The sequence below is a fragment of the Silene latifolia genome, chromosome 10 (assembly GCF_048544455.1).
Source record: "Silene latifolia isolate original U9 population chromosome 10, ASM4854445v1, whole genome shotgun sequence".
NCBI classification, from domain to species: domain Eukaryota; kingdom Viridiplantae; phylum Streptophyta; class Magnoliopsida; order Caryophyllales; family Caryophyllaceae; genus Silene; species Silene latifolia.
Genome location: NC_133535.1, coordinates 149,650,963 through 149,782,865, shown reverse-complemented (window position 1 = coordinate 149,782,865; position 131,903 = coordinate 149,650,963). Strand labels below are relative to the sequence as shown.

The 131,903-nt window shown below is 37.9% G+C and overlaps 5 protein-coding genes, 2 long non-coding RNA genes and 1 pseudogene across 20 annotated transcripts; 5 read left to right on the top strand and 3 right to left on the bottom strand.

Moving 5' to 3' along the window:
* Window positions 1-21,038: 21,038 nt before the first annotated feature.
* On the bottom strand, window positions 21,039-22,051 carry LOC141609326 (uncharacterized). Its single transcript, XM_074428420.1, has one exon. The coding sequence runs from the start codon at window positions 21,995-21,997 to the stop codon at window positions 21,140-21,142; it is 858 nt and encodes a 285-aa protein (XP_074284521.1). The 5' UTR covers window positions 21,998-22,051; the 3' UTR covers window positions 21,039-21,139.
* A 1,068-nt stretch (window positions 22,052-23,119) lies between these two features.
* LOC141606332 (septin and tuftelin-interacting protein 1 homolog 1-like) lies at window positions 23,120-28,888 on the bottom strand. Of its 9 annotated transcripts, none has more exons than XR_012526680.1 (5): window positions 28,740-28,888; window positions 26,042-28,654; window positions 25,531-25,565; window positions 24,028-25,107; window positions 23,120-23,479 (listed from the first exon to the last, which is right to left on the bottom strand). XR_012526680.1 is itself a non-coding variant. In XM_074425416.1 (4 exons), the coding sequence occupies exon 2, from the start codon at window positions 28,649-28,651 to the stop codon at window positions 26,051-26,053; it is 2,601 nt and encodes an 866-aa protein (XP_074281517.1). In that variant the 5' UTR covers window positions 28,652-28,654; window positions 28,740-28,888; the 3' UTR covers window positions 23,120-25,107; window positions 25,531-25,565; window positions 26,042-26,050. The 9 variants fall into 9 exon arrangements, 2 of the variants coding, with proteins under 2 accessions (XP_074281517.1, XP_074281519.1); XR_012526678.1 differs by lacking the exon at window positions 28,740-28,888 and having other exon boundaries at window positions 24,028-24,079; window positions 25,056-25,107; window positions 26,042-28,651; XR_012526679.1 differs by lacking the exon at window positions 28,740-28,888 and having other exon boundaries at window positions 23,120-23,437; window positions 24,028-24,079; window positions 25,056-25,107; window positions 26,042-28,651.
* Window positions 28,889-31,165: 2,277 nt separating this feature from the next.
* LOC141606333 (tRNA (cytosine(38)-C(5))-methyltransferase 2-like) lies at window positions 31,166-45,202 on the bottom strand. 5 transcript variants are annotated; one of them, XR_012526681.1, is made up of 10 exons: window positions 45,043-45,200; window positions 44,827-44,937; window positions 43,545-43,638; window positions 43,353-43,471; window positions 43,144-43,266; window positions 41,734-42,085; window positions 41,524-41,595; window positions 32,104-32,169; window positions 31,943-32,007; window positions 31,166-31,632 (listed from the first exon to the last, which is right to left on the bottom strand). XR_012526681.1 is itself a non-coding variant. In XM_074425419.1 (10 exons), the coding sequence occupies exons 1-10, from the start codon at window positions 45,091-45,093 to the stop codon at window positions 31,554-31,556; spliced, it is 1,155 nt and encodes a 384-aa protein (XP_074281520.1). In that variant the 5' UTR covers window positions 45,094-45,201; the 3' UTR covers window positions 31,166-31,553. The 5 variants fall into 5 exon arrangements, 4 of the variants coding, with proteins under 4 accessions (XP_074281520.1, XP_074281522.1, XP_074281521.1 ...); XM_074425419.1 differs by having other exon boundaries at window positions 41,524-41,618; window positions 45,043-45,201; XM_074425421.1 differs by having other exon boundaries at window positions 41,524-41,618; window positions 43,550-43,638; window positions 45,043-45,180.
* A 5,867-nt stretch (window positions 45,203-51,069) lies between these two features.
* Window positions 51,070-53,364, top strand: LOC141606331 (UPF0481 protein At3g47200-like; annotated as a pseudogene).
* Window positions 53,365-53,765: 401 nt separating this feature from the next.
* On the top strand, window positions 53,766-55,964 carry LOC141606330 (UPF0481 protein At3g47200-like). Of its 2 annotated transcripts, XM_074425415.1 has the most exons (3): window positions 53,796-53,848; window positions 54,342-54,396; window positions 54,569-55,964. In XM_074425415.1, exon 3 carries the CDS (start codon window positions 54,580-54,582, stop codon window positions 55,864-55,866), a length of 1,287 nt encoding a protein of 428 aa, XP_074281516.1. In that variant the 5' UTR covers window positions 53,796-53,848; window positions 54,342-54,396; window positions 54,569-54,579; the 3' UTR covers window positions 55,867-55,964. The 2 variants fall into 2 exon arrangements, with proteins under 2 accessions (XP_074281515.1, XP_074281516.1); XM_074425414.1 differs by having other exon boundaries at window positions 53,766-54,396.
* A 7,448-nt stretch (window positions 55,965-63,412) lies between these two features.
* On the top strand, window positions 63,413-64,054 carry LOC141609325 (uncharacterized). Its single transcript, XR_012527357.1, has 3 exons — window positions 63,413-63,533; window positions 63,636-63,752; window positions 63,854-64,054. It is a non-coding gene; the product is annotated as an uncharacterized LOC141609325 (long non-coding RNA).
* A 3,647-nt stretch (window positions 64,055-67,701) lies between these two features.
* Window positions 67,702-85,165, top strand: LOC141608497 (uncharacterized). Its single transcript, XM_074427842.1, has 5 exons — window positions 67,702-68,990; window positions 72,669-73,560; window positions 73,648-74,140; window positions 84,414-85,024; window positions 85,096-85,165. Exons 3-5 carry the CDS (start codon window positions 74,051-74,053, stop codon window positions 85,163-85,165), a joined length of 771 nt encoding a protein of 256 aa, XP_074283943.1. The 5' UTR covers window positions 67,702-68,990; window positions 72,669-73,560; window positions 73,648-74,050.
* Window positions 85,166-93,546: 8,381 nt separating this feature from the next.
* LOC141609324 (uncharacterized) lies at window positions 93,547-94,653 on the top strand. The gene is made up of 2 exons (XR_012527356.1): window positions 93,547-93,928; window positions 94,156-94,653. It is a non-coding gene; the product is annotated as an uncharacterized LOC141609324 (long non-coding RNA).
* The last annotated feature ends 37,250 nt before the right edge of the window (window positions 94,654-131,903 follow it).

Genomic DNA, 131,903 nt, shown 5'->3' with positions numbered 1-131,903 from the left:
TCCGTTGAAAAGCTTTCCTCTTGCAAGGACTGGAAGGGGCGGTGGGTGTATGTTCAAGTGCCGGATGACTATCCGTTGCCCCGGTCCTTCCAGCACCAAGTCAACTTACGGTGCGAGAGTAAAAGGGAGCGTGAAAAATGGGTCTCCCAGAGTAAGCACAAAATGGATGCTAGCAGGGTTGCTCTCAGTGCTGACGAGGAGCGGGCGTCTGCTTGTTTGATCGAGAAGGGATGGGTGCCCCCGACTCAGATTATTCTTCAGGATGAGCTGCTTTGCCGCGTCGGCCTCATACCGGCCCTCAACCAGGGTGAGTAGGGTCGGTGTGAGGCCCATTTTTGCCTATTACGCTCCTGTTTTTAGAGCTTTGTTTTACTTCTTTTATGTAACTCTTGTCTGGTTTCTTGCAGACCGGTTTGGCCAGGATGCATGCGAGGAGACCTTGAAGAGGTTGGGGCTTGATAGGGACGGGAACGTCGTTGAGCAGCACCCTCAGGCTGACACGCGTGATCGTAGATTGGCTCCCAACGAACTTATGGACAAGCAGCTGAAGGCGCTGGATCAGGCGGCGGCTCAAGCACGGGTTCTCGGGGGTGTGCCGAAGAGAACATCAAAGGCAAGGTCCAGGTCTGCGACGTTGTCGATCCCAGCTCCCTCTTCAACCCCAACGGTCCAGAAGGAGCATGTGGAGGTCATCGATGCCTCCGAGGAGATGGTGACCGTTGCGAAGGGCCCTCCTTCTCCCAAGAAGAGAAAAGAGCCATTGCCGGCTTCTGCCGCTGCCGGGGAAAAGAGTGATTCACCCGGTCCTCCATTTAAGAGGGTCCAGACTGGTACGGACCTAACCTGTGGTTCAGACTTAGCTGGTTCATTATGCGTTCCCGATGACAGACTCTCTGATGTGTCAATGAATGTTGACGTGGATGCGCTGTGTAAATTTTTTGTAGATCCGCCGTCGGCAGCCGCCGTTCTTACTGAGCGGCAGATAGAGAAGCAACCTGAGGGGGCGGATTATAGGAATGTCACCGTTGACTCCGCACTTCAGAAGGTTCCCCCCGCCGAGCTTGTGGCAGAGGGTGCAAAAATATCCAAGAGGCTGGCGAAGTGGACTCAACTGGCCGGCTCCTACATTATGGAGCAAGAAGAGGCCATGGCCCAGGCTAGGCCACTGATCCAACGGCTCAAGCTTGATCTCTCCGCTGCAAAGGGAGAAGCCGGGAAGGCTAAGCTGGATCTCCTTGCTGCCAAGAAGCGTGTGGAAAGGCGAGAAGCTGCTAGGGGCCGAGAGGGCCAAAGTTGAGGATCGATGCCGCCACCGCCAAGATGATGGAGGAGCGGGACAGGTATAAGGGCGCTTATGACGCCGTGGTTGCCAAGAGGGAAGAGTGGAAGGATCTATTCCATAACCAGGCGGAGGCGCTCAGGGATACGCAGGCTACCCTTGCTCAAAAGGAGAAGGATATTGAAATGCTTCAAGATGATCTCCTCCCTAAAATGTGTGCCCAATTCCGGGACCAGGCCGAGGAGGCGACCAGGGAGGCAATCAAAAAGCTCATCCCCGACGGCTCCTTCCCGTGGGATAAATTTGACCGACACGGATGAGATGGGCGATCTTTGAGGGCGGGCTGCGGAGAAGGCGGAGGCGGCGAAGGCGGCTCGGGAGGCCGAGGCCGTGGCGGCCTATGATGCAAAGGTGAAGGAGGCCGAGAGGCTAAAGGCGCTTGAAAACGTCGAGTCTTCTTCGAGCCGGCCACCGAAGATGCTACGCATCGATGGAGGGCAACGAGGCATAGGGAGACGGGCGGTCGTCACGGACTCACCCGGCATCTCGGATAGCTTTAGCTGTTCGGGGGGCCAACTCGAGCCTTTCCTCCCTGCCATCTTTTGGCGCTTCAAATATCATGTCTGTAATCTTTTGCTTTTCTTTTTATTGTTTATGTAAAACTCTGGTAGGTTGCGTTTTGGCTTATCCCTATGGGGACGGCCGTCGTCTGCATTCTCCTCGTTTGTAATCTGTTGTCATGAATCAAAGTTCGCTTGTTTTGCCTCTGGCTTGGCCGAGGTCTTTTCTTGCCTTCTTGCGTTATTAATTGAGCGCTTTTTCATCTTTACCTTCGGCTCAGCCGAGGCAGCTAGAATGCGCATCAATTGCGTTTAACGTCTTTTTTTTTTTTTTTTTGAACATGTCAGCGTATCGACCCTTGTGTCCCCTGCCAGGCCTTCGGTTGGCCGAGGTGACTAGGGGTTACGGCGCGACAGCGTAAGTTGGCGTATCGATCGTTGTGTCCCCTGCCAGGCCTTCGGTTTGCCGAGGCGACTAGGGGTTACAACGCGACAGCGTAAGTTGGCGTATCGATCGTTGTGTCCCCTGCCAGGCCTTTGGTTGGCCGAGGCGACTAGGGGTTACGACGCGACAGCGTAAGTTGGCGTATCGATCGTTGTGTCCCCTGCCAGGCCTTTGGTTGGCCGAGGTGACTAGGGGTTACGACGCGACAGCGTAGGTTGGCGTATCGATCGTTGTGTCCCCTGCCAGGCCTTCGGTTGGCCGAGGCGACTAGGGGTTACGACGCGACAGCATTCTTGGGGTGACTGCCTGGCTTGGGCCGGGGCGTCTGCCTTGATATGACCGCGGAGGGGGTTAACACTTTGATGGAAAAATTGGGTGATTCTTCATTAGATATAAACATGCGTTGGGGTGTCAACAATTGTTTTGGACACCTCCGCCGCTACACAAAGTATTTTCTGAGATTGTCAGTGTTCCAATGGCTCATTAGAGGCACACCCTCCATGTCGGTCAGCCGGTATGTGCCCGGCCTCATTTCTTCAACCACTTTGTAGGGGCCCTCCCAGTTGGCCGTTACTTTACCATGAATGTTTCCCTTGTTGGTGGCGGCTGACTTTCTTAGGACTAGATCCCCTACTTTCAAGTCCCTTTTGTGGACTCTTCGGTTGTAAGCTCTTCTCATTCGGTTTTGGTATACCGCCAAGTTGAGGCGTGCTGTATCTCGGCTTTCTTCAACTAGGTATAGGGAGGTTCTTAAGCCTTCCTCATTTTCAACCGGGTTAAAGGTGGCCGTTCTGAATGTTGGCACCGTTGCTTCAATTGGTAGGACTGCTTCGGACCCATAAACTAGGTGGAATGGGTGCACCCGTTGCTTCTTTCTCCGTGGTTCGCAGGGGACCACGGGGACGCCGGGTAGTTCATCGGCCCATCTTCCCTTTAGGTCTTCAACTGTCTTCTTCAAACCGTTGAGGATTGTTTTATTGTCGCCTCCGCCTCACTTTGTCGTTGCTCGTGGGTGTGAGACGGAGGAGTATGCAAATTTGATACCGAGTTCTTCCGCCCGGCTCATTATTGTGTCACTCCAAAACTCTCGGCCGTGGTCGAATACCATGACTTGGGGTAACCCAAAACGAGTTATGACATTTTCCCAGATTACCTTTCTCGACGGCCGTCGTCTTTGCAGAAATCTTGCTACGCCTTCAACCCATTTGGTGAAGTAGTCAACGGCGACGATCAAGAACTTTCTTCCGCCGGATGCCGTTGGAAATGGCCCTAGTAGATCCATCCCCCACTGTGCGAAAGGAAGGGGATTAAGTACCGGCTGCAGGTCTCGGGATGGCGCATGTATCACCGGAGCATGCATTTGGCAGTTGTTGCACTTTTTGGTCTTGGCTCTGGAATCCGCAAGCATGGTGGGCCAGAAGTAGCCGGCTCGGAGAGCTTTGTGGGCTAGTGTTCTTGCCCCCATGTGATGGCCGCAGATGCCTTCGTGAATTTCTGTCAATATTAGCTCCGCGTCGGTTGGACCGACGCACTTCAAGAGTGGCCTTGTCACGGACCTCCTGTATAATTCTCCTTCAAACACCAAGTATCTTCTTTGCGATCCTCTTTATCTTCGCGAGAGGTGCGGTCCCCCGTAACTCATTCATCAGTTTGTACTTCATTATCGGAGTCATCCAAGTCGTCTCGGCCTCTGTGTCGCCCACCATGCCGATGGCCTCAGTAATGCTTTTGGCATTCCTGATGTCCACCAGCACGGTTCGACTGATATTCTTGATGGTTGAACTGGCAAGTTTTGAGAGAGCGTCGGCTCGATTGTTCTCGGACCTGGGAATGCATAGTATTTGGAAGGATTTTAACTTCGAAGTGTCGGCTTTTACCCTTTCCAGGTATCTTACCATCCCGTCGTCCCGAGTCTCGTACTCTCCTCTGATTTGATTAGCCACTAAGAGTGAATCTGTTTTCAAAATGATGTGCTCTGCCCCGGCAGCCCTGGCTAGCTCGACTCCGGTTATCACCGCCTCGTATTCGGACTCGTTGTTTGAGGCCGAGAAGGTAAATTTCAAGGCGTACTCAAACTCGTCCCCGTTTGGGCTGATGATAAGTATGCCGGCCCCTGAGCTGTTCGTCGTGGAGGATCCGTCGGTGTATACCTCCCATACTCCGGGGTTTTGCTCTTCTCGGTATGTGCACTCGGCCAGGAAATCTGCCAGTGCCTGTCCTTTTATTGAGGGCCTCGGCTTGTACTGAATGCCGAAGCCGGATAGCTCTACTGCCCATTTGATGAGCCTGCCGGATTGCTCAAATTTTTCCAATGCTTTCTCCAACGGCTGGTCGGTTAGGACCGTAACGGGATGTGCGTCGAAGTAGGGTTTCAGTTTCCTTGAAGCGACGACGACGGCAAAGGCTGCTTTTTCAATCAGCGGGTAATTTCTCTCGGCGGGCAACAGTGTATGGCTAACAAACTAGATTGGGTGTTGTTGCTTGTCCTCTTCTCTGACGATCACGGCACTGACCGTGGCCGAGGTAACTGCTATGTATAGGTACAGTGTTTCCCCCAGCATCGGCCTGGACAGGGTTGGGAGAGTCTGAAGATGAGCTTTCAGTTGTTTGAAAGCTGTGCTCTGCTCCTCCCCCCAGCCGAAGTCTTTATTTCCCTTCAACACCTTGAAGAATGGGGTGCTCTTGTCGGCTGACCAAGAGATGAAACGGGCCAGAGCCGCCATCCTCTCGGTCAGCATCATGACCTCTTTTCGATTCCTCGGCTCCGGCAGGTCTAGGATCGCCTGGACTTTGTCTGGATTGGCGTCAATTCCCCTGGCGCTGACAAGTACGCCGAGGAACTTACCTGCTCGGACACCGAAGTTGCATTTCATTGGGTTGAGCTTCATCTTGTACTTCCTTAGTGAACAAAATGTCTCGTGCAAATCGGCTAAGTGCTCGCTGTCGGACTTGCTTTTTACAATAGCATCGTCGACGTAAGCCTCAATGTTTCGCCCTTTTTGGTTTTGGAACACTTTGTCCACCAATCTTGTGTAAGTTGCACCGGCGTTCTTTAAACCAAACGACATCATTTTGTACATGTACGTGCCGTTAGCAGTGATGAATGCGCATTTGGGCATGTCTTCCTCGGCCATGAACACCTGATGATACCCTGAGAAGGCGTCCAGCAGGCTCAGCATAGTGTAGCCTTCCGTCGCGTCGATTAAACTATCTATTCGAGGCAGGGGATAGCAATCTTTGGGGCATGCTTTATTAAGATTGGTAAAATCTACGCACATCCTCCATGCCCCCGATGATTTCCTCACCATTACAACATTAGCTAACCACTCAGGATAGGTATAAGGCATGATGAAACCTGCCGTCAGCAATTTATCTACCTCGGCTTTGATGGCCTCATCCTTCTCGGCTGAGGAGTTCCTCATCCTTTGCTTGACAGGGCGAGCGGTGGGGAGTACGTTCAGCTTGTGAACAATTACCTCCCGGCTCACGCCTGACATCTCGGCCGCTGAGTAGGCGAAGACGTCTTTGTTCTTTCTCAGCAGATCTAGGAGTGCGGCTCTGAATTTTGGCTCCAGGTTGACACCGATAGTTACGGTGCGGCCTGGGTCAATCTCTACCTCTTCGGTCTCCGCTCCTTCGACCATGCCGACGGTGGTATCCATGCGCTCGCCCTCCTGTTGCAAGGACGGGCTCTTCCCCCTTCCTGACTTCTTCGCCCCTTTGAAGGATTGCATGTTGCACCCTTTGGCGGACACTTGGACATTGACCACTTCGTCCTTTTCGTTCTTTGAAACGAGCTTATGCGCTTCCCCCCGGTCCGAGACGTACATCAATGTCAGAGCCCGGACGGACATTACTGCAGGGTGACTCGGCCTATGAGAACGTTGTAGGCGGACGAGCCGTCAATGACCACGAACTCGGACATAATGTTCTTGGCCGCACATCCCTCGCTGAACCTCACCGGCAGCCTGATTGACCCTAGGGGTACCGGCCGGCCCCGGAAAAAAGTCGTACAACGGGTTGGTGCAGGGGCTCAAGTCTTCAACCTTCAGACCGAGGTTGAGAAAGCATTCGCTGTACATGACGTTTGTGTAGGCGCCTGTGTCGACCAGGCACCTCTTCACCAGGTGGTGGGCTATGTCCAAGTGGACTACGAGCGGGTCGCTGTGAGGGGCGATGATTCCTTCGTAGTCCCTCTTCCTAATGGTTATATCGGGGATGCTGGAAGCGGGAGTCGCTGTGTTGGGCACAAAGTTGATGGCCTGATACAGCTCGTTCAGGTGTCGTTTGTGCCCATGAGCGGACACACCGTTCTCGTTGCCCCCGATGACAACATGGATTACTCATATCCGTTCGAAGACGGACTTCTTGTCTGAACCGCCGGCATCAGTCTTATGACCTTTGGCGACATACTTGCCGAGGCTCCCCTTCCGGATCAGTTCTTCAATGGCATTTTTCAGATGCCGGCAGTTGTCCGTAAGGTGACCGGTGTGGCCGTGGTACTCACAGTACTGGCTCGTGTCACCGTCACTCCTCGGCCTGGGTGGGCTCTCCCACTTCTGACCCTCGTTCTTGCTCAGGGCGAAAACCTCAGCGGCAGACACGGCCAGTGGGGTGTGATCATTGTACCGCTTCTGGCGGTTCGTTCCCGAACTCCACCCGGCGTCCGCCGAGTTCTGCTTCCTGGTGGACCTGTCAGACCGTGACCTATTATCGTCACGGCGTCTTTCATCCGGGTTGTCCTCCCGGCGGCTTTTTCTTTCTGAGTGCTCGGCCTCGCTGGGGCCTGCCCAGGTTTTGTGGTAGTCCTCCACCTTAATGGCTTGATCGGCCATTTTCCTGGCGGAGTCTAATCTTTGGCCGCCGCACTTGATGAGCTCATTCTTTAGGTCTCCTCTCGGGAGACCTTTCATCGCCTTGAAGGTCGCGGTTCATTGTTCACTCACGAATCTGCTGAACCTTGGCGTCGAACCTCTTCACATAACTTCGGAGAGATTCGCCTCCTTCCTGTCTGATAGTCAGGAGGTCCGAGGTCTCCACGGCCCTCCTCTTGTTGCGGTAGAATATCGGGCTAGGAACGTGTCCTTCGGTCGGCGTAATAAAGATACCGACCCGTCGGGTAGCCCTTGTACCAACTTTGTGCCATCCCATGCAAAGTGTCGTTGGGAAGATTCGGCACCAAACTTCATAGGGTTGCTCCCATACTGACATGTAAGACTCGTAAGCCTCGACGTGGTCGGTTGGGTCGCCTTCTCCTTTGTATGCTATAGGTGGCAACTTCAGCCTTAGTCGGACCGGGGTATCTAGGACGTAGGCGCGAGGGGCTGTCTGACCACGTGTCGAATGACACGCGGCGATCGGCTCCTCACATCCCTAGTCCGGCTCCTCTCCCCGTGGCGGGAAGGGCTTCTTCTCCGACTCTGGTGAGTCGGGCTTCTTCTCCGACTCTGGCGAGTCGGACTTCTTTCACTCCTCTCGGGGGTGCCTCGTCGCGGCTGCGGTGACGCCTGTCCTCCCTCGAGTGCGGGAAGGACTAAGGTCTACCACTAGCGCTCGGGCTCCCCGGCATCTTGACAGGGCCGGCTTCTTCCAGTGCTCAATTCAAGTTTCTTGGAGTCACATTTTGGGCCCTGGGCTCTGGGACAGTTCCGCCGCTCTTGTCGGTGTGACGGTGTGAGCCGGCGTACTACCAATTATGTCCAGGAGTAGCCGGACTTTGCTGCATCAACCACATGTCCCAGGACGGTGACTTGGTCGGCGGGCAGCGGCATATCTTGTTCCTTGGGCGTCCCGTTCGTCGTATCAGTGATACGGCCGGTGGGGGACTGCCCGATTTCTGACTTGTGGAATGTGGCGTCTTGGTAGAATTTGTTTTCCACCAACACCTTCTCTGGTTGTTTCGACATCTTCTTAGCTTTTTTGGGTGGGTTTTTTGTTTTGTTTGGGAATGAATGTGACTAGCTTCTAGTATCTTTTCCCCACAGACGGCGCCAATTGTTCCGGGTGTAATTCCAGAGCAGTTATATGTTACCACCCGTGCTTGTAGAATGACGTCCTTAGTTGAATCCTCCTTGCGGTCTCCTGAAACGATGAACAAACTGAGGGCTCGGCTTTGGGCCGAGCGAACTCACTCCGACGCTCAAGTCAGTAACTTAGAGAGGTAAGTTGTTGTTACTTAGCAAGGTGCGTATTGTAGAGAGATAAGGAAGATATTACCAGATGAATAGTGATTCTTAGGTTTAATTGTGGATCCTTTCCTCAATGATAGTTGAGGAGTATTTATAGACTTTCACCTTTTGTCACGTAGTGGCCAAGTGGCCAAGTGGCTAGCAGATGGAAAGACTGAGCTACCCTCGGCCGAGGGACCCATGGCAGGCCGGCGGGCCATGTTGACTCGCCGCCGAGGGGTCTTGGATATGAGTTCGCGGATGTGTGCCCCGGCGGACAAGGTGTCCTAGCCGAGGCACAAGAGGCAGGCCGACAGGCTGCGTCGGTTAGGCTGTTTAAGCCGTTGACTTGCTGTGGATATCTTTGACCTTGCTCAATATGTTGACTTGGTCAGAGGGTGCAGAATATGCCCCATCAGTAAGAATTTACAAAGCACTTGGTTGAGCCGTTGAGGTGATTGAGTCCGAGTATAGTTATAACTTTTATGAGTTGTAGTTGTCATCTCCGCTTATTTATACGATTAGAAATAGTTTGCTCTATATATATACTAGATTTAATGCCCGTGCGATGTACGGGCCTATTAGTATTGTCTTTCAATGTATATGTGTTATATTAGCACCTATGTAATTCTCAATTACATAAAAATATATCGTCACAATCAGATACACTCGAACATTTTAACCTATAATTCTCTTGGCCATACACTTTGGCTCGTATAAAAGTTGTAGAGATAATACTCTCTTGATTCCTCCGTCTCATTCATTTGTTTACACTTTACAATACATACTTCCTCCGTTCGGGTCATTTATTTACCTATTTCGTTTTTAAGCGTCTCAGACTTTCAGTCAATTATTTTTCTTTAATCTTATGAATGTTTTTGATGAGCAGCAATTAGATACTCCGCCCTCGATTTGGTCCATTTACGTTACTTCATGAATGAGGGGAAAAGAACCTTAGATTGCTTTTCATTTGCCACACCTTATACGATTATACCGCTGTGCAGTTATACTGTTATAGTTAAAAGTATTTCACCAATTAACCCTATAATCCTATATATTACACATTCTTCTCGCTCAATTGTTACAGTGGCATATAACCTAATAACCTACATATCGGTTTTGAGCGTCAGTATAATGTGTGACTGTCACAACTACGAATAAAAACATAAATGTCTCTTTTAAATTAAGATAATGATAATTACCTCATTAAAGTTCGACTATTAGTGAACTCTTCAAAATCTCACAAGCATATTAGAGTTTGGAGTGAGATTAATATGATATATCGGTCTAACAAAAGCTACATAAAAACAACCACTTTCTTTATAGAAAAATCTTTATGTCCTCCGGACGGTATTCAATACTATTGCTTTTTAGCATTATTATTTAAATCAATTCTGACTATCAGTATGATTTATGACCGTCGTAATTCTGAATTTGCATAGAAGCAAACACATCTCTTTAAAAATAAGATAATGATACTCTCCAAAAGCGCACATCTCAATATTTAAATATCATAAGCCTCAAATACTACTCTTTTCTGGATGTCATAACTTGGGAAAAACTTTCCCGATAGAATTTTGTAAATATTACTAAGAACACTAATGAAACTAATATGAACTTACGATGACCGAAACTATTAATTAGGAGCATAAACTAAATATAAACTTTAAATATAAAATTGATTTTCGACAAAATACTTTTATGAACTACCTATATCATACTTAACCCTTATTGGATGGACATACCACAATTTTATACTCTCTTCTCTTCTAAAAAAATTTCCCTATTTACTTTTTCGAGGTAGTGTGTTAATGTGGTCCAAATTTAATTGTATGATGGGTAGTGTGTTTCCTTAAATTTTGTGCATAAGAGAAATGCGAAGTTTATTTAGAATAGGAGGGAGTATTTGGGAATCGAGAATACCTGTATGTGTAACAAATACAACTATTGTTTTCTTTTTGTCGCCCCAAAATTGCTAATATCACCCGACCAAATTACCAATTTACCCACTTTATAATATACTAATTACTCGCTCCATTTAGTTCCTCTACACAATTCTCCTCTTATCTTAGGTGCTGTTTGGCCTTGCTTGTGTGAAAAAGCTTCTCCTTTTTAAAATGAGTTTTTTCACAAGCTACTTTTTGGAAAAAAATTATTTGTTTGGCCATACTTTTGTAATAGTTACTTCTTATCAAATTTATATGTTTGGCCTAACTTTTCATCTAGCTTTTTTTTTTTTTTTTTTAATATTCGTTTTGTTTGTAGAATCATTATTTGAATAAAAACTAATTTTTAAAAATTTACTATAATCACTCGAGAATTGTACTTAAAACATATGATTACTCTTCAAAATAGTTTTATACACCTTTGTCGAATCAAAATTGCGCCGATAAATAGTTGGAGTTGATGATTGATTACATGGTACTTTAATGGTGTGTATGTGAGAGAGACAAAGGATTGTGCAGGAGAGAGTAAATGGAAACACCAATAACACAACATATAAAGGGGTAAAGATTTTCTGGAGGCAAAAAAAAAAATGGCGCAAAACATTTGGATTTTTTGGTGCTTCCTTGAAAAGTAGAATGAGAAGTAGGAAATTGTTACTTCTACTTTTTGGGGCCTAAAATGAGTTTTTGACTTTTCAAAAGTAGTTTTACATTTGTATAAATTATACTGTTTGGCCTAGCTTCTCCTTTTCCAGTTAGAAAAGCACTTATAAAGCTTGGCCAAACAGGCCCTTAATCCCACTTAGAATTTAACTTCTAAAATAAAATTTTATCTCCTAAAATAAAATTTTATCTCCAACAATATTATTCAAAGAATTAAGGTTACAAATTGCTCATTCTTGTAATTTATATATTTATGAAATTGGTTCTTACTTAGAGTAATTGTAGTTTTATGCAATTGAGTTTCTACTAGGTGAAAAATATGAAATTATGTGAATGCTAATCACAAATTACTAAATTAGTATGTTAATCAGAAATTGGATGTACTCACTATAATCTAGGATGCAATTGATGAATTCATCATGTTGTGCTTTTCATGAACAATGACGAACTGCGGACTAAAATTGCTCATTGCTGACCGGTGCCATGAATTCTTTATTTTCTATTCCGTATAAGTTAGTTCTACCAGATTCATCAAATTAACTCCCCAAAATATTAAGGATGATGCAAGTTGATAATATATATTGATGATGATGTCATCAATGAACAAATTTGACGTTGATGCATGCCATTCAGGCATTCACGATTTCACCAATCCGTGTCGTGTGAAATACTCGACATAAGGGTGGGATAGGCGGATAGTCGTCTGAAATACACGACAAAAGGTCGACTGTCTCATGTAAATTACACGACATAACGGTGGATGTATCTTGCAAGCAACATGACCATGATGTGGTCATCTCGTGCACCAGACAGGAACATATGGTGGTCATCTCGTGCATATCACACGAACAAAGGTCTCCGTTAAAGTCCGTCCCCCATCTGTCAGCATTAAAGTTCGACCTATCAAGTATCATCAATTCATCATCTTGCACCCAACCACCCTATGTCCTGTTGAAAAATTATACATTTTATAGTCTGAAATCAATCAAAAAATTACAGTGTATAAAACTGAATCCGATTAATTTACGTTGTTTTTCTCATATCTTTCATGAATTGAAAAAAATTGAGATACTTGTAAGTTGTAAAATACTAATAATAGAGCAATAGAGATAAGGAAGGTTAGTATTGGAAAGTCTGTGACTTAATTCGGGTGATATTAATAAAACTTAGGTGATAAAAAACAGCTCCCGTTAGTTAACCCCACTTAATATTGGTAATAAAAAATCAAGCTAATTACAGAACAAAGATTATAATAACGTACCATGAAACACGAGAATGGTTAGGGGCTGGATGAATTATATCTGTAAGAGAGTATTAAAAATAGTAGTAATTAACTTGATAAAAATAAAACAACAGTATGCATGATCACACTAAGGCTCTGTTTGGTAAAACTGACTGAAAAGGTACCTGAAACCTGAAAAGGTACTTGAAACCTGATAAGGTGACTGAAATTAAAAAGGTACCTGAAAAGCTAAATTGAAAATTGAAACGATAAGGTAGGCGATTAATTGTAAAGTGTTTGGTAAAACTAATCGAAAAGGAATCGATTTTTTTGTAAAAGGACATAAAAGGACATTAATAATTATAATAAATTAATTTAAATAAAGGGTAAATATGTAAAGTAAAACATTTTCATTTACTGAAACTTTAAAAAGCTACCGGAGTAGCTTTTCATTTCAGTTGACGAAAAGTCATTTTGAATTGACTGAAATGACTTTGCCAAACAGCACTAGGTAAAAAAACTACCTGGAATATTAGTCAAATCAGGTTGCTTGGTCAAATCAGGTACCTGAAATGCCTTGCCAAACATAGCCTAAGAAATCAAGAAGTAAAACAACAGCATGCATGATAAGCACTAAGAAATCATAGAAAAAGGATGACAGATAGGAATTGAAGACCGTAACTTTTTACTTATATACATGTGTCAATTTCTTTTTTGTTTCCAACACAAACTCTAAAATCATCAAAATATTTTTTTTCATATCTTTTAGCAATATTTTAGGGAAATTATCAAACCGGTATATCACATATATTGGGATTGATGGATAATTTTGAGTTAACGACTTCTATGAATAATCAAACTCTTGATATTTATCAATTGTATTTTAAGATTTTATTTATCCACTTAATTAAAATTTATTATATTAAAAAAATCATAGGTAGTTCATAAGAATTGGAGACTCTGTAATCGCTCGAAAAAAGCTTCCTTTATTAATATAGAAGATAGATATATATGAACGTGATATATATGTACACAACTTTTTACAAAAGAAATTTCCGGAAAGTTTGAAAAAAAATGCTAAATAGTCTTCCCGAAAATTTGATTATCGAAATTTTATGGTGGTTACCCGTCAAATCATTGTTGCAGTTCAAATATATTTGCAAATTATGGTATAAAATTATCAAAAGTCCGTATTTTATATCCATGCATCTTAAGCACAGCTATAGTCATCGTACCAACTGTTTCATTGCACAATATGTCGTAAGGAAAGCTGGTGATCTTCTTCCTTATTTGTTGTGGCACGGTGAAAGCGACGAAGGTAATACAGTCCTTGATTCAACTACTTTACAATGTAATTATGATATTTGTGGCCCTTGTTATGGGATATATTATTTGTGGCACCTTCGACCGGATAAATATAATGATCCACGTTGTTTGTGGAATCCGGCACTTAATGAGATCAAGAAATTACCACCGATGATTATGAAACCTAATATTTCATTTAATATGAAGTATTATAACGAAATTTGTGGTTTTGGGTTTGATCAAGTGACGGTCGATTACAAGGTTGTTGCTATTAAGGGGTATGCTACTTATGAGTATGCATGGGGTCAATGCTTAATGGATCACCGTCTTTCGATCATGATTTACTCGTTAAGGACAGACTCTTGGAAATACTCGGGAGATTTATCAAAACGCTACTATATTCATAGTGCGAATTCATGTTATGTTATGCTTTTGTGAATAGAAGTTTCTATTGGCTAGGATCATTAAACGGATCCCTTATTAAACACGATGTGATTATTGCTATCGACTTGGCTACAGAAGAGTGCCAAGAAATCGGACTATCAGATATTTGTATCAAAGGCTCAATGACCCATTGCACATATTCTGAGTGTCTTATGGTATACAATGGCTCAATTGCCTTGGTTTTGCTACCTAGAGGGGTGTACTTTTGATATATGGACATTGAAGGGTACGACTTGGAGCAACGAATTAACGATAGAACTTAATTGTTGGGTTTGGAATGGAGTTGGTCATTATTATTAGTCAAAGATATGTAAATATATGTCAATATATTGTTTCCTAGTTTAGTGCGTAAATATCGTTGTATTGTTAGCAATAGATTTTGTATACCCTATATATTAATGAATAGCAAAGACTCCCTCTTCAGGGGATTACAATCTTACATGGTATCAGCTAGGTTTCGAGAAATTCAAACCCGCTAGCCGCCTCTTTTCTTCTCGCTGCTAACACAGCCACCACAATAACATCTAGTTTCCATGGCCGGTGATGAATCCCCCCTGCCATCGAAACTCCACCCTGTTTACACCGTTACTAATATCCAGAATAAAGTTCGTGTATTAGACGGTGTTAAGGTTTCGTATTCGTCATGGGTCAAATTGTTCTTGCTTCACGCTCGGGGCTACAAAGTCCTTCATCATGTTGATGGAACTCCCGCGCCGGCTAAAACTGACGCAAAGTTCGAAGCATGGCAAGAAATTGATGCTCATGTCCTTCAATGGATATACGGAACCCTTAGTGACGACCTCCTTGAGCGCGTCCTCGAAGATGAATCGACTGCCCAAGCCGCTTGGGATCGTGTCAAGAATATCTTCACTAATAACAAGGGCGCCCGCGCTGCTGCCCTTGAAAATGAATTCTCGACTTTAAAGCTTGAATCCATGCCGTCTCTTGAAGCGTATTGCCAACGCCTCAAGGTTCTCGCCACCCAATTAAAGGATGTTGATGCAGCCGTCACCGACTCACGTCTCGTTCTCCAACTAGTTCGTGGGTTGCCCAAAGATTATGACACCACTGCTGCCTATATTCAACAAACCATGCCCACTTTCACCAATGCTTGCAGTATGTTGGAGCTCGAGCGCCAACGACAGTCCACTCGTGATGAACCACCCACTGCACTCGCTGCCCCATCATCACCTCCCTCGGACTCAAGCAATTGGTCTGACAATAAGAGCCAAGCCACTTCCAATCGTTCCAAAGGTAATAACAAGAATCGTGGTAATGGCAAATCCAACAACAACAATTACGGTCGCTCAAACAACCGTCCTAATTCATCACAATCAAACCTGTCCTCTGTCCCGCAATTCCCTTCCCAGCCGTGGCCACAACCCTCTTGGCCCGTACCCCCTTGTCCATACCCCACTTATCCGGGTTGGAGCTCTCCATGGCAGCCATGGCCCACACAGCAACCTCCTCGTTATCCCGCGACCAATCGATCAAATTGGCGTGCTCCTGGCTCTTCTAATGCAAATCGGGTTCCTGCTCAAGCTTTTATGACTGACTACGAGCAGCCGCAATTCACTGACATTGGACAAGCTTTTAATGCAATGACCTTGGCTCCTCAATCTGATGGGCCGTGGTACATGGATACTGGCGCCTCATCACACCTCACTTCCGACTCAGGTATGCTTACTCCTTCTTCTAATGTATCTAATATTCGGTCTATTTATGTTGGTAATGGCCATAGCATTCCAGTTCGGGGAACCGGTACCTCCACAATTCCCACGAAAAACCGAACCTTACACCTTACCAATGTCCTGTACACACCACACATTATTAAAAATCTGATATCGGTCCGACAATTTACAAAAGACAATAATGTGTCCGTTGAATTTGATCCCATTGGTTTTTCTGTGAAGGATCTCCAGAGTGGGACAACGATTCTGAGGAGCAATAGTCGTGGCGAGTTATATCCTGTGTCTTCATCAGCGTCCACCTCCGTCAATTCTCCTCCGTTTGTCGGCCTCACCTCCTCCACTTGGCACAATAGGCTCGGCCATCCAGGCCCTTTAATTCTTCGTTGTCTTAATAAACAATCTCGTGTCAGTTGTAATAAGGAGCACGACTCCAGTTTATGTTCCTCCTGTCAAGTTAGTAAGCATAAGCGTCTTCCTTTTGTTGAGTCGAATTCTGTCACTGTTGCGCCTTTTGATATTGTTCATGCCGATTTATGGACTTCTCCTGTTCCCAGTCATACGGGTTTTAAATATTATCTTGTGTTAATTGACAATTTCTCGCAATTTGTCTGGGTTTACCCCATTAAATTTAAATCGGATGTGTTCAATAAATTTAATCATTTTCAAGCCTACATCAAAACTCAATTCGAAAAACCCATTAAATCCTTTCAATGTGACCTAGGACGGGAATTTGATAACTCTTCTTTCCGGTCCTATGCTAATACAAATGGCCTTGTTTTTCGATTTAGTTGTCCTCAAACATCACCACAAAACGGCAAAGCTGAACGAATGATACGCCGTCTCAATGAAATCGTTTTAGCTCTTCTTTCCCACGCTTCCCTTCCCCCACAATTTTGGGTCGATGCTTTACATTCCGCTGCTTATCTCCATAATATTCTTCCCACCAAAATTCTACAATTTCGATCCCCCACTTCCGTCTTGTTCCTAAAAGAACCCTCATATGACCACCTCCGTGTCTTTGGATGTCTTTGCTTTCCAAATTTGTCTGCCAAAGTCCCTCACAAACTAGCTCCCCGGTCCACTGCTTGTGTCTTTCTTGGTTACCCATCTGAAAATCGTGGATACCGCTGTCTTTCACTTGCCACTAATAAAATCATTTTATCTCGCCATGTGACTTTTGACGAATCGGTGTTCCCCTTTGCGTCCTCCTTTACGGTCACCCCATCCTCATACCGCTTCCTTAACCCTCCTGACCACGACCTACCCACCCACGTCCTTGACCACATTGCCCATCCCCATACCACCAACCCTACCCCACCACCGAATACAGACACCCCTCCCACAACTCCACCTCGCACACCACCTCCTGCCTCTACACCGAACCCTCCTGCCACACCTCAACCACACTCACCTCCTACGCCGAACACAATACCATCCCCCCCACCTAATACCGCACCTTCCCCTCCTCCCAATCCACCACCTCCTCCGCCCAGGCCCCCCGTGCCCACCCACACCATGACAACGAGAGGCATGAATGGCATATTCAAGCCTAAAGCCCTCGTTACCTCCCCCAAGCCTACCCTTAGTCCCTTACCCAAATCACCCACCCTTGCCCTATGTGACCCGAACTGGAAGGCAGCCATGCAGGCCGAATTTAGTGCATTAAAGGATAATCATACATGGGATTTGGTACCTCGTCCTATGGATGCCTCAGTCATTCGCTGCATGTGGTTATTTCGACACAAGTTTAAGTCGGATGGGTCTTTAGAGCGGTACAAGGCTCGCCTTGTGGTTAATGGAAAAAGTCAGCAGGTTGGTGTAGATTGTGATGAAACCTTTTCTCCTGTTGTCAAACCTACTACTATTCGTACCGTTCTCAGTCTCGCTACTTCCCGTTCTTGGCCAATACATCAACTTGATGTCAAGAACGCTTTTCTTCATGGGGACCTTGTTGAAACAGTTTATATGCATCAGCCACCCGGCTTTGTTGACCCCAATGCCCCTCGACATGTATGTCGCCTGCGCAAGTCCTTATATGGACTCAAGCAGGCCCCTCGTGCTTGGTACCAACGCTTCTCTAATTTTGTGATCTCTCAGGGGTTTCGAAGTAGCATTTGTGACACATCTTTATTTGTATATCAAAATGGGGGTGACACGGCATATCTACTTCTCTATGTAGATGATATTGTGCTCACTGCATCTAGCCCTTCCCTGATCAAACGCATCATTGCCGACCTTTCCAGGGAGTTTTCTATGACTGACCTCGGGCTACTCCATCATTTTCTCGGCATTACGGTTACTCGCAATGCAGGTGGACTCTTTCTTTCTCAGCAACAATATGCCGCTGATATTTTGGACCGTGCAAATATGTCTAATTGCAATCCAACTTCTACACCCGTTGAAACTGGTGCTAAATTGAGTGCCTCGGCCGGTCCGCTAATTGATGATCCTAAAAGCTATAGGAGTCTTGCAGGGGCTCTTCAATATTTAACAATTACCCGGCCTGATCTTTCTTATGCCGTTCAACAGGTATGTTTATTTATGCACGCTCCCCGTGAGCCTCATCTTCATTTTTTGAAGCGTGTTCTTCGATATGTAAAGGGCACCATGACCCACGGCCTCACTATCACGCCATCACGTCCACTGAAACTAACGGCCTACTCCGATGCGGACTGGGCCGGTTGCCCCGATTCTAGACGGTCCACCTCTGGCTACTGTGTCTTTTTAGGTGATAATTTGGTATCTTGGTCTTCCAAACGACAACCCACTTTATCCAAATCCAGTGCTGAAGCCGAATACCGGGCCGTTGCCAATGCCGTGGCTGAAACGAGTTGGCTCCGTAATTTATTACTTGAACTACACGTTCCAATTAAGCAAGCCACACTCGTCTATTGTGACAATATCTCGGCGGTTTACTTGTCTACTAATCCAGTTCAACATCAACGTACGAAACACATTGAATTGGATATTCATTTTGTCCGAGAAAAGGTTCAGGTTGGTACTGTTCGCGTGCTCCATGTCCCGTCTGAATATCAATATGCCGACATCTTTACGAAAGGCCTGCCGCGACATCTCTTTGATCGGTTTAAGTCCAGCCTGAGCGTCCGTCCTCCTCCCGCTCCGACTGCGGGGGTGTATTAGTCAAAGATATGTAAATATATGTCAATATATTGTTTCCTAGTTTAGTGCGTAAATATCGTTGTATTGTTAGCAATAGATTTTGTATACCCTATATATTAATGAATAGCAAAGACTCCCTCTTCAGGGGATTACAATCTTACAATTATAACGCGGAAAATAATTTCGTGTTATTTGATAGTCCATATTGTTTACTCTTATGTGACCCTAATACGGGAGAAATGTCGTCGCTTAAAGAGCACAATGAAGATGATCATGCAACTTGTAAAATAGTCTCTGCGTATAAGGAAAGTCTTGTGCCACTTAATGATCGGGATTTTTAATCAGTTTTATTGTAGATGGGTGTATCCGTCTATAGATGTAGACGGTTCAAATATATCACCACTATTATAATAAAACAACTCTCATTAGAGGTGTTAACGAGCCGAGTCCGAGCTTAGCCTTACTCGGCTTGTGCTCATAAAGTAAAATTCGAGCTCGAGCCGATTTCGAGCTTATCCGAGCTTGAAATAATTGTGCTCGTTATCAAGCTTGCGAGCTTTAATGCGAGGTCAAGTTAAACTGAGCTCTACTCGAGCCTATATATAATTGTTGAATTTTCATTTTTTTCCCGCGCGATATGTTCAATAACAAGGCTCGAAAGATTTATATACAAATATTGAAAAATCAATGAGACATTTTTTTATGTTTGATACAAATATATAATCATGACAAAATATTTTTACAAAATATGAGTAATATCTTATCTAATTACACAAGTTTGAGCTGCTCACGAGCTTTTTGACCCGAGCCAATGTTTGCTCGGCTTGACTAGTTAAGCTCTCGAATCTAATCTGATCCCAAGCCTAGCTTTGACCGAGCCGAGCTCGAGTTGTTGGCGAGCTGTCTCGTCTCATTAACAGTCCTAACCCCTACCATCCCACTTGTTTGTCTTATTATGAAAGTGGTGACATATTTGACACGTCTACAATTTTATATGGATAGTGTCCGTCTAAAGTGAGATTTTGTATTTAATTTTAGATTGTGGAAGAATGGAAGTTATTATTGAGATCGGAAGTTAGTACCGTAGTTTTGATCTGATGTTAAACATAGCTTTTGAATGTGAAATCTAATAGATGCTCACTATATCTAGGTTTAGGCTCCGTTTGGTAAAATTAATTAAAAAGGTTGCTGACCTGAAAAGGAAACTGAAAACTGAAAAGGTTACTGAAATCTGAAAAGTTAACTGATAAGGTAGCGGAAAATTAGAAACTGATAAGGTAGCTGATTATATACAAATTTGTTTGGCAAACTAACTGAAAAAGTAATTGATTTTGATGAAGTGACGTAAAAAGATATGATAATTATTTAATAGTATAGATTTAAGGGGTAAAAAAGGAAAATCAAATCAAATGAGGTACTTGAAATCTCAAATGCTACACTAGGTAGCATTGCATTTCAGGTAACTTATTTGGTTAAATAAGCTACTTACCAAACGCTTACAAAAAAATAAGATACCTGAAATTTTAGTCAACTAAGTTACTTTGAGCAAATCAGATACTTAAAATATCTTGTCAAACTGAACCTTACTTTACGGCATTTCATTTCAGTGAGTATTATGAAATATTCTACATACATCAATAAATTTGTTCCTAATAGAATATGTAAATATTCTCATATATTCTGTATAGTTGTATTACCTAAATTAGAGGATGTGTTGGCTACTTTAGTTAGTGACTCCCATGATTAAACTTTAGTTAGTGACTCCCATGATTATAGGCATAACTCATGGGATGTGTTGGCTACTTTAGTTAGTGACTCATGGGCTGTGTTTAGCTAACTTAGGATAGTTCTTATGTATATATTGGATGCTCATACGTTAATAATAATCAAGGGATTATATTCTTTTAGTTCCATTACAGTTAAGAACTAAGATTAGTCGTCATGAACCAAACAATTGAAGGCATGTAATCATAAAATTAAGACAATGATCACATTGTTAATAAGCACCGTAATGGCCATCTAATCCCAGTTTATCGATTCAGTCCCCAATTGTGTTAAGACAATCACATTGTTAATAAGTTCACTCAATGATGCTTAAACCGACGATAAATCAAGGGATATAAAATATAGATCCAGAGTATAGGAGCAAATTAGTAAAACAATACACGACAAAAAACGATCTTAACTACTCCACTTGTAAAGCAAGTATAAACTATTGACTGAAACCGAGGAAGTAGAAAGATTTTTATCTCTTTAAATTGACGACAAACTAAGATAGAAACCCATACTTGTCTAATTTAGTAACCAACGTAATTCCAATCGGAATTATAATGATAAGGATTGGTATAGTCTTCATAATCCAAATCCCCATCATCAACATAAACACGCCCGAAATCCCCATCATCATAATCACCACCATAATCTCCACCATAACCACACCCAAAATCACCGTGATCACAATAATCAACTCCATATTCTCCACCATCGTCGTAATCCTCCTCATCCTCATCGTAAAACTTAGGATAACCAAACTCGACACCAAGCAAATACGAAACATGTGCATCAAGACAAGCATATTGAACCTGATCAATACTAAGATAAAGCATATCCCAATTACTAAACCCTACTTCCCTAGGCTTACTAACCCCATGCAACCCTAACACGTCACTACAAATCCCTTCCATTGACCTATTCCCATACCCTTCTTTCTTACCCAAGTCAACCAGGTCCCACACTGCCAGCTCAGCCCACGACTCCTGTAGTCGGCTCTTGTCCATACCATTATGCACCCCGACAAACGTAACCCTCTTGTCTTTGAGAAGGCGGTAGAGCGTAAGTGGAACACTGTTAGCATGACTAAGTTGGAATATAAGGCAATTACGGCCTACACTAAGTTGAATTGTTGCGGCGGTTGGCGGGTTAGGGTTTCGGCGTGTTGGGGGTGTCCATTGGACACCGAGGCCGACAACGAGTTTAGCGTTTGTGAGAAGGTCCCTGTGATTGTTACGTAGATTGTAGACCCATTGACGGGCTACGGCCGGGGTAGCAGTGACGACGGTGAAAATAGATTTGCTGAAGAAGTAGGTTGTGTAGGTTTGGCAGCTTCTCGGGTTTTGAGTCGGGTGGGAGATTGTGCGGATATAGCGGGAGTTCATGTTTATAGGTCGGATCTTTCAAAGGGACGACTGACGAGTAAAGTTTTTCAAGGGTTTTATATAGATAAGATTAGGGAAGCTTATTGAAGACGGTAAATAAAGCTATTGTAGCTTTATCCCCTAACCGGCTACCCGCGCCCCCCTAATTAATACTCCCTCCTATTTCCTTATATCTTCCCATCTCTTTTAGGCACAAAAATTAAGAAAAGGGAAGAAAGAAGGAATAAAGTATTGTAAGTTGTGAAATTTATAGGTGAGAGAAAATAATAAAGAATGAATGATGAATAAAGAATAGATAAAGTAATGAGAGTTGTTGATTTTTTAGGAGAGAGAAATTAATAAAAAATGAATAAAACTTACCAAAAAAAGGAAAGAGGGAAGATAATCAAACTTGTGTGAAAAAGGAAAGAGGGAAGATAATAGGAAATTGGAGGGAGTATATTTCATTATATAATTCTTTTTATTAAAATAATCTTTTCATCAAATTATATAATTTTCACTAAATGCTAAACTATAATATTTTAATTAAAATATAAATAATACAAGACTATAAACTATTAAATCTTTTATTGATATTAATATTTGAGCAGACTTGACTCAATATTATTTATACTATATATAAACAAAAGTATAAATAGTTTATGATTACTTTCATAACAAAAAAAAAAAGAATTTATAAATTGAAATCATTAGCTTTGTGGTATAGAAAGACTTTTTAAAAAAAAAAAAAAAATATTTCAGCACATTACTCAAATCTTTTAGATTAATTTTCAGTTTAAATTTATTTTTTAGTCGAAAGAAAATACAATAACGAGAAAAATGAATAATAAATGAGATACACTATTATTTTATAATTAAAATTTACTTAGTTTTCTTAAATAATTTTACAGTTCAATTTTTTTCCTCATATCAAAATATAATGACATGAAATATGAAAAATTAATAAGGTGTTATAGTCTATATAAAGACACTAGTTTAGGACCCGTGCAAAGTTGCACGGGAATGTATAAATAATGTATACAAAGAGTTTATGTATAAATAATTTTATCCAAGCTATAATTTCAGCTTTGTTGCTAATCAATATATCAAAACCTGTTCAACGGTATGCATACAAACCACTGATAAGCCTAATAACCTCTTCAATAGTAACCATTCCATTGTGTCCTATTGTTACGGCTATTTTCAATTTCCTTCGTATCATTATCATTATCATTATCTATACAAAATCTGATAACTTCTGCTGTTAGATACAAACTTCTACATTCATCAACCAATAACAATAACATATGTGAAAGGAAATTAGAACAATCAATGAGCTTGAGAGTAGTAGCTAATCTTCTGCACAATCTTGATCCATGCTTTACTCTACAAGCGTGAGATGAGGCCCAATTTTCGAAAATCGGATTGAGTAGTAGCTAATCGGATGACTCCTTTTGCTAGCTGTCTCTCAATTAAGTAGCTTTGTCAGTAGTCGTCTTCTACCTTGTGCATTATGTAGAAACTAAAAATTGAATTAGATATGCGTTTACAAAGCTAACAATGTTTCACTATTTCACACATGTATTATCAAGGTACATCAACAATAATAAGCTCTAACAAAATGTGCGGTAAGGTGTTGGGACAGTATCCAGTCGTCCATTGAAAGATAAGAGATTGTTTTAAAGAGACCCATAATGGAAAACGTACAGTTGCCTGCTACTTTAAAAAATAAGACTGATAGGGTGGTTTTGCAAAACATTATGACTTTGTTTACTCACTCCGTCTCAATCATTTGTTTACCTATAATTAAAATACTTCTCAGAAAGAATTAAAACAAAGCGTAAACAAATGATTGGGACTCAAGGAGTACAACATATATGAGTTCACCAAAATTACATGGACACCATCATCGACGAAGGGGTATGAGAGCTATTACCTTTTCTTGTATTCACCTAACAGAGTAAGAAGGAAGTTAGGAACGATGAGTCTTTTATCCTAACAAAAGAACCCCAGTTTTCTTGTATTCACCTAACGGGTATGAGAGCTATTACCTTTCAACGCGCTTCCTTGAGAGCCATTTTTGTAGGCATATTGCAAGCCAGCCTAACACATAATAAACATGACTCGTTTGTCGAATATAGCACTATCAGATTCTCAACAATAAAATTAGTTATAACTTTGCATCCAATTTCAAGCTCAGTCATATAGTCATATGGCAGTTAAATTACCATCATTTTAAATCGTTTGAACCCAAGGGAAGGGGTACTGTCTCAACTGAGCATAAAAAAAGACGACATTAGCTTCATGTTAACATTAGCGTCTTGATGACATGCTTTCAAGTAGCTCAAACACATTATCACAACATTTTCATGATATTCATGTTCTTTACCAAGACAAATGATGCATATTATATGAGAATGTGATTAACAAATTAAGAAAAATGCTTTCGACCCGGTTATTGTCTCTTCATAGAAAACCAAATTAGAATAACAAAGACATTTTAAGTGTCAAAGTTAGTGTTTGCATTAACACATCAATAATTCATTTTGGTCCAACATCTTCAGTAGTACTCCGTACATCACATATTAATGATATTAGTTGTAGTCTACAGAAATAGTTTTTCTACGTGACCATCCAATTAGCACCAAAATTCAAATTTAAATGACATTCTCATATGCCATAGCCAATTTTTTTCATCATCAGTATTTTTCCATATGCCTGCAGCTTGAAAGACATACACACATACAATGCCAGGTGCTTGTATATAATTTGTGGGAAAAAAATGTGAAGTAAATAAAAAAGAGTGGCAAAATTACTTCATACAACATACTCATTCTAAAATTGAATCAACAAAGACAAATTATCAATAATTTTAGAGAATGAGGGGACTAATTCATGACCAATAATCACAATATGTACGAATAATATGACTAACTCATGTCAGATAATCGTATATAGCATTCAAAAATTAATGCCAATCAATCGTTATCCTTCTTACTCCATATATTTTATTCAATAAGTTTCATATGACGTATTCAAAGTGGAATTTGGAATGAATTGAAATGGAGGGAGTACTAACTCTATCAAATGTCACCCATTGGTAAGAAAAGCGTGGGCTGGAGTACACCGATCTGAAAGTATCATCAAATTAAACTATCATCAAAGTGTGTTCAAGGTGAGATAGACAAAGACCAAAACTATAAATTACCTACCCAGAAATCCAGAATACTAAATTGAAACTCCCACATTTCAACCAAAACATGATACATCGATTTTTGTGCCAAATCATGCCAAAATATACCCATATTAACAATTAATTACAAAATATAGCGGAAAAAAACACAGAAAACTATACATACCTCTTTGATTGTAATTTATAATATATAGCAACAATGATTTCACCATTTATGGAAAACGTAGGACTCTGCTCAAAAATAGCATTACGCAACCGACATACATGTGAAAAATGGAAATCGATGGAGCAGAGTTTAATCCTAAAAATTTGTAGGCTTTATCACTTTATAACAAATAATGCAAATGCATTAGAATAGTACCTCGAGCAAGACAAAGACGATGCACTGCTTACGATCTGTAAGTAGAAGATAGCATGTAATGTAATAAGTACACTAAAATAAAATAAGTATAAAATTGGAAAACAAAAACAAAGTCTATTTATCAAAATTTCAGAGTAATTGGCAAGACAACTAATAATGAAGGACTGAAAAGTAATTGAAAAATACCAATCCTAAAAAATAACAGAAAACTAATTACCCCTTTTGATTCGAAATGGTAATTTATAAGACAAATTGTTGATAATTGCTCCAATAACCAATAAATCGTGGCAAAACATGAAAAGATTCTGGAATTTGGATGATGAAGGAGACGGAATTGAAGAGGGTGAGAACTGAGAAATAACGATGAGAGAGGCGGGGGAAATAGGGAAAGACTTGAAGAGTTCTTTAGTGATTGATTAGGGTTAAGCACTTTTAATCGTGATTCTAAACTCTCAAACCATAGAACAGTTAAACAGAAAAAATGTTACAGATAACGGGAGTCTCAGCCTACCAACAAGTTTCAGCGCCTTCTGGGTCCAGGAATGTTCTGCATCTGTACAAGCTGCTCAAGAGATACCAAAGACCATTGTCCGTGGACTTGTGCTAAGACCTTCTGATTTAAAGAGTCCACGACTACACTCACGCTTCCAAAGCTGTATACTTGATGATGATTGTGTAATCTTCCAGGTTTAGGTGTAAACAACAACCCATGCTCCTGCGCATAAGCCTCTATAACTTCCTTCAAGCTCATTTCAGGCACACCATCTGCAGCAGCAGCTTGCTGTTGAGCAAGTCCGGCTTTTATCTGAGCCTCAAATTGTCTCTGCTCACGGGCCCTTAGGAAGCTTATGTTTTCTTTCACGCCAGGCTGCACCACCTCCAAGCCTTCCACAGCACGGTTCATCATATCAAGGCCAACATTGAGTTGGTGACGGACACGCTCATTAGCCAAAAGTTCAGATGGGATAAGCTCTTTCCATCCAAGATACCATTGCATAACCTCCTCAAAGTTCGGACTCGAACATAGCCAATGATATAGAACTTGATGCCATTTGCTGAAGAAGTGAATCTCCAACAAGCTGACCATGTGATGAATGGGCACAGCCGAAGCCCATGCCATGACAGCATAAAACTGATCAAGCTTCTGATTCGCAGGATTAACCTGGAATTCCTGCATAACAGTTATCAATTTAGGAAGAATGGACCTGACAATAAGTTGTTCCCAACTGGCAGCATCAAATACTGTCTTCCAGGGTGATAGAATGGTGTAGGCGGACGTATCACCGGGGTGCCAATGTTGGAGGGCATTTCCTAATGTCACACGGATGGCCTGATAAAGACTTTCCAATTTCTGTCCAAGTAGCGGAAGCCAAGGATGAATCCAAACATGAATTGGAATCGTTTCCCGAAGAGGGTCCCAGGATTTTACAGCTTCAGATAACTTTGGCATCACAATCATATCAAGTAGAGACTGAAGAACTGACGATGGTAGCAACTTTTCCCATAACTCGAGGAATCGAAGCATAGGTTCCGGATCTCTAGCTTGCCATGTGTTTATACCAGCAATTCTGACTGCAGGAAACACAACTTCATTGACCAACTGAGAATAAGGGGCAGCTGCATCCTCAAATATCTCATGTTGTTCATCTTCTTGTAACAAGCTCTTCCACAATGTTATTACGTCAACTCCATATGATGGGTTTTGGAGAGGATCCCATCCTTGGAACACTCGAATCAACAAAGGAAGTGCATATGAACATGCGATACTAGACAAGTTACATATCTTGTACTCCTGGACATACATCCTCTGCAATTCTGCCACAAACTTCGCAAGAATTTCCAAAGTTAATCTTCCTGAAATATGCTCCTCCTCAACAGTATCCAAAATCTTCAAAATTTCTTCCATGTTATCGATCTGCTTCTTTTCCTGTGTTGCCTTCTTTTGGAGCATTTCCTTCTCCATCTGAAGCACGACTACAGACTCCTTCTGATTACTCAAATCCTTGTCTAACTTTTGTATATCAAGCTCTATCAAGTCCACTAGCAATCTGATGTTGTGTTGCAACTCAGGCATGGGTACATCACTTTCCCTAGCCTTCTCCTCGGCATTCAGGTTTTCTAGATTCGTCAAAACTCGAACCTGGGGACCTCTCATATCAACTACCTTTTGAAGCACCAATGGTGGTCCTTCTGCGTCTGCCTTCATAGCCAGCAACTCGTCTGGGGTAATTATATTTCCCCTCTCCTTATTACGCGTACGAGCTTGCTTCTTCCAAAGATTTTCCGGCTTCTTAACCAAAACTGACTTTGCCTTTGCTTCAATCTGTTGAGATATATCAACCACTTTCGGCACGCTCTTGCTCTCCTCGTAGTCGTTAAACCCCATCCCCATATTCTTCGGCCTTAACTTTGCCTCAATTGGGGCAACAATACCTTGTGCATTCCTTCCTAATCCACCACCCTTATACCCCATTTCCTTAAGCAACTTCCACCCAATACCTTTTGTATGCGCCTCAAATCCCCCGACCCCATCCCCCGACGGTTCAACCCCTCTCCTCGCCTCTCCTAATTTTGGCTTCCCACTTGCACTACCCTCGCTTATCTTCGCCTTCTCCCTCCTTTTCTCCGCAGCTTCCTTAATCTTCTTCCCAAAAGCCGTAGGCAAAAACGCCTCCTCATCCTCAACCTTCTCCTCCCCCTCCCCCATCCCTAACCCCTTGCCCCCAAACCCTAACCCACCAGACCCCACTCCAGCACCCGAACCACTAGGAGCAAACCCTAGCCCAGAACCCGAACCATTAGGAGTAAAACCCAGCCCAACACCCTCATTCTTTTCTTCTTTTTCCGCCTCCTCAGTAGGCGCAACAGCACCAATAGAAATGAAATTAACAGGTTTCGAATAATCCGCCTTTTTAACCAAACCACCCTTCTTTCTCTTCTTCCTTTTGCCATCATCATCATCATCATCTGAATCAGAACTACCAACGCCATAGAGAACATCATCTCTAGATTGAACCGCTTTATCTTTTCGCTTTTTGTAATAAAATTCACCTCCTATAAACTGCCCTCCTTCAAAATCCTTATCTAACCCAAACTTTTCCATCTCCTGATACTCATCCATATTCTAAATTGACGATGAGAATGATTTCACTAAATAATCAAAAGAATATAGCTAAGTCAAGGAAGAAAATAAAAAAACAAGGATTTACCTACTTGTTGAAGCCTTCAAGGTTAACTGATTGTTGATGGTGAAACCCAGTCGTCTGAAGAAAATAAACCCTAAATCTGGTGAAAGTGATCCCAATAATTAAACCCAAAATTAATCCCTAAATCTGGCGAAAATAAACCCTAAAACGATCGAAAAAATTAATCGGGATGAATGATTAGGAAAGGAATGAAAAATGAGGAACTGGGTTAATTTAATCGGGATGAATGAAATTGATGAAATCCGAAATCGGGATGAATGAAATCCCCAATCAGAAATAATAAATCGTTTTTTTTTTTGTTTATGAATTATATAGCAATGGAATGATGAATGTGATTTTTGGGGGTTTTTTTTGGGTTGAGTGTGTGAGATGAATGTGGTGATAGAATATAGATGAATGCTGATATTTTGTAATTCCTCCAATTCACCATATTCTTCCCTATTTCTTAAAACGGTTATTCAGGTTTTCTTCCCCTTTCTATTTTTGGTAACTTTTTACTCTTATTTTATTCATACCTCTCTCCTATTACCCCACCCACCCAACTCTTTTAATACTATTTTATTCCTTACTTTAATATTTGTGGCCCACAATTTATTATTTAACTCTTCATTATTCATCTCTCTTTCCTATCACCAAACCCCACCCAACTTTTTATTAATATAATACTCCCTCTATTTTTTTATATATGACTTTCTCACATTTCGAGACACTCCCTTCTCTCTTCAATATCTCTTAAAATATAAGACTAAATATTATGATATGTATACTCATATGAAAGAGTTTTTCGTAAGGAATTTAATGGTACCATTTTTATATTTTTTGAACAAATATAATTTTGTAAATATTAAAGTCAAAGGCTTACCTCGTAAATGCAAAACGTCATATATAAAAAAGTGGAGGGAGTATTTCATTTCTTAATTCTTGTGCCCAAAGTAAAGAGGAAGAAAATAGAGGATTGGAGGGAGTATTTTTCTTGGTTTTTTTGTTTTCTTTTTTTAAAAAAAAAAAATTGTACAAGTTGGGTTGGTTGAAATATTTTGTAAATTCGACTTCAGCTAGTGATGATCCTATGAATATTATCGTCTTAGAAGATCGTCTCAAGAACGATTCATAGAAATTCATGGCGAGATTCGTGATCGTGTCACTCATAACGCTTTGAAAAATGATCTCATTGAGTATATTTGGCTAAACTTCCGTAACTCGAATTAGTTTAGAATGTATTTTTTTGTTTCGTAATATTTAAGGTTTTTTAAGATCGTGTTTTTTTTTTAATTATGTATATGTCGACTCATGTTTTCAATATCGTTGTAGTATGTTATTAAATAATAATTGTAAAAGTAAGAGAGAGGTTTTGGTGGGGTAGTGAATGTGGTAAATGATTGAAAATGTTGGAAAGTGGAAAAATGATTGGGTTGGTGACCAGGTCGTGACCTTCTCTGCTTGGGAGGGTGAAAATGGGTCAAGATTAATAAAGTACGATTAAGAGAAAAATTTTGGTGACCCGATTAAGGCGACCTTCTGTTTGGGGATGGTCTGACCATCCCCAAGCAAGGTCGCCGACTGGGTCGTGACCTTGTCGGGTCACGCTAATGACTCTTTAAACTTGGATTAACAACATGATTTTGGTGACCTTGAATAACTCACGGGTAACCCATGACCCTGAGTAGAGAAAATGTTAAAAGTTGGTGACCTTACACGTGGCGTATTTCTATTGGTTTACAACATTAAAAAATCAGATGGCACTCGGTCGAGTGGTGCTTCACTCGGCCGAGTGAATCGTCTACGCGGTCTGTATTCGGTCAAGTCTCAGTCTTTATAAATACGAGATATTATAATCCACTGCCTCCATCGTGCATTCTCCGTCATCTCCTTTGCACCACCTTTGTCATGTCGCCTTTCACCTTCACCCCTTCACCATCACTAGCCCGCTGAAGTCCATCACTAAACAAAGTAAAGACTACCATGACCTCCATTAGCCTATCCATATATCTAATAACCATTGAGCGACCCACAAACGTCCAACCCAATATATACGCGTTCGTTTTCACCTTTAGATTTATGGTTCGATAGTGACTATGACGATGGCTAGGTGTGGTTAGAATGGTTCATTGGTGATTGTTGGTTGTAGGGGTGGTTTGGTGGTGGGTGAGTGTGGTGAGGTTGGTGCAATTGTTATGGATGCGGAGTTGGGTGGCCTAGTAGTGACGGGTGTCGTGAGGTTGGTGAGTTAGGTTAGGTGGTGCTAAGCGACACGAGTTTGAAGATAAAAGACCTCACACGTGTTAATGAAGTCAAGGCCGGAAAATTGACAAACATTAGCCGGAAAATGGTAGTATTTGGTAGTTTTCAACAAGAAAAATAGAAAGGTAGTGTGCTTAACAAAACCAAAAAAAGATCGGGTGGTAGCAAAGTGAATAAAACCAAAGGTAGGATACGAGTACGAGTGTATTATTATTATTTTTTTTTTGACAGCAAAGTATGAGTGTATTATTATTCCTATATAAGGTAAGATCAAACGAGCATTATTCTCCGAAGAATATTCATTTTTGAAAACAATCCCTACAAATCAAAAACAAAAAAATACTCGAACAGAACTAGCTACAAGACTGGAATACAAGATCAACCAGCACAAAAGGGTTGGCAAACAATTAGACGCCTTGAGAATGACATATTGAAATCCCCCCCAAAGTAGGGTTCCGGAATGAATTATGGGAATCTCTACTGCTGGTGTGATCTTAGAATGAATACAGAAATCCACGACTTTCATAGGGGCATGGATAGTCCAGATGATGGCTGTGGTTCAGGCGAAATGGCCCGCTACAAAGGCTCCGAGACCAGGTACTTGATCAAGGGCGCGACCACTGCTATGCTTAAACTGTTCCCAAGCAACGCGTAACTGTAGGGAGTTAATAGCACACTTGTTATTCAGGTTTATAAAACAAATACAGCACTCCTTCAATGACTCGAAAGTGTAGGATACAGAGACATGCAAGTGTAGGACTCGGCATTACTCAACTTTTGACAAATGGGGACCCACTTCTGAACTGAGGATACAGGGGTGTGTGTGTGTGTGCATATATTCTTTCTAAGGATGTCGTTGCTAAGAGAAGCTTCGAGTACGGAGTCAATTCTTATACCTTGAGTTTTAAGGATTAATTTAGCATGGAGTATCATAAAAAAAAAAACATATATTGCATAAAACATACCGCTGTCTAATGCTTATATGATCAGGGAAGCCGAATTCCTTTGGGAATGAATGCAGATTAGCCACCTACAAAATGTAGAAATAAGTGACTCGTCAATCGACAAAATCCAGGAACAGGAAACCAAAAAGAGGGGTAGAGTAAGAAAGAGAAAGAGAACAGACCTCCCTCGGGGTAAAATATCTGAGACCCTGCTTTTCCAATGGAGATACCTTACCTTTCAACTCTGGCTGCATATAGAAAAAAAGTCTTAGTAAGGAGATATAAATCAACCTCTGACACCTAGTTGCCTTCTTGTCCTATTACACTCCTATATGATGAATAACTGACAATCCATGCAAACCTACCAGCTTAACGAACATTGATCTAACAGAGTGTTAATATTTCAGTTAATTTTAATTTTTGAAATTTATCTTTTACTCCAAAAAAAAAAAAAAAAAAAAGGAAACGTGTATCAAAAAGATTAAGTTGTTAATTATGCAGGTTTCCAAAAGTATAGTTCAAGACTTCAAGACGGTGTTCGACCTGGCAAACAGGTCAATCGGGTCGGGGTCGGGTCGGGTTCAGGTCTGCATATTTCGGGCCAGGCCGGGTCATTTCGGGTTCGGGTCATTTTTTGGTCACCTATTGTCAAGTTATTTGTGGATAATAATCAGTTTGCAACAATAACAGTTCGGGCCGGGTTATACTGCGTCGGGTCAATTCGGGTTCGGGCCTTGAATTCAGGTGCCGGGTCGGGCCAATTTTGCCAGATCTAGACTGTTCAGCACATAAAACTATCAGAATATTAGTTTCTACACTCTCCATCATGATCAATTGTTTACAACATCCACTTTAGTTGTTAGCCTTTTCGTTGTGGGATAGTTTTCAGCAAGTATCTGGCTAATAACATAACTATCCTCGATAGCAATCTGCGGAGAGATCCGACCACAGCCAGAAACCTCCAACAAGTCCTAAGCAATTAACGACTTGGTGGTGGTGATCAACCATAATTCTTGTGAACTTATAAATTACTTCCAAGATTGAATTGATGGTGTTCAATTATATTTTCAGTCGAGAAAACAAAATGAGAGGAAATGAAGATCGTATACAGAAAATATAGATGGAGATTTTAAGGTGTTAAAAATAGAGAGATAGATAGATAAGGTGATGGAGAGCGATATGGCAGATTGGTGGTATCTATAAATTGTAGTGGTGAGCGTAATGAATGAGTAAACTGAGATACAGATCGTGCAAGATGGTCCTGGAGAGGGTAAATGGGTTTCAGTCTCATCTTGATCTTTGTGCCAAAACCAAAAGTAAACAAATGACGTAGATGGAGAGAGAGAGAGAGAGAGAGAGAGACGTTTGATAAAATACTCCTCACATCTATTCAACAAACGTATGAAAATTAAAATGAAATGAACGAACGGGGTAGTTTGTAGTGAGATTATATGCATTTTGTGACTTAGGAGTTAGGATCCATATTGGTAACTGTTAATACAACAACATCAGAGCCTTAATTCCAAAAAGATTTGGGGTCAGCCGACATGAATCATCCTTTAGAACCGTCAATGGGTCAACACAAACCTCAAAATGCGAACAAAATAGAAAAGGAAAAATGAAAAACAAAAGGGAGAGTGAAACATAATACAAAAGTCAAGGTAAACTTATAGGTTTTAAAAATCGAGGTCCGGATTTCTTTTATAAAAACTTAAAATTTAAATCGAGAATAAAGATTTGAAAACCGAAGTAAAATTTAAGGGTCCGGAATACCTTAAAAGTGAACCAAGTATATAAGAAAGTTGTTGGTAAAAAAGGTGTAATAAAGAAGAGAAGAACAAATAATTTTTTTAAAAATTAAATAAAAACACTAAATATGTCAAATAACATCAAATACTAAAAATCTACATGTACGGGGAATAATGTAAAAACCATCTGCTAAATATCAGAAGGGTTATTAAGGGATTCATGATGAGAGAGAAAGTTAGAGAGAGAAACGGTTAAGATTTTTAGTTGCTTTTCATTCAAGCAATGGCTCGAACAAGAAAATCAACCAAAAACAATCCAAAAACTCCAATTTCTAATAAAAAAATTACACAAAACTCACAAAAACATGTTGATTTTAGCGTTAATTCATCTAATAAAGGGAAATCGCAAAGGCAATTGTAATTTTCGTCTCAGGAATTGGAAGCTGATTTGCACTCGATCATCGAAGAGGACGAGGAGCTTGCTGAAACGAGTTGCTCCAGTGGTTACTCCGGTGGCTACTCCTATGGTAAGGATTACGAAAGACGATGTTGCTGGTGAGATTTCTTTTTGGTCCACTGCTGTTGTTTGTTACGTACTAGGTGCAAATCCACCAAGCTCTGTTTTGACAGGGTTTGTACGAAGGGTATGGCAGGCTCAGGGAGTGGATAAAATCTCGTTTATGCCAAACGGTATCTTCCTCGTTAGGTTTAAAACGAAAGGACAGCAGCCAATTTGTGTTGGGGAATGGTCATCTGCTCTTTGATAATAAACCTGTTATTATAAAAGAGTGGACACCTGAGATGAAGTTGATTAAACATGATGTGAAGAGAATACCAATTTGGATGAAAATTCATGGAGTGGATGTGAAATATTGGGGAATGGGATGCCTTAAGAAATTATGTGAGGTGGTTGGTAAGTTCATTCGTTGTGATGAAGCTACCCTTCATAAAAATTTCCTAGGGTTTGCCCGTATCATGATTGAAGTGGATATTGGGCAAGCTTTCCCTGAAATAATTAATTTCCAGGATGAGAATGGTGAGACTTAAACTCTTAAGATTGTATATGATTGGCTTCCATTATCATGTACAGCATTGCAGGAAGGTGGGGAAGAAACCAGAGGCTAAGAAAGTTTGGAGACCCAAGGGCCCTGTGTCAAGGCAGCCAAAACCTGTTGTTGAACCAGTGGCGCCTATACAGGCTCAGGAGAAGAGGACACAGAAGGGGAGAAGAGGAGAGGCTTCTCCTGACATTGCCTTAACTCCTGTAATGGTGACCAAAACACTTGTGCTTGAGAACTCTATCCCTAGAAGGTTTTTAACCAAACTGTTGAGAAATGAGACTGGTGGACGCAGATCTTTTACCTCTGGGGGGGTTTCTTTCATGGAGAATCTCTCTAATTCTTTGCAGAAGTCTAGATTGGGACTGATTGAGCATTGCACTGTGGATAAAGGGGGGACTAGTAAGACCACCTCTGACAATGGGTAGCTATGGAGTTTGGAACATCAGAGGTCTAAATAATCCTAATAAACAAAAAGAAATAAAAAAATTCCTTCATTATAATAAAGTGGGATTATTTGGCCTATTAGAAACTAAGATTAAGAATAACAATTGGAATAAAGTTAGATGCAATTTGTGTGATGATTGGGCTATATGTACCAATTCTAGTTTACATAAAGGTGGTAGAATATGGGTTATTTGGGATCCTCAGTTGTTTGAGGTGGATATTTTGGATGTTTCTGTGCAATGTATCCAAGCTAGGAAAACTAAGTTCTGGTTTACTGTAGTATATGGCCTGAACAAAGCTGCAGAAAGGGAGCCATTATGGAGTAGGTTGAGGCACTTTTATACTACTGTTAATGGCCCTTGGCTTGTGGGGGGTGATTTTAACACTGTCCTTGCTAGTAATGAAAGAATTGGGGGAGTTGGCTGATCTAGGGGCTAGAGGAGCTTTCTTTACTTGGACGAATAAACATGAGGTTGGGACTAAGATTTATAGTAGAATTGATATAATGTTAGTTAATGATGAATGGACTATCAATTTTCCTACTAGTTATGTGCATTTTTTACCTGAGGGGATGTTTGACCATTGTCCTGCTCTTGTAAAGCTTGAGGAGGAGGCCTATGGCAGGAGGGCCCCCTTCAAGTATTTTAACATGTGGTCTTTAGCTCCTGAGTATGATAGCATCATTAGAAATGGATGGCAAAGGAAGGTTCAAGGCACTGCAATGTTTCAAGTGGTAAAGAAGTTAAAAGCCTTGAAATATGATTTAAAGAAGATGAATAAGTCCCAATTTGCAGACATTGAGAATCTGACTCATGTTGCTGAGATTGCTTTAAAAGAGTTTCAAGAATTGCTGATTCAGGATCCTCTAAATACTGATTTGTGTGCTTCTGGGAGAGAGTGTGCTAAGGATTTGGAGGATTTGATTAAGGCAAGGGATAGCTATTTGAATCAGAAAGCTAAATGTGATTGGATGAAGATGGGGGATGATAACACTGCTTTTTTTCATGCTTGTATTAGAAGGAGGAGAGCAAAGAATAGGGTGTATCAGATTAGGGATGTTAAAAATAATCTATGTACTACCCCTGATGATATTCAGAAGGCTTTTGAGTCTTATTACATCTCTCTTCTTGGCACTCCCACTGAAGTGAGTAAGATTAGTAAGAAAATTGTTCAGCATGGTAAGTGTTTATCCAAGGAGCAGTGTGACAGCCTGGTTGCTCCTGTTACTGATGATGAAATAAGAGCAGCCATGTTTGATATCCCAGGTAATAAAGCTTATTGTAGGCCCTGACATTAGTGCTGCAATTAAAGATGTGTTTCAATCTGGACAATTACTGAAACAGTGCAATGCTACTACAATAACTCTGATTCCTAAGGTTGATTTGCACAAACAAAGTCGTTAGATTGTGCCGATAATAGCTTGTAACACTGTTTATAAATGTTTATCTAAGGTAATATGTAATAGGCTGAGTCATGTGTTACCTAAGATTGTGAGTCCTTCACAAAGTGCTTTTGTAAAAGGAAGGGACATAGTTGGAAACATACTGATTTGTCAAGATTTAATCAAACTTTATAAGAGGAAAGCATGCTCCCCCAGAATCCTTATGAAACTTGATCTACAAAAAGCCTATGACTTTGTAGAGTGGAGTTTTTTGGATGCGATGACTCAGGCCTTGGGCTTCCCTCCTCAGTTTCAGAAGCTTGTAATGCAGTGTGTGACTACCCCTACTTTCACTCTATCACTAAATGGTGAAAATTTTGGTTTCTTTAAGGGGAAGAGAGGCCTTAGACAAGGAGATCCCCTCTCTCCTCTATTGTTTACTCTTTGCCTGGAGTATCTGAGTAGGATTCTTATGGTGGTTCAGCAACATGAGAAGTTCCAGTATCATCCCCTATGTAATAGGATCAAGCTCTCCCACTTATGTTTTGCTGATGACTTAATCTTGTTCTGCAAAGGGGACAAGCATTCTGTTCAATTACTCTTCCAAGCTTTTGATTACTTTTCTAAAGCTACAGGATTGGTAATGAACAGGAGCAAGTCCAGTTTTTATTGTAATGGCATGGATAGCCATCTGATCCATGAGATTGAATCTATGTCTGGTATGACAAGGGGTACAGTACCTTTTAAATATCTAGGGGTCTGTGTTTCCCCAAAAAGACTATCTATTCTTGATTGTCAATGTCTGGTGGACAAGGTTATGGAGAGGGTGAGAAGATTGGGGGCTAAGAAGTTGTCCTATGCAGGTAGGACAATAGAAGCTATCTGCAGGAAGTTCCTTTGGCATGGTAATGAGATGAAGGAAAGCCCCTCCCTAGTTGCTTGGGAACATATATGTAATCCCTTGAAACAGGGTGGATTAGGCTTTAAGGACCTACATTGCTGGAATATTGCCACCATAGGGAATATGCCTCGTGGGTGGCTAACAAGGAGGATCATCTATGGGTTAGATGGGTCCATGCAATTTATATTAAGCAGTATCAGTGGCAGGAGTATAAACCAGGAATTGGTAGTAGTTGGGCTTGGAGGAAGATCTGTCAAGCTAAAGACAGACTTCAAAGATTTGATTTTCCCTCGGTTCTCGCTTTATAGCATTAAAGGTGGATATGAATGGCTCAAGCCTGATAGTGAGAAGGTTCCTTGGTATCCCTGGATGCTCAATAAGTGGATTGTGCCCAAGCATAGCTTCTTGTGTTGGCTAGTGGCTCGTGGGAGACTACTAACACAGGATAGACTTGTCACAATGGGTGTGCTCAATCAGAATGTTATCTTTGTGGTTTACAGGAGGAGAGTCATCAGCACTTGTTTTTTGAATGTATTTATAGCTTGAAATGCATTCAAGTTGAAAGTGCCTGGTGTATGGTTGAACTGCCACATAGGGACTGCATTCAGTGGTGGATTGAGTGGAGGCAGTCCTCTTTGTGCAGGAAGAAGATGTAGCTGTGATCTTGGCCTGCAGTATGTACCAGATCTGGTCTGCTCGCAATATTTGCAGACTTGAGGGGTATCTACAAAAACCAGAAAGACTTGGGCAGTGTGTGAAGCAGGATAGCATTCGTAGAATGAAGACCTTAGTGTTTAAATGTAAGAACAGTAGAGTAATGCAATGGATTGACAGTATTTTGTATTGATGAGTATAGCAAGTGATAGCTCAAAATGGTGATGATGTAATATGTAACTTGGTTTATGGTTATTAATGAAATCACTTACATTTTCCCCAAAAAAAAAAAAAAAAAAAAAAAAAAAAAAAATATATATATATATATATATATATATAGAGGCGGGATCTCGTGAGTTTGGTTCTTACGGTGAGTTGTGAGTTTGGAAAATCTCAACCATTAAATAAGAGGAAATAGATGGCTGAAATTGAATGAACAAACAAGCGTGCCTTTTATGGTAAAGATGAAAAAGATCTTATGGCTGAAATTGCACCAAGCAACAAACGAATAAATAATTCGCGTGACTTTTTACTCATCAGTCATCCTGGATCTCCCTATTTACTTTTTCTCTCCCTCTTCTATTAATTCTCTGGTATAATGTCCCAAATCTCCGTCCTAAAAACACATTCCAATGACACTTACCAATAAATGTTCAAGGAAATTGGAGATGAAGATGACGCACATGAACACAATTTATCAAGAAAGCTTCTTCATACAAACTCTCCTGATTTTATTAGCAATTCGAAATCAAAAATCAATTCCTGGAATTATCATCAAAATTATTAATTAGGTATGCAGCCTCTAATGATTCTCGTCGTGCCTTCGATTTCGCTCCTATCATTGCTTCATTATGTGCCTTTTAATTTACTCAGTTAAGCCTCACTTTGGGCCATGGTTTGGCTCGATATAGTCGGTATTGAGGTTGTGCTCGACATTGTCAAACAAGGATGAGCAGAGTTGCGTAAGTGGTTGTCAAATTGGTGACAGCTGCTGGTGGAATTGCGTCGGATTCATAATTGATAATTGGTGCGTGAAGGGGCAGTTATTGGCTGCTGGAAATGAGCTTGATGATGAGGGGTTTCGCCTGAGTTTAACGGGATGTTGATTGCGGTTGGCGCAGGCGCAGGTGGTGGTGGGGGTCTGAGATGAAATTGGTGTGTTTGACTCGGAGTTGCGGTTGCTCAGGCGTTAGTTATGATGTATAGGTCGACGGAGAAGAAGAAGCGGGAGTGCGCGGATGAGTGCATTAGACGTGTTCTGAGCTTGGGGGGAAAGAGCAGAAGCGGGAGTGCGTATTGTGCTATGATGCTGTTGGAGTTCTGTAGGCTACTTAAGACGTTGGTACCTCATGATGATGTCTTGTACCTGCACTGTCGGAGTGCTCTTGGAAATATGCTGGTCGAGGTTGAGATCGTATACAAATGAGTCGTGACTCATTGTTGTCTTCTTTTAGCTATTCTAGCAAATAAATAACTAGAGGACCAATCTTTAAGTTTGATACGTTGTATCATAGCCCTTTGATACAAGATGTTCATCTCAGAATCTTTCAGTAATGTGTACTTATCCAATAAATTGTAGTCTAGGTCGATGAGATTGATATTATATTAGTAGGCTGACTTAATAACTCTGTTTGGCAATCTAAAAGCAACTCCTTAGCATTACTCACCCTTTCAGAAATATCACTACTATTCTAAATAGTCTATACATAACAGACCCACTACAGCTCTTAAGCCAATTATCCTGAACAGTTTACAGGTAATCAGGATGATCTATCCAAGAGTTGAGAAAGCTGAATTGTTTTGTACAAGTACGGTCTTCAAGTAAGCAGTCATAATTGTACCAGCATTGTGAGTTTTCACGTGTGTTTCAAGTAACCCAAAAATATCCAAATGGAATTATCAGCTAAACTACTACCAAAACAAATAGTGATGGAGTGGTAGATGGTAGAGTTGTAAATCACAGACGGATAATACTACAATAACACCACAATAACACTACAATAACATGGAAAACAAAAAGGGTAAAAAAATCAAAGTGGTAAAAAAAATCAAAGTGACATCTGAATAACATCACAATAACACCAGAATAACAGCACAATAACATGCGGTAAAAAAAAAAGGGAAAAAAAAAATCAAAGTAGTAAAAAAAACAAAAGTGACACCGGAATAACATCACAATAACAGCAGAATAACAGTAGAATAACAACACAATAACACGTGTTAAAAAAAAAGAAAAAAAAATCAAAGTCGTAAAAAAATGAACGTGGCATCGGAATAACATCACAATAACACCAGAATAACAGCACAATAACACGCAGTAAAAAAAGAGTAAAAAAATCAAAATAGTAAAAAAAATCAAAGTAGTAAAAAAATCAAAGTGACACCGGAATAACAGCAAAATAACAGTAAGATAACAGCAAAATAACAGGTGGTAAGAAAAAAGAAAAAAAAAATCAAAGTCATAAAAAAAATCAAAGTAACAGCAGAATAACATCACAATAACAGCGGAATAACAATAACAGCACAATAACATGTGGTAAAAAAAAGAGAAAAAAAATCAAAGTCATAAAAAAAAAAGCAAAATAACAGCATAATAACACGAGGTAAAAAAAAAATAAGAGTAAAAAAAGTTCAAGTAAAAAAAAATGTGGTAAAAAAAGAAAAAAAAAAAGGTAACATAATGAGAAAATTAGAGAAAAACTTAAGAGAAAAAAAAAATCAAAGTTGTAAAAAAAAGCATAATAACACGAGGTAAAAAAAAGGAGATAAAAAAAAAAGAGTAGCACTAGAAAAAAGAGAAAATAAGTAAATGATAGTGATTTTATATGAGAGGTAAGATTAGATCTTGGCCACTAATCTCTAATTTAATCTAATGACTGAGATTCACCCAACTCACAACTCACCATAAGAACCAAAATCACCAAATCCAATCTATATATATATATATATATATATATATATATATATATATATATATATATATATATATATCAGAAGGGTTTAACTAAACTAATTGTTATGAAATACAATCTGTCACCTGCGTTACTCAGACACGCGGACACGTGTCGGACACGGCTATTTGGGGTGCATTTTCATGTTTTGTGGTCTAAATTGAAGTGTCGAAGTGTCGTGTCGTGTCGGACACCGACACGTGTCTGACACGCGACACGGCAGTTAAGTGAAGTGTCGGAGTAACATAGTCTCTCACTGTACAGGGAATAATGTACTTAGCTTTTCAAATTAGAAAACAGAACCATGCATCAAGTTAGCTTTAACCAGATAAAATTACTACAAAAATACTATTACTGTCAAGAGAAGAAGAAAGTTTGTTGGGTATGACATGAATTAAGAATATAAGAGCTATATTTCAAAACATGTAGACAACAAGCCAAATAGTGTGTTAGAAAACTTACTTGTATTGTAGCCAAAAGGGAGCCAGTACCCTTGACATATCGATAATAACTCTTTGTAAAACAACAACATCGCTTCGAATCCGCGTAAACAATATCTTTAATGATGCAAGCAAAACAACATGACGGACAAGTTTTGTTTTTGTTTATTTTTTCCTTTCCTGCGCAAAATTGTCATCTACTACGGCTGACAACCATAAAAAAAAAGGATACCCATTGCACTTCCCCATCTGTCTATCAAGCTTAAGGGAACAAGATACTGATCCACAGAGCAGCCATCAGACCCAACTTTTGGAACCCCTCTTTCTACAAAATCAGATAAAGAATGAGAATGTTCTGCCTCATTCAGACAGTGAGACTCTATTTCCTTCTCCTTGATGTGACACTCAAATTCAAGAAACTTCTGAACCGGCTCACAAGACATGATAGTGCTATCCCAATCCAATGCCGAAGGTTCTGGTGAATTGTTCGGAAAGTCGTCATCATGATCCAGCAATGGACTTGGGGTGTAAAGTAGCTGATTGTTAAATTTCGGATATTTGAAACGTAAAGGTTTTCTTTTTGCCTGCAGTTGACATGCAACCCAAAAGACAGCTAAGAATACAGCCCTTAAATCAAACTTAAAAGGTAAGACAAAATATTTTACTACATCCTCCACTTTCTGATATACTATGTCTTTATCGCGTTTCGAGACACTTAAATCTTCAATATTCCTCAAAATATAAGAATAAATCGCATAATATATACTCTACTAAAATCTTTTTCCGTTGCAAATCTACTGGTATAAGTTTCACATTTTTCTTAAAAATGCCATTTTTTGGTTAAATTGATTGATAGTTAAACCACTGCTTGAAAAACAAAAGTCATCATATAATAGAAAAATAAAGGGAGTTGTAAAGACCGCCATGAAGATTCATGTCAACAAGGTTCGTCTATCTTAATAGGATAGTAGATATATAGCTGTACAAGGCCCCAAGCATAGCCAGAAGGTCCAGTAAATCATTCCAGCATGCCAGCATCATTTTACATTACAGAACGCTAATGAGATTTTCCCTTTCTCCTACATTATTACGATAGATACTACGCCTGCTTAAGATGCATAAAGACAATTGCTTCTTTTATGCTGAGGGGAGGACAAAACAACAAAGAGCTAAAGCATACTAAAATCAATAAAATCTTTCAGCTACGCACCTACACACCTTCATTACATATCAATCATGTTTAAAGTGACATCACTCTACTACAAAATCATTTCATCTTCCATGTTCAAGAAACTCGGAAAACAGTTGAACCAAATGACATGGGATGGATTTTTTCCTACATCTAATTGTGTATTCAAGCTTATATGCAAGACGGTGAATTTATTTTTAACAAACGATGTAGTGGCTGAACCATGTGGACAGCAGTTTATTATGGTTATTTACTTATCATCCTGTCCTCCAAGTTTTAAAGTTACGTACATGTGTGAGAGAGTGTTAAAGAAATAAAGTCTCTTTGTTTGTGTGTGTGTGTGTGTGTGTGTGTGTGTGTGTGTGTGTGTTTTTGGAGGGTGCGTCTCAACATGTCTATTTAAAACACAAATAAAAAGACAGGCACAGGAGTGGGTCATAGACAGAAAATTACCAAGCAAAAGTACCGCGGTCTCGAGTATGGGACCTCAAACTGTAATGGGCTCAAAATGAACTCCTGAGTAACGTAATTAGTTTCATTCAATGCCTCAATCATCTTGCTATGAGTATCAGATATCTGAAAACAAAAGATTTAGAACTCTTAATAAGAGACAAACTTCAAAAGGTGTCGATGTTTATTTACATTCAAAAGTTTAGACTTACCTCAAACCCCACAACGTTTTCTACAAAAAGCATGAGTGGAGGATGGGAAAGCTGGGGTATAAGCTCAAGTATGTTAAGGAAGGAAAATGCCCGAGCATCACTTGAGTCCTTTTGGAGGCCTACATATTGAGTGTGAGAAAATAGCCATCAAAACAAGAAAACGCCAATGCATCAGATTACACAAAAATTTACCTTGCCTTGTATACGGTTGGCATGGAGGAGAAAGAAGCCAAACATGTGCTTGATATTTATCCAGATCAGTAATGGTCAAGCTCTGAATGTTACCCTGCACAATCGAGTAGGCTAGCATTTCACTACCACGGATATCCAGCGTCCCAAAAATTGCAATTAAGGAAATAGAACCATAATGGAGAAAAAATAAATTTGGGAAGAGCATATGAATTTTGAAGAGAAGCACATAATATGTGTGTGTGGGGGGTGGGGTGGGGGGGGATTAGTAAATATTGTACTTTCAGCATTGGATCAGCTGAGATATGAACATCAAGTTTGCATTCATATATAAAATAACCGGGGTGAGATGATTGCTTGTCACCCGGAAGACAAAATGTTGCACATGTCCGCAACATAACCATCATAGTGAATGACATTTCAAAGTTTCTGAGGGGTTTAAAGAGCCTACATAATGGACCCCTTATATAAAATCTTATAATGTATTACATAATTTACTTTTCAACATTATTATTATACTTAAATGGTAACTAAATTGATTTTCAAATTTTAAACATAATGTAACGGATCGGGGAGGCGGCGTAATCCTGGTTTATCCCTGTGTGGCAACTACCAGTGCACACAGCTAAATGTAAACTCAGAAGTGTTTGATATGTATATAATAATAGCAGCCAGCAGTATCCAGTACGCTAGTGGAAGATTAACGCCGCCTTCATCTTCCATTTTAACCAAGCATACACACTAAAGTCTCAATGAATGAAAACAAACTACAGGTCTCCAGCTTACCACTTGAGCAAGAGAATTCCAGGTTTTAATTACTAGCAGTGGCTCATGAAGCATTTGAGCCAATAATTAGTGTGGTAATAACTACATCCACCTTCCAATATGATACGATTTTCTTTGTTTTACCTCTTGAGAGTAAAGAGTCCGTATGATGGCTCATTTTACAACAATTCTCTTTATCCCGATTAGTGAAAGGCACTATAGAGATTAGAGCAGTCCATCTTCTTATGTAAGTTGAATTAGAGTGACTAACAACAATACCATCAGTGACAGATTTAGGAAAATGAAAAACTCGCAAGTTTTAGTTAAAAAGTTATGAATTTTTTTTATATCATTTCTCTTATATCATTACTTGTTCGCCCCTACTGGAATGTATGGCTCCGCCACTGAATGCCGTTATACACTTGAGTAACCCACATATCAATATAAATGATATGAAATGAAACAAATATAAACCCTAAAACATGGAATTTGACACGATTGATTAAACAAAAAAAGGTACCTGAAAAGGGCGGTGTCCAAAATTATGTTGATAAACATGATTAGCAACATCATTAATCTCGAAAGCTTCCACCACAGTTGCATTAACACCAGAAATTAGTAGTGAGTATCTCTGTTTTAACCCACAAAAATAATAAAAATGTAAGAATTGTGAATTAAAGAAGAGACAGAAAGAGAGAAGGAGAAAAAGAGAGAGAGAGAGAGATGAGACCAATACCATGCCGCCAACACCACTGTAGAATTCCAGGACTTTCAAGGGTTCCTCCATTGCCTAACTTCCCAATTCCTTCACCTTGCTGTTTCTCCAACTTGTTTAGGAACCAGCGCTCTACTCCAATTTGTGGGTCGGATTACAGTTCAAAGAAGAATTAAGGGTTTTTTTATGGGTACCCCCGAACTATTGGCTTTTCTAAGTGTACCCTCACGTTTTTCAAATTACCACTTGTACCCTTAAACTCTATTAGTTACCCACAAATGTGCCCATTAAGTTTTAAACCGTCAATTTTAAGCGTTAAGTGAATAAGTAGGATGACTATGCTATCACTAGTTTCCCCCCTTTTTATTTCTTTAACTTTCCTCCTTGATTATATTATATACTTTCCTCCTCAAATCTCCTATTTATATGTTACTCACCAATTCTCCCCCTATTTATAATATAAATAGGATATGCACGGTCATTAGTGTACGGTGGTTCAAACCTGATTTTAAGGAGGAGTGGCGGCTGCTGGTTGTCGGATCTGGACTTGTGCAGAAAGGAATAATCCACGGTGGCTCGTGGTGGTCAGAGGTGCGGCCGGGTACTGCTGCTCCGGTGGTGGCTCACTGGTTTTGCGACAATGAGGAGCTCCGATATCGGCTTTTCGGCAAAGAAACATGGAAATGGTGGAGGTAATGTGTTGCAGTTCACGAGATAAGGGTGGCTACAGTGGTGCCGGAATCGAATCACGGCGATTTTAATTGATTGTTCGATGGTGGCTTGCTTCATTGGTCGACCCATGGACCATGGTGGTATTTTTAATGGTGATTGATAATGATATATATGTACAATGGTGTTGATGGATGTATTTGATGGTGAATTGCATTGGTGATGGAGTAGCTGGTAATGGAGAATTAAATTGAGCTTTACTATTAAATTGAAACTTTGGCAAATGAGTATTCTGGATGACGAGGAACTTCCCAGTCATAGTCCAGTCAACATTAGTAGTTCAACTCATAATGCCACGTATGCACTTACCGTCTAAACTTAACGGTTCAGAAATTAATGGGCACGTTTAGGGGTAACTACTAGAGTTTAAGGGTACAACTGGTAATTTCAAAAACGCGAGGGTACCACTTAGAAAAGCCAATAATTTGGGGATACCCCATAGAAAAACCCAAGAATTAATTATTCACATTTAACCCTTTTTATTTTACAATTTTAAGTAGGATAACATAATTTTTAAAATTAAATCATATTTTATATTAATTATTTAATTTTATCATACTTATATCAAGTGTTTTTAAAAAAAAAAGTTAGAATAAATTAATAATTACTCACTTTTATATATCATTTTTCTAAAAAAACTCCATTTTTTCTAAAAAAAAAAAACTCCCTTTTATAATTTTTTTAATAAAGGGATGTTCTTTTTCACGTACAAATTTTACCTTTTCACATACGTTTTTTTACAATTTTACCCTTATCATTTTTTCATCCCCAAACTCAATTGATTTTATCCACCCTTTCCCTTCACCATCGACGGTCATCCCTCCAGCGAACCTACCCTCCAACGAACCTTGCTCCGGTCGACCGTACTGCCCTGCTCCCGCAAATCCGACGACCCCAACTCCAGCCGTGGAAGACTTCAGACAAAACCATGAAGATTCAGCACATTTTGTATCGCTCAATAGACCCTTTACTACACCATCCTCGAATTTGCAACATCACACATTCACACTTCAAAATCCGAACAAATTACCATCGTTATATTTCATTCATTTCCTCTTGTAAAGATTTAACCTCCATTGACGCATTCATGGCCGTTTATTAGTCTTTGGAGAGGCCATTATAATTCAACATTTTCCGGTTTAATTAACACCTACTAATTGAAGATTTGTACCAAAGATGTGATCTTTCTCGCCCAGTTTTTGATTCTATGATAAACCCAGGTGTAGTTTTGTATTGTAATACTACGGATTTTATAGGCTGGTACTCGACCGAGTATGGCCTACTCGGCCGAGTAGGGTGAGTTGTGTAGTCTGTTTGGCTACTGTCGAGGAACACTCGGCCGAGTATACTTAATACTCGACCGAGTAGAGGATACTCGGCCGAGTATACTCTATACTCGACCGAGTACCCGGTCTGGCGAGTAATATTTCAGCGGTTTGATTCGAGAGTAATTAGGCGTTATATAATTTCGATAATCAGTTTCTAAACACTATTTACAAAACCTAATCAACGTACGACGCTCTAATCACTCCGAATCTCTCCTCTGTGTGTATGGACAATCTTAACAATCGTATTCAATCTTTCATTCCTTCGTTGATAAGTCTTTATCCCCATATTTGTTGGTGATTATTCTAGGGTTTGTCTTTAATCATGAATTGGGGGAAATGGGGTTTTGCAATTAGTAATTGTGTTATGTGATTATTGTTTAGCCGAAGACTTCGTAGAGGAGCCGTTCTAGTTGCTTGATTCTCTTCACTGCTGTTGTTGCTAAGGTAGGGTTTCCCTACTCAGTTTCTGTTAATTGAATTAAGATGTGATTATACTGTGATTACTGTTATCTGCTGATCATCGGAGTGTTGGTGTTGTGGTGGTTGTTGTGATGTTGTTGTGTTGGTTGTGGTGGAGTCACTTGCGGGAGTGGCTTCACGCCCTAGTTCGCCCTCCGTGGAACCCGTCACGGAAGGGGATGTGTGTTGGAATATGTGTCCTCCGACAATAATGCGATCACAACTGTTGATCATGATGATCACATGTTTAAGTCTCATTTCAAGAATACAATTGGGAAGTAATATTTTACTGTCAACTGGTCCACACATATCGGTAATGATTGGCTGACTAGAGTTTGACATTACTGTCGTGCGACGGTGGTGATCAGTTGATCCCCTTAGGTCATACCTAAAGGGTAACACTCTTAATTGATTATTTAATTGATTGTATGACGATACGGGTTAATTAAATTACTTAAAATTGACGGACGATTTTGGAAGTAATATTTACGTATCTCATTATAATTTGATTAAATAAGATACGGTCTAAGTGATCGAATTGTTTTATTACTTAGATGAAATCATTGTTTAAGGAAACAATTGTATTTGAATGAAAAATTTATTATAAATACAAGATGTTGTGATTTATAATTGGTAAATTATTTTGGTACAAGTAATTATGAATTACTAAGTCGATTTTGTATATGACGTATTTTTATTAATGCGTTGATTTTTAATATGTTAAAAATGCATAACAATTTTACATAACTTGTGACATGTGACAAATTGACAAATTGACAATGATAAAATGGAATCCATTTTATCTTAAATGGACCGAAATATGGGGTGATTTAGGATAAATATTGTGTTGATTAATTAAGTGGAAAACATAATCATTTTACCTAAACTAGCCATGCAAACCTACTTGCTCTTGTGAAGAACACCTTACTCATGCATTGGCCATCACCACCCCTCCCCCTACCCGGTTTTGGTCATAGAGAAAAGCCATTGGTTTTTCTCTATTATTTACCATATACACTAGATGAAAATGTAGTGTATTATATTCATTCATACAACATCTAAAATATAGAGTTTTAGAGAGATAAAAATTCTTCTTTCTTCTCCCTTCTCTTAACCGAAAATTAAGAGACCAAATTAATATTTTGGGTCATTTGTATTTAGATTAATATTGTTCTAGTATTAATAATATTAATTTTATTAAGAGGTTATCTTGGGTATTATTCCTTGGGAGGGATTCTATACTTGAATCCTTTGTTCATCCATATTAGGAGAGCTCAAGAACAAGTGAGTAGGAGAACTCACTTGTGCCCAATAATCCGAAATTTCCAATGTAAGAATGATGATTTCCTCTTTATTTTTACTTATGTTTGCATGCATAAGATCCAACTTAATTTTATGACTAAATTAATTAAAACATATAAGAATATGTTGAGTATAATGAGATATAGATTTCCAACAAGTGGTATCAGAGCCTTGGGTTGTTTGCATGCAAATCGGTTATAGTTTTTCCGAGTTATACGATTAACATATAAAACTTATAAATTTGTGTTTATTATGATATATCACGAAATAAATTATGCATGTTAAAGTTTCTGATCCTAAAATGTATTTAGGATATTTTGGTTAATTTATGGATTTTTATTGTTCATTTTATTTAATAGTGGCATTAAAATGTGATTTTATGATAAAAATGTCATTTTCGGACTAAAATTAGCTAAAGTTCGATTTTTCCAGTGGTTTTTGGATATGTTTTCACATATATTATTTTTAGATGACCTGTAAAGTTTCATAATTTTTGGAGTTCTTATGCTCGAAATTTGGATTTTTCATGATAAAAATCGAATTTAAATGAAAAATAGGTTAATATGAGAAATATTTCGAATCTGGTCATAGAAATTTAGTATGTTGTCACATGCAATTTTAAAAGATGTGTGTAAAATAATAGGCTATAATGAAGTCTTTATGCATGATTTATGAATTTTTGATGAAAAATAGCATAAATAGTGACTTTAATTAGTGTAAATTGCCAAAACATACTTCATGACTAAATAAAAATGTCACATGTTGCATTTTATCTCTTATTTCAGATCTAAAATTTAAAAGTTGATAAAAATAATTTTTCTCATGTTTTTATGATTATAATTGATAAATCTAATAAACCGCAACGTTGTTTTTCCCGATAAATTTCGAAATTTTTAACCTTATTTTTTGAACATTATGAGTGTCATGGTATTTTTTCAGAATGTTCATGAGTTTAAAATTTCAAATTTCAAATTTATTTGAAATTTTTGTGATTTATTTGAAGTTTATGGCTTTATTTTGTAATTTTGAGTCCATTTATGAACAATTTTAAGAAATATAAGTTAATTATTGTCAAATAGTTAGTGGAGACTAATTTTGAGTTCTAAGTTGGTTAGGGTAATTAACTTGTACATAAATATGAATTTATGTAATTATAGTGATTTTAAAAGGTTGAATCACGCAAATCCGTAAAAACCGATTAATATACGATATTGGCTCCTTAAAGGCGGTTTAGCATAAAATTGGGCATGTTCATACATATTATAATGGATCGCCTTCTCGAGTGACACCGTCTTCAAGGATCTCCGGAATAAATAAATTACATAACAAATTACATAATTTCCTATTATACATTTGTAATTAAAATAAAATAAATCTATTAAATTACAAAACGGTGATACGAGATCACAATAAATTACAACCGAATCGATATTCCCATACATTTCGGGTAATACCAATTAAAAACTAAGGCCATACTAAGTAAAATTACATAATTCCAAAAATTACATAAAATAAAATTATGACAATCATAAATAAAATGCTTAATATGGATACAAGTGGGTCATTTTGTGTGTTAATATATTAAAAACTGATTTGACAATACACAATAAAGAAATAGAAAAAAAAAAGGAGATTTCTCCATGCAAACACATGTGTGCTGCTGAATAAGGTCACTTCTTCACTCTTCTTCTTATAATGATAACAAAATTGCATAAACATGGTCCCGTATGAGTATGTGTTATAATGTTACCAGCTTAGTTGAAATGTAACCATGTTAAAAAGTCTTGAAATAGGAACACATATGAACTCTAGTCACAATACAAAGAAGGTAATTTGTGTAAAAATGACAGCATCTTAGTCTGAAATGTAACCATAATAACAATCATTTCTTTTGCAAATGAAAGACTCTTATAATGTTAACAAAATTGCATGAACATGGTCGTATATGAGTATGTGTTATAATGTTACCAGCTTAGTTGGAAATGTAGCCAGACTAAAGACTCTTAAAATGAGAACATATATGAACTATGTCAAAATAAAGTGATGAGAATGCTCAATTAAAAAAATTGATGATTTGATGTAGTTTTTAATGCAAATTAGCATTTAATGTTCTTATCCATACACATTATAATAATAATTATATAGTACTTCCTACAAATCATATAAATAATAAGCAAAGACATAAAATGGCCCACATATAAGAATTTGTGTAATTGAAAAGTTAATGTGAAATGAGTATTGATGGTTGTGGAGATTGGAGTAAAGGTGTTTGATGATTCTTTACTTGGAAAAATTAAAAGGACAAACCCAAAAATGGTTCCTCACGAATCTTCATGTCCCTTGCTCGAGTTGTTGCAAAGTCGCGACTCGCGAATACATTCTCAGCAATTCCCCCTTTAATCAAATGCTCCATTGTTGCACTACTCTACTTCTTCTACTTTATTGAACTCCTAAACTTGGTAACTCTTCATTGTCTTCTCTCTCACTCTGCATTTTCTTTCTGTTTATTTTTTTTTCCCTTGAATGGTTTGTACTAGATTTATTGCTAAATTAGGAAAAAACCAACAACTAAACAATTAGCCAAGGATTAGTGAGTTTTCACTTTTGAGTTGCCTGATGCTCCCTTGAATGGTTTCTATCAATCGCGGAAATATTAATATGATCTTGTATGATGTGTGTTTTAATTAAGCCAAACAGTTTTGGCAATTTTCTTGTTTGATGAGATGAGTACATTATGATGGAATTATGTAAAATGGTTTCACCCAAGTAAATGACTCTCTTAGATTATATTGTTACTGTGATTGTATTGTTATTGCACCCTTTTAAGTTTTACCCCATCATTTGCAGAACCCTTCGAGTCACTGTGATTATATTGTTATTTCTGCTGTTGTTGAGATGGGTAGAAAGATGCAATTCGCGACAAACTTTGTTCTAAATATATGTTAGATAGTAAAAATCAAAGGTAAACAAATGACTAGGACGGAGGGGGTACAATGTAAGTTCGTCATAGCTGATATTTGAGAAAGCGACATAATTTCATATGCAGAAAGAAGTTTGTTCATGGATCCAGGCAGGGTGGCAAACTCAATTCTACACAAGCTCGGCTCTTTACCCAATATTTCCTCTAATTGTTGCATATATGTAGTTCCAGAAAATCTTCGCCATGTAAATAAAGATGCTTATAGGCCATTAGTGGTGTCAATTGGTCCAGTCTACTGTAATGATGAAAGACTGTCAGGCATGCAACATCAGAAATTGAGGTACTTGAAATCCTTCCTGCATCGTAATCCAGCTCACAGTATACATCAGTACATTAATGTTCTAAAAGGGTGGGAAACTTTTGCTCGTCAATGTTATGTTGAGACGATAACCCTGCCTACCAGTGAGCTTTTTGTTGAGATGTTACTGGTTGATGCTGTATTTATCATAGAGCTCTTCTTAAGAGGTTGCGATTGACGAGAACGACCGTATATTCAACAAGCCAAGAATGCTTTTAGAGGTTACGCAGGATTTGAGACTAGAAGAAAACCAGCTCCCATTCTTCATTCTAAAGGGTCTGTACGAGATGGCATTTAACTCTTCCTCCCAAAATCAACCTCTTTCCTTCCTTGATGTTACCTATCGATTTCTCATGAATAGACAAGATGCTGTTCCACAGAGAATAGTGACTGCCGACATTAAACATGTGGTCGATTTCTTGAGATTATGCTACTTGCCTTCTGCTCGTTGGAGTTCACTTCAAGTGTGACAGAGCTAAGTGAAGCTGGGGTCAAATTTGTGGCCAGTAAAAGTGAAAATTTGCTTGATATAAGATTTGTTCGAGGGGTTTTGGAGATTCCTAAGATTGTGGGTGGTGATGGACGATACAGAGTCTCTGTTCCGGAATATTATGGTATTTGAGCAATGTCACTGTTTCAAGGACTCTTACATCATTGACTACTTTGCTCTACTGGATAGTTTAATCAACACGCCGAAAGATGTGGAAATCTTGTCACGAAAAGGGATAATTGAGAATTGGCTGGGAAATAATGAAGAAGTGGCAAATCTCGCTCTTTAGTAGGACCTTCAAGCTGACTCGCCTAGATAATCCCAATTTCTACTACTTGGGCATTTGCAGGGATGTGAATGCATATGCTAGTACTAAATGGCATAAGTGGAATGCCATACTGAAGCACAACTACTTCAATCATCCATGGGCGGCCATTTCTGTAGGCTATGCGATTGTCCTTCTAATTCTCACAGTGTTACAAGTTATCACCGGTTTTAAGTAGGTAATGTTTGTATGTCAACTCGTCTTTCTTGTGTGGGGTTACATTTTATTTCCTCGTCTAAGTGTGAAGCTGCTCAAGTAGGCCTGTCAATTGTTTATGGTGGCTGTCTTATTATTCTGTTTTTTGCGTTTCCCATGTAAGTATTGCTGCTTATAAATGTAAAATAATGTCTACCAGTTGATGTGCTAGTGCTTGAATGCTTGATTGTACGGTTTCTTTTTCTACATAATGGAAACGCATTTAATTGACACTATTGTGATTGTGAGTAACAATTAGCCTCTTTACTATAGCAAGGGTAAACTTGTGTGTGCGGTACTGTGGTGGTTGCTCTTGAACCCTCTTACCAAACGAGTATTTTGGTTGAGCTTTTTGGTTCAGATGAGCTCAAGGCCTTAATATACTGTTTGAATGAACGGTTCACTTTTTTCCCTTGGACAAAATTTAGAAGCTGGATTATTATTTCATTATCTGAATAGAAAGATGTCGGGTGTGTGTGTGGACTTGTTAATCTTGATGATTAGTAAGTGTCAATGCCTTCCAAAGGATCAAATTTGGTGTATTCATTTCTCATTTTCCCATTAGTGTCTGTCTACTTTGCTTAGTTTTGTCATAAACTTGCAGTTTCTCTTGATAAGACTAATCTTCTATTGCGCAGATTCAGAATTGATAACGGTAACCTCCCATTTCCATGGCTCCACAGCCTGACATGAAGATTACGCGGTATTTAATACCATATCTGTGAGTTCATTCCTTCTCATGATTTATACTCCATAAGTCCATATAGCCATAATTCTCATATATAGTCACATGCAAACTAAAATGAAACTAGAGCCGGAGACATTTATTTTCTCTGATTTTAAGGGTTGACAAGGGTCACCTTGCCAGAAGCCGGAAGGTGCAATGGTAGCCCTTTTAGACTTTTTGCAGGGAAAAAGCATTTATGTTGCAGTTGTACACTAACTTTGATATGTATTCGAAGATGTGGTTAATTTGTTACCAAAGAAAAGCCAAGAAGTCAACACTGACTGGTCAACTGCCTGCCTTTTTGTGGTCCTTAATAATCAATCATATATGTACAATTATACAAGTCACATCTGGCCGGCCTTGTTTAACTTGTACAAAAACGAGTTAACCTTGACTGATGATCAAGTAGAGTCAAAAAAATAAGCTGACAATAATGAGCTACTAGTTGAATATATTTGTATTAAATCTGGAGGCCTTGTTGTTTAAGTTTCAGCCATTCCCATCTCTCTGCATCATTACAACTCTTCGGAAGCCTGTTTCTGGTACGTTTCTCTACTATATCTCGGTTCTCTATGCTAATTTATGACTCACAGATGTATTGTAAAGTCTCATGATAAGGGGATAACGAATTACGTGTGGGGATATCCACAACTTTTACTTCACATTGACAAGCACAAATCTTATTGAGGTTTTTTTGGTATTGATGTAATGTAGGAGGCTTATACATGGAAGATCCTGTCAGTAACATTGCAACTTGGATAAGAGATGAACTTGAGTCTTTGCCGGTCGTGTCTCCCCTTCGTTGCATTTATAAGGTCCCTCAGTATGTCCGCAAGGTTAAAGAAGAATCATATCAGCCTTGGACAGTCTCAATTGGTCCGATCTACCATCAACATCCATCACTACAAGCTATGGAAAAGCAAAAACTAAGGCACCTCGAAAGGTTCCTAACACAAGGTAACAATGCTATTGGCTTAGAGTCTTATATCGGACTTATAAAAGAATGGGAACAACAAGTTCGAAGTTGTTATGAAATGGAAGTAAGCCTATCTAGCCACGACTTCATCAAAATGGTCTTGCTTGATGCAACATTCATTATTGACTTGTTTATGTGGTCGAGTTTTCGGTTTTCGCTTGAAAACCATCCTATACAAGGTATTGTAGAGGTTTTTTCTCGAGTTGAGCGCGATTTGTTCTTGGAAGAAAATCAGCTCCCTTTCTTTGTTCTCAAGGGCCTATATGATATTGCATTTGGTATGGCCTACCCTCATATTTCCTTCATCGATCTGACTTGGAGTTACATGGGTTGTGGTTTCATGCCCGGAAAAGAGCCAGAGGTTGAAAATACAATCACAAGTGAGAAAATTAGGCTAAAGGGTCCAAATATCAAGCATTTTGTAGACTTTTTAAGGATATGTTGCTTGCCATCCAAAGACCGGCCGAACCCTAATAGCATTGGTAATAGATATCCCCTTTTCCCCTTAAGTGCCACCCAGCTAAGTGCAGTTGGGGTCAAATTCATAGCCAGCAAAAGTTCGAGTTTACTGGACATTCGATTTAGGCGGGGCGTGCTAGAGATCCCCAAGTTTACCATTCAAGATACTACTGAGGCAGTATATCGTAATATCCTAATTTTTGAACATTGTCATTATTTTCTCGATTCTCACTTTATCGACTACATATTCTTTCTTGATAGTTTGATCAATACCCCTCAAGATGTGGAAGTACTAGTTCGGAAAGGGATAATTGAGAATTGGATCGGAAGCAACGAGGCAGTCGCGAATCTCTTCAATGAAATTAGCAAGCATATTTCATTATGTTCTTCAAATTTCTACTACTATGATGTTTGTAGAGATTTGAATGCATATGCTAACACTTCATGGCATCGGTGGAAGGCGGTATTGAGTAAAGACTACTTCAATCACCCATGGGCGATTATGTCTGTAATTTATGCCATCGTACTTTTAGTTCTTACTTTGTTGCAAACTATTAGTGGGTTTACGTCAAAGTAGTTTTATTTTAGACAGCTTTACACACATTCACAAGAAATGTTCCAAATTTGATACTCACTCGGCCAGAAAAAAGAATTATACCACCGGTTGTATAAGAATATTGTACTATTTTTTTTTTTGGCAACGATAAAGAAAGGTTCCTTACATATTGCTCAGACTCTCAGAGCCAGACTTTATTATTACATTATCTGAAACATAAGTTAAACTAAGAATGGGGTTAGTAAAAAGAAAAGGCTTCTTGAGGGGACGATCTGAGTTTGCCAAATGAGCGAGTTCTTCTTTCCTCTTCTTTGTCAGTTGAGCTTCAGAGGAGTACCTACAACAAGACACAGTTACGCCTCGAGGACGTAGAGATTTACGGGAGAAAGACCTACTTGTAGAGCAAGTAGATACATTGTGTCTCGGAGATTCATCCCCTTGGCTATGATTCTTCTTGAAGTTAAAAATTCTCTTCATCTCACTCATTTGACGATTAGAAGGATACCTGCAAAATCTACCTGAGGAGTTCCTGCAAAGCCTACATGTAGGCGAGGCACGTGACCGCTTACCAAACAAAGGAATCTTGCACCTTTTACGTCGAGCTGAAAAAAGGAATGACTCATGTTCACTTGGATCTTTATGGGCTTGGAAGCAAATAAAGGTGTTGGTCATGTCATTCACCAAAGAAACAGGCAAGCAGGAATTAGGGGCGACAACCATATGGTCTCCTTAGAGAATTTGAGAACCAGAAGGAGAGAAGTCGTCACAAATAGAGGTGGAGCTCGAGTTAACACCACCAATAAAGGACTCCCTCGAATTAGAAACATGAATCCCATTGATGGCTCTTGAACAAGAAACCTTGTCTTCATTTACCGTGTCAACATTTACCACCTTCGTCTTCAGAGCCCGCTTTTTAGAGCGTTTCCTCCTCTTCTTTATCTTATAATGATCTCTTGCAATTCCACCCTCCTTTGCGACCTTGGTATTAAGGATTTGTCATAGTAGACAAGTCTCTTTTATTGTAAAAACTCACCTTACTACCTTGAAGCATTTTTGATAAGCTTGTCCGGAGATCCTTAGCCTTGAATTTCCTCCACCCTTTCTTGAGAACTCATGAACCGAGTTTTTAGGAATATACTCGTTATCACCCAATTGAGAGTCTTTGTGATTGTGATCCAACTCAAAATTAGGAGATGAATTTCCTTCGAGATTTATATGAATACCATCATCCGAAATGCAGGTATCCATGACAGTGGAGTCAGAAAGTGGAGTAACGCAAGAGCCACAAGAAGACCCCCCATTATCGTTAACTAAGGTGTCCCAGGTATTTTCATCAGGGATAGGTCTTTTACTATCCCTAGCCACCTCACATGACAACTTGTCCTCAATACTTCTCTTACCGTTATGATTAATAGCCCGTAGATTCTTGACAACATTGAGTTCTCTAAGAATATCTTTATTCTTAGGTTCAAGCAATGCCGCAGTTTCAAGATCAGTTTGCGCTTCCATGAGCAAATTAGTCTCCATACAAGCTATAGCTCGACGAAATAGAGCCTTAGCATTTTTAGGGAAGGACGACAAAACCAAAGAACAGAAGTTTATGGCTGCCTCATTGTAATACTACGGTTTTATGAGTCTCTGGGTACTCTATCGAGTGGGCCTTACTCTGTCGAGTAAGGGTGTTTTGCATTTTAAAATAGTTTCTGACCTGTAGGGTACTCGATCGACACTACAAGAAAACACGATAAAGGCGACAGACATACTACAGTCGCCAAATTGGCGACAGGAAAAAAAAAACGGGCGACCACTATCCGTCGCCAATTTGGCGACTATACCTTTTTATCCAAAAATCCGTATGAAATCCACGGGCGACGCAATATTATCCAAATTGGCGACCGAAATCGATCGCCAATTTTGGCGACCAAAACCGTCGCCAATTTGGCGACCAAAAACGATCGCCAACCCTCTGTTTATTTTTTTTTCGCCAATTTCTTCACCCCGTCCCCTTCATTCACTTCAATCAACTTAAAAAAAAAAACGCCCCGGTTTGTCCGACGATCCGACGCCACCACCAACTACAACCACCGGACGCCACCACACGCCGCCGCCATCCGCACACTACATCCCTACCGACCCTTTGTTTATAATAAAGGTTTGTTTTCGACTCAAATCGATTTAATTACTTCAATCCTTCATATTTTGTTTAAGTTGTGATGTTTATTTAGTATCTAGTTGTAATTTATACATTAGTGATGCTTATTATTGTATGTAGTTGTAATTTAATTAGCATTTTTGTTAATTAATTTGAGTTAGGGTTAGAAATTGGGGTTTTTGTTAAATTAGTAATGTGATTTGATTAGGGGATTGTATAAGGTAGTATAGTTTTATGAAGGTAGAAATTGGGGTTTTTGTTAAATTAGTAATGTGATTTGATTAGTGATGCTTAGTTTTAGTAATATTGAAGTAGTATTGTTGAAGGTAGTATAGTTTTATGAAGGTAGTATAATGTTAGGATTGTATAAATTTGCCTTATAATTAACCAAATTAAGTTAGAATGATTTAATTAGCATTTTTGTTAATTAATTTGAGTTAGGGTTAGAAATTAGCATTTTTGACAACTTGTATAATTAACCAAATTAATTAAGTTAGAATGATTTAATTAGCATTTTTAAAAAATTAATTAGCATTTTTCTTGAATGGAATGAGCATGATGTATAAATTTGTTAAATTAGTAATGTCATTTGATTAGGGGATTGTATAAATTTGCCTTATAATTTTGACAACTTGTTTAATATATAATGACCTAGTACCCGTTCAAGAATTACTCATTAGGAGCAATTCTTGAATAGTCCCCATTTTGGGATTTGTCTTTGTGCGTTCAAGTCACTTAGGTAGTAAACACATAGTTGTGATTTTATTAATGAGAAAAGAATTTGGTTGCAAATTTCTCCAATGTTCTCTGAATACATATGTGGAATATGTATCTTTTCCACATTGTGTATTTGGAGAACTAGGGAATTCTTTGCCGAATTTTTTCTCATTAATAATTCACAAATGTGTGTTTGCTAGTGACTTGAAACGTACATTGATGGGTTTAGGTTGGAGTGATAAGGACCCAATTGAAATCTTGAAATTAGCATAAAATGGAGGATGAGATAACCATTGCTTTTTTTGTTGAAATTAAATATTATTATTTAAAATGGTTAGTTTGCTATATATTGCTTATAGATTAAAATGAAGAGATCTGAACGTAGTTGGATGTACGAAGAAAGAGTAGATAAGAAGAAACGTCCTATCGCTAGATTTGTAAAGGGAGTTCGTGGATTTATTGAATTTGCTAGATGTCAAGATTCATATGATTTGGAACAACATAAACTTAGGTGTCCTTGTACTAAATGTAAAAACTTAAAATATTTATTTGACATTGAAGTAGAAGAGCATCTTGTTACAAATGGTTTTTTTCCAAACTACTACAATTGGATCTCCCATGGAGAAAAATATTATCCCGAAGAACCTCAAATCCAACAAAATGAGAACCCATATAGAGAAATGGTACTTGATGCCTTTCAGTCTAATGATTTCATTAATGACGACCGTGTACCAATGATTGATGAAGAACAACCAAACCCAAGAGCAAAAGCCTTTTTGACATGCTAAGTGCTTAGAAAAAACCTTATATGAGGGGAGTAGAATGACATTGTTACAAGTTGCATCCAGGATAGTTTCTTTAAAATGTGAGTATAATATGCCATTTAAAGCCGTTGATAGTATTGCTACGTTGGTTGAGGATGTTATACCCGATAATAATGTTATGACCCGAAATTTCTATAATACCAAGAAAGTGGTCAAAGGTCTTCAACTTCCACATGAAAAGATTGATGCATGTCCTAAAGGATGTATGCTTTTTTGGAAAGATGATGCTTTGCTTGACAAATGTAAGAAATGTCAAAGGGATAGATATGAGACAAGTGAAGGAAATATTGTTTTGAAGGGGAAGAAGGGTAATAAAAGGAGTGGAAAGAGAAAGAAACCAATATCAGAAAACACATTAATTTATTTTCCATTAGCTCCTAGACTTCAAAGAATGTATGCCACGAAAAATCTTGCCAACCAAATGAGATGGCACAAAGAAAATCCTCGTACACCGGGAAAGATGTGTCATCCGAGTGACGGGGAGGAGTGGAAGCGTTTTGATAGGTTATATCCCGATTTTGCCGAGGAACCTCGCAATGTGAGACTTGGCTTGTGTACGGATGGGTTTGACCCTTTTGGTCAGTTTGGTAGAAACTACTCATGTTGGCCCGTAATGACCACGCCGTACAACTTACCTCCTTGGCTTTGTGCGAAAAGACAATTTATTTTCCTCTCTTTACTTATTCCGGTCTGATAACCCAAAAAACCATCGGATGTTTATTTACAACCGTTGGTGGAGGAACTGAAGTATTTGTGGGAAGTTGGTGTAGAAACATTTGATGTGTCGAAGAAGCAAAATTTCCAACTAAGAGCTTCATTGTTATGGACTATAAATGATTTTCCCGCATATGGTATGCTATCAGGATGGGCAACCGCCGGGCGAAAGGCATGTCCTTATTGCATGGATAGGAGTAAAGCATTTTATCTTCCTAATTCCAAAAAATTAGTTGGTTTGATTGTCATAGATGTTTCTTACCGGATGGACATATTCATAGAGAGAACAAGAAATCTTTCTTAAAAGGTAAGGAGGTGCGTGACAATGCTCGGTTCGACTCGGGGATGAGATATGGGAGGCATGTACGTGATTTGCCAACAAGCTGTCGATGGGATTTGAAGAAGAGTTTAAAGAGTTGAAAAAGAAAAAAATGGTTGGTTTAAAAGAAGTATTTTTGGGAGCTTCCCCTCTTGGAAAACAATGTTGATCAGACACAATTTGGATGTGATGCACATAGAGAAGAACTTCTTTGAGTTACTTATTCATACGATTATGGATGTAAAAGGAAAGACACGTGATGATATTAATTCAAGAATAGAATTGAAGAAATTTTGTGATCGTCCTAAACTTCATATTCGTAAGGATGGGGCTAAACCAAAAGCCATATTTACTCTTGACAAAGCTCAAAGAAAGGTATTGTGCGATTGGATAGGAAACTTGAAGTTTCCAGATGGATATGCATCCGATTTGAGCCGTTGTGTTGATTTGAAGGAACTGAAGTTGAAAGGGTTGAAAAGTCATGATTGTCATGTTTTCATGGAGCGCTTATTACCTGTGGCTTTTAAAAATTTACTCCACTACGATTTGGAATGCGATTCTGAGAAATAAGTCAATTTTTAGAGATTTATGTTCCTCCACGATATCGATTGAGGACATGAGTCGTTTAGAAGACCAAATACCAGAAATTTTGTGTAAACTTGAGATGATATTTCCGCCTTCTTTTTTCAATTCGATGGAGCATCTACCTATCCATTTTCCATATGAAGCTAAAGTTGGTGGACCCGTCCAATATAGGTGGATGTATCCTTTCGAAAGGTTTCTTAATCATGTGAAGAAAAAAATTGGTAATAAAGCTCGTGTGGAAGGTTCTATATGCAATGCCTACCTAACGGAAGAGATTGCCAATTTTTGCTCTCTTTATTTTGAAAAACATATTGAGACCAAAGCAAAATACTTGAATATTGATGAAGCGGATGAACTAGACACAAGTATACCCAAGTGTTTCCAAATGCAGGATGAAATAGGGTGTTCATCGGTTGGGGAACAAGATTTCGGATGACAAGGAGTATAACCGTGCCCACCTTTATGTGCTATCTAATTGTGAGGTTTTGGAGCCATATGAAGCTCAATTTGTGACAGATTTCATTAAAGATCACCCTAATGTGAACAGAGAGGATGTTTGGCATAAGCATGAGGATCAATTTCGGCCTGGTTTCGGAAGCATGTATGTAAGCTAAATATTCAAGATGATGTGATAAGAAGCTTGGCTTTGGGTCCTTCTCGAAAGGTTGTGACGTGGAATCGATATTCAATTAATGGGTTTAAGTTTCAAACATTTGACTATGGCAAAAGTAAGGCTAAATGCAACTACGGCGTTACTATTTCTTCTCTTGATGGCAATGATTATTATGGCATATTAGAGGATATCTTTGAGTTGTGCTACAATGGTCGGGATAGGAGTTATAAAACCGTCTTATTCAAGATTCAATGGAGGGATAATTCCGTAGGCTGGAACGAGTCCATGATCGTTACAAACTCGTGGAAGTGAATCATACTCGAACCTACTCTCAATATGACCCATTTATACTTGCACAACAAGCTCATCAAGTTTATTTTGCATCTCTTCCGAGCACAAGCAATGAAAGACAACAAAAGCAATGGTGGGCCGTTTTTAAAACAAAGGCACGATCAGAAGTTGATACATCTTTTTTCCAAGAAGAGGTTGTATCAGAAACAGTTTTGTCCCCAGTTGATCATGATGAAATTATTTATGCAAATGAGATAGAAGCGGAGGAGGAGTTAGAAGAGGAAGAAGAAGAGAATGATAAGGAGAGGGATGGGATAGAAGAGGGGGAAGAAGAAGAAGAAGAGGAGGAGGAAGAGGAAGAAGAAGAAGAAGAAGAAGAAGAAGAAGAAGATGAGGATGATGATGATGATGAGTAAGAGAAGGTATTAAAAGTATACATATCAAAATTTGGAAACAATTATTAGCGTTTTATTTTGTCTTTTATACTTGTTTATTAGGTTTTATTTTTTTGTATCTTATAATAATTATCTTGTAATATTTGCTAACACTTTTTATTCAATTGTAGTACACATGGCTCCTGGAGGAAGTAGGCAGCGCGGAGGCTATAGTGAGGGAGGTAGTAGCTCCCAGGAGAGCGGGAGGAGGACGTTGACCGTTCTACTACGGAGGTGAGTGAGGAGGAGGAGGAGGTTGCTATACCCCGACATGCGACAACAGGATGATCCTTGATCCGAATGGTCTTTGGTAATTTTTTATTCATTCTATTTTGTAATTTTTTTATTTAGTAATAAATGACTTTTTTTAGACATATGTTAATTATACATTATTTTTTTCCTATATAATTATGTTTTTAACATGTTTGATTTCAGGTTTAGAAGTCAAACAGTTGTTCGTGGTGTGACTAATAGCACCCAAGAGAACATGACACACGGCGTTACTTGTTGGAGTAACGCTAGTGATGAAGATAAGGAGATGTGGTTCAACAACTTAGGGTATCTATTTATAAAATATATATTATTAAATATAATTTATTTATTCTTTTTACCTTATTATTAATTTGTTTCTCATCTATGTGTTTACTTTTTGTAGCGTGTGTTCTATTGGCCAACCAACCTTGAGCGCCTAGTTTGGCAAAGGTATAATGACATTGGCAAGAAGAGGCTAAGGGACAACATGTATAAGGTGTCTAAGAGGAAGAAGGCGCCATCTTTCATGAAAGGTATTTAGTTTCTTTTAATACCTGTAATTAGTTAAAATTCATTACATATTTTGAAAATATATTAATTAATAATTGTTATTTTATTGATTACGGGTTCGTCATATGAGGAATATACCAAGTACCGGAACAATCCTGAGTTCAAGGAAGCATCGGCCCGGAACAAGATCAACGGGAAAAGAGGAGATAAGGACGCGGAAGTTGAGCCTACTCATTATGGAGGGTCTCAATCTTTTCATGATCGTGTGGTGTTAGATGTAAGTTATTTGTCTTAGCTTTTAATTTAATAGTCTTCTAATTTAATTAGTCTCATTAATTATCATGTTTGAGTAACAATTTCCTTGTTTTTTTTACGGAAGACCAAGAAGAATAAGGGTAAGGTACCCACGATTGTTGATCTCTTTGTTGACACTCACGCAAAGAAGACAAGCAAGGGCAAGTTGATCTTCGCGAAGGAAAAAGATCAACAATTATATGTAAGTGTCAAAAAATAAAAATTTCTTAGCTTTTTAAAGTATATGTTTTATCAATTTTTAGATAAGTAACCTCTAACCATTAATGTTTTATCAATTTTTAGGAACAATTCCTTGTCCGTAGGAAGAACAACCCGGAAATTGATGACAATGAGCTATGGTTTGATCTTGTTGAGGGTTTCCAAAGAGGAGATGTGTATGGAGCCGGGTCGGCAAAGGAGATTTTCTACCCTCCTACAAGAAGAAGAGGGTCAATTTCCTCCCAACAACAACCTTATACCCCAAGTGTCGTGAGTGTGCTCCAAGCTCAATTAGCCGCCGGGGAGAGGCGAGGATGCCGAGAGGGAGAGGCGGGATGCGAGAGAGATCTTTGAAATTCGGAGGATGAAGGAGGAAATGGAACGGATGAACTCCTTCTTCGCCAATTGCAACACTGGGTGGCGCCCGCAACCAAAGGATCCTAGAGATCCTAATCATGGAGGTGGTAGTGGAGCGGGAGCAAGTTTCCCTGTTATGTAGTTTTTTAGAAAACATGTTATTCCCGGATAATGTTAGATGACCAAAACTCGTAGAACTCGTAGTTGTGTGTATGGAACATGATTTTCTTTATCAAGTTTGGTTGTGTTGGCTTCCCATGTGTTCTCTTTGGAAATGTTGGTTTATTTGCAGGTTTTTACGTTTGGCTAGGTCAAAAACGATTTTTACGCTAAAAAAATGTAAATTTGGCGACGGATCGGGCATTTGGCGACGGAAACCGTCGCTAAGTCTCGATCATGAATTAATTTTATGGGCATTGGCGGCGAAACAGTGGTTTTGGCGACCAAAAGCTGTCGCCAAAATGGCGACCAACATCTGTCGCCAAAATGGCGACTAAAATCCGTCGCCTTTTTAAAAAATATGGAGATGACGTGGATTTTAGGAAAGCGACTAATAGCAGTCGCCTTTTTAGCGACTCATGACAGTCGCCAATTTGGCGACGAATTTTGGTCGCCCGATTTAAACAATTTCAGTCGCCAAAATTGGCGACGAACGCCTGTCGCCAAAAGCGACCAAACCCAGCTACGAAGTGCGGGCGACGGGTCTTAGTAGCTTTATTCTTAATGGCGACTGTTCTCAGTCGCCTTATATGGTCGCCAATTACCTTATTTGTTGTAGTGCGAGTAGCCTTGGTACTCGATCGAGTAGGCGGCACTCGATCGAGTATGTCAGTTACTCGATCGAGTAGCCCGGTTTACGGGTAATGTTTTGTCGGGTTTTGTTAATGATGCGAATTAATATTTAAACCTTTCCGTCACTTTCATAAAACACTTTTTACAAACCTAATTACTTTGAAAAGAGATTGCAACCTACGTACTTCGCATCCTTCGCATTATTGACAAATCCTGGAGCTTGGGAGGTCGGAATTCATCTTTCTTCACATTCTTGTGATCCTTGCGTTGAGGGTAAGATCTACGTACTGTTTTTTATGGTATTTTGTTAAGGTTGTTTAAACCCTAATTTGGGGATTTGGGGGTTTTGTTGTCTTTTATGATTGGTAGTAATTGTATGATCATATGTTAGGAGGAGGATTCGTAGAGGAGGCCTTTTGATAACAGCTGTTGAGATCGTCTGACTGTAGTGCATTCCAGGTAGGGTTTCCCTACTCAGTATTAGTCACATGATGTGTTGATTGGTTGGTGTGATTGTTGAATATTATCATACGAGTATTGTGACGATTGTTGGTTTTGATTGTTGATAGTAGTTGTGATTGATTGTATCTGTCTGTGTTCTTCGGGGTGCGTCCCTGGCTGAGTGGAGTCACTTGCGGGAGTGGCTTCACGCCCATTATTCGCCTTCTGTAGAACCCGCCACATAAGGGATGTGCACATTAATGGATTTAGGTTTATCGCTCGACGGAGATGAGCGAGGCTTAGGTGGGAACGGCTGCGGTCCCCCACTGGCGGCGAGGAGTAACCTGTTGCGATGGGTACTCTGGCAGGGCTACACACTTTAGTGTGTAGTCAGTATTGTGGAGTTGGTGATGGAGTTTGGAGTATATCTGTGACGATTGAGCTGTGTTGTTTGTTGTATTGTTGAGTTATATAAATTGTGTGATTAATACTGACCCCGTTTATTGTTTTAGAAACTGTGGTGATCCATTCGGGGATGGTGAGAAGTTCTTGAGCAGGTATGAGTCGAGATACATGGGATAACTGGGATGTGTCACCTTCAGATGATAGAGTCTTCCGCTGTAACTTGAGTAGTTTGTCAGACATTTCATTTAGTTGATTAAACAGTTGTTTTGAGAACATGTAACCCGTATTTTGGGCATTTGATTTTGGATTGTATTTATTCACTAAACTTATACATTTAAATGTTGTTTCGTTATTGTCTTATGATTAGCATTGCCTCGGGAAACCGAGATGGTGACATCTTTATACCTGAGTGGTCCTGGTAAGGCACTTGGAGTATGGGGGTGTCACACTCATACTCATGGAGCTTATTAGCGCAAGCCGCTAGATTCAAATTTAAAGAGACTGCAAATTGCAAGACAGATTCAACCTCATAGTCCTCCATGGATTCCAAAACTAAACATAAGAGGCGACATGCCATTTCATAGCAGCCGCCAGCAGAGTCAAAAAGATTTTGCTTAAAGAAGTCGTTACCCCTCTCCTTAAGGAATTTAACCTTTATCAAATGAGGTTCTTCCATTGGTAAGAAAGAACTAAACAGTAACCAACCATCCTCCTTGAACTCACCATTTCCATGAGCAATAACAAAATGCTTTAGAAAAATTTCATCTATAGAAATGATAGCCATAACCTTCATAAAACAACCCCAAACTCAAAAGGTTAAGATAAAACACCTTTAAGAGGTGATAACTAAATCAAGTTCTTTCACTGGTTTTCGTTTTTTCGAATATTGTACTATTATTATTTTCATTTAGGTTACATTTTCTTATTTATCATTTTATAAGAGAGATACTTTATCCCGATTATTGAATATTTACTTTCAACCTGAGTTAAAGAGAGGCAATCATATAGCCGTGACATCAATGCTAAATATCATAGTTCATTTTGGTGATACATTTCGTGCCCTATGGAGTGACATAGTCCTAGTAACATGGTACACTATAGTTTATTTAAATTATGATATTACATAGACAAATGGTAGTATAGGACACATTTCAATAAAAGCAGCTCATTAATAAGCAACTCAACTAAAATCATTGAACATATGACATCTAATTTTACTTTGCTAACCGTATACTTCCTAATGATTGTAAACCTATTTAAGCTTGCAAATTCTCAAATCTCAACCCACATATGCGGATTGATTAACCCAAAAAACGCCATCTGAATCAGTGTTTTATTACGTATAAGTCTATGACTTTAATAGTTATAAAAAGAAGTTGGGTTGTGAAAATATATTGCTACGTATGGCTGTGTGAGGTTAATATTGTACCTATAATTAAGAGGACAATCACACTATATGAAACTCATACACAATAATTTGTAATTTTGTTTAGTAGTTAGTGTTGAATAATAGAACATTCGGGTTAATTACTCAATATATGTGGGTTGAGAATTAGCAAACTTAAATAGATTTACAATCATTATGAAGTATACCGACCAAATCCGTCTAATAGTCTAGGTAGTTATTGACCAAAAATAAAGACAACAAAGACAGTCGAAAATTCTAAATACATAGTATTAAGGTAACTTTTTCCAAAAATCTCTAAAAATAATAGTAACTTCAATGGAATACTAGTTTGAACTATTTTTGGGTTCGACATAAGACCGTCTCACAAAAAAAAATGTTGGTGCAAACCAGAAACTGGAAATAGCTTGAGCTACAAGAAAGATACGCTCAGGGCATGAAACCACAGAAGCCCAAAACCTTAGAAGAGAAATGAAAGTGTCCTCCCTCCAATTTTATTAATTCAAAAAAGAAATCAAGTTAACCCCCCCGCCACCCCACACACACACACAGAGTGACTGTATTATATTTGTCACTGTTTTACTTAATTTCATCTCTTTCATTTCTACAAAGTTAACTACACACAGTCAGTTACCATTCCCTTTGTGTAGATGAGGAGGGTATTTGTATCATTTCTCAATTAGGGTTTCTGATTATTCCCTTTTTTCATAATTATGGACACCCCTCTTTCTAAATCATCCTCTTTTTCAATTACCAATAATTCCAACAAATTAATCAATACCCCTTCTTCTCATTCTCCGACTTTCCAAGTAATTAATCATCCTTTTTTGACTTTCTACTTCCCATTTTCGTTTTAATTTGTTTAATCTTTCCGGGTTTTGATTCATGGGTTTTATTACATATGTAGGGATGTAGAATTTTTTATTATTTCTATTCATATTGCCAACTGCCCGTTTCATCGATTTTTGGAATTTGTATCTATTGATTGAGATAGGGATGATTATTTGATCGATTTTGAGGTGGATTGATTGGATTTATTACATTTTGTTGCAATTAGATGTGTCACATTTTAATTTTGCTACACTATATGAATTGCCCATTTTATTGGGTTGATCAACATTGGTTATAGTGTGTTAGGGTAAGTTGATATAGTAGTTTTCAGGAGCTGGATTGATGTTGGGTGTTTCATTGTGCATGCAAGTAATGTCTGATGAATTGAATTGATGTTGGGTTTTTAATTGTAATTTACAATAACAACAATAACATCAGAGCCTTAATCCCAAAATGATTTGGGGTCGGCTGACATGAGTCATCCTTTAGAACCGGTTTTAATCGTAATTTATAAAAACAAAATTACTTTGGGTATGCCTGGATGATTGTTGAAATTTGAACTGTGGATTTTCCCATTTATCGAGTTTCTAGACACTATTGTTTGGTTCTGTATTATGATGGGCGAAAGCAAGATGCTCTCTTCTTTTTATTGCTATGCAAAGTAGCAGTCGTTCACTGCAACTTTTCGTTATAATTTACATTATTGGTCATCTAAAAGCAACATATCCGTGTTATCAGCACATTGATAAGATCACGTACGTCTAACCCACGTTACATTGACATTTGTGGGAATCGTTTAGGCATTGAGTAATGTTGTTATCAGATAAGATTGTAGGCAGTTCATCATTCTCGTCAGTGCAACCTAAATGTGTAGTTGAGGTGGTTTTTTTCGTCAGAGACTGTATTGGTGAACAGACTTAAAGCTGCATGAGTTTTTATCCTTATTCAATTATTGATGCGGTCATGGGGAGTTGTGTGATTGGGCCATTAGTTTACACTACAAAAAGAATTAAAACAGCGATCGATTTTGGCGATCAAATCGGATCGCAAAATCAATTTGGCGATCAAATCGTCGCCAAGCGTCGATCGCGGACCTTAGTCGCCTTTTTTAGCTTTGGCGACTAAAGTCGGTCGCCAAATTTAGCGATCGACAAATCGATCGCCAAATACCAAAAATGGCGATCGAAAGGGTAGTCGCCAATTTGGATCGATGTCAATAGTCGCCAAAATGGCGATCGAAATGCGATCGCCAAATGCTAATTCAGTCGCCATTTTTGGGTGACGTAGCCAATTTGCCTGAGGCAATTTGGCGACGGATGTGGGATTTGGCGACTACAAATCAGTCGCCATTTTGGCGACTACCTTGACATCAGTCGCCAATTTGGCGCCGACTTGCGATCGCAAATCGGGAATCGAATCGCCAAAGCTCTTTTGTAAGTTTTGGTGGATTTTTTCGTTTTCATTGCTAGCCAAATATTTACAACCTGCATACAAACCGATGTTCCACAACACCATACATCCCAAATTTCAACACACACAACACCATACATTTCAACCCAACACCTCCCAATTTCTCAAACTTCATTACATATATTGAAAATGAAAGTTTTACAAGCTAAGCTATTCTAAATGTTCAAGTCTAAAGTGTTCAAGTTTTACAAGCTTACATGCTAAAATCATCTTACTTGGAAGCCAACACCGGCTCCACTCCCCCCATGTGGACCATGCGGATCATTTGGATCGTAGTTGGATCTAGGTCCGGGGTTACAACCTTGCCACCAATTCTCAAACATTTCCATTCTTTCCTTCATTTGGAGGAATTCTTCATCACGTTTGGCAAGTTCTTCATCACGTTTGGCATCACGTTCATCACGCTCTCTTATTTGACTTTGAAGTTGACTAATAATTCCAGGTTGATACGTGTTCGGGAATTGTTGAAGTCGATCTCCCACGCGTTTTCTCATAGAAAGCCGGTGTTGAACTTAGGTACCATACACGTTCCCTTTCTTGAAGCCATCCACCAACTTATACCATATGTCATTATCGGAGTTTCGGATTGGCGGCTTTTTCTTGTTCAAATGCTTCCTACAATATTAAACAAATGGTTGTAAGTTAATATGGTAACCACCTTATATACGACATTTTAAAAGAGAGTAAATTAACAAAAATTAAGTGTTACGGAAACTTACATATAATTGCTTGTCTTTTGGCTTAGTCCAAATTCTAACCCCTTTGTGGTCAACCCTGGAATGCGTGTCCAGAAAGATTCCTCAAGGAACGAGGCAATGCCATCAACAGCAACAAATGGCATATTGAACTCACATTTCAAGGTAATTAGCCTAGAAGCGGCTTGTAACAATGTCATTCTGCTTCCTTCATACAAGGGTTTTTCTGAGGCTTTTAACATGTCAAGAAAGGCTTTTGCTTGTGGGTGTGGCGGTTGTTCTTCAGAAATAGTTGTATGGTCATCACTATTAAAAATAGTGGAATCCATAGCATCAACAACCATCTCTCTATATGGGTTCTTATCATTTTGTATTTGTTGGGTGTGAGTTTGTTCATGAATTGGAGAATATGCTTCTCCATGTGAAATCCAATTGTAATAATTTGGCTTAAACCCGTTTATAATGAGATGTTCTTCTACTACAATGTCAAGCTGGTATTTGAGTTTTTGCATTTGGCACAAGGGCACCTAAGTTTTTGTCTACCAAGTCATATTCATCTTGTTGTTTAGCAAATTCAATAAACTCGCTAACACCCTTTATAAATCTAGCGGTAGGACGTCTTTTCTTATTGGAATGGTCTAATCTTCCTTCATACATCCATGAACGTTCCAATCTCTTCATTTTAATCTAAAGAAGACCCCAAAGAAATTTAAACATTTTTAAAAAATAACAATAATATTAAATACAAAATTTAAACATTATACTCCACATTATACAATAAACATATGAAAACAATATATAAATATTGTCAATAAATAATCCATCTTCGAATGGGGTCCTTATCACTCCAACCTAAACCCGTCAATGTACGTTTCAAGTCACTAGCAAACACACTTGTAATTTATTAATGAGGAAAAAATGGCAAACAATTCCCTTGATTCTCCAAATACACATATACATGTATTCGGAGAACATTAAAGGGATCGCCACCAAACTCATTCCTCATTAATAAATCACAAGTACGTGTTTACTACCTAAATGACTTGAACGTACAAAGACTGATCCCAAAATGGGGACTATTCAAGAATTACTCCTAATGAGTAATTCTTGAACGAGTACTAAGTCAACATCAAATCAAACAACAACACAATCAAGTACTAAATTAATTAAGTCAATCAATAGCCCAATTCAACCACATAGTAAAGGCTTCTATCCTAAAGTCCGTAACATAATTTGAACTAAAATTAGTAAATTTAAAAAGTAACTGGTAAGAGGAGGTTACCTAATCAAGTAAAAGCAAAAATGAAAAGAAAACAAGAAGCAACAGCTACGCAGACGGTGGTGCCTAGCGGTAGCAGTGACAACCCGAAAAGAGAAAAGAAAAACAAAAATAACAAGGTTATTCTACCTCAATTCATCAATAACATGAATTATCAAACTAAATTTATCAAAATCAAGTCCTAAAGAAGGTTCTACTTAGCTAATAGATAATTTCTCTTAATCCAAAAGACGGTTCCACTTAGCTAATTCCATTAATGCAAAGGACGGTTTCACTTAGCTTAACATTAATAATAATAAGGCGGTTTAATTAGTAATAATAATAATAATAATAATAACAATAATAATAATAATACTAATACTAATACTAATAATAATACTAATAATAATAACAATAATTCCCTTCCCCCACCGCCACCACCCACGGCCACCCTTCCCCCACCACCACCACCCACTACCGACCAAACCCCACCCATAACCCTAAACCTAAACACAAACCCCTTAATCATTCCCTTTTAATTCAAACACAAATTAAACTAAATCTAACTACAAATTAATCTAACATACTAACTACAAATAAATCTAACAAACTAACCACAAATTAATCAAACTAACTACAAATTAATCTAACAAATTAAACAAATTAAACTGAAATTAAACAAAAAAAAACTAACCTAATTAAAGAGAGTGATGGAGGCAATGAGAACGGTGGTCACGGTGGTGGAAGTGGTGGAAGTGGTGGTGTGGTTGTGTGGTTGTTGTCGTCGCACGCTTTCCTCTTTTTTTTTTTTTTTTTTGTTTCGAAAGAGTAAAGCAGGAGAGAGGAGTTCCGTTTTTCTATAAACAAATTTGGCGACTGAAAAGCCATTTGGCGACTGCATTTCAGTCGCCAAATTTGGCGACTACACATACATCAGTCGCCAAATTTTAAAACTCGGTCGCCAAATTGATTCCTTTTTTAAAAAATGACAGCCTGGTTTCTACTAAGAAAATTGGCGACTGAAATTCATTTTGGCGACTGAATTTCAGTCGCCAAATTGGCGACTACACATAAATCAGTCGCCAAATTAAAAATCTCGGTCGCCAAGTTTGATTCCCTTTTTAAAAAAGACAGTCGCCAAATTGGCGACTGATTTCAGTCGCCAATTTGAAAATCAGTCGCCAATTTGGCGACTGAATATATCAGTCGCCAAATTTCGGTCGCCTGTTTTAGTTTTTCTTGTAGTGTTAAAGCCTAGTATGCTGTAATTATGCATTTTGGTCAATCACTTTAAGTTTATTGGAAGTAGGCCTGCCTTGTGTTTGATCTGTATTGCGTTGACTTCTTGTAGAGTTTCTACACTAGTTGGCACGTTCTTCTTGCGGAAAAGAAAGGGATACTTTGTTTTTCTTAAGCTATATGTATTTGCTGATGACTTTGATTTGAAGACCCGCGCTTCTTGTCAATTTTAAAATATGGCCGGACGACATTTATGAAACTGTACTTACTAAGCATTTGATTGTTGCCTAACTTCAAAGCTAACTAGTGACCAACTAGTTATTCAGCTTCTCGTGCTTTTTACCTGAGCTATCATTGTTAACTTCCTTGAAACTTGAAAGTACAGGAGAGGATGGAAAAGTGAGATGACACATGATGAACCAAAAGTTGAGAAAACTCAAGATCAAGGATGCCTGGATGGTGCTTGTGAATTGGATGAGATCATTATGTTCGTTATAAGCCATGAGGATATGCTAGATTGCGATGCTTTCTTGCTGAATCCTAACTGTCATCTTCATGATCACATGTTTTCCAATATGTCTTGTTGTGAACGATCGCAATTATAAGATCTTAATCATGTTATCTTTGATTTTCTGTCTTGAGAAGAAGATCCGAAAATTGGCGGAACATGTTAGTCGATTCCATTTACTCATTCATTAAGAAATTATCTGTTATGAGCAGATCACTTAGCATGCTGTATTTTTTTCCAGGACTCTCCTGTCTTCAATTACATAAGCAACCTTTCTCCAATACAGCATGTCAAGGCTGAACCTGGTGCTCAAGGATTCCCTGGGCTTGCTTCGCCTCCTCTTCTATTTACATCCCCACGAATAAATTCATTACAAAGTTTATTGAATAGGTATCCTGATGTGTTGCATTCTGATATATTACTTTCTGTGTAGTGAAATCTAGCTTCCGATGTAATGTGAACTGTTTATATGTTCAGGAAGCTACAATCTTCCGGATCATTGGAGTCTCCTCATGAGAAGAATAAATGTCATAAAAATGATGAGGATCCTGGAAATTTAGCCAAAGAAACTCCTGAATGTAACAAACTATTCGATTCTGAAGTGCAAAGAGCTTGTAGTGTGAACAATTTAGGACAAGTAGCACACTGCAGTCCTGGTTGTATTGATGATTTTTTGTCCGATCCGGATGCCAACTCTTCATGTAAACCGCAATCTGATGACACTTCTCTACCTTCAAGGGATGTCTCTTTAGAGAAAAGAGACAATAGTAGGGGCGAAAATGCTGATTTTTATCGTTCAGCTCCGATACATGTTAAAAAAGGTGCACACGCAAAGTCAAGAATAAGCATTAAGGTGGTAAAAAATGAAGCACGACATTTGATGCCATCTTCTGAATGTTTGGGTAGCTTACCGAGATTGTTGACTGAACCTGCATTTGAAGCATGTCAGAACGGAGAATCTTTAAATGAGGTAGTGAAAATTAATAATAACAATGCTACTCTTTATTGAGGTAGTGATATACACTCGCTTAATGCTTGATTTTACTTTTTAACCTTTTTTTTCAATACATAAAACAAATGTCTGGTGAAGGGATCTAAAACCCCTTGTAACCTTAGCTGTGTCATTTAGCTGTCTCATGCATAATTTGGGATGTCTGGTATGTTATCTATTGGAGACCTAATTTTTCCTTTTTTATTCGCATTTTGAGGCGTGCGTTCACCCATGGACGGTTCGAAAGGATGATTCATGTCAGCCGACCCCAAATCATTTTGGGATTAAGGCTCTGATGTTGTTGTTGTTGTTGTTGTTGTTGTGTAGTGAACAGTTAAATGAAGTAAACAAGCTGTGAAATAGACACTCAAAGAGAGCGAGAACTACTAAACTGTTGGCCTATGTCTTTCTATAAGCGATGGTGATGTACTACTAGCTTAATGGCCTTTGTCAATAGACTTGGTTAGACGTTTCTAACAAAGGTGCATGTCCAAATGTACGACTCTGCTATTCGAAGAAAAGCCTCGTGGTTTTGCTTAAAATGAAGTGTTCGAGTGTCACAATGTAAACGTGTCGAGAGTGGAGCATCCATACCGAGTTACCAAATTCGCTTAAGCGCAAGTGAATCAGGAATCAGTTCAACTCTATTTGTATCATCTTTGTTGCTTAAGTGTAAAGCCAAAAAAATCCCATTGGTAGCGTTGATGGTATCCATTTAGCAGGAATCCCTTTTTTAAGGGGAAAAAAAAGAATCCTCCCTTTATATTTGTAAGAATGACTATTAGGGTCAGCTATGCAGCTAACCTTCAAAATGAATTTTACTGTATCAGTGGATCTAATTGTGAAAGACCCATTACCAGATAATTCATGGAAAGAGCCAAAAAAAGGTTTTGTATCACATAATCTACTAAGTGGGAGTAACATAGCTACTGGCTACTTGAACTATTAAATACAATGAATATGAGAAATATTACACATTAGTGCTTTGACAAGACCCTTGAATAATGCCTGGTATTTGATGGAAATGTAGATCTATATACATGTTAACATATTCTTATATGTCTAAATAATTTGTCATAAAATTAAAACGGATCTTATGCATGCAAACAATATAATAAAATAGAGGAGAAATCATGTCCTTACATAGTAAATTTCGGCTATTAGGGCACAAGAGAGATCACCTTTCTCTTCTTGTTCTTGAGCTTATTCCAATGGAAGAACAAAGATCTAAGAGTAAGATCTCTCCCTATGTAATATACCCAAGGCTCCTCTTAATTTAATTAATATTACAAAACTAGTATAATATTAATTATAGTAGAAAATTGAACCAAAAATATTTATAAACACTTAAGTATTTTCGGTTTTGATGAGAGATAAAGAGAGGATTTTATTTCTCTGGAAAACTTGTATTTTGGATGAATGAGTAGAATGAATATTACTAAACTCTTTTAGTGTAATAATAGGTAAAATTATATGAAAAACCAATGATGGTTTTTCACATAAAAACCGGGTGGAAGGGGGACTTTTAGGGGAGCCAATGCATGAACAATTTTGTCTTCACAAGAAAATTAGAGTTGCATGGCTAGGATGTAGGTAATCATTGTGTTCTTATAATAAATTAACCAAGCACAATATTAGCTACCACTACCCCTTCATTTCGGCATTCATGGATTAACAAGTGATCCATTTTATTTTTGTCAATTGTAAATATGTCACATGTCACATGTGACATATATATTTGTTATGTATTTTTAACATATTAAAAATCAACGTATTAAAAAATACGTCACATACAAAAATTGACTTAGTAATTTCATAATTACTTATGCCAAAAATTTTACCAATTTATAAATCACAACTGATTGTATTTATAACAATTCATTCAATTTAATTGTTACATTAAACAATCTATTTCATCCGAGTAATTATACAATTTAATTACTCAGACCGTATCTCATTTAATCACATTTCAATATGATACGTAAATTTTACTTCCAAAATCGTCCGTCAATTTTCAAGTAATTTAATTAACTCGTAACATTATACGATTAATTAAATAATCAATTAAGAGTGTTGCCCTTTAGGTATGACCTAGGGGTCAACTGATCACCACCGTCACACACAAGTAATGTCAAACTCTAGTCACCCAATCATTACCGATATATGTTGACCAGTTGATTGTGAAGAACAATATTACTTCCCAATTGTATTCATTTTAATGAGACTTAAACATGTGATCATCATGATCAATGATCGTGATCGCATTATTGTCGGAGGACACATATTCCAACAATCTCCCACTTGTCCTCGACAAGTGTGCGTCACCAATTCTCTTGTCCTATTACTATCTCCCACTCAATGCAAGGTGTCTTTCAGGTCGTACTTGCAAGTGATCATATCGAGAGTGGTTTCCTCGATCTGGAGAATAACTGATTGACCGGATTTATCCACTCTGGATACCTTCCGAGCGTGGCCACGCATTTCCAGTTCATTACTCCTCGAGTGGCCCTGAGATATTGTTATAACCCTGACAAGGGGTGGACAATTCCTATCGCACTCATTCCCTTCGACTAGCCACAGCCATCATAACCCAAAATATGCCCATTTGACCCCATTTACGAAGGTCGTAGTAACACAAATCAAAGTTAATCTGAAACTGTGCCATCTTAGGCGAATAGTCTTTAGTCAAAAGAATCGACTCATTTGAATACTATAGTAGCTCTCGCCACGACCAGGCTATATAAATTTGCCAGAACTCTATAAGCGGTCATTAGGCCCGACAAAATGTTCCTAACAGATACCGCCTATGTGATCGACTAGTCATCTCACATGACTCTATGGCACTTGAACTTGCCATCACTCGCATCACACTCTAGTCACTTCGAGACGTCACCTCATATAAGTAACTATGGGCAAAAACAATGTTAATCCATGTTCACTTTAACGGGGTTCAATTGTCTCTACAACCCGTTTGGATATAACAATGTACAAAGTGAGTTAATAATAACTCAAACGACAAATGTCGACATCACACTCGCGTAGTCAATATCATATTACAACCTTGTGATGTTTATCATAAGTGTAAACACTTATTGATTGCAATAGAAGTTTAACATCCCATGTGTCCATGTGTTCAAACTTCTTGCACTTGCAATTTCCTTCACATTCATGTTCTCATAGCATGAATCTTACCAAGTACACATTAAGGTTCTTGACCTTGGTTTTGGTTCTTTAACTTGAAAGAACTTTCTTATCGATCATCTCATAACGAACGAATTTGCGATGAATAATACAACTTGCACTGATCAAGTATTTCATCCACACACAATGCACTAGGTATATGTTTTGTAGGATCTTGTAACAATTGACAAGATTATTTAGCATAGCACTTCTCATAAGTCCTAGCTTTTACTAGGAAAGATTGTTATTGAATAACCTCTTATTCAACCAAGCATCTTTCCAAAAACTTCTCATTTCTCTTTCTAGGCTTGAAAGAATTGGGATTCTCATAAATCCTCATATTGTTCTCGGATTTTCTATAATATGTGCAACTTCTTGAAACATAATAGAACATTCCGTCAAACACTGAAATCGCTTCATCGGATTCTACTCGAGAATTCATGACGTTTTTATTATGGCTCACCAAGTCAATCATCATGCTCTTATGCATATGATTCATAATTGGACATGTACATGATTATTCTAATGGCGGAAACATTAGTTACTAATGATCATGAGATCAACCGTTCTCAGGTTCAATGAACTACCATGACTGCTAATGGTAATCCCATTTTTCATTCATATGAATAACCTATGTAAATGTTGATACGATGTGTATCTCTTTAATACTAATCCAACATCTCATGATGTAATTGGATTCATCATTGTCCATTTTCATCCAGAATTGAAAACTCAAAAGCTTCTTTATGAAAGAAGGTATTAGCTCGTCATTCTTTAATGAGTGATGAGTTTTATACATTCAAGGATGATAGCTCCCACTAAATCCCATGTCTTCACATGAGAATTTCCTGACTCCCACTCAATTCTACATATTTCAAAATTGACTTCTCAATCGAAATTTGTCAAGAATATAAATATAAATCGCTTTGTCAAGTTACTTGGATAAAACCATATATGTTCCCATCATATCCTTTCAAAATGCCTATTCTGAAGTGGTCTCATCTCAACCTTACGGACAGAGTTTTTAAATCTCTAACACACTCATGTCATAATGATGTGTAGCAATGTCATTATTCAAATACAAATAATATTTAGAATACGTCCTTCACAATTACCCTTTTGGAAGGAGATTTAACCATTTCATAGGGAGGTTAAGCAATGACATTTGTATGGTTAAAACGTTGGCTATAGGAGATATCGGAATATCAATCTTTGCAACTTGATTTTGATCATAACTAGTATGTTACTTTGATTCATTTAGGCTCTTAAGTAAAACTCATGATTGAAACTATTAGGTCAAAATTTATCATATAGAACTTAGTCAAAAACTTGTTAAGACTTTGCATTAGTCATTTTCATCCAAAACTTCTTTTGGTCTCCTCGTGTAGTTATCTTGAGAATATACTCTTACGATTACTACACTTGGTCTCTTTAGTCATATAGAACTAACTTGAGACCATAGATCTCATCTATTCGGCATACTAAGTAAATAGATATGCCTTCATTCAAATCATTCTTTCTTGCGTAGATCTTCATTTACTCAAGTACACTAGTACACAATTATATCTTGCCTTGTGTGTTGTGTCCTCATTTTTCTCCCACTCTATCTTTAGAATGAATACACTAAGCATTCAAAGATAGCATATGAGACACAAATTAATGATGTTGAATTATAAGGAGAACTACCTCATAGGTTGACTAATTGTTATCGATTTCATATGTGTACTTGGTGGTTGACATACCTTTAAGAGAGTTCATAGACTCAAAATCGCTTTATAAATGATCATACACAAGCCTTAAGCATGTGGACATATAATGAAACCCGTCATTATAATTGTCTATGGGATCACTTTTAAGTGAATAATCTTATGTTTCAAAACGCAAGCATTTAAAGATGAAATTTTAGAACATAAAGGATAAATGATAAAACGGGTGACTTGGGTTGCAAACCAAGTCACCATCATCCAAAATACAAACCATTATCCAAAATACCTTTCCATGTCGAACACGGAAACTTAAAGTTCTAAAATTCAAAACATAACTTAAAATAAGACAATGAAAAACAAAGCTCCATAAAAGCTATCCTTAGCTTCTTCATGGTTTCTTATGCTTGCTTTTCTTTTCCTTTGTCTTTGCTTGGTGGAGGCCCTATTTACAATAAAAAGGGAGATACTTTATCACAACTTTGCATCATAATACCATAGTTGAATTTAGAAACATAAAAGAAGGTTAGTCATTTACCTACTGGAGTGATCTTTCCAGCTTTGATATCACCAAGGTATTTGGAACAATTTCTCTTCCAATGTCCCATGCCATTACAATAATGGCATTTGTCAAGAGGACCCTTCTTGACTTTGGAGGTGCTAGCTTCACAAGACTTAGCTTTGGTGAATGTGGGAGCTTGTTTCTTGCCCTTTCTCCCATTCTTCTTGAACTTCCCCTTACTCTTTGTGCTTATGTTAAGCACATCCTTGGGAGGGTTCACATTTAACCCCATGTCCCTCTCGGCTTGCACAAGTAACTTGTGCAACTCCTCAAGAGACACATCCTTGTCTTGCATATTGAAATTCACCCGGAATTGCACATACGCCTTAACCTTAGACAAGGAGTGTAGAATCCTATCTACGATGAGTTCTTTGGGGATTTCAACTTTTTGAATCTTCAAGGTCTCGACAAGCTCCATGAGTTTGAGCACATGAGGGCTAACCTTTTGGCCCTCTTTGAAGTCGAGATCAAAGAATGCCGCGGCCGCCTCATATTGGACGATCCGCGGAGTTTGTGAAAACATGGTCACAAGCTTGGAGTAAATCTCATTAGCATTGCCCATTTTGAAGGCTCTCCTTTGGAGTTCCGCCTCCATCGCAAATATTAAGACATTTTTCATTGCGGCGGACTCCTTTTGGTAAGCCTCATAGGCTTCCCTAGTGGCCGCGGTGGACCTAGTGGAGGGCTCGGGTGGAGAGGCCTCGGTAAGGTAACGAAGCTTGTCGTCACCCTCGGCGGCTAATTTGAGTTGGGCATCCCACTCGGAGAAATTTGACCCATTCTTTTCAAGTTTACATCGATCCATAAAGGATCGGAGCCAAGATGAAGTAGCGAGTGGTGTAGCATTAGGAGTTGGTGTTGCCATTTGTTATGAAAAAGAAGTGTTCTACAAAACAAAATATAAGGAGTAAAACAATTGTCGTTTAAATAATACTCGTAAAAATGTATGATTTAAACAAGTTTTATGCATTTTTCTAGTGACCTCTACCCAACTAGAATAAATGATTCCAAGACCCAAATTCATATTAACTTAGGGCACGGTGTGCCGAATTACCCTTTATTAACATAACTCGGTGGATTAACTTTTTAATCGATTCTACTTTTAGAATTCTTGGTCGATGATGTTTACATTAATATTCATCTCTAGCCCGAAACACATCCGGAAATCGTCGTGAATACTTTCGTTGAGTACAACCCAAATTTCGAATAAATGTGTCCATAATCCAAACCCATATCAATTTAGGGCACGGTGTGCCGAAATACCCTTCATTAACATGAACTCGGTGGATAAACATTCATCACCCACTTCCCCTACGTAATAAGGTTTGTACCCCGGTGTGGCCGAGTGCACTCCCTCGCGAAATAGGTTTTCATGGTTTCTACTATTTGGTAAGGCTATGTCTCAATTGATTGTTTTAGCGAGAGGTCATGTCAATTTATTATCTATCACGTTTTAAGTGAACTAAAGCGGTGAACTACGATAATTCGAATTGACACGGTCGATAAACTCGATAAAATAAGGATGCATGTTTAGTTATGGCGATTTAGCGATGCATGTGACATAAAATAAAATGCAAGCATAAAGATAAAAATCCTAGTATGGCCTTTCCTAAAATAGAAAAACTATTAATCTATTACATATTCGGAAACCAACTCCATTGGTCCCTTGATCTTCGGTTGTGGCACGCATCTCGAGGTAACACCGTCTTTATGTATCGCCATTCTTGAAGAAATCCGTCTTTTGGAACTCCGGAATGAATAAAATTACATAATAAATTACATAATTTCCTATTATACATTTGTAACTAAAATAAAATAAATCTATTAAATTACAAAACGGTGATACGAGATCACAATAAAAATTACAACCGAATCGATATTCCCATACATTTCGGGAAATACCAATTAAAATCTAAGGCCATACTAAGTAAAATTACATAATTTTAAAATTACATAAATTAAAAATATGACAATCATAAAGAAAATGCAGCATTATAATATGTATGAACATGCTCAATTTTTATGCTAAATCGCCTTTAATTAGCCAATATCGTATATTACTCGGTTTTTACGGATTTGCGTGATTTCAACATTTTATAATCACAAAAATACATAAACTCATATTTATGCATAAGTTAATTACCCTAACCTCTTAGGACTCAAAATATAGTCTTCACTAATAATTTGACCATAATTAACTTTTATTTACAAAATTGTTCATAAATGGACCAAAATTACAAAAATAAGCTATTAAACTTCAAATAAAACCAAAAATTTCAAATAAATTCAAAATTTGAAATTTAAATTCATGAACATTCTGGAAAAATCCATGACACTCATAATGTTCAAAATCTTAGGTTAAAAATTTCGAAAATTTTCCGGAAAAACAATGTTGCGGTTTATCGATATTTAATAAAATAATCATAAAAACATGGAAAAATTATTTTCATTAACTTTTCAATTTTAGATCTGAAAAATATAATAAAATGCAACATTAGACGTTTTTCCTAAGTCATAGATTATATTTTATTAATTTTCATTAATAATGTCACTATTTATGCCATTTTTCTTCAAAAATTCATAAATCATGCTAAAAGACTTCTTTATAGCCAATTATTTTACACACATCTTGTAAAATTGCATGTGACAACATATAAATTTTCTATGACCAGATTCGAAATTTAATTCTTATTAACCTATTTTTCTCTTAAATCCGAATTTAATAATGAAAAAATTCATTTTTCGAGCATAACAAGTGCAAAAATTATGAAAAAAATACAGGTTGTCTCAAAATAATATATGTGATAACATATCCAAAGATCAACTTAAAATTCGAAGTATAGCTAATTTTCGACCAAAAATGACATTTTTACTCATAAAATCACATTTAAATGCCATTTTAGTAAATTATGAACAATAAAAATCCGAAAAATTAACCAAAATACCCTAAAACACTTTAGGACCAGAAATATTAACATGCATGTAATTATTTCGTGATATATCATAATAACACAAATTTTACAAGTTTTATTTTGTTATTCATATAACTCGGAAAAACTTTTAACCAATTTGCATGCAAACAACCGTGGCTCATGATACCGATTGATGGAAATGTAGATCTATATACATGTTAACATATTCTTATATGTCTAAATAATTTGTCATAAAATTAAAACGGATCTTATGCATGCAAACAATATAATAAAATAGAGGAGAAATCATGTCCTTACATAGTAAATTTCGGCTATTAGGGCACAAGAGAGATCACCTTTCTCTTCTTGTTCTTGAGCTTATTCCAATGGAAGAACAAAGATCTAAGAGTAAGATCTCTCCCTATGTAATATACCCAAGGCTCCTCTTAATTTAATTAATATTACAAAACTAGTATAATATTAATTATAGTAGAAAATTGAACCAAAAATATTTATAAACACTTAAGTATTTTCGGTTTTGATGAGAGATAAAGAGAGGATTTTATTTCTCTAGAAAACTTGTATTTTGGATGAATGAGTAGAATGAATATTACTAAACTCTTTTAGTGTAATAATAGGTAAAATTATATGAAAAACCAATGATGGTTTTTCACATAAAAAACCGGGTGGAAGGGGGGACTTTTAGGGGAGCCAATGCATGAACAATTTTGTCTTCACAAGAAAATTAGAGTTGCATGGCTAGGATGTAGGTAATCATTGTGTTCTTATAATAAATTAACCAAGCACAATATTAGCTACCACTACCCCTTCATTTCGGCATTCATGGATTAACAAGTGATCCATTTTATTTTTGTCAATTGTAAATATGTCACATGTCACATGTGACATATATATTTGTTATGTATTTTTAACATATTAAAAATCAACGTATTAAAAAAATACGTCACATACAAAAATTGACTTAGTAATTTCATAATTACTTATGCCAAAAATTTTACCAATTTATAAATCACAACTGATTGTATTTATAACAATTCATTCAATTTAATTGTTACATTAAACAATCTATTTCATCCGAGTAATTATACAATTTAATTACTCAGACCGTATCTCATTTAATCACATTTCAATATGATACGTAAATTTTACTTCCAAAATCGTCCGTCAATTTTCAAGTAATTTAATTAACTCGTAACATTATACGATTAATTAAATAATCAATTAAGAGTGTTGCCCTTTAGGTATGACCTAGGGGGTCAACTGATCACCACCGTCACACTTGACAAATAATGTCAAACTCTAGTCACCAATCATTACCGATATATGTTGACCAGTTGACAGTAACAATATTACTTCCCAATTGTATTCATTTTAATGAGACTTAAACATGTGATCATCATGATCAACAGTCGTGATCGCATTATTGTCGGAGGACACATATTCCAACAGTATTTATAGCTGAAGGTTACGTGAACTGATTGTTTCAACAAATTGTTTTTATTGTTAATATTCCTTGACTTTCTAATCCATTAATATAACTTGTTTTTATTGTTAATATTCCTTGACTGAATGATACATTTAGATTTAAGCAGCCCAAACCATCTAATCCCTCACTTAAAAGTGTTAATATATGCCTATTTTTTCCTCATTGTGCTAGTATGTGTCTCCCTGCACATGTTTTTTTTTTTTGTTAATTGTCTTTTTTTTTTTTTGCTTTTTTGTTGGGGCAAGGTGGTTTCTGAAATCTTAGTTGGTAAAAGAATGGCTATATGTTATTGCTCTGCACCTGTCACGCATTTTCAGTCTTTGTATTATACAAGACTTTCTCTTCAGCCCTTCTATATATAATTTAATTGTTATTAATCTTTTTGTAGGCAAGTCAATGTGAACGGGGCACACTTAGACGATGCCTTTTTGAAGAGAATCAGAAGAATTATGCTGATAGTTCTGACTTCAGGAATTTCAGTGATAGTTTAACGAGGATAGAGGAATTAACTAACTTGCCATCCACTGGAACACCAGGCAATATGGAAATGACGAAGCGTCCTAATACTGCAACTGGCTCCTGTGCTCTTCTTCCTACCGGAATCAATCATGTTCCTATCTCCAAGCCTCTAGGCATAGGATTGCACTTGAATAGTGTGGTCTATTCCAGGTCATTGGATAGTTCAAGTGGTAGCCAACTATCTTCTCTGGCGGGATTGGATATAAAAAACTCAGTTGTTACAGGCAATCAATTAGATAGAGAGACTAATGCTACCGTTGTCGGGAAAGTTTCAACTATTTCAGAACAAAAGCACCATAATAAAGCTAGCTCTATAGCTACTTCTGGGGAAGCTAAACATTCGAATATTGAACATTTTTATAGCCCTGTTTTGTCGAAGCAAGATGCTCGTACTACTATTACGTGTCCAAAGAGAAAAATCAATCCATCAACAGCTGAAAGTGATGAACTGCATTGTAAAATGAGCCCAAAGAAGAAAAGGCAAGTATTGAATCTTTGTCTTAACACACAGTCATCGTATATTTGTTTGCTGACATTTTTTTTCCCCGCAGGAAGAAGTCTAGCGATGATGACACCTCAAAGCACTGTAATTGCAAGAAGACCAAATGTTTAAAACTGTAGGTCTCCGTATATTACATTTATGCTAGATAATCTTCTACAGTTGTATTCATATGTGCATTTTTTGTTTGTTAATGGGATTGTTGCGATTCTTGTGATTGTTTTTTGTGGGTTTGTCTTGTCTTTGAATCTTGCGCTTGCCAAGGGTGTTGTAACCACCGGAGAATGAAGACAAGGTTCTAGAGACAAGACAACTAATTGAAACTCGGAACCCCCTTGCATTTGCTCCTAAAGTCGTATGACCGAGTCCGATTCTCTGCGGTCAACAAGGTATTGTATCTTTCATGTATTGTATTATTGTCATGTTCAAGAATATTTAGTGAATAAAAAATCAGGATCATGGTAATCTGCAGGAAGTTCAAACCCTGTCAACACCGTCATCGTGAGACATAAAATAGGATGTAAATCGCAAAAAATCAATGTGTCTTAAGAAATATCATGAGTGCTATCAGGTTTTGCTTCTTTAAATTGCTTTGATCTATATCATCTGTCTTCTGAGCTTTCTTGATGTTTATAAATATTGTTAGTTTTTACTCTTCAAAATTACCATTTTGGTACCCATCATGTTTCATATCAGGCTAATGTTGGATGTTCGATGCATCGCCAGTTGTGAAGGATGTAAAAATGTGTTCGGGATAAGAAAAGGTATGTAAGCACTAAATCTTACGTACTCTCGTTCCCTTTTGATCATGGATGGTGACTTGGCTTCGTGTCTCTTATTTTTGGATGGGAAACTGCCAACATTTATAATCTTGTTAAGCCAACCTGTAGGCTATTCTTGTGTCATTCAGTCATTAACTATATGACTATTGACTAGACTTGATGGAATGGGTAACACGGTCCAAGGAGGAATCTCTAAACGTCGCCTTTCATTCGCATTTACGCCCGGATATGTAATTGTTTTGAGTATAGCATCATGATATCTGGAGATGGAATCTTTAGATGTTTAGTTTTCAGCTTCAGAGACTGGTCTGGGAAACAAACTACGGCATGATGTTGAACAATAGCATGGTGGTTAGGGAAAAAAATAAAAAACTATTCATTGAGTCAACGATGACCTGATGATTACTCGAGTAGGGTAAAAAACAACATTCCGCACAGGGCAGTCGTTACACCATCCTACAAGCCTTGGAGGGCATGTTTGCCTCTCCCTCCTTTCAAGGGGTGATAATGAGACGAGACAGTTCGCGAGCAACTCGAGATCGGCTCGATCTAAGCTCGGCTCGTGTGACCTTGACTTGAGGCTTGAGCTTGTGCTCGGCTTGGGTCCTTTGCGAGTCGAGTCGGGCAAGGCCAAGCCCGGCTCGAAAAGCTTGTGAACAGCTCAATATTGTTTTAAATTTTAATACTATAATTTACCGTTTTACTTTAATTTTATACGAGTTTACTTTACATTTAATTCATGAAAAAGAAAAATAATCTAACAAAAAAATTTGAGCATCGGGTCTAGTGGCATAGCCAGGTTTGGTATAGTGGGGTCGTAAGCAATAAGATAAATATCACTTAATAACTAAATCAATCAATATCTATCTATATTATTAAAGGAAGCTTTTTTCGAGCGATTATAGAGTCTCCAACCTATGCGAAAGACTTTCCAGCTATAATATTAAAAATAAATAAATTAAGAGTTAGTATCCATCTACTACTCCCTCTAATAATAATAATAAAATAGAGTTTAACTACTCTTCAAATAACTCTGTAGAATATTAGTCGTTCATATATACAAATACTATATATACGGAGCACTATATATAAATTGCATGCACCAAACAAACTTTTTTGATCTGATTCAGTTTTAGCGCATGCTTAGATATTCTTTTTATTTGTATAGATTTAACTTTACATAAGCATGTTCGGTGTTACGTAGCTAAAAATTACATTGTGTGTATTTATTGTGCTCTCGCATGTTGAATCTTTAACAACTTTTTAGAGTTATTATTTGTACTAATTGTGTTTGTGTTGAAATTTCAGGCACGAAAAAGATTAAGAAGATTGTTGAACTCATGAATGGAAAATAATGAAATAATCTATTCAGAGGTATGGTCTATTTTGATACATGAATTCATATTTAAATGACATTATTTTTCTTAAACTTAAGACGGGTCAAGTATATATTATGTATTTATATAATAAAATACACATGCGGTCTAGGGAGAGATTTATTGATTTTGATATTGATGTACACAATTATCCTTGAGCTATTTTTCCAGTTGCAAAGCTTGAAATATGTACTCTTTTAGGAGTACCTTGCAAATATCACATTCGTTTTTTTTATTTGGTAAAAAAAAAATGGTCTTGCTCTAATTGCATATTTGACAGGTTGATTGCTATGTATCTATGACAAATTAATTTGTCATTAATAACCATGTTTTGTTTAATTCCACTCATTTATGAGGATTATTTTAATTAAAAATAAATAAATAATTGAAACGGTGTACCTTTTTTCTATGGGATCGACTCCTTAAGCATTATCATCAGCCTTTTGGCATTGATAAATAATTCCCATGCAAGTATCTTTTTTGTCTGTATCGTTATCCGCTTTTTTTAGCGAGACAAAGAAATTAAAAGAGTTGTCACTTTATAAATTGTTATTTTTCAGTTTTTTGACACAGTTTTAGCCAGTCTAAAATATTGGAAATTTATCACTAGGAAGAGTTCATTTTTTAAAGACTTTCATTATTATAAACTATTTACCCCACGATTTAATAATCAAATATAATATACGTTTGTTAATTTTATTGATATAAGTATATTGATTTTATACATATTGATTCAAGAAAAAAGAATGTGCATTACAGTTGACTACTACAAGAATCCGGTGACTTATTAATAAAAATTCCAGAAGAAGATGAGTAGAAGACCATGTTAATTTAGACCAATAAAACAAGTGATTTACAAGTGCTAGCTTTTTATAGTTTTTCACGAATGATTCAACCCATTAATACAAGAGTCGCACGAATACGAACGTCGTCCATAAAGAGTTATAACAATTGCTTTTTGTGACCATGTGTAGATTATTACTAAACAACAAAATATCAATTCAAGTTTCAAGTTTACAAACGCTAAACACGACGTCATTCGTTTTCTAGAAAATATACGGTTCGTCTCAGTTATTTGGCCTTTTATATTTATTGCAAGAGATATTTTAATGAAGGACTATTTTCACTTTGATATTCTGAGGTTTGACCTAATTCCACTTTGGTGCTCTAAGGTTTGGACAACTTCCTACTTTGGTGACTTATACATAATATTTAATATTAAAAATAATATTTTGAACCTAATAAATCAAGTTTTTTTGCAATATTATGTTGATTATTCTATTTTATATGTAATATAATATCCAATTTTGCATTTTATTTTAATGAAAGTATAAGTAATTAAAATAAAAGTTAATTATTACATATTTTAGGTTACCAAAATAAAAGTTTATTTAAAACTTAGGTCACCAAAGTGGGAGGTAGTCCAAATTTCAAGGCACTAAAGTGAAATTATACAAACCACAAGATAATAAAGTGGAATATTAAAGTAGAGAAGTGATTAGGACTTGGAAGTATATAATAACAATTTCAAGAAGAAGTTATTCGTACCTCAATTGCATTAGCTACCTAAGGATGAAAGATTAGCACGATCTGCATCTAAAGTTTTACACGAGATAGATAAAATCAAATTACAAATAAATTAAATAAAACCCCTAACTTCAAAGTAATATGTTTAATAGGGCTAACCTACAATCGCTATTTGGCGTATTGCCTACAAGTTTTAAAGTCAGTTCAAAAAAATTAAGTACAAAAAAACAGGTATTTAGAGTATAAATACATTATCATAAGATATTACAAATCGGTCCGGGCATTGCCCGGGCATTAAATCTAGTATATATATAAAAAAGGCTTTTTTCAGGCAATTCTAGAGACTCCAAGTTTTTTGAAACACTCTAATTATAATAATAATATTGATCTAAAGAAAATAATAGAATTTGTAAATATTAATCTAAAAAGATAACTTTTGTTTCATGGAAACTTTATCTCTTAAAGATAACTTTTCTTTCATAGAAACTTTATCTCTTAAAATAAAAAAAATCATTGAAATGTATATATAAATACTCTTCATGCCTAACATAATCAACACGGCTCTTCCTTCTCTGGCAAGTTCTTCATCAGCCTCCTCACATGTTTCTACAAAAGCATAGTAACACCACTTGACATGTTCCGGAAGTTCTTTCGCAACATCTTTCTTCCATGGCCTACATTTCATTTAGCGTATGCCCTTAGGGCACATGTTAGAAAACCTTACTTATATATATAAATGATATAATTATGTTAGTATCTCGGCTTAATTATACCTTAAGTTCTTCTAGGGTTCCATAAGCATCATACTTATCATCCATAAGGCATACGCTTTATGGATGATACCATTATAGCTCCAAATACACCCCAGAAATTATAGCTCCAAGCAAAGCAAGATGGCAATTAAACAACAGCACAACAATTGCTCCGCCACGGTGTAAATCCATATGACTCGGACATTGAATTGTAAAATTTCCTCTACTTTTCCTATGCAAATGACAAATATTCTGTGCATATTATCAAGTTACAAGAAAGTACAGTAGAAGAAGAAGCTTACCCTTGCTGGAAAAGATCAAGATTGTGAAACCCGTGAATGTAAACAGCAATTTCATGGTACGTATCCAACATAGCCAGATGTTAGTAATTATAATCATGAGCGGTTGTGAAGGCATTATTGGGATGTATATATAAATTAGGTACGAAATTACAATGTCTATCAATAATAAAAAGGGTCACGAAAAGCAACTTCTCCAAAGTTTTGGTGTAAGAAATTCTTTTATTTCACTTTTTTTTCGTTTATATTAGTATGTATTTTATTTTATACCTTTATCTATATTCACGACGATTCCACGCAACCCCGATGTACACGCACACTACCTCTATGTCACACCAGCAACACACTTGCATTCTTGCAAGCAGGAGCTATTTCAACCTACTGCAATGGTCACAAAACTATTCGAGAAAGTTATTAAACTAATAATAAACGGTAAAAGGCGGCCTTAATGCCATGTAACGCCTAAGAGTAGTCTAAGCTAAGACAGGGCAGTGCTGTTGCCATATCAAATACAAAAGACTCCCAAAGTGCCATACTGACCTAATGACCTGCTATCGACACACAATAAAAAATACGACACGAAAATCGAGCAGGCTACATGAGCTAACTGCTAAGCCATGAAGAAAAATAAGATTATAGATATGTGTTATTATAAGAGTATGTACTCAATTAATTAACGCAATATTCCGGAAATAAGATACGTTACCTTAAGCGTATAAGCAAGGCAAGGAGATAGACGTGAATCACCGAGCCACCGAGGTTTGGCACCAAATTACAAAAAAATTACTATAAAATATTAAAAAAGAAGTTCTAATTCAGAGTGCAATTAGAGTTGTTATTCTAACCTCTAAGTCAGTGCTTAGGGATTAAATTTATTTTGTAAGTTATTGGTTTTTGTCATGTTAACTTCTCACTGAAAGTAGAAGTGCTTTAGTAGAAGAAGGATATTAGAGTTATTGAGATTGATCGGATCGTTTAGTATATACCACATTACCACGCATATTACTCTATCCTTGATTTGGCTTAGTTAGGTTAATCTGAACATATCTCAAACACATACACACACAAAAGATAACTATTATAGGACCATATTTATACTTTTGAGTTCAAGTTTTAATTGGCTGCGTAAATTTCATATTTCCATCTTTAGTTCAATCCAATCCGGCCCAAGCCAACCATACTAATAAAATAAATAGGATACTCATCTATTATTACAAAATGTTATAATATCCGTGCAACGCACACTCTAATTATAATAATAATATTGATCTAAAAAAATAACAGACTATTTAAATATTAATCTAAAAAGATAAGTTTCTTTCATGGAAACTTTATCTCTTAAATTAAAAAATATTATTGGTATTGTAAGGCAAAGCATATAGGTATTTAATACTATTTTAATATAATTGTAATCTCATTATCAAAACATCTGTTAAATAGCTAATTTAATTATATATACATATATACAAATATTTCCCATAGCAATATATATTGTGCAACTATTTATAGTCATACCAAATTTAAGTACCATATAGTGTGTAACTATTTTTAGTCATAACAAATTTTAGTACCCGTGCAACGCACGGGCGCAAAATCTAGTTATCAACATGGTGAAGTGGGAGAGTTGGTTTTTTTCTGCACTCTTGTACAAACATTAAACATACAATTAGATGCAAAATATACCACAGCTCATACCATGTTTTTTTTAATTATTCTCTACTATTTTTCAATCCATATTTCCAGTGGAGCCAAAGACTATTACTCTTTGGTTCTGATTATGATGGAGTACAACAAAATGGCTCACTAAAGTGGTTGCGCTTCTTTCTCTTGTGAAGTAGCAGTCCGTCGATGCAGTTCGCGACGCAATTTTCATCTTGGGCCATTCAGAACAGCCTCTTTGTGTTTCTAACACAAGGGGAAGGCTGCGTACATCCGACCCGCCCTTACCCCACAATTTGCGGGAGCCATTGAGGCACTGGGGTAATGTTGTTGTTGTTGTTGTATTCTCTACTATTTTCATTTTGGGTATATAATATATAACTTGTAGAAAATTAGTTTATTTAGGGCATTTCTGTGAATCTTGGAGATAAGTTCCTTTCCATCTCATTTAGTTAAACTGGAAAATTTGGCTCTTTCCTTGATGTAATTCTAACCTTTTTCTAAAGAATTTGTAAGCACCTGAAATTTAGGACTTTTTGGAAGCTGAACTTCCTTATAAAGAGAAGCTACTGAACACTAGTTACACATAAGATGCAACGTTTCATTTTACACGAGTTATATATGCTAGTGACAGCGGAGTAATTGATTTTCATTAAACCGTATTCATGTTATCTGTAAACATGAGAGTGACATGGTTACCGGATTCGCTATGAATATGTCCCTGCCAATTTGCGATTCGCTCTTATAGAATGTGTGTTATATGTATTTTCAGTAACCCACATGATAAAATTCGCTTTTTAACAATTCGCGATTTGTAGGGTACCGAGGGAATTCGGTAACCATGCATGAGACCACTGTGCTATTACAGTTGCAAACAAACTGCACCGAACTGCGTTGACCTACCTTTTGGCTTGTTTAAACATAGTATACACTTGAGAAGTTGAGATTATATAAATGCTGCCTTCGAATATAATGTCTGGGATGTGTCAATATGCAATTTCAAGCTGTTGAGGTTTCTTCAAATGCAGTGCAATTATGCATAGCTATTTTCTTTATTCTAACCCTATAGAATGTCTAATTTGCAGACTATAGTGTTCTTAGAGGATTTATGGTTCAAAATGCAGCGAATGAAGTATCAGAAGCAATAGTAGATAGGAGGCAAGAAAACACAATTGTTGGTAGCAATTTTGACAAAGCAGGTACATAATTCACCTAACCTAACGCCCCGACGCCAAAGATTGCGGTTGCTCGTAGTAAGATATTATTAGCTACTGCATAGGTCCCTTTTGACTTTGATAAACTTCGACCTGTGGTAAAGTCACAACTCACAAGAGATGATACTCATGACGTCAGCATCAAATTTGCCCTCGTGGCTCCCTTTACACCAAAAAAAATACGCCCTCCGTCCCAATAAATAGTTATCTATTGCTTTTGGCACAAAAATCAAGGATAGAAAAAATTGAAAAATGGATGATTTTGGGCCACACAAAACACAACTCCACCTTTCGCGTCGAAGGTGGCCTACAAAAACCTACTAGAAATAGAAATAGATAACTATAGAATAATAATACACCCAAAAATAGAAATAGATAACTTGTCACCGAGACGGAGGGAGTAGTAAACTTTGACCTTCAATGGAATGGAGTTTTGAGTATTTGGTTGTGGATAACGACCAAATAAAGTAACGTGACTCACTAGCCTGGCTATACATCATTCATTTATAAAATCGTTGTATCATTCGATGCAATTCTTGATGCAGTTTGTGCTGACTTTTATTTTGGTTGCCTTCTAAATGTAGCGCAAGAAAGAACGCACCCAAATCCAAACTACCCTTCATGAGAGATGTGCAGACTCCAGAGTTTGAACGAAGTTGTATCATCGATGAGAACTTTTTGACTTGTCGGAAAATTCTCGAGCCATGTCATGCTTTTTGGAAAAAATTACGAAAGTATAGATGAAGATGCCTTTCACTCGAGAAAAAGTGCTAGAATCTGCAGGAGATGAATCATCTAGTACATCCATCCGATATCAAATTGTGGCAGACTTTGAGGATCCCACCATCTTCATCGAAAACAAACAATATTGCCATGAGCGTTCTCTCTCGGTGGAGAAGCTCACCCATAACTCCTATTACACGGTCAACAGGACTTAAATTCCAGGACTTTGGTTCAGGAAGCAAGCACTTTGACATGACAGAAGATGACACCCCAAATGTATTGAAGGATTCCTCCACTCAGCCTAAATCCGTAAAAGTGAGCTCCCCAAACAAAAAGCGCATTTACGCCCCTCGCAACCCTGTAGATTCCTCGGGGTCTTTAGGAGATGATTCTCCCCTTCCAAATCCCATAGACTCTGCTGGATCCCCGAAAATTTGCCCGATTTGTATTGCAGTCTTTGCCTACATTCTCATCGCTTACACCATTTTCAAAGAAACAGCAGTGAGAATAAGTGACATGAAGTGTTTGGCACAGAAATGCCAGATCATACCAAGTGAGTTTCCTGAATCATTATTGTTCACCACCAATTCTCATATAAGAGTCTCGTAATAAAATTAACATGATAATCCCATATAAGTATATAACATGCATATTCGTTTCTTTTGGTTTTTAACGGGTATAACTGCTTTTTTTTTTTTTGTCAAATATGTCGGTTTCTCATTATGTGAGACAGTCTCCAAGAGACTAATTGACATATTTTGAACATATGATCTGATGCAGAAAGTCATGCTCTTATTTTATCAAATCTTGTGGCGTGCTTCCCTAGGTATGCAGTTCATACCTGTGTGTCTATTTATAGGCTAAAGATACCCAAATGTTGTTGGGAGGGCTTGACACCAGTACTATGATACCGTCTACAATTTTGCTTTGAAACTGACCATCTGGCCTTTTGCTGACAAGTTGTAACAAGCTCTTATGAAGAAGTCCCAACATCCAGCATTCAGAAGAATTCTGCCTTTATCAGAAAATTAATCTCCTAGTGAGATAAGTCACAAGATGTAGTTCATCAGTTCAGTTTCCCCCCACCACCAATAGCGTCTTCAAAGTTACGCAGTCGTTTCCCATTCAATAGATCAAAAGCAGTTTGTTGTATCCCACATTTTTTAAAAAAAAAAACCAATGTTACTAAATTGGCCGTACTGTTTCCCATTTAGCAATGTGAGCGTGAAACCCATGACATGATCTATTCTTTGATAATACAAATTATTGACTCTTGCATATCGAGCTTGTAATTTTAAAAACCGGGTTGGTACTTTGATAATACTTAATACGGTTTTGCTCGACCTACTATGCATGTATCGTTCCAAACATATTATGAGTGGATGGTTACTCAATATCAAAACCTAGGAAAAGGTAACTCATGTTTGCTAGAGTAGCCTAAAATGTGCAATACAAGGAATTTTAAGCAATGTTTGAAAAGTGGTATGTACAGATACACAAATTCTTATTTAAAACGAAGGTATCCAAATACCATACCATTTGCATAGATAAGACAAAAAGAAAATGTCCAAACGAAGGTATCCATGCAAGTTGTGTGATATTTGACTTGTTTTAATCTTTGTGAAAATGGATATATATATCCGTCTTAAGAGAGACTTATTGTGACAGATATTGTTCCTTTCTTTCAACAAATTGAATTTGTACCCAACGTCGCCTCCAAGATTAAAGTAACCTAAAATGTGCAGGACCCCATCACTTTGATGTACCACGACAATTTCTCCCATATGGCACTCGGCTTCCCTTGACAAACTGTCCGACGATGACTTCACTGTCACTAAGCGCTGCGACCTGGTAGCATTTTTTTTTAAGGCAGAGGGGAACCTTTCCCCTCGGGAGTCAGGACCTTGATGGAGAAACACTGGTTATAATTGGGCCATTTATGGGTAAAGCAAGGCACGCCTATTAATACAGGTAGGGTCAATTTCACCTAGTCGACTTTGGCTCCCTTGTCGTGTATCCTGCAACAAACCATATTGTCATTATGTGACCCATCTCAACTTTCATCAAGTGGCACGATGAGAAGCAACGACTGTAATAAAAATAAAAACAAAAACATTAAATCTTAATTCTCGCGAATGGTAAAACACACTTTTTACTACTGGGGTCTTAGCATAACATTAAATCTTAATTCTTCCGAATGGTATAATTCTGGAGAAAGTGAATCTTGTGATACATTATGTTGCTAAAATTTCATGTTTGTTAGTCAAAATATCTAAACACAATGGCAGCAGATTTAAGAAGTACAGTATCATTTTACTTTGTTCACGTCATTTAATCTTCAAAACAGTTGCGTTTTCCCGGACCAAGCTTGAAACAAGATTCACAAGATTAGAACACAATGACTTCCACAACTACTACTAGCCCATTGACGGTTCTCTCAGTGCCAATAGTAGCCACTACTAGCACATAAATAATGACTATCGGCATTGGAACTGACCATCTTAGCTAAATGCATAAAATATTAAAAACTGACCATCACAGCAACAATCAAAACCTACAGGCTAAACCAATGTTTCTACAGCGGGGGCTGTAACTATAAGTCTACAACTACCTGTGTACAATGTGCGGAAGTTTTTAGCAGTCTTCGGAACATCAGAAAATAGCTGCAAAAAAGATACTGACTAATGATACCTATAAGGTTTCTAACAGATAAACCAGATATACAAAAGAGACAGGAAAGTATAACGCAGTTGAAAAAATGCAGTAAATGATCAGAGAGCATGGTGAATAGGTGATACCTAAATCATAAACAATCCTTTCAAAAGGATCTTCATAGATAGAAACGTCAAAGAAAACAAGTGCGTGTTCCTTTTTTGGCCATCTTCGTTTCACAGCTTGAAATTTAAGAAAAATATCTTACAATCTGTTAACAAAAAGAAAGACATCAAACATAACAAAACTTGAGAAAAACGTGCATCCTATATTAAGCAATAAGAAGCAAACAACATCCAGCATTCAGAAAGTAGGCAAGATTCCAGACAATTCCTCCAAACTATCAATCTGAATACCTATGTGAATACCTATGTGTGTCATAAAAAATGCAAAATAGTGCCAAGAAGTATTAAAATCATTGCAACGTAAAATGATAAGAGAGGAAGACACTGAATAATATAAAACCCGGTAAGAGCCAAGAGGGGAAGGTGGATAATCAGAGACGACGATAGCGATACAGTGACCGAGAAGAGAGAGTGAGAATATAAAAAGGATCCTGATAAGGATAATCACCTCTACTTTTAAATTACAAACCCCTCGAGTGTCTGGCCTATCACAGCAATCAATGTTTGAAATGACATTTCTAAAAAAAATAACGATGAACAATAATTTTATGTTCTAAACCTTTCTCTTGAATGAGTAGCAAGATAATAAAGAGGATCAACAAATGTGTAAGTTTGGAAAAGTTTATACATAATTCAGTTTCTTTGTTCAACATGATGATTCTAAACTCTCAAACCATAGAACAGTTAAACAGAAAAAATTAGTGAAAAACTGATGTGGCAGAATCTTAAGACTTTGGTGAGTCTGATGATAATCTGACCCTAATACTTTACGACCAAATTCCTCTTTAGTCGTATCAAATTCCCAATTAAACTGTCTACTAAAACCCTAATTAGTTTCCATCACTCGAAATCATTTTCATCGATCAATTATTTCAACAAATCAACGCCGACTGCGATATCTGAATTGTCGTGATTGAAATACTAGCGCGGAAGACAATTAACCCTAATAATTGAGCATTCTCATCGATTCAATTATTTACGTCGGTTTGGAGCTTTTGTTTCTGAAGTTCGAGCTCAAAATTCGTCAATTTGTCCAATTCATCGGCATACCTGAGGCGCCGAAAACCCTAATTTTCTGGTGACGTATCTTTACTCTCTTTAATTCGTGATTTTCGTCGTATTTTCTCCCTGCTTTAGAATTTAGAATATGGAAAAAATGTTTAATGTTAGATCATGAAAATAGTTTATACTTTGTATGTGCAAAATATTTAATAAAAATCAGACTTAAATTTTACGGAAAAAATGACAAATAAACTTCATGTTGCGGTCCTTAACGGAAAAGTTTCAAATTACGAAAGTTGATCAAATCCTTCTGTTACTCTTTAATCCAAAATAATTGGTGCAATCTCTAATAAAAGGGTAAATTAAACCATAAACCAAATTCTGATACAGAGTAGTGTTTATTGGTGCATATGCACAACGAAAATCTTACAAATAAAAACATCAAAATAATATGTAAACTATAAACTTATAAGGGGATTGTGAGGTTGAATCAACACAGTTACACAGGCGATAGTTAAAACATTCAATTTTCTTCATGCAGACGTAATGCCTTCCGGGAAGGGTTCATTGTCAGGGTCCGATGAAAGAAACTTCCGACATGCATAGAGTACGGCTGAATGGAACCTATTTGGATTGTCTATGAACACAAAATGCCCTGCCTGTAATTTAAACAATTTCCATTTGTTTATTTTCCCAATTTTATTCTAGCATCATAATTTAGAGTATAAAACCGATCAGCTTAAGCTTTTGCTTGAGCTTTTGATTGAGATGGTTTCTTGACGTACAGTACATCATTAACAGTCAAAGAGAAAGATAGGATAGAGAGCGAGAGAGAAATTAAACCTGAGGAACTCTTATGATTTCGCATGGGACTTTCATATGTTTACGAGCTTCTTGAGCGCCTTGGTATTCCATCCAGTCATCATAACCATAAATAAATGTGGTAGGAACTTTCCACTCTGATGCACTGCATTCACAAAACCGTGAGTATTGGCGGGATGGGGTTGAGTCGGAGGAAGGTGATTGTCTGATTGAAAACAACAAACCTGTGGAGAAGTGGTTTCCTTGCATATGCTCCAAATGAGAATATGTATTTTAAGCAGAGCTCTCCACTACCCTTTGCTGCTAATGTATGGTACGCGTAATCTGTATAACAAACAAAAATGTTCGAGGTTTATTTGTCAGTTATAAGTTTGTAGCCATAAAAGAGCTTGTTTGAACGAAGTTTACCAGTCATTAGTGTCGACTCCTCTTCAGTTAGCATTTTGCCATTTTCATCTGAACCAAACCGAGAAGTGGTGTATTTACGAACCAAATTTGGTCCCCAAGGCCCTAAGCATCTGCATAAAAACTAAAATCAGGATTTCGAAAACTAAATAGAATAACATAAAGAGTAATCTAATTTACAGAGTTTGGATGATGCATAGAAAGGTGTCCTTATTACAAGATGAATCTTCTCAAAGTATCGTCTAAATCCTCGTGGCTGGCATTTTGATGAACGATAAGAGAAAAGGAAAAAAGGAGAAAACAAAATACCTCAGAAACTTCGAAGGAGTGAAGAAGTTAGACTCCCAGAGATAGTTTAAGACAACTCCTTTCCATGATTCTCTAAATTTTCTGAGAGGATCTGATATTTCTGATTCTGCTGCAAATCCTACCGGTCCAACTAAAATCAAGCGCTGGACATGCTCAGGGTACTACATAAACATATTTATGCATTAACTAATTAGATACAAAATCGAGTATAATTGTTCTACTGAATATAACACTAACAATGTGACAACAGAAACCTTGAGAGCATATTTAGAAGCAATGTAACCCCCAAATGAATGCCCGAGAAGAATGAAACTGTTGAGTTTCATGGCTTTACGCCATTCCTCCAAAGAATCGATAAACCATGCTTCAGATTCTGCAATTGTGATAACAAAACAAAAGGCGTTAAAGAAGTGCCGCAGAATTTCAAGTAGCCTGCTTGATCCACCCCAACTGCAAGGCAAGAGAGTTGAATATGACAAGTAAATGATTGCTAACCTTCTGTACTTTTGCATGTAAAATCAGGCCTGCTTGATCCACCCCAACTGCAAGGCAAGAGAGAAAACACAGAAATTTTAAATCGTGCAATCGGACTTAACTTTCAAAACCATCAATACTACACTGGACAAGGGCTTGCTTACCCAAGTTGATCAATTGCAATAACCCTAAATTGACGGGCTAATGCATCAAAATTACGAAAGAAAAAGCCTTGAGAGGCACCGTATCCATGAACCATAACCATGGTAGGGGCATCATCGTTGCTGTCAAAGGTAACAGTATTGATAAACCTAGGCTCATTGCTTACAGACCGAAACCAACTTACCTTCGAACCTGGCGGTCCTGAACCTATATTCACTTGCTCTACCACAAAAGGTGTCCTGAAAAAAAATAAATAAAAAATCGTGTTTATAATAAATCAATTATAATATCTTACTAACTTAAAATTCTAGCTATGATCAGAATCGCTCATGACTTTTTGGATGATAAGACCATAGAATCGCAAGTTCGAATTGTGATTTTGAGAACCCTCATGTACTTTTGAGTTCGACGTGATACCCTTACTTTTTAAATATCAAAAACTTGATGAAAATTTCGTAAAACTCTAAATGATCTAATACACTTCTTTTAAATGTTTAATTTATGCTCTTATGATTGATTTTTTTTGGCAATAATTTGTTGAATCTTCGCATAAATACTGTATATTCAATAGTTAATACGTTTTTTTTTTACAAAATTTATTGGTTTAAAAACTCTAATTTTAGTAGTTCGAGTTTACAACTACTTGTGATGTTGGAAAAAAAACAGAGTATCACGTAAAACTCGAAAAAAAAAGCGTATAGTGAAAAACCAAAACATTAAATAATTATAAAAATAATGGAAGATAGCTATACTTGACGGTAGAGAGAAGGCGTTTTTCGGAAGCGATGATGTGCTCGGTGGAGGTAGGAATCCAACGGAGGAGAGCAGGCCACGTCCATTTTCTACAACCTATTGATGAATTCGACATCGTTTTGGTGTTTGTAGCGGCTACGGTTTCCGTCATTATTTTTCTACTAGCTTGTAATTGTGTCCACCGTACTATCTTACTCATGCGCAAAGAAAAGAATACCCGTGATAAGGAGATTATCGTAATGTATAAAAATTGAATTGGAAAAATAAATTGGTGGAGTTGATTTGTTGTGAGTGAGAAAGGGAGAATTGTTAGGATGCAAATTATAATGTTAATTAATTATGATGTTTTTTTTGATTTATTTATAATAATACAGAAATGTTGACTACTTTGACTTTTTCTTGATTAAAGGCTCCGTTTGACTTTCCCGTTGCTGGAGACTTGGAAGAAATGTGTGATCTAATCTATGACGTACGTAGCGGCGGCAATGTCTTGCTGATTACAAATTAACATAGGAAGGAATTATTTAGAATAAATTATCGATTACATCCACGCTTAATTCACTTTTTTACATTTACTCCAACGTCAAATTTTTTTATAAGAAATTCTACGGTGTACCCTCGAGTTTTTCAACTTTCTACGATGTACCCCTACAATTTTGAAATTCTACGGTGTACCCCTGAACTCTACACAATAGTCTATACTATGACTTTAGTTTTTGTCTTTAATATGCAAGTTTGTTAATTGGTTTATTAAATCGTTTATTTAGCATTCCAATTACTCGATAACCTAACCATCTACTTATTAATTCGTCGGTTACCCATTAACACACCAAACAGTATACGAATCTAACTAAAATTCTTCAAATCTCCATTATAATTTCATGAATCATAACTAAGGTTCTTAATAGTAGTTTGTGCTTATTAAAAGTTATTTGTGATACTTTTCACATAGGATGGTGATACAACATTCACGAGTTAGAATAAAGGTCAAAATACGGTTGTTTGATAGTGATAAAGTTAACGAGAGTTAAATAAGGTCATGATAGAGAAATAAATAAAAAATTTAAGGGTACACCATAGAATCTCAAAATTGTAGGGGTACACCGTAGAAAACCAAAAAACTCGAGGGTACATGATAGAATATCCCTTTTTTTATTAAATTACACCCAAATTAATATCTCAGGTTATAATTTGCACCCAATATCGAATTCAGGTCAAATTTCCGTCAAATTTCAAATTTTTTGGTTTAAACATTTAATTTATGACGATTTTGCCCTTATTTTTTCCTTTATAAAGCATGTGTTCATCCTTCTCCTCATCCATTCCCTTCTTCATCATTCTCTCTCATTTATTCCCCAATTTGATTTTGTTCATTGTGTTCCTCATCCTGAAGGTAACTCATCCCCCATTGTTTTGTTTCCGTGTAATTAATTTGCAGTCAATAAATTTCGTTTTCGTTTTATTTTGTTATGGCCAGCAATTATAAACCCACAAATTAGGGTAAAAAACAAGAATAATTTTAACCTAATTCAATGGCCAACAATTATAAACCCACAAATTAAGGTAAAAAACAATGAACAATTTCAGAGCAATGAATAATAATCAATTTCACGACATTTCCAAATTAACATAAATCAAACAATAAGTTACAAACAAATTCGAAAGAAGAGATAGAAGGACAACTTACATCAATAACTAAAGTGAAAAATGGTAATGGATGAACAATCGATCAATAATTAAAGTTTAACTTGGATTATTGCGGAATTTTGGGGGAATTTTTTAGGGGAAATATTTTGATAAAATTAGGTTAAACGGGTGAAAGAAGGGAAGTAAATGAAGAGTCATAACTTGAGTGATAGTTATAAACGCGGGGGCAATTTCGTCACTTCATAAAATTTTGGGATATTCTCTCGTGTACCCCTGAACTTTTTCGTTTTCTAAGGTGTACCCCTCGTTTTTCACAAAAAAACTTTGATCGACAATAATTCTCTCTTACGAGTTCAGAAAACGGTAATTTTTTTTCAAACCAATTATCTCGTCAAGACCTTGAATTTGAAAAAAAAATCACCGCTTTTTGAACTCGTAGCCGGTAGTTATGGTTGGTCAAACAGTTTTTAACAAATAAACTTTGACCGACCATAATTCCCGAGTACGAGTTGAGACGTCGGTCATTTTTTTTTCACACTGAAGACCACTTTAAGACGGTCAATTTGGAAAAAAAAATTATCGTATTCTGAATTTGTAGCCAAGAGTTATTGACGATCAAAGTTTTTTTGCATGAAAAGAGGGGTATATCATAGAAAACGAAAAAGTTGAGGGATACACGAGAGAATATCCCTAAAATTTTTTACCTGAAAATGGCTTTGGGTGCAAATTATAACCTGAGATATTAATTTGGGTATAATTTAATAAAAAAAATTGACGTGGGAGTAAATGTAAAAAAAGTGGATTAAGCGTGAGTGTAATCGATAATTTACTCAATTATTTATTTTGTTTTAACCTCAAGACGGATATGCCCGTTTTAAATGAAAATTTGTGTTGATATACACCCTCCAAATTGTCTCAATCGTCCTTATTTTCTTTTGAGTTTTCTAAAATGTGGCCAATACACATGATAATAAATGTTTAGGCATAGGTTAATCCTAATTGTTTAATATATTTATTCAAATTTCCTAATTTGTTTTAATTATAATCTTCATTTCCTTATTTTTGTCCACACATGATTGATGTTTTAATTATAATCTCCATTTCCTTATTTTTGTCCACACATGATTGGGTGAGGAAATATTCTAGATGAGAGAATAGATTAATTAGGACCATTACTTAAAATTTAGATAAGTCTTATGATGTGCCTATTGAGCACATTTTAGAAAAAGCCTCTTTCTTTTTTAGTCTATTTTCCTATCTTTCCTCCTTTTTTTTTTGGGATCTTTTATCCATTCTTTATTCATTCTCTCTTCTAACAAGTCGACAATTTTAGACTACTTTATTCATCATTCATTTTTTATTATTTTCCTCTCCCAACATCCACTACTTTATTCATTCTTTAGTCATTATTCATTGTTTATTATTTTCTCTTTCCCAAATTTACACTATTTTAATCTTTCTTTGTTCACTTCCTTATTTTTTTTTCTTGCAAAAACTAAAGGGAAAGATTGATAAAACTTAGAGGGAGTATAAGACAAATCTTTTATTTTTTTTTTCCAATGTATTATGCTTTTGTTTTATTCCTCGTACATGAGCAATTTAAACTGTTTTAAACTTAAGACAAATATGATATCGTTTGTTTTTAAATTTTATCAAGTATAATTCCGTGCTTCGCACGGTAAGTTTGTATATGCAAGTTACATATAAAACATTAATTTCAAAAATTTTAGTTTCCATATTCAAATAGATGTAATTTTATTAATTTCTCTATTTAAGTAATAATTAATAAAATTTAGTTTAAGAGGTGTTGATGGGGCATATTCTGCACCCGCTGACCGAGTCAACATATTGAGCAAGGTCAAAGCCAAAAGACAGCAAGTCAACGTATTAGACTGACCCCTAAGACGCGACTGTCGGCTGTCACACTGGGTCTCGGCTAGGCAATTAGCCGGTAGGAGGCATATCCGCGTACTCACATCCAGTCCCCTCGGCATGGAGTCAACCAGGCCAGCCGACCTGCCATGGGTCCCTCGGCCGAGGGTAGAACAGTCTTTCCACCTGCTAGCCACTTGGCCACTTGGCCACTACGTGACAAAAGGTGAAAGTCTATAAATACTCCACTTCTCTCATTGAGAAAAGGATCCCAAAAACTAACCTAAAATCTGGTATAAACTCCCTTATCTCTCTACAATATACTTTGCCAAGTTAACACACAACTTAATCTCTTTAAATTTACTGACTTGAGCGTCGGAGTGAGTACGCTCGGTACCAAGCCGAGTCCTCAGCTTGTTCATCTTTACAGGAGAGACCGAAAGGAAGAGACAAGCAAAAAGACGTCATTCATCAAGCTTACGTGGTCACAAATCCGCTCCGAATTACACCCAGGAACAATTGGCGCCGTCTCGTGGGGATAGAAACTAAAAGCTAGTCATCTCCTTACAAAAAAAAAAAAAAAAACAAAACAAAACCATTCAAAGAGCTAAGAAGATGTCAAAACAACAAGAAATAATTGTGAGTGACGAAAATCGCGTTCTACCGGGATGACGCTTTCCCTAATTCGAGATCGGTCCCCCACCGGCCGAGTCATTGAGCCGGTGAAGTACGGGATGCCAAGAGAGCGAAACACTTGTCGACCGCCAAGTCACCGTCATGGGACATGTGGTCGATGCGGCTAAATTGAAGCTATTCCTGGACACGATGGTTGGTACGCCGATTACCCCCTGTCACGACACGGGCGTAACGCTCCACGGGTGACCAGGGCCCATAAAGTGACTCCGAACAACTTGACCGGAGTATTACAAGGACCTGGGCATGCTAGGACGCCGGCGGAGCCCGTGGTGCCGTGGGGACCAAAGTCCTTCCCCACTCGCGGGAGGACAAAGCGTCGCCGCGACAACAACGAGGCCCGCCCGAAGAAATGAAAGAAGTCCGACTCTCCAAAGTCGGACAACAAGAAGCCCTTCCCGCCAGACGGAGAGAAGCGGGACTAAGGTTGCGAGGAGCCGATCGCCGCGTGTCATTCGACACGTGGTCGACACGACCCCTCGGTGCCTATGTCCTCGAAGTCTCTGTGCCGACTAAACTAAAGCTGCCGCTCCTATCATACAAAGGGGATAGCGACCCAACCGACCATGCCGAGGCTTTCGAGTCGTACATGTCGGTATGGGAGCAGCCTGATGAGGTATGGTACCGAGTCTTCCCAACAACCCTTCATGGGATGGCCTAGAGTTGGTACAAGGGGCTACCTAATGGCTCAGTATACTGCTATGCCGACCTGAGAGACAACTTCATAGCCCAGTATGCTTGCAACAAGAGAAGGGCCGTGGAGACATTGGATCTACTCACTATCCGACAGGGGGAGGACGAGTCCCTCCGAAGCTATGTGAAGAGGTTCGACGCAAAAGTTCAATGAGATCCGTGAGCCGAACACCGATCGGCGGCCTTCGCACTGATGAAAGGCCTCCCGAAAGGCGAGTTCAAAAATGAGCTGATCAAGTGCGAGGACCTCAACCTAGACACCGCCAGAAAGATGGCCGATCGAGCCGTAAAGGTGGAGGACTATCACAAGACCTGGGTAGGCCACAGCGAATCTGGGCACCAAGAGAGGAAGAGCCGCCGGGAGAACATTGATGAAGGTCGCCGTGACATGAATCGGTCACGGCCTGAGAGATTTAATAGGAAACAGAACTCGGCGGGCGCCGGGGGGAGTTCGAGACCATACACCCGAAGCGGCATGCAGTCTCACCCCCCCTGGTCAAATCACCGGCCGAGGTCTTTGCCCTAAGCAAGAATGAAGGGCAGAAATGGGCAAGGCCCCCCAAGGCGAGGGGGGACGACGACCTTAGCCAATTTTGCGATTACCACGGCCAAGCCGGCCATAAGACCGACAACTGTCGGCATCTGAGGAACGCCATCGAGGAGCTAATCCGAAAGGGGGCCCTCAGCAAGTATGTAGCTGGAGGCCCAGAAACAAGCTCCGACGGGGCGAATAGAAAATCAGTATTCCAGCGAATGGGAGTGATCCAGGTTGTCATCGGGGGGAACAAGAACGGTGGGTCAGCTAATGGGCACAAACGGCACCTGAATGAGCTATACCAAGCCATCAACTTTGTGCCCAAAACAGCGATCCCCGCTTCCACAATCCCCGATATAACCATCGGAAAGAAGGACTACGAAGGAGTCGTTGCCCCGCACAGCGACCCGCTTGTAGTCCACCTAGACATAGCCAACCACTTGGTCAAAAGGTGCCTGATTGACACAGGCGCCTACACAAACATCATGTTCAGGGAGTGCTTTCTCAATCTCGGTCGAAGATTGAAGACCGAGCCCCGCACCAACCCGCTATCTGACTTCTCCGGCCGGCCTGGTACCCCCGGGGTCAATCGATCTTGCCGGTGATGTTTGGCCAAGCCGATGCGGCCAAGAATGTTTTATCTGAGTTCGTGGTCATTGATGGTTCGTCTGCCTACAATGTTCTCATAGGCCGAGTCACTTTGAGCGAGGCCGATGCAGTGATGTCCATCCGGGCCCTGACATTGATGTATGTCTCGGACCGAGGGGAAGCGCAAAAGCTCGTCTCAAAGGACGAAAGAGACGAAATAGTCAATGTCCAAGTATCTGCCAGGGGGTGCAACATGCAATCCCTCAAAGTGGCGAAAAAATCGGAGAAAGGGAAGAGCCCATCCTTACAGCAGGTGGGTGATCCGATGCACACCAACGTCGGCATGGTCGAAGGAGCCGAGACCGAGGAAGTGGAAATTGACCCAGGGCGCACCGTAATTGTCGGTGTCGGCCTGGAGCCAAAATTCAGAGCCGATCTCCTAGACCCGCTGAGGAAGAACAAAGATGTCTTCGCCTACTCAGTAGCCGAGATGCCAGGCGTGAGCCGGGAGGTGATCGTTCACAAGCTGAACGTACTCTCCACCGTTCGCCCTGTCAAGCAGAAGATGAGGAACTCCTCGGCTGAGAAGGATGAGGCCATCAAAGCCGAAGTAGACAAACTATTAGAGGCGGGCTTTATCATGCCTTGTACTTACCCTGAGTGGCTAGCAAATGTTGTAATGGTGAGGAAGTCATCAGGGGCGTGGAGGATGTGTGTTGATTTTACCAATCTTAATAAAGCGTGCCCTAAAGATTGTTATCCCTTGCCTCGAATAGATGGTTTAATTGACGCAACGGCAGGCTACACCATGCTAAGCCTGCTAGACGCCTTCTCAGGGCATCATCAGGTGTTTATGGCCGAAGAAGACATGCCTAAGTGCGCATTCATCACCGGTAACGGCACATACATGTATAAAATGATGTCGTTCGGTTTGAAGAACGCTGGCGCAACTTACACTAGGCTGGTGGACAAAGTGTTTCAAGATCAAAAAGGGCGAAACATCGAGGCTTACGTCGACGATGCTATTGTAAAAAGCAAGTCTGACAGCGAGCACTTGGCCGATTTGAGCGAGACATTTTGTTCACTAAGGAAATATAAGATGAAGCTTAACCCAATGAAATGCAACTTCGGTGTCCGGGCCGGCAAGTTCCTCGGCGTGCTTGTCAGCGCCAGGGGAATTGATGCCAATTCAGAGAAAGTCCAAGCAATACTAGACCTGCCGGAGCCTAGGAATCGAAAAGAGGTTATGATGCTGACCGGGAGGATGGCGGCTCTCGCCCGCTTCATCTCTCGGTCGGCCGACAAGAGCACCCCATTCTTTAAAGTGTTGAAGGGGAATAAAAACTTTTGCTGGGGGGAGGAACAGAGTGAGGCTTCTAACTCTCCCGACCCTGTCCAGGCCGACGCTGGGGGAGACGCTATATTTATACTTAGCAGTTACCTCGGCCACAGTCAGTGCCGTAATTGTCAGGGAAGAAAATAAGCAGCAACACCCAATCTACTTTATCAACCATACACTGCTGCCCGCCGAAAGAAATTACCCACTGATTGAAAAAGCGGCCTTCGCCGTCGTCGTTGCCGCAAGGAAGTTAAAACCCTACTTCGACGCACATCCCGTGACGGTCTTAACTGACCAGCCATTGGAAAAAGCATTGGAAAAATTCGAAAAATCCGGCCGACTTATCAAATGGGCAGTGGAGCTCTCCGGCTTTGGCATCCAGTACAAGCCGAGGCCTTCGATAAAGGGGCAAGCGCTTGCAGACTTCCTGGCTGAGTGCACATATCAAGAAGAATCACATCCCGGTGTGTGGGAAGTGTATACCGACGGGTCCTCCCGAACGACTCAGAGAGCCGGCATCCTTATCACCAGCTCTAACGGGGACGAGTTTGAGTACGCCTTGAAGTTTACCTTCTCGGCCTCAAACAATGAATCCGAATATGAGGCGGTGATAAATGGAGTCGAGTTAGCTAGAGCTGCCGGGGCGGAGAATGTTGTGGTGAAAACAGATTCACTCTTAGTCACTAATCAAATCAGAGGAGAGTATGAGGCTCGAGACGACGGGATGGTGAGATACCTGGAAAAAGTAAAAGCCGGCACTGCAAAATTGAAATCTTTCCAAATACAGTGCATCCCCAGGTCTGAGAACAACCGAGCCGACGCTCTCTCAAAACTTGCCAGTTCAAGCATCAAGAATGTCGGTCGAACCGTCTTTGGTGGATATCGGGAATGCTAAAAGCATCACCGAGACCGTTGGCATGGTGGGCGACATCGAGACGACGTGGATGACTCCGATAATGAAATACAAACTAACAAAAGAGTTACCGGAGGACCCAGATCTCTCTCGAGAAGATAAGAAGGATCGCCGCAAGGTACTTGGTGTTCGAAGGAGAACTATACAGAAGGTCCGTGATAAGACCACTTTTGAAATGTGTCGGCCCAGCCGACGCGGAGCTCATACTGACAGAGATTCACGAAGGCATCTGCGGACATCACATGGGGGCGAGAACGTTAGCCCACAAAGCTCTCCGAGCCGGCTACTTCTGGCCTACCATGCTGAAAGATTCCAGAGCAAGGACCAAAAAGTGCAAGAATTGTCAGATGCATGCTCCGGTAATACATGCACCTTCCCGAGACCTATAACCGGTACTTAGTCCCCTACCATTTTCACAATGGGAGATGGATTTACTAGGACCATTTCCGACGGCCTCCGGAGGAAGGAAGTACCTGATCGTCGCCGTTGACTACTTCACCAAATGGGTCGAGGCTGTCGCGGTACCTGCCAAGACCACGGCGGCCGTAAGAAAGGTGATTTGGGAGAACATCATAACTCGTTTTGGGTTACCCCAAGTCATGGTATTTGACCACGGCCGAGAGTTTTGGAGTGACATGGTGATGAAGCGGCCTGGAAGAGCTCGGTATCAAATTCGCATACTCCTCCGTCTCGCCACCCTCGAGCAACGCGGCCGGGCGGAGGCAGCTAATAAAACAATACTGAACGGGCTGAAAAAGAAGGTTGAAGATCTAAAGGGAAGATGGGCTGATGAACTACCCGGCGTCCTGTGGTCCCTTCGAACCACGGAGAAAGAAGCAACGGGGTACAGTCCATTCCACCTAGTCTATGGGTCCAAGCCGTCCCGCAATTGAAGCGGCCGGTGCCGACATTCGAGAATGCAAACTTTTGACCCAAATCGAAAATGAGGAAGGCCTCAGAGCCTCCCTAGACCTGGTCGAAGAAAGTCGAGACACGGCACGGCTCAACTTGGCAGTGTATCAAAACCGAATGAGAAGAGCATACAACCGTAGGGTCCACAAAAGGGACTTAAGAGTAGGAGATCTAGTCCTAAGAAAGTCGGCCGCAACAAACAAAGGGAACATCCATGGTAAAATGACGGCCAACTGGGAAGGACCCTACAAAGTGGTTGAAGAAATGAGGCGGGGACATAGGGTGACAGACATGGAGGAGTGCCTCTAATGAGCCACTGGAACACAGACAACCTTAGAAAATACTTCATATAGCGGGGGAGGTGTCCGAGACCGTTGTGGGCACCCCAACGCGTGATTATATCTAATGAAGAGTGATCCAAGTTTTCCATCAAAATGAAGAGTCCCCTCCGTAGTCGTACCAAGGTAGACGCCACGGCCAAAGCCGGGCAGTCACCGCAATGGCAGTTGATACTCGTGAAAGCGACCAACATGCTTAGTAGACGCCAACTGGACAGTCACTACCAGTGCAGTTGATACTCGCGAAAGCAACCAACATGCTTAGGAACGTATACGTACAGTTGAGAAACGCAAATCTGACCGCCTCGGCCCATCCGGGAGTGGCAGAGGAAGCGATCAATATGTCTACAGATACGAACGCTGTCGAGCCGTAACCTCGATTGCCTCGGCCAAAGCCGGGAGTGACGGGGAAACAACGACCGATACGCTAACATGTTCACAACGGCAGTTGGGAAGCGCAAATCTGACCGCCTCGGCTAAGACCGGGAGTGAAGGAGGAAGCGACCGACATGCCAACATGTTTAAAAACATGTTTACAACAGCGGTTGGGAAGCGCAAATCTGACCGCCTCGGCTAAAACTGGGAGTGGAGGAGGAAGCGACCGACATGCCAACATGTTTAAAAAAAAAACGTTTAAGTACAGTTGAGATACGCATTCTAACTGCCTCGGCCAAGCCGAAGGTAAAAACGAAAAAAAGCGCTCAATATGTTTAAAAACGTAAGGAGACAACTGAATGGAGGATTGAGATCAAAGCCCCGGCCAAGCCGAGGGCAAGTAAACAGACTTTATTAAAAATGTTTACAAGTAAGACAAGAAAAAGTCGACGGCCGTCCCCATAGGGATAGCCTAAACACAACCTACCAAAGTTTAACAAAAAACAAAAGGTACAGCAAAAGATTACAGACATAAGACTTGAAGCGCCAAAAGGATGGCAGGGAGGAAAGGCTCAATAGTTGGCCCCCGAACAGCTGAAGCTGTCAGAAGGACCGGGTGAATTTGGTGACGACCGCCCGTCTCCCTATGCCTGTTGCTGCTCGCCACCGGCAGCAGTAGCAACATCACCAACGGTGGGCGGCCCAGAGGAAAGCTTGGCAGCTTCACTTGCCTTTGCCCTCTCAGCCTCCTCTCTGGCCTCCTTCACCTTAGCATCCCGGGCCGCCTTCTCCGCAGCCTCCTAAGCGGCCTTCGCCGCCTTCGCCTTATCCGCGGCCTTGGCCTCCGCAGCAGTGGCCTTCTCATCCAGAAGCCGGTCAAACTCTTGCCACGGGAAGGAGCCTTCAGGAACGAGCTCTTTAATTGCATCCCTGGTAGCATCTTGACTTGGTCCCGTGATCGGGCACACATATCGGGGATGATGACGGTCTTCGGCGTCTCAATGTCCTTCTCCTCCGAGTAAGGATAGCCTTGGTGTTCTTATGCTCCTTCGCCTCGGCCCGAATGCGAGTCTTCCATCTCTCCTTCGCTCAACCACGACCTTATAGCTGCCCTCAAATTTTTCTTTCTCCTCCCGCGACTTAGCGGCGTCGCCCTCCTCCGACCTCGGCCTTAGCTCTCTCGGCCAGGACCGCCTTCTCAGCGTCCTCCCTAAGCTTTCGCTCGGCGAGGAAGTCCTTCATGGCGGCCCGGAAGTCCTCCTTCGACTTCTCGGCCTCCTTCTTAGTACCGGCAAGCTCGAGCCTAAGCCGTTCAAGCGCAGGGGTAGCTCGAGTCATGACCTTTTCTTGCTCCATAATATGAGCGCCGGCTAGTTCAGCACACTTCACCAGCCTCTTGGACAACCTAATGCCTTCCACCGTAAGCTGAGCGGGGGAAACCTTCTGGGATGAGGAGTCGACGGTGACATTTCTATCGCCCGTCTGCACAGGCTGCTTTTCCAATTGCCGTTCAGTGAGAACGACTGGCGGCGGCCGATCTACAAAAAAATCCGGACAAAGCATCCATGTCAACATTCATCGACATATCGTAAAGCTTTGTCATCGGGACGCCTAGGGAACTGCTAAATCCGAGCCATGAGTTAGATCCGTACCGGTCCTAGCCTTCTTGGGCAGAGGGCCGGCTGACCCCTTCTCCTTCCCTGCCTCGGTAACAGCAGCAGCAGGCGTCTTTTCCTTCCTCTTATTTGAAGGAGGAGGACCCTCAACAACGGTGATCTCCTCTTCAACATCGACGACCACCTGCTCCTTTTGGATTACGGGGATTGAAGATTGAGCTGGAGTTGACGCCGTTGCCGCCGTAGACGTTGTCTTTGGTCTCGGCGCAAGACGTTACCAAAGAATCTGCGCGCTGAGCCGCCGCCACATCCATTGCCTTCAACTGATGCTTCATAAGTTCGTGAGGGGCCGGTCTGCGATCACGTGGCGCGGCCTTAGGATGCAGCTCAACAACTCTCCCGTTCTCGTCAAGTCCCAACCTCTCGAGGACGGAGACAGGCAGTTCCCGGCCAAATTGGTCTGCAAAAGAAACGAAGCAGGAGTTAAGCAAAAGAAATAAACCAAGGCTCAAATACAGAACACAAAATCTCATTGAAGACATGACATATCCGTCACAAGCTTGTGACGGATACCACTTTACCTCACAATGTACCCACTTTTTCTCTCTCTGCAACACTATTCATGTGGTCCCCTTTCTCCACTAACCCATTTTGTTACCATTTTATCTCACAAAATATCCGCCACAAATGGTAATCCGTCACAAGGGAGACCAATTGAATACAGAAACATAAAAAACAAAGATGGGCCTCATACCGACCCCACTCACTCTGGCTGAGGGCCGGTATGAGGCCGACGTGGCAAAGCAGCTCATCCTGAAGAACGATCTGCGTCGGGGGCATCCATCCCTTCGGCGTGCCATCCTTCTCAGCCTCAAACAGCCTCATTGCCCGCGTTTCATCCTCATTAAGATAGACCTTCAAGGCGTCCATCTTAAGCTTATTCCGGGAGACATATCTGTCATGCTCCCCTTGATTCTCACACCGCAAATTGACGCGGCTCTGAAAGGACCGGGGCAGCGGATAGTCCTCCGGAACCTCGACGTATACCCACCGCCCCTTCCAGTCCTTGCAAGATGTCAACTTGGAAACGGTAACATAACCCGCCTCGGTCTGTATGCTGTACCACCCCGTGCCACCTAGGGTAGTCTGCCGAATATGGTGGAGCCGGCGGAAGAGGTTCACCGTTGGGGCCTCCCCTTTAAAAAGACATAACCATACAAAGCCAACAATCGTCCTGATGGCCAACGGATGCAGTTGAGCCACGGCGACATTCATGGCTTTAATTATGGCCACGACGTATTCATTAAGAGAAAATCGGAGCCCATACTCCAGATGTCTGATGTACACGCCGAAGGAGTAATGGTCTTCAAAAAGATCAGGACCGAAGCAACTAGCGAACTTATTCGACCAAGCACGATCAGGATTGATCGAGCAGGCATCGCCGTGCCACGAGAAGCGCGGCCTCTCTACGCCAGAATGGGTCCTTCCCTCATCATCATCATCATCAATACCCTCCATAAATTTCTCATCAATTTCAGGAGAAGGCGACAAGCGCCCCCAAACCCTATCGGGGTGACAACCAGTGGCTCCTGTTCATCAGGACGCGACGGTTCGCCCCCCGGCGCAGAGGTACTGGGTTGAGCATCAGCAGAAGACATGGTGACAACAATTAATCAACAAGTAAAAAGTTGGAAAAAAGTTGTTTGTTTACCTTGAAAAAGTATTACGCCGAGTAACGCTTTGAAGACTAGAGAGAAATTTCTTCGAAAAAACTGGAGAGAGGAAATTTTTTTGAGAAAATGAAGTTTGATGGCCAAAAAAGGGGCACACTGCTCTATTTATAGAGCAAAGCCCATGAAGCGGACCAATCAGGGCAAAGCCCATGAAACGTCCACCAATCAATGCCAAGCCACGTGTCAGGCATGCAGCCACGGAATGTCAATCGACATACAGTTACCAATCTTCTTCGACACGCTCCTTGGTATCTACTTGCCACCGGCCAGCTGATCAACCAAGCTTGGCAGCACCGGCCGGGGACAATCAAAAGTACAAACGACATTCTCAACCTTGGTCTCGGCCAGCGCCATTTTCTTTTCCACATCGGATGTCCATTACACATCCATGTGGAGGGGGGATATGGTACGGCCTGAACAAAACCAAGCCGAGGAAGAAGAAGCCGGGGAAGAAGTTCAACATGCGCAGAATACGCTCAACACTCATCGAAGGTCCATACCACGGCATAGACTACGCTGGGGGCAAATTGATGGGGCATATTTTGCACCATTGGACCGAGTCAACATATTGAGCAAGGTCAAAGCCAAAAGATGACAAGTCAACGTATTAGATGACCCTAACCGCGCACGCACTGTCGGCTGTCACTGGGTCTCGACTAGGCAACTAGCCACCGAGAGGCATATCCGCGTACTCACATCCGGTCCCCTCGGCATGGAGTCAACGGTCAGGCCTGCCGCCATGGGTCTCGGCCGAGGGTAGAACAGTCTTTCCACCTGCTAGCCACTTGGCTACTACGTGACAAAAGGTGAAAGTCTATAAATACTCCACTTCTCTCATTGAGAAAAGGATCCCAAAAACTAACCTAAAATCTGGTATAAACTCCCTTATCTCTCTACAATATACTTTGCCAAGTTAACACACAACTTAATCTCTTTAAGTTTACTGACTTGAGCGTCGGAGTGAGTACGCTCGGTACCAAGCCGAGCCCTCAGTTTGTTCATCTTTACAGGAGAGACCGAAAGGAAGAGACAAGCAAAAAGACGTCATTCATCAAGTTTACGTGGTCACAAATCCTGCTCCGGAATTACACCCGGAACAGGTGTAAACCAATTTTTTTATATAATACCTCTTTTATATTCACGTAGGTAAGTAGGTTATTCTCAAATTTTAATAAACCTTTTTATTAGTTAGATTTATATTAATTTTTAATATATACATAGAAATGTAAATTTTTATAAATATAATTCGTGACAGACTTAATTGCATAGTTTCTTCAAATAGTTTTGTTAGATGGAAAACATTGTGAAACATTCACTTAAATCTACTATATGTCTAAAAATATATTAATAAATATGTTAAAAAATTATATGCATAGTAGATAAATTATTTGCAAGAAATCTAAAGGTTTAAGTTTAAGAATTTTTTAATTAATTTTCTTTAGGAAATAATAGAAATTTTAATTAATACTTCCTCCATTCAACTCCACTCTACCTATTTCACTTTTGTACACTATTCACAATTGTGTATTCAATTTCGATTTTCTCTCGATACGTAAGTGAAAATATATTCATGTGGGATCTTGTTTGATTCGTCTTTACGAGTACATTAAAAATATCTAACTTTTATAATTTTTGCAAATACGTAGCTAACGATATTTAACGCGTAAAACACGCGTTGGCAAACGTATAAAAAGAAAAGTGGTAGAGTGGAGTTGAATGGAGGAAGTATGGTACTAATATCAGTGCAATATTTATTATTAATACTTATAATTAAGCTTAAATTATCACGTGATGCATCCACAACTATTATAAGTATTAATAATTAATACTTATATATATATGTATTGAGTCCATAAGTTCTATTATGAGCCAATGGATGGAGGGAAATGGAGGGATGAGATGAACCAACCCAAAGTCATTATAAAGGCTAATTAACACACCTTACTAATCCACCCTAATTAACCACTAATTTACTATATATTTGTTTCCCACCCACCCATTTCTCTCTCATGTCACACATTTCACTCTTTTCTTATCTCAAAACCTTAATAAACCCAAAAAATCCAAATAAATAAAAAAACCCAAAAAATCCAAATAAATAAAAAAAACCCAAAAAATCCAAATAAATCAAAAAACCCAAAAAATCCAAATAAATCAAAAAACCTAAATAAATCATTCATTCCTCTCTTCCTCAATCACCACCACCCACCACTATCCCACCCGACACCACCCACCGCCCACCTCCACCGCCACCCACCACCAACCTCCACCACCGCCGTCGTAAATTCTATAAACTCGTTTTTTTGTTTTTTTTTTGTTTTTTTTTTCCAGATTTTGCGTCTCGGATTTTTTCGTCACTTTTTTTTTTTTTTTTTCCTTCAGATTTTGTGTTAAATATGTTGTTTGGGGTCGGTTTATTTTATTTGTTAATTTTTGTTGGTTTTTGTTGTTATTTATTCTTCTCAAATCTCTTCTTGTTATACGTTTTTTTTTTAAATATCGTTTTTTTTATGATATACTTTTTTTCATCTAAGATCTAATAAAATATTTTTCATAAAATTTGTTGTTTTAATCTTAACTATATAAAAAAACTCAGATTTGAAATAACACAAATAATAACACTCCCAAAAAAAAATATATAAAAAGTGTAACCTTAATTGTAAATTGTATAACTTTAATGTTTTACGAGTATAACTTTAGTCGTAAATTGTATAACTTTAATGTTTTAACGGTACAACTTTTGTATAACTTTTGTTTGGAGTTGTTTTTTTTTTATTTGTTAGTATTAATCTTAGACATATTAAAGTTATTATAATGCATATTTTGACATTTCAAATATCGTCTTGTTTTTTATTTTTACAAATGTCGTTTCTTTAAAATTCGTCTTGTTTTTTATTTTTACAAATGTCGTTTCTGAAGTTATACAAATATGAACTGAAGTTATACAAATAATGACTAAAGTTATACAAAAACTGACTAAAGTTATACGAATATGGACTAAAGTTATACAAATAAGGACTAAAGTTACACAAAAATATGGACTGAAGTTATACAAATAAGGACTGAAGTTATACAAAAACTGATTAAAGTTATACAAATAAGACTAAAGTTATACAAATATGAACTGAAGTTATATAAATAATGACTAAAGTTATACAAAAACTGACTAAAGTTATACGAATATGGACTAAAGTTACACAAAACAAAAATGGACTAAAGATATACAAATACATTAGGAATGTGTTGAACTTCTACTCAATGAATGTATACCTCTAGTGACGATATGAATAACTTCTACTCAACGAATGTATAACTCCAGTAGAAATGTATATAATTTCAATGACTTTAGTCAATTTTTGTATAACCTTAGCCCATTTTTTGTATAACTTTACTCCTTATTTATATAACTTTAGCACATTTTTGTATAACTTTAGTTCATTTTTGTATAACTTTAATCCATTTTCGATAAATTAATTGGAATTTATATAAGTACTTTTTGTATAACTTTAGTCCATTTGTGTATAACTTTAGTCCATATTTGTATAACTTTAGTCCATTTTTGTACAACTTTAGTCCATTTTTGTATAACTTTAGTCAATTTTTGTATAACTTTAGTCCATATTTGTACAACTTTAGTCATTTTTGTATAACTTTAGTCCTTCATATGTATAACTTTAGTCCATATTTGTATAACTTTAATCCAAAATTGTGTAACTTTACTACAAAATCGCATAACTTTAGTCCAAAATCGTATAACTTTAGTCCAAAATCGTATAACTTTAGCCCAATATATAACCGAAATCCTAAAAATCACCAATACTAACTTTAAACCAACAATACTAGATCTGAAAAAATAAAGCCATTATCTAAATAAAAAAATAAAAAATAAGTAAATAACAACACACAACAAAATAATATAAATTGTATAACTTTAATTTTTGAAGAATATAACTATTGTCGTAAATTGTATAACTTTAATGTTTAAAGGGTATAACTTTAGTCGTAAATAGTATAACTTTAATGTTTTAAGTGTATAACTTTAGTCGTAAATAGTATAACTTTAATGTTTTAAGTGTATAACTTTAGTCGTAAATAGTATAACTTTAAGGTTTGAAGTGTATAACTTTAGTCGTAAATAGTATAACTTTTATAAAAACCAAATAAATATGAAAAATCGTAATTAATCAACAAATATTAAATCTGAAAAAAAATTAAATAACAACCATCAATAACCAACAAAAAATTAATAACCAACAAAAATTTAAAAACCAAATAACAATAACAAAATAAAGTAAATATGACAAAAACACAAAAAAACCAATAGATCTAAAAAAAACCAACAACACACAAAATTAATACCAAATCTCAAATAATAATAAAAAAAACTAAACTAAAAAAAATGAAAACTAATAGCACAAACCATATGACCGACACCATTGAAGGATATGTAGATCTATATACATACTTACATACTCATATATGTATAAATTAATTTGTCATAAATTAAATATGGAACTTATGCAGGCAAACAAATGATAAAATAGAGGAGAAATCATGTCCTTACATTGGTGATTTCGGTTTAATGGGCACAAGAGAGATCACCTTTCTCTCTTGTTCTTGAGCTTTCCCTTATGGAAGAACCAAGATCCAAGTATATGATCTCTCTCTAAGCTTAATACCCAAGGCTTTCTCTTAATTCAAATTAATATTATAAGTACTAGTATAATATTAATCTAGTAGAAAATTGACCCAAAATTATTATGAACACTTAATAATTTCGGTATTATGGAGAAGAATAAGAGAGCTTTTTATCTCTCTAGAAATCTTAATTTTGGATAATGGTTGAATGAATAATACACTAACTAAATCAAAGTAGTGTATATGAAAAAATATAAGACAAAACCTTTGCCTTTCTTTCTTGGAAAACCGGGTGGGAGGAGGTGTTTTGGGGAGCCAATGCATGCCCACATTTGTCTTCACAAGGTTTAATAGGGTTGCATGGCTACTCTTGCTTTTAATCATTATGTTTACCACTTATAATATAAACACAATATTAAGCCTAATACTCCTCCATTTTCGGCACTTTAGTTAATATGGATTCCATATTATTTTTGTCAATTGTCAATATGTCACATGTCACATAAATTTGTTATGTATTTTTAACATATTAAAAACAACGTATTAATAAAAAAAATACGTCACATACAAAAATTGACTTAGTAATTTCATAATTACTTGTGCCAAAATATTTTACTAATTATAAATCGTATTTATAATAATTCATTCAAATTTAATTGTTTCTGTAAACAATAATTTCATCCGAGTAATGATACAATTCAATTACTCAGACCGTATCTTATTTAATCACATTTCAATATGATACGTAAATTTTACTTCCAAAATCGTCCGTCAATTTTCAAGTAATTTAATTAACTCGTAACATTATACGATTAATTAAATAATCAATTAAGAGTGTTACCCTATAGGTATGACCTAGGGGGTCAACTGATCACCACCGTCACACGACAGTAATGTCAAACTCTAGTCAGCCAATCATTACCGATATATGTTGACCAGTTGACAGTAAAATATTACTTCTCAATTGTATTCTTTATAATGAGACTTAAACTTGTGATCATCATGATCAACAGTCGTGATCGCATTATTGTCGGAGGACACATATTCCAACAATCTCCCACTTGTCCTCGACAAGTGTGCGTCACCAATTCTCTTGCCCTATTACTATCTCCCACTCAATGCAAGGTGTCTTTCAGGTTGTACTTGCAAGTGATCATATCGAGAGTGGTTTCCTCGATCTGGAGAATAACTGATTGACCGGATTTATCCACTCTGGATTCCTTCCGAGCGTGGCCACGCATTTCCAGTTCATTACTCCTCGAGTGGCCCTGAGATATTGTTATAACCCTGACTAGGGATGGACAATTCCTATCGCACTCATTCCCTTCGACTAGCCACAGCCATCATAACCCAAAATATGCCCATTTGACCCCATTTACGAAGGTCGTAGTAACACAAATCAAAGTTAATCGAAATCGTGCCATCTTAGGAGAATAGTCTTTAGTCAAAAGAATCGACTCATTTGAATACTATAGTAGCTCTCGCCACGACCAGGCTATATAAATTTGCCAGAACTCTATAAGCGGTCATTAGGCCCGACAAAATGTTCCTAACAGTCTGCCTATGTGATCGACTAGTCATCTCACATGACTCTATGGCACTTGAACTTGCCATCAATCGCATCACACTCTAGTCACTTCGAGACGTCACCTCATATAAGCAACTATGGGCAAAAACAATGTTAATCCATGTTCACTTTAACGGGGTTCAATTGTCTCTACAACCCGTTTGGATATAACAATGTACAAGGTGAGTTAATAATAACTCAAACGACAAATGTCGACATCACACTCGGGTAGTCAATATCATATTACAACCTTGTGATGTATATCGTAAGTGTAAACACTTATTGATTGCAATAGAAGTTTAACATGCCATGTGTCCATGTGTTCAAACTTCTTATACTTGCATTTTCCTATACATTCATGTTCTTTCTCATAGCATGAATCTTACCAAGTACACATCAAGGTTCCCGACCTTGGTTTCGGTTCTTTAACTTGAAAGAACTTTCTTATCGACTATCACATAACGAACGAATTTGTGATGAATGATATAACTTGTACTGATCAAGTATTCCATCCACACACAATGCACTAGGTATATGTTTTGTAGAATCTTGTAACAATTGACAAGATTATTAGCTTAACACTTCTCACAAGTCCTAGCTTAACTAGGAAAGATCATTTTTGAATGACCTCTTATTCAACCAAGCATCTTTCCAAAACTTCTCATTTCTCTTTCTAGGTTTGAAAGAATTGGGATTCTCATAAATCCTTATATGTGCTCGGATTTTCTATAATATGTGCAACCTCTTGACACACAATGGAATATTCCGTCAAACACTGAAATCGCTCATCGGATTCTACTTGAGAATTCATGACGTTTCTATTATGGCTTACCATCCATCATCATGCTCTTATGCATATGATTCATAATTGGACATGTACATGATAATTCTAATGGCGGAAACATTAGTTACAAAAATCATGAGATCAACCGTTCATAGGTTCAATGAACGACCATGACTGCTAATGGTAATTCCATTTTCATCTACATGAATAACCTTTGTGAATGTTGATACGATGTGTATCTCTTAATACTAATCCAACATCCCTTGATGTAATTGGATTCATCATAGTCCATTTTCATCCAGAATTGAAAACTCAAAAGCTTCTTTATGAAGGAAGGTATTAGCTCGTCATTTTTTAATGAGTGATGAGTTGTAAACATTCAAGGATGATAGCTCCCACTAAATTCCATGTCTTCACATGAGAATTTCCTAACTCCCACTCAATTCTACACATTTCGAAAGTGACTTCTCAATCGAAATTTATCAAGAATTGAAATATAAATTGCATTGCCAAGTTATTAGGATAAAACCATATATGTTCCCATCATATCCTTTCAAAATTCCTATTTTGAAGTGGTCTCATCTTGAACCTTACGGAAAGAGATTTTTAAATCTCCAACACACTCATGTCATAATGATGTGTAGTAATGTCATTATTCAAATATAAACAATATCTAGAATACGTCCTTCGCAAATACCCTTTTGGAAGGAGGTTTAACCATTTCATAGTGAGGTTAAGCAATGACATTTGCGTGGTTAAAACTTTGGCCATTGAAGATATCGGTATATCAATCTTTGCAACTCGATCATAACTAGTATGTTACTATGATTCATTTAGGCTCTTAAGTAAATCTCAAGGTTGAAACTATTGGTCAAAATTTTCATAAACTTAGTCAAAACTTGTTAAGACTGTACATTAGTCATTTTTCTTCCAAAACTTTCTTTTGGTCTCCTCGTGTAGTTATCTTGAGAATATACTCTTATGATTACTGCACTTGGTCTCGTTAGTCATATAGAACTAACTTGAAACCATAGATCTCATCTATTCGGTATATTATGTAAATAGATATACCTTCATTCAAATCATTCTCTCTTGCGTAGATCTTCATTTACACAAGTACACAATTTCATCTTGCCTTGTGTGTTGTGTCCTCATTTTTTTTTCTCCCACTCTATCTTTAGAATAAATACACTATAGATTCAAAGATAGTATATGAGACACAAATTAATGATGTTGAAGTATAAGGAGAACTATCTCATAGATAGACTAATAGTTATTGATTTCATATGTGTTCTTGGTGATTGACATTCCTTTAAGAGAGTTCATAGACTCAAAATCACTTTATAAATGATCATACACAAGCCTTAAGCATGTGGACATATAATGAAACCCGTCATTATATTTGTCTATTAGATCACTTTAAGCGAAAGATCTTATGTTTCTAAGAGCAAGCATTTAAAGATGAATTTTAGAACATAAAAGGATAAATGATAAAACGGGTGACTTGGGTTGCAAACCAAGTCACCATCATCCAAAATACAAACCATTATCCAAAATACCTTTCCATGTCGAACACGGAAACTTAAAGTTCTAAAGATTCAAAACATAAATTAAAGTAAGACAATGAAAAGCAAAGCTCCATAAAAGCTATCCCTAGCTTCTTGATGGTTTCTCATGCTTGCTTTTCCTTTCCCTTGTCTTTGCTTGGTGGAGGCCCTATTTACAATAAAAAGGGAGATACATTATCACAACTTTGCATCATAATACCATAGTTGAATTAGAAACATAAAAGAAGGATAGTCATTTACCTCTTTGGAGTGATCTTTCCAGCTTTGATATCACCAAGGTATTTGGAACAATTTCTTTTCCAATGTCCCATGCCATTACAATAATGGCATTTATCAAGAGGACCCTTCTTGACTTTTGAGGTGCTAGCTTCATTAGGCTTAGCTTTGGTGAATGTGGGAGCTAGCTTCTTGCCCTTTCTCCTATTCTTCTTGAACTTCCCCTTACTCTTAGTGCTTATGTTAAGCACATCTTTGGGAGGGTTCACATTTAACCCCATGTCCCTCTCGGCTTGCACAAGTAACTTGTGCAACTCTTCAAGAGACACATCCTTGTCTTGCATGTTGAAATTCACCCGGAATTGCACATATGCCTTGACTTTGGACAAGGAGTGTAGAATCCTATCTACGATGAGTTCTTTGGGGATTTCAACCTTTTGAATTTTCAAGGTCTCGACAAGCTCCAATAGTTTGAGCACATGAGGGCTAACCTTTTGGCCCTCTTGAAAGTCGAGATCAAAGAATGCCGCGGCCGCCTCATATTGGACGATCCGCGGAGTTTGTGAAAACATTGTCACAAGTTTGGAGTAAATCTCATTAGCATTGCCCATTGTAAAGGCTCTCCTTTGGAGGTCTGCCTCCATCGCAAATATCAAGACATTTTTCATTGCGGCGGACTCCTTTTGGTAAGCCTCATATGCTTCCCTAGTGGCCGCGGTGGACCTAGTGGAGGGTTCGGGTGGAGAGGCCTCGGTAAGGTAACGAAGCTTGTCGTCACCTTCGGCGGCTAATTTGAGTTGGGCATCCCAATCGGAGAAATTTGACCCATTATTTTCAAGTTTATATCGATCCATAAAGGATCGGAGCCATGACGAACTAGCGAGAGGTGTGGCGTTAAGAGTTGGTGTTGGTGTTGCCATTTGTTATGAAAAAGAAGTGGTCTACAAAACAAAATATATAAGGAGTAAAACAAATGTCATTTTAATAATAATACTCGTAAAAATGTATGATTTAAACAAGTTTTATGCATTTTTCTAGTGACCTCTACCCAACTAGATAAATGATTCCAAGACCCAAATTCATATCGACTTAGGCACGGTATGGCCGATGAAACCTTTATCAATATAACTCGGTGGATTAACGTTTTAATCGATTCTACTTTTAGAACTCTTGGTCGATAAAATTACTCTAATAATTATCTATAGCCCGGAACACATGCAACTACGGTCGCGAATACTTCCGTTGAGCTCAATCCAAATTTCGAATAAATGTGTCCATGATCCAAATCCACATTAACTTGGGCACGGTATGGCCGATGAAACCCTCATTAACATGAACTCGGTGGATTAACACTCATCACCCACTTCCCCTACGTAACAAGGTTTGTACCCCGGTAGGGCCGAGTGCACTCCCTCGCGAAATAGGTTTTCATGGTTTCTACTATTTGGTAAGGCTATGTCTCAATTGTTTGTTTTAGCGAGAGGTCATGTCAATTTATTATCTATCACGTTTTAAGTGAACTAAAGCGGTGAACTACGATAATTCTAATTGACACGGTCGATAAACTCGATAAAATAAGGATGCATGTTTTAGTTATGGCGATTTAGCGATGCATGCGACATAAAATAAAATGCAAGCATAAAAATAAATAAATCCTAGTATGGCCTTTCCTAAAATAGAAAAAACTATTTAACTATTACATATTCGGAAACCAACTCCATTGGTCCCTTGAACTTCGGTTGTGGCACGCATCTCGAGGTTACACCGTCTTTATGTATCGCCATTCTTGAAGAAATCCGTCTTTGGGAACTCCGGAATGAATAAAATTACATAATAAATTACATAATTTCCTATTATACATTTGTAACTAAAATAAAATAAATCTATTAAATTACATAACGGTGATACGAGATCACAATAAAAATTTACAACCGAATCGATATTCCCATACATTTCGGGAAATACCAATTAAAATCTAAGGCCATACTAAGTAAAATTACATAATTCAAAATTACATAAATTAAAATTATGACAATCATAAAGAAAATGCAGCATTATAATATGTATGAACATGCTCAATTTTATGCTAAATCGCCTTTAATTAGCCAATATCATATATTACTCGGTTTCTACGGATTTGCGTGATTTCAACATTTTTATAATCACAAAATACATAAACTCATATTTATGCATAAGTTAATTACCCTAACCTCTTAGGACTCAAAATATAGTCTTCACTAATAATTTGACCATAATTAACCCATATTACTAAAATTGTCCATTAATAGTCCAAAAATACAAAAATAAGCTATTAAACTTCAAATAAATCACAAAATTTCAAATAAATTCAAAATTTGAAATTTAAACTCATGAACATTCTGGAAAAATACCATGACACTCATAATGTTCAAAATCTTAGGTTAAAAATTTGAAATTTTTAGGAAAAACAATGTTGCGGTTTATCGGTTTCTAATAAAATAATCATAAAAACATGGAAAAATTATATTCATAAACTTTTCAATTTTAGATCTGAAAAATATAATAAAATGCAACATTAGACGTTTTTCTTAAGTCATAGATTATGTTTTATTAATTTTACACTAATAATGTCACTATTTATGCTATTTTTCTTCAAAAATCCATAAATCATGCAAAAAGACTTCTTTATAGTCAATTATTTTACACACATCTTGTAAAATTTCATATGACAACATATTAATTTTCTATGACCAGATTCGAAATTTAACTCATATTAACCTATTTTTCACCTAAATCCGAATTTAATAATGAAAAATCCATTTTTCGAGCATAACAAGTCCAAAAATTATGAAAATTTACAGGTTATCTCAAAATAATATATGTGACAACATATCCAAAAATCAATGGAAAATTCGAAGTATAGCTAATTTTAGACCAAAAATGACATTTTTACTCATAAAATCATATTTAAATGCCATTATTGTATAATATGAACAATAAAAATCCGTAAAATTAACCAAAATATCCTAAAACATTTTAGGACCAGAAATTTTAACATGCATGGATTAATTTCGTGATATCTCATAATAACACAAATTTTACAAGTTTTATATGCTATTCTTATAACTCGGAAAAACTTTTAACCGATTTGCATGCAAACAACCGTGGCTCTTGATACCGATTGAAGGATATGTAGATCTATATACATACTTACATACTCATATATGTATAAATTAATTTGTCATAAATTAAATATGGAACTTATGCATGCAAACAAATGATAAAATAGAGGACAAATCATGTCCTTACATTGGTGATTTCGGTTTAATGGGCACAAGAGAGATCACCTTTCTCTCTTGTTCTTGAGCTTTCCCTTTATGGAAGAACCAAGATCCAAGTATAGGGTCTCTCCCTAAGCTTAATACCCAAGGCTTTCTCTTAATTCAAATTAATATTATAAGTACTAGTATAATATTAATCTAGTAGAAAATTGACCCAAAATTATTATGAACACTTAATAATTTCGGTATTATGGAGAAGAATAAGTGAGCTTTTTATCTCTCTAGAAATCTTAATTTTGGATAATGGTTGAATGAATAATACACTAACTAAATCAAAGTAGTGTATATGAAAAAATATAAGACAAAACCTTTGCCTTTCTTTCTTGGAAAACCGGGTGGGAGGAGGTGTTTTGGGGAGCCAATGCATGCCCACATTTGTCTTCACAAGGTTTAATAGGGTTGCATGGCTACTCTTGCTTTTAATCATTATGTTTACCACTTATAATATAAACACAATATTAAGCCTAATACTCCTCCATTTTCGGCACTTTAGTTAATATGGATTCCATATTATTTTTGTTAATTGTCAATATGTCACATGTCACATGTCACATAAATTTGTTATGTATTTTTAACATATTAAAAACAACGTATTAATGAAAAAAATACGTCACATACAAAAATTGACTTAGTAATTTCATAATTACTTGTGCCAAAATATTTTACCAATTATAAATCGTATTTATAATAATTCATTCAAATTTAATTGTTTCTGTAAACAATAATTTCATCCGAGTAATGATACAATTCAATTATTCAGACCGTATCTTATTTAATCACATTTCAATATGATACGTAAATTTTACTTCCAAAATCGTCCGTCAATTTTCAAGTAATTTAATTAACTCGTAACATTATACGATTAATTAAATAATCAATTAAGAGTGTTACCCTATAGGTATGACCTAGGGGGTCAATCGATCACCACCGTCAATTTTAAAGTAATGTCAAACTCTAGTCACCAATAATTACCGATATATGTTGACCGAGTTGACAAAGTAAAATATTACTTCCCAATTGTATTCTTTATAATGAGACTTAAACATGTGATCATCATGATCAACAGTCGTGATCGCATTATTGTCGGAGGACACATATTCCAACAACCATCACCATATTAATTTCAAAAATCAAAAAATCAAAAAAAAGAAAAACCATATGACAGCCACCACCACCATATCAAAAATCAAAAAATCAAAATAAAGCAAAAATAAGAAGGGAGGCAGAAGGAGGAGGGAGTGGCAGCCGCGGTAGAGGAGAGGAGGACGAAGGTGGCAGAAGGAGGAGAGAGGCGGTGTGGCGGGATCTGGAGGTGCGGGATCTGGAGGAGGCGTGGCGGAGTAGTGCACGGCAGATGAGCGGCAGGTGTGGTCGGGTGTGGTGGAGGAGTAGTGGACGGCAGGTGTGGTCAGGTGTGGTGGTCGGGTGTTGTGGACGGCAGAGGAACGACAGGTGTGGCCGCTGTCGATTTCGTAGGTAGTGGAGGAGTCGTGGACGACAGAGGAGCGACATGTGTGTTAGGGGGTGGTGCGGGGTCGTGTGGGGTGGTGCGGGGTTGTGCGGGGGTGGTGGGGGGAAGTTGTCGGTTGTGGGTGGTTGTGTGGGGGTGGTGGGGGCGGCTGACCAGAGAGATTGTGGGGGTGGTGAGGAGTTTTTTTGGTTTTTTTTTTTGTTTTGTTTTAGTTTGGGTTTTTTTTGTATCAGCTTGGTTTTTTTTTAGAGAGGGTGGGAAGAAAATGAGAGAGAAAGAGTGAATGTGAGAAATGAGAGAGGATGAGTGAATGAGGAAGTGAGTTGGGAGATTAGAATGGTGGAAGAGTTATACAAAATAAGGAGGAGTTATACAGAATTAGGGAGGGAGATTAGGGAGGTTCATTTCGACCCTTGAATGAGATGTAATCTCATCCCTTCATCCCTTCCATCCTAAGGTCCTTATAAGGACTTAGGGACTCATAAGATGTAAGGGCCTTATGAGAAGACTCTCTCTCTCTCTCTCTCTCTCTCTCTCTCTCTCTCTCTCTCTCTCTCTCTCTCTCTCTCTCTCTCTCTCTCTCTATATATATATATATATATATATATATATATATATATATATATATATATATATATATATATATATATATATATATATATATATATATATATATATATATATATATATATAAACTAGGTAGTATCTCGCGCTTCCCATGTCTGTTTTAAAATTTTATTATTATAATTGTAGAAAAACAATATAATTCATATATAACCTTTAATATTGTACCTATAAGTAAAAATAAATTAATTTTATTTTTACTCAAATTCTATTTTTCTAGTTTTGAGTTCAGTGTTTTAAAATAAATTACATATAATTTTAATTAAAACTAATAAGTTACAGTTAATTACGCATGATCAATGTTTTACAAAAAAATGTAACTGATCAAATATCATATTAATTAAAACAAACTTTATTCGAATTATGCAACAATCAACATTAAGTTTTCAAATTATATTATTTCACGATACGTTATGTTCCAAATCAGTTAAAATATTTGTTCAAAATGATGTGAATATAATTTTATGCAATTTTTAATTTTGAATGTATAACGTTTGATATTTATGTATCAAACATATAGGGTCCAAATTAAACTTATTCAAACGTTTGGTTGTGTCTTACATAGTTACATCTGCTATGTGTCAAACATATCTATAAGAAATTTGCACCTTTTTTAAAAAAAAAAAAAACTATATATAATTATGTTTAAGATCAGTTTACCCGTAGATAAAATAGGTTGAACTTTCTCAAATATCATTTTTATAAGATCACATATAAAATTTTCATGTACGCCTTTTGCTCTATCACGGACTTTTTTTCATAAAATTTCCATAACATACCCCTCTATTATCTCTCCTCCTCTCCAAACTTCAATCAAATTTACCGCTAAACCTTCACCACTCAACCACCATGCCTTCTCCCTTACTCGAAGCTCCACCCAAATCTCCGGAATCGACCTGTCTTCGTCGGAAACCACCCCTCAATACTCTAAGCCACATGTCCCCACTGAAAACAACCCCAACAATAAGTAAGCGAAATTAAGGTTTAAATTTCCGATCAGGTTGGCCGGATTTTGACAGCATTTTCGGTCAAGACTTGGGCAATAGGATAACTGCAATTTTGCGACAAATGTTTCTGTATGATTATTGTTTTTTAATTATTTATCAACATTTGATTTAAAGATCTAACCATAAGCGAGCAAAAATCAAGGAAAAAAATCCAAATGAAGGTAGAGGAAACATTATTGGAAGTGATGGGAAAATGAATAGAGCATTGACACGCACGAATAGGACGCCACGACCAACCATATACACCGGAGTCGACCGTCGGCGTCGATATGTGAAAGTGTTTGGGATTTGGTAACGATGGGTTTTGCAGATAGTTTAATGAAGATGGTTGCATTGGGGGGAAGTGGGGCGGGGCTTCACCGACGACGTTGCCGAAATCTGGGACGGGTATTAACTTCCCTTTTTACGTTTTAGGATATTGGTAGGGAAAGTTGGATGAGTGGAAAAATGGGAAGGGTAAAATTGCCAAATGCGTCCATGATAAAGTAAAACACGTACATGAATGAGCAACACCCAAAGTAATATCTAGTTAGTCATAATTAATGTTAATGTTTTATTCTTGACGTATACATATTTAACTGAAGATATTAAAAGAAAATGTGATGTGTTTTCTACTTTTTCATGTTGTTTATATAATACTCCCTCCGTACCACACCAAAGGTAACGTAGGGAAAAATGGAGTATTTAAGAAAAAGTGAAAAAAGTAAGGGTAAAGAGGGAATAAATAGGTGGGGTATGTAATTGGGTGTTTAATTGTGGGTTGGTAGATGGGGTATGTAATGGCATTTTATGTAAATATCAAATGGTTATAAGGATAATTTGGTAATGTTGTGGACCAAATAAGGAATGTTACCTTTGGTGTGGTACGTCCGTTTATAGTAAGTGTTACCTTTGGTGTGGTACGGAGGGAGTAGGGTTTTCTACATGATACCCTTGTATTTATTCGAATTCTACGTAATACCGCCCCTCGCTTTTCAAAAATACCAGTGGTTCCCCTAAACATAATGAAACTATCTTATGATACCCAAAATGCTCTAATCCGCCTTTTTAAAATGTTTAATTTATACATTTTTTTATTGGTTTTTGGCAATAATTTGTCATTTCATTAACATAAACATCGTCTACACAAAAATTAACATATTAAAAACGTGATTTTTAGTAATTTGGGTATTTTTAGAACATTTTACTAAATTTTGGCATACCACTTATATTTTCAAAAATATAGGGGTAGCACGTAGAATGCGAAGAAACACGGAGTACCACGTAGAAAAACCTTATATAATATTATATTACTTAATAATCATTACTTTTCTTTTAATTATTCAAACTCACTCGTGATCACTGTGTACATACATACTCGTTATCACAGTATTTAAACCTCTCAAAATCTCATATGTATTAAATTTAAAGCAATATAATTTTTCGTTCCCACACTATAAAAACTTATATCTTAGTAGTTTTTTTTTTTTAAAAAATTTTGTTTTTAATAAATACAATGACTCTTCCAAATATATTTTTCCTAATAAATTTAATGGTCTAAGTTTTATAACTTTCTCAAAATGTTTTTTTACGTAAATGTTAAACATTGCGAGATACTCACTTTAATCATCTTTACATATCAAAATATGTTAATAAATATAATAAAAATTATACTCGATTGAAAGCATTTTTTGCAATGAACGTTTTTATTTACAATTTAGAATTTTTATCAAAATATTTTTTAATAAATTTAGAATCAAATCAATGTAATTATTTAATGTAATTTTATAACAAAATTTATTAAATCATATTTAATATCTACTGAGATTTATGCTTCATTTATTATATTCATATTAAATAATTAGCTGTAATTAATGCTTGTCATTAAGGCTGTATGGGATAAATGGCGCATCCACAACGTTTTTGATTATATATATATATATATATATATATATATATATATATATATATATATATATATATATATATATATATATATATATATATATATATATAAAAGATATGTAGTATCGCTTGTTCTCCATGATAAGGTTTTAAAATTTTGTTATAATAACTCCACAACATAACAAATTGTGCAAAATATTTAATTTGAATTTTGGCACATTGAATTTTGTGTGAATCTAACTCAAATGTAAATTTGTATTTACTTACATATATCTCATAAATTTTTATTTTACTTAATGATAAATAAATTATTTTTTGATGTCTTCACATTGCGTTAAGAGGAGGCTCGTCACTACAAATATAATTCACTATTTGTATGCATTTAAATAAGAAAGTAAAATTTTAATTCATTTCATTATATTTTTGGGCAATATAGACAATATATTTATTTCTACGGAGATTACATATTCATTAAATTTAATATCTTAATAGTATATTAAAAATATACTCTTACAAAAGTATTTTTCATGATATATACAAATATTTTAGTTTCATAATTTTTCTCAAAATATTATTTAAAATTAACTAACTTACTTACTTAATGTAAACTAATAAATAGGTTTTATTAAATTATTGTTGATATTTATGTTACATTAATGTTTATAATTAAATTAATATTTAAGCTGTAATTAATGGTTGTAATTAAGGTTAAATGTGCCACGTGGCGTATCATGAATGCTTCAACCCAGTTTCACATATAGATATAAGATAATATTTTAAATCAATGGAACTATTCTCCGTCCCTTTGTAACATATTAATGTTATCTTTCATAATAAATTTACTCCTTGAAACCCACGTTACCCGCCTTTACTCTATCACCATCGACAACACTTACATTGTCCTCACCACCGTCACCACGAGCTACTTCGACGCCGACAACTAGGTCAATAACACCACAACCTACTACCATGAATTCTACACCAACTAACTGCAAACTCATTATTGGCGTCAACGTCTGATTTGGCTCATTTGGCCGTTCCTTTGTCACCGCTCTTCAACTCTTTACAGGCACTCACTGTCTAATCTTCCACCTCTGCCACAACCACACTCTTCCACCTTTTTCGTCCTACACCGCTTCCTTCTTAATCCCCGTGTCACCTTTGTCTGTCTTGATAATCATGTTGATATCCGTCTCTGGTTAACCCCAAAGTTTCTTGGTTTCCATCGCCATATGACTGTGAATCTTCGGTTACAAGTACGTGGCTGGATGAATGGGGAATGTTGAGAATTACTCTGTTTAATTTCGAGGGTTGCTAGGGAGATTCTTGTAGTCCTGGTGGATGAGACATATATGGGTTCAAGATTGAGTTATTGGGAGGGTGATCATTTAATTTGTTTGTCGATCAAATTAGGCATGCTACTCTTGGTGC

Coding starts and splice junctions, on each gene's coding strand:
- LOC141609326 (XM_074428420.1), bottom strand. CDS start 21,997: ATGAACTCCCGCTATATCCGCACAATCTCCCACCCGACTCAAAACCCG.
- LOC141606333 (XM_074425419.1), bottom strand. CDS start 45,093: ATGGAGGAACCCTTGAAAGTCCTGGAATTCTACAGTGGTGTTGGCGGC. Junction 43,639..44,826: donor TTGGACACCGCCCTTTTCAG/GTACCTTTTTTT, acceptor TCGATTGTGCAG/GGTAACATTCAGAGCTTGAC. Junction 42,086..43,143: donor GACCGCGGTACTTTTGCTTG/GTAATTTTCTGT, acceptor TGTCAACTGCAG/GCAAAAAGAAAACCTTTACG.
- LOC141608497 (XM_074427842.1), top strand. CDS start 74,051: ATGCCATCTTCTGAATGTTTGGGTAGCTTACCGAGATTGTTGACTGAA. Junction 74,141..84,413: donor ACGGAGAATCTTTAAATGAG/GTAGTGAAAATT, acceptor ATCTTTTTGTAG/GCAAGTCAATGTGAACGGGG. Junction 85,025..85,095: donor ATGAGCCCAAAGAAGAAAAG/GCAAGTATTGAA, acceptor TTTTCCCCGCAG/GAAGAAGTCTAGCGATGATG.
- LOC141606330 (XM_074425414.1), top strand. CDS start 54,580: ATGGAAGATCCTGTCAGTAACATTGCAACTTGGATAAGAGATGAACTT.
- LOC141606332 (XM_074425416.1), bottom strand. CDS start 28,651: ATGGATGAGTATCAGGAGATGGAAAAGTTTGGGTTAGATAAGGATTTT.